Genomic DNA, 144,179 nt, shown 5'->3' with positions numbered 1-144,179 from the left:
GTTGGCAATGCTGCAGCCTGGGAGTGTGCATCTGGGACAAAAAGAGTTAAGTCTTCACTGCTTTGTCTCTAGTATGTGCTTAATGGAACACAAACAAAAAGGAGGAGACAGTGTTAAAATAGAACTGGGGCCCAGAATGAAATAATGCGTGATTACTAGCAGTTGTACACTTTATGGAAAAAATGTGCATGCAGGTCTTTTAGGAAGTGTAAATAAAACAGATGGATTTATGGAGGGGGAAGTATGCTTTACACACCCAGCTCCTATATCAACAAATGTTGCCCTCAAGGTAAAATTTTAAAAAAATCTTCTAAGCGTGTATTAGTCACACCCATTTATTTTTGTCATAATTTGTGCGCTATTTGGAAGTTGGCAAGAACGGGAATGTTAGGGCCAACATTTGGTCTTGCTTCAGGGGTTTCTATGAATATGAATGCCTGAAGTTTACATAGGCTTATGCCGTCTCTATAGCAACATGAGTTTGTTGTGAAAATCTAGCCTTTTAAAGTCAAGAATCTGTATGTTAACCTCAGATTCAACACGCTATCTAATTCTGGTGTTTTAAAAACACTTTTACGACTGTTGTATGTTCAATATTGGATTGGATTGGGTTGGAGGGTGAGCTGATGGCTGATCTTGGAAAACACTCCCCTTCCCACCCTCCACACTCTCATAGTTTTTTCAAAGGGAAGCCCTTGCTTATGGAAGTTAACCTTAACATGCCTCCAAATGGAGCCAGATGAGAAGATCTGCAAATCATGGTGCAGTCCGGGAAGATCTGAGAGACCAGTTTGAAGGACCAAAAGAGAAAATGACCTGTTCGAGTGTGCTAGTTCCACTGGGTGTTTAGAAATTGCAGGAGATCTTGGGAGTGTCTCTCCGGCTGGCTCTGGTCTTTTGGAGCCTGGAGAGCAGAAACGGGTGGGGGGGTGGGGGAAGTGGGGGGTGCTGGCACGAATGAGGCAAACAGCTCAAATCTTTTCATCAGCCCCCAAACACCGGGGCTCGTCTGTACAGATTTATCCCTGTTGGGCTTATATGTGTATGGGGGACTGTTCTTGCACTTAATGGGATTCTTGGTGGAATTCCAGTCAGATACCAGTTGTGTTTAGGAATTTGAGTATGTTCACTCCCCACCCCCCACCTCCCCACCCCCGCGTTCAATGTGAAAAGCTGGCTTTTGGCAAAATTATGGTATGCCGTGTGTTCTGGTAGCCTGCCTGTCTTTGGGGATGCTCTTTCCTGATCCTTGGTGCTTCCCAGGGTCCTCAAATTCTCCTTTCTTGGCATCAGGAGAGGAAAAGGTGAACTGTTTTGTACTGCTGGTTAAGAGAGGGGTGCTTTGAGAAAGAGCCATGGGCCTGGCGGTAGGGTTAGGTTCCATATTGGAATCTGGGACCTGTCTCTTAAGAGTGGCATGTCCATGAACCATTTGTGGAAACTCTTTAAGTCCTCCATTTTGGTGTAAGGGAAAAGAAAAGAATGCCTGCTTGAATGAAATAGCGGGTGTGGCAGACCTTTGTAAAATTCTCAGCTCTGATGCAAATGCAAGTCTAATACTCTCACGTGAGTAAGGGATGGCAAATAGTTTTCCACTCCTATCCCAACTTGGCTCATTTGGTGGTAGCTGCTGGGAGTGTTGTGTTGAGAGGGATTCTGAGCTGTTCCCACAGGGAGAAGGGCTAAGGTTGGTGAGTGATGTCTGTCATTGGCACAGGGAGGCTGGAAGGGTGCCCTGCTGTGTAAAGTGTTGGCATTTCTGGGCCCATTTGCTTTTCAAGAATAAAAGAAAATATGAAATAAGTGGATAAACCTTTAACAGTAAATTTCAGGTATCAGTACACGGAGAAAGCATTATTTTGAGGAAGTGGACCAGAATAAACCGTGTGTACAGTTCTGACTCTGTCTGTGGGAGAGAATTCTCATATTTCTCAAGACCATTCCTCTGGATGCCTGGTTGGGGAGATGCTAATAATTGGGACCAGTCTTTTCTTTCTGTTGTCCCATTCATCATATTTTCTCTTCTATACATTTTGACATTGGATAAGTTTTAATTTAGCCCTTGGCTCTTTATTGTCCTATCTGGATTGCTAGTGGTTTTTACTATACATTCTCACATCTATGAAATTGGTAATTTGTTTGAGGGTGGGATTATGCCCCACATTTCCCCTCCTTTGATTCCTGTTCTAGTGTAGGATATAAAATAATTTGCCTAGAAAATTTTGAATTGTTCGTTAATTTTTTCTGATTATATACAATATTAATTTTGGAAAATTTGAAAAATAAAAAAATACAAAGAATCAAGTAAAAAAATAGGTTATAACATTATAACTAGAGGTTATTATCATTACCATTTTGATGTGTTTTCTGCCAGCATTTTTTCTTTGTGTATATTTAGATATTATCTTTAAGATAGTTGAGCGTATACTCTCAATATAATCTGTTTTTTCCTTTTATCCTACATTATAATTAGTTCTCTGGATCTGTCAATGAGTTTTGGTAATTATTAAAATGCTTAGATAGTAAAACTAACTGTTTATTAGTTGTGACTTAAGCAGTAATACCTGTTTATTATTAAAAAATAACCCACAAAAAGGTACAGAAAGATATTTAATGAAAAGTAAACACCTCTCTCTTCTTATCTACTTCATTTCCTCACTTCCTGTAACCCTATTTTTACAATTTCTTATGTTTCGTTTCACATGTTGGTTTCACATTCGTAGACATATAGAATATGGTTCATATTATTCAAACAATCTTTCAATATGACTTTTGCACTTACTATTATCTTGGACAACTTTCATATTACTGCACTCAAATCCATCTCATTCTTTTAACTGCTGCTAGGTCTTCCATTCCATGGAAATCTTATTCTTTAAAAAAAAAAAAATATATATTTTTATTGATTTCAGAGAGGAAGGGAGAGGAAGAGAGAGATAGAAACATCAATGATGAGAGAGAATCACTGATGGGCTGCCTCTTGCATGCCCCACACCGGGGATTGAGCCTGTAACCCAGGCATGTGCTTTGACTGGGAATTGAACCCTGACCTCCTGGTTCATAGGTCGATGCTCAACCACTGAGCCATGCCAGTTGGGCAGAAATCTTATTCTTTTTTTTTTTTTAAATTAAAAAAAATTCTTTATTGTTTAAAGAATTACATAAGTCTCCTTTTTCCCTCATTGACCTCTTCCTGGCCTCCCCCAACCCCCAGCACATGTCCTCACTCCCTCAACCCCCAGTCTGTGTCCACTGGTTATGCTCATATGCATGCATACCAGTCCTTTGGTTGATCTCTTACAGAAATCTTATTCTTAATCAAATGTCTGTTGATAGCTATTTAAGTGGTTTTCTTTTTTCCCCCCGATTATAAACAACACTGTATTGAACTTCTTTGCATGTATATTTCTGTGCATAATTATGAGTGTTTATGTAGGATTAATCCTTGGAAGTGGAAATTCTGGGCTCAAGGGAGGGTTCACAGTTAAAATATTAAAGGATATGGAAAAATTGCCTTCCAAAAATGATTATCCATTCGCATCCTCACCAGCTCTCCATGAGCTTACTAGGTTCTCACACCCTTATCATTATATGGCCCTAAACCAAATAAACAGGAACTCACTGTTGTTTTAATTTGTTTTATTATTATTGAGGCTGTATATTTATTTGCCACCTACATTTATTTTTCTACAAAATGCTGTTTGTGTACTTTGCACATTTTTATATCATGTTGGTAAGTTTCTTATTGATATGCTATGTCATGTCTTTAGATAGGAAGAAAAGTAGCTATTTGACATATGTATTGGAGGTAATTTCACTAATTTTTGCCTTTCACCTTGTTTGTGGTGTTTTTACTTACATTAATGTAAAATGTTTAGGTAATCAAATGTATTAGTCTTTTTTTCAGTTATTTTATTTCATGTCAAGAGTCTAATTTATTTCAAGATAATTTAGACAACTCACCTATCCTTCCCTATTAGCAAATTTAAAAAATGTTTTTACTTTCATGTTAAAATCATGTTATTTTTATGTTAAAATAAAAAGTTGTAATGTAGGGCTCCAGTTTAACTGCCCCTTCCCCCCCCCCAAATATCTAGCTAGTTGCCTTACACCATTGGTTGAATAATCTGTCTTTTCCCTTCTAATTTAGAATGTCACCTTTATCATATACTAAATTCTTATGTATGCTTTGCCTCCTCTGAACGTTCTAGTTTGTTTTATTGGATTGTCTAGTACTGCATTTGTACCATATTGTTTTAATTACTGTAGCTTTATAATATACTTTTATAATAGGGAAGTCTAGAGTACCCTTGCTATTCTTCCTTTAAAAAATTATTTCTTGGCTATTTTCATGTGGACTCTTTTTCCAGATGACCTTGGAATAATCTTGTCAAATTTCTACCCTCTCAATAAAATGGACAAACAAAAACCTTTTTGTGATTGTGATGAGGATCATGTAGATAGAATTTATGCAATAAGATGAAGAGAATTGACATCTTTACACTACTGACACTTCCTGTTCAGCAATACATTTTTTTCCTTTTATTTAGATCTTATTTTGTGTTTTTCAGTAGAAGTAAACATCATTTTTAAAGGCAAGCAAAACTTTGTTTATGGATTTACCAGAATTTACCTGACAATTCCCTTATTGCTGAACTACCAGATCATTTCCCATCTCTTCGTAGATTCAACAACACTGTGGTGAGCATCAGTGTGCTTTGCTCTCTGACCACATTTTGCTGATTTCCTTAGAATACACTTCCAGAAGCTGATTAGATCAAAGGATCTGGGCATTAAAGGCTTTGGGGAGCTATTGGGATATTGCTTTTCAGAGAGGCTCAAACAATCTACTCTCCCACCAGATGCATGAGAACACCTGTCTGGCTGAATCCCCACATTTGCTGCACTGATGAGTATGAGGCATGTGATGGAACACAGAATTGTGTGTATGCCTCCATCTGTGGGTGAATAGATCTTTCCTTTTCCCCCAGAGGACAGTGTTCTTCACTAAGACTTTGGAGACATCTAGTTTAGTAAGTTCTTAGGTCTTTGGAAAAATTTCAATTGTCCACTGACATCTAGATAAATTCTGAGAGGGTCTTTCAATTTTGCTATGAAAAATTTGTCTAATAGCAGATATCACAGATGCAAACTCTACCTCCTGCAACACACTCACACATATACACACACTCATGGCCGAGACTGCAAATTGCTCAGAGTAACTTGGAGTTTGCCAAGGTTGAAAGAAGTTTTCTAAATTCCATGCCCCCAATAGGTCTCTGGTAAAAAATGGTTCCTCTTGCTTTTTAGTAGAAACAGCAATTTGATCCCCCAAGTTTAGAACCCAGTTGTGTTCATTTGTAACAAGCAAATGCCAAATTTGCTAGGCAAGCCTGAGATGGGCACTGGACAGCCCGCCTTGTAATGTTTCTTTGCTTTGGGGCTATTATTCATTCCTGTGTACTTTGGCATGCATTGAGCGTGGGAATGAGACACTTAAAATGCTCCCCTTCCGTCTGAAAACCCCTTTTGCTGCCACCACCTTGCTGTAGAACCCCTTCCATCAGGATTTTTGTGTGGGCTGGGTCATGCTTTTACAGGGCAGTTTCTTTCAGGGCGAGTCTATTAGGCTTGTAGGGTATTTTAATTGAGGCGGTGTAATTGTGGGCTGCTACAAGGGCCCTGGCAAGGGTTGCTTTATAAATAAGATTATTATGCTTAGTCGTGTTAATGGGCATTTATGTGCCCTAAATCCTTCAGCCAGCGATGGGATAATAGCCCTTAAGGCCATAGTTACTATTTTGGGTTGGGCTCACTTGTAAAACTGGATGTTTTTTATTGTGAAGCTGTTTTTAGTTAGGGGAGTACATAAAACCCTTTGAAAGACAGAATTTCAATTTGGTGGTTGCTGTCTTATGTAGTTTTAATGGTAAAATCACTATATATGTGTGTGTGTTTATAGTTTAGAACAAAACAGTTAAAATCATGCTCACTTTAGCAGGATTTCTTAATAACGGAGAACTACAAAGTCTTAGTGCAATTTGGCCAAATGTACATCCTTTCCCCTGACCAGTGGTAATTTCTCACTTTGGGGAGACAGGTGCTCTTTGTAATGCTTGTTTCTCAGAGGTTGCATGTCCCCAGGGAGATTTGGGTACCATATTGTAGTGAGGGCACGGGCTGTGTGGGCTACACCAGGGGGTGTGAACACAGTCCTGTGAGTTGAGGAGGTTCTGCAGGTACATTTCCATCCCTGGGCCTGAGGCAGACAGAGAGTACCTGACACAACAGGAAGTCCCCAGACTCCCCAGGGGCCTGGCTACCCTGCTTGATGGTCCCCAGTAAGCAAATTGAATGGATTGTGGGCAGTTAGCTTATGCTAGCTTGTAACCTGTAGACATGGCTGCAATTGGATAAGACAGAAAAGTGCATGACCCAGGGGTGAGGGAGGGGGCTGGGGAAGACGGCTCATTTCCCCCACAGAGAGGATCCCGTGCAGTGGGGCGATCCCTATCTGACTGTAAATACCCGCATTTACCCCTGCTGCTGAGTCACATTTTCCAAATCCTTTTTCCTTTATTTACAGTCAGAGGGCTATCCCTGCCTGTCAGGAGCATACACCTGCACATCCGCTGCCGTGTCCCGGGGAGGAGACAGGGAATATTGCAGGAAGCTGTTCTGGGGATAAAAACTGTGTCCCAGAGACCTGAGGGCTGAATAATCAGACGATGGAACACAGTTCTTCTCATGGCCTTACTGTGTACTACAAAACGAACTCTGGTGACGAGGGACTCTTCTTTGTTCTCCCTTGCCATCTGTCCTGTTCCTGCTGATAAATTGGTTAGTCTGAAGGACTTGCCACCAATCATGATGATTTTCATTGCATCACCCTGGTTGCTTCAGTTCCCTCTCCTGACATAACCCCATGAGGCCCATTCCCATGTCTGCTCCCAACATTTCTCCTGTATATGTGCCCCACATCCCTTGCCTGTCCTTTCCCTTCTTCTAGATCTGCATCAGGCTATCTCTCCCTTGAAGCTTTCTCTGGGTATTGGCAGACATTAACTATATCGGTGTTTGGGGTTTATATCCCCCCAACTGGTGGTTATTTATAAAGCAAAGAGGCGGTATATATAGTGGTTTAGAGTTTGGCCCCTAGAGTCAGACAGACCTTATATCAGTCCTGGTTCTTTCCCCACTGGATGTGTAATCCTGGATATGGCAGCTCAGCCCTCTGAGCCTCAGTTTCTCATGGAAGATTAGAACCTGCCCCTTTGTTTAGTCATAAAGATGAAATGAAGCCATTAAGAGCTCTTCCCATGGTGGCAGAAGATAGCGAGTACTCGAGCAGTGCTAGCTGCTGTGGTTGTCGCTGTTATTGTTATGCATCACGCAATACACACTGGGACAGTGCAGGGAAGCCCCTCACTATTGCCCCTCCCACCTGCGCTTCTTACAATGGGACTTTGACACTTTTCCATTGAGAGATGGGGTGTATGTTCTCTCCCCTTGATTCTGGCCAGGTATTGACTACAGGGGAAGTAATGCTAAGTGGTTTCTGAAGCTAGGTTATGCAATGTGGTTCAGTCTTTGCCTTCTTTTCAACGTGAGGGGCCCCAAACAGCTGTGATGATGTGCAAGTGAGAAGGAACTGTGGCCCCCAGCCCTCAGCCTTAGCTGACTCCCAGCTGAGAGCCAGCATGAACTCGCCAGCCATATAAGTGAGTCACCTTGAATGCGCATTCTTCAGCCCCGGTAGAGCCATCTCAGCTGATATTCCATGCCCCAGAGAAACCGTCCGTACATGTTTTCAAGTTGTTCGGGTATATATGTATTTGCAAAGATATATGCACTCTTATGGTCATTGCAGCATTATTCACGATGGCCAAGACATGGAAACAACCAAAGTGTCCTGCGATAGAAGACTGAATAAAGAAGATGTGGTACATATACACAGTGGAATACTACTCAGCCATAAGAAAAGGTGAAATAATGCCATTTGCAACAACATGGATGGACCTTGAGAACATTATGCTAAGTGAAATAAGGCAGTCAGAAAAAGCTCATATGTGGGATATAAAACGAAAACTCAAGAACACAAACAGCAGTGTGGTGGTTGCCAGAGGGCAGGGATTGGGAGTGTAAGGGGATCATAATATATGGTGATGGGAAAAGATTTGACTTTGGGTGGTGGGCACATAGTGCAATATACAGAAAGATCTTGTAACATAGAAACCCACACCTGAAACCTACATGATTATATTAACTAATGTCACCCCAATAAATTTAATAAAAAAGAGGGGGAAATGAAGCCTAGAACATACCATTTCTATATATTAAAATATTGGCACACAAGACAACAAAGAATAAATACATAACAATACAATAAAATGCTTGTCTATTGCAGGGAGGGAAATAGGGGCTGAGGAGTGGAGATGAAAGAGAATTATAAAAAATTTAGGAGAGAGGGAGGGCTGTGTATGGACCCAAAACAATAATGTCGTGAGCTGAGGAATCTGATCAACTCAACCCTCAGTCCTGAAGCACACAGACCACTCCCCACTAAATCCTCCACTTGCACTTACTTTGTGCCGGCCTTGCGAGGTGTGTCATCACGTTACTGCTCTTCTTTTGCTTGATAATACTTTCCTCCTATGGGAAGGCGTAGTAGACTCTTAGGATTGGAAGCTATTTCCCTTCAATAGCACCTTGCCCCATGCTGCTTGTTGAGAGTGATACAGAGAGAAGCAAGAAGTGCTTCCTGTCTTCAGGCCAATTTGTCTAGATGGGGAGAGAGCATGCTCAAGAAACAATTAGATAACAGTACAAGTTGGTATGTAATTAAGTGTTAAATTGTGTGGGGCAAGCCTGCGACCAGTAAAGGCAGAGGTGCTGGGGAAGAACAGGATGTCTGCTCAAGATAAAAATAGCTATATGGAATTTCACTGACTTCAGAAGAATTTGATTAAGGAAGCCACTGCCGCAGGATTTCCCTCCCGCCCCCTCCCACCCCCCACCCGAGCTCGCTGCCCTTTGCCAGGAGCTGTGGATGCCTCGCTGTGCTGCCTGGAGGCCTCGAGGTTGCCCTGACCTGCCCGTGGGGAAGGCAGCCAGCAGGAGGGAGGTGCCTGGGATTTACCACCCACCTTCAACCAGGTTTGTTTTATTCACAGGGCTCTAGATTAAGATTTTGCCCCCGGACACTTTCTGTGTTAAAATGTTTGAAAACCCAGAGTATAAAGTCCCAGCACCTCCCTCCCTAATCTGGCTCTCAATGACCATGTGAGCCTCCTCTGACCCCAGAAACTGCATTTTTCTGAGTTCCTCCTTCTTTCCTAGGTCTCTGTCTGCTGAATGAATTCCTCACATCTTTTAAGGTGTGGCTCAAGCATCTTTTTCTCTTTGGACCCTCTCCTCATCAGTCACCTTCCCCTAACCAGAGCTGATCCGGCCTCCCTTATTAAAGCACTCACTACACACTGCACTGTGATTGTCTGCCATCGGCTACGAGCATCCCAAAGGTCAAGGGCATACTTCTCCATCTTTGTGGCTTCAGCATCCAGAAGGGCACCTGGCGCATAATAAGTGATAAGGGAACATTTGCTGAGGGAATGTGTGATTGCTATACGTGTGTCTCTTTCAGTGTTCATGTGTTGGTTACATAAAAGCTATGATATTTAAAACAAGGCGCTCTCTCTCCCTCTCTCTCTCTTTCTCTCTCTCTGTCCCCCACCCCCACCCCATTGGTATGTCACAGGGGTAAGCAAACTATGCAAGTAGGCCAGACCCAGCCAGTGGCCTGTTTTAGCCCACAAGCTAAGAATGATTTTTACATTTTTAAAGGCTTAAAAGCCCTAAGAAGATTATATGACAGAGACCCTGTGTGGCCTGTAAAGCCCAAACTATTTACTATCTGACCCTTTACAGAAAAAAAATGTGCCAACCCCTGGGACTTTAGCAGAAGATACTATGAGAAGGTCATGGGATTCTGGAGGCTGTGAGGAGCAAATTAGTACTGGTTAACATTTACTAGTTGACATGTAGCTAACATAATAGCTCTTATTATGTGCTGAGCATTTACATATGTTAACTCAGTTAATGCTCCTATGAGGTGCTGACTATGATTAGCCCCGTTTTACAGATGAGGAGGCTGAGGCACAGAAACTTTGGCTTGGCTAAGGTCTCATGCTGTTTTTTCTTTAGCTGGGCCTGAGAATTGGCTGAGTTGTGGTGGTTAAGAACCATGAGTCCTGCGGCCATTCTGCCTGGTTTGACTACTGGCTCCACAACTTATAGTCTCATGGTGTCAAGGGCCTAGCTTAGTGCCTGGTATAGCATGGGAAATAGGTGAGCATTCTCTATTATTGTTTTGCGATACTGCAGAGGTAACATTGACAAATACCTTTGCATTGCTGTAATGGAATGGAAAATATTATTCACTTGAATCGGAGAAAAGCAGTCAGGTTGGGAGAACTGTGCTTCCCAGGGTGCTGTGCATGTTGGGGGAAGTCATGGATAATGAGGGTGGTGTGTAAGTGAAGGTGGCATGGATTGATTGGGGAGCAGTATGGTAAGCAGGATCTGTGTGTGTGTGTGTGTGTGCGTGCGCGCACACGTGCACGCGCATATGTGTACAGATATGTGAGATTGTGCATGTTTTTGGCCTTTAACGTAACTATTAAACTTTGAAGACAGAATGAGAATTTGTGTTTGAGTGTCTCTTTATTTTTGGACTGGGTCACACGGGGCCAGGATTTATGCGGGTTATGTTATGTACTGACTGCACATAGTAACTAGTACGGACCTCTCTACCCATGATCCTAATGGGTATTTTTAAAAACTCAGGCCTCCAGTGGTGGAACCCACTTGCACAGCCTTGCAAGAGCCAATTGTGCATAAATGCTCCCAACTCTGCCTTTCTGTGACGTCACACTGGTAGCTTAAAATTGGCCATGATGGAAGTTAGCAAATGCTGTAAATCAGAGCTTTTTCCTCACTTTGAGCTGGTTGTTACATATCTACCAGCTCACCACTGCAGGCATCAGACTTATCTCTCTTCCCAGTTCCATTTTTTTTATTACCTAAGAAAATAAGGACTGTGGTAACAAGGGTAGAAACATGAGTAACCTTTTTTTCATGGTGAAATTTTATTTTTAATAGATACATTGAATAGCCATTCTTGGTTTTGAGGACTTCTTAAATGTTTCAATGCTCATTGACCTAATTTTGATATCAAATATAGTAGACGTAAAATGGTTGGGTTTATATGTTTAAATTGTGTGTGTGTGTGTGTGTGTGTGTGTGTGTGTGGCATTGAAGACTTTTGGGTAGGAGGGAGCTGGTGTGTGGTAAGGGTAGTTATAAGAAACAGGAATATATTTTGGCCAATTATTTTTCTATGTTTCATTCAAGTTTATTTGTGTGTGTGTGTGTGCGTGTGTGTGTGTTTGTGTGTGTTTGGGAGGGGGATCTTTTTTTCATTGTGCAGTGACTTATTATGTTTCCACTAGGATATTACAGGGAAAGAGGGCATTAAAAAATAAATTTAATTCAAGTCATACCCTGGGAGGATGAAAGATTACCGAGTTGTTGTCCACGCAAGGTTGAGTATTATGTGGAGACTTTGGTTTTTCCACAATAGCTAATTTTCAATAAAGAGATTATCCTGTAAACTTGCAATATGTTTGGAAAGGAGTCAAAGCTTCGTAGCAATGTTGTAGAAATTAGCTATTATCAGGGGTTAGCTCTAATTAACACAAAAATGTGATTTCAGATGACATTGACAGGGGGTCTGTAAGTGCCTTTGTTGTGTGACTATGTTACTGTTTGTGGAAGAACCAACTCTTGTGGAAAATGTAGGCTTTGCAGCCATCGCAGTATAATTAGGCGTGTTTTGTTTGTTTTTACAGAACAGATGCAAGACAAAGAACATCGTATGAGATATTGGAATGTAATTTTGAAACATATGTTCCCAAAATTATGGAAACGTTCTGGATGATAAATAAATCCTTTCAGCCGCAGAGGGTGCAGGCTTGTGAGGCTGAGGGAGAGCCGGGTGTTGGACGGGGAGGAACATGGGTTAAGTAACAGGCTGAATAGTAAGCACATCAAAGCCATTAAAGCATAAACCCCCAGATTTAAAAACGTGAGAGGCAAAAGATTATGTAGCGTGGTCTGGCGGCTTTATAGAGCCCCTTTCAAATGAGGGATAGAACAAAAGAATGTGCAGTTGAAGCTCTTGAAGAGATTTATTTCAGGAGAGAGGCAAACATGTTGCTCTGATGCCAATTAGCCAGCAAAAAGCACCATGTCATAAATGTCAATATTAAAAATGTAAATCCCACACCCGAGAATGTATTGAAGACAGGTCACAGGCTTCAAAGAGAGAATGCACAGAGAGAACAGGAAGAGAGCATTCCAACCCCCAGGCCTACCTGCTCAGGACTTCGGTGTCGGCCCGCTGGAGAGGTTCTCAATGGGAAGTAGCCTCTAGTTTGGGTAGTTCAGCTGCTTGACCTGTTAGTATTATTTTTAAAAATATGTTTTTATTGATTTCAGAGAGGCATGGAGAGGGAGAAATAGAAACATCAATGATGAGATAGAGTCATTGATTAGCTGCCTCCTGCACACTCCACACTGGTATGTGCCCTGTGACCTGGTTCATAGGTTGACGCTCAACCACTGAGCCACGCTGGCTGGACTACTTGACCTATTCTACTGTGGGGTTTTTGATCCCGTCCAAGAAAATGTGTCATGGGGACTGGAGAAGAGCCTCTTTATCACTCTGTTTCATCTGTAATAGCCTGGAGATGCCCCAGAGTTTTCCTATATTATTTTGGATAACAGAGTTAATATAATGGATGTATAAAGTTATTTACAAAATGCAGAGTGAAAACCATCAAGTCTATATATAGCACTTTTATGTCTTTTAAAGTGTATTCACATCCATTAACGTAGTTGTTCCCCACCGTAATTCTGTGCAAAAGGAAAGGCAGATAGAGCCTTAGCCTTTAGAGCTCAGGATGGACTTCAGATGATTCAGCCCAACCCTTTCATTGTGAAGAAGAGGCCGAGGGAGGTTGGGAGATCTCTATCCCCATTAGCCTCCTAAAAATACTGAGCAAGGGGTCTAAGCTTCTCAGCCACCAGCAGCATTATGTGTGAGTCTTGGTTTTCTCTCGTGGAGAATAAGGCACAGCAGTCTTCCAGGAAAAACAGACACTAAAAAGTCAAATAAAAAGTGTTGTCTGGAATAGAGATGTCTGTTGCTACAAAAATATTCAACTCATCATTACTGAACTGGGATAATAAATCTTTCTACCTTTTGTATTTTGGTGCATGGAAACATTATCTTTTATGATCATAGGTGTTGCTTCATTATTTAAAGCATACTTGTTATTGCAGGAAAGACAAGCTCACATTTGATTTATAATGGAGCGATTGTGCTCGGTGTTAAATGAAAGTTCAGAGGGAAATGAATTCTAAATAAGAATAATTGAAGAGATTCAAGGTTCATTTGAGTTTATATTCATCAAGACAATTGTCTCCAGAAATCCTCTTATTTAAAGCAACAGGACAGATCGTAACTTACAAACTTTGCCTTTATGACATCACTTTATTCTATATATCATAATCAGAAATGTTAAGCCTCAGCAGTAATTTATACAAAGCGTATTGTTACAGAGTTATAAATGTCATTAAGTGGGAGACTTATGCCTTGGTGTCATGAAAGTTGATCCCTAGATTTTAAAAAAAATTACCCATAATGCAAGTGTTTCATAAAAATATTCTTAGTTCTTTCTCCTCCAGAGCAGCTTCATATTAAAAGTTCCGTTTCATTTTACACCTGTATTCTGCTCCGGGAAGTGCAACCTTTATTTCTCCTTCATGTTTTTAAAGTCACCTTCTTAATTCTGGTAGAACATAACTCAAACAACTGAAAATGTTAGGAATGGATTTACAGTCCCTCTGGCTACTCTCTATCTGGGATGGAAAGGGAAGTGAAGCTGGAGATAACTTTTCCTGCCACCAAGGGACACCTAGTGAGAAGAGGTGATGAATTGTAATGTGCCAACGAGTTTTGATTATTCGGGGACTTGTGATGGAATTTGTGGATTCTTCAGCCCTCTGGTTTTTATTTTGGCTGATTTCACTGCTCAGTGGCACCTCTGGCGGTCAGGGACAACCATCCACCTAGGGTGGGTCCCCAAAGATAGAGTGGCAAAGGACCCCCCCCCCCCCCTTTATTGAGCACCTACTCTGTGTCAGACATGGGGTAGAATTTTCACAAATAGGTTTTTTCATGAAATCTTCACAATAAACCAATAAATAAAGTACCATCATCCCATTTTATAGACGATAAAGGCTCAGTGTACTTCATTCAAATCTTTATTGAATATATCCTATGTTCTAGTCCCTGGGAAAAGATGGTGAATGAGAGAGATATGGTCTCTGTCCTCTCTGAGCTTAGAAAGCAGTGGGGAGAAAAGAAATCAGACAAGTCATCTCACATATAAATTGTAAAATTATAAACAGTGATATGTGCTAGGATTAAAAATCATAAGGGATTATGGGACTCATAAATAGGGGATCTATGGTTTGTAGGGTTAGAGAGTGTGTCCCAAGGGCGTAACCTTCGAGCTGACAACTAAAGGATGGAGTAGAAGTTGTCCAAGCTTGCCCAGCTCAGCAGCGGCAGAACTGGGATTCAATCTCAGGTCTGCCCGACGCCAGATTCTCTCCACATCACACGACTACATGCGGTTGAACCTATGCACTGAAACCAGCTCCTTGACTCCAGCCACTGGCCACAGTCCACCAGCCCCTGCCTCCATGTTCTGCGTGTCTGTGGGAGGTGGTGATGGTGAACTGGAGACTGCTTCTCAGCAAGTTATAGTAGCAACACAGGGCAGCCCTTGCTCTCTGTGCATTCTCTCCATTGTCTTCATCCTCCTGTCTCAACTGGACTTGGGCAATGGCAGTGGGGCAACTCCCTGGCATTACTCCTGATGGGGGAGAGGATACTTGAACACCTGGGATGGGCTTGATGAATGTCCGGCCCAAGCCAGAGTTCAGGAACATCGCCTGGATACTCTCCTACCTCCCAGAGCCTGCCTCTTAGTCTAACTCCCTTCGCTCAACCCCACCTCCCTGATCTAAAGCCATCCTGGGGGTTGGCGACCTGCCCAAAAAACTCCCTGACCTGCTGAGGAACTGCAGCAGGGAGTCCTGTTAGCAGCTGTGGGAGGGTGGTTGGAGTCTGACCAAAACATTCCTCACTCATGTTTCCACTCACTTTGTGTCTGTCTGCAGGGTGAGCTGCCCCGTTGGACACGGCGGCCACCCCAGAGCTGCACCTTCCACCCAGGCACAGGAGTGGGGGCAGCTGAGGATGGAGGCGAGAAGTTTGGGAACTGGAACATTTTCCTGGGTCCTCTACTGATCCCCTTACCCCCTGCCAGATTATAGCAAGGGTAGTGATTTGTGAAAAAAATTGAGGCATTGGATGTCTGTTCCAAAGGCACGTCACCAAAAAACAAAAACAAAAGAAAAAGCCTTTCTCCTTAAGCCAAAATTTCCGCCATTGGTGATTTATTCTTTTGGGTGAAGTGGCATTGCCTTCTCGCTTCAGTGCTTTTGTTAAAATGCATACAGTCTCGGGAGAAGGGAACGTTTTAGTCCTGGTCACCTTATTATGAACGAGTTTATCATTTTCCTTTCCTTTGTCTGGTTAAAGGGCAGCTGGAGGACACCTAGGTATCTTGGGGAATAGGTTGCTAAAGTGTGTGTGTGGGGGAAAGTGTGGGGGGCAGGCACTTTCACTGGTCTGAGCTCCCCAGTCTTCCTTTTGCAAAAAAGCAGCAATATGCTATGATCACTAGGGGGCAGAATTAGGCCAGCAACTGGTCCCTAGTACTTGTTACCAATTCTGCAAACCAAAGTTGGCAAACATGCATTATTAGTGCTGTTTTTCTTAGAAATCTGGAGTCTCTCTGAGATGGTAGGAATGTGTGGGTTAGGCCACTATAGTGCAATGAAGCAACTACCTGGAAAAGAAAAGCCCTGTATAGGTAAAGCAGACACCCCACAGGTTCTGCCAATGGACTTTGATATTGTTTTGCCACTGGTTTTGTTATGAAAATATATTGAAAATTTCTCAGAGCTAAAATTCAAATGAGAACATTTGAAGCCAGATTGACTTGTCCAATGCATGTTGGTGCCTTCGATTTCACCCAAGGGTGAAAACTTACCTACAGATTAGATATATTCTTCTGATTATGAAGAACAAACACTCTTGAGGAATGGTGAATAAAATCCCCCTCACAGTCCAACGTATATTGTACTGTTACGAATGGCTCTGTTCTTACCAAATAAATCTTGCTTAGCAACTTACCTCCAGAGTAAATAATAAATCACTGCCAGAAGCTCCAGGCATTTCACTCTGTCTGGGCAGTAAAACTTAGTGATGGTCCTGACAGCATTTTGTAAAATCATAATTGCTCAGGGAAAGTGATTCTGGATGTCTTAAAATGTTCAGAATGAAAGAGTAGCTGTTCATTTGAGGAAAATTATTCAAATGCTATGTGTGTGTGTTATCCTTTATATGAATTCTAGATGATAATCTACAGGCCCTCATCATTTTTATTGAGAATGTGCAAGAATTTTACTAGAAGTATAGTCACACGCATCAGACTCAAGTTTTATAGGAAACTTTGGGACAATAGGGTAAACATCTGTGCAGGCCTATCTAACATACATGTAGGCTGAATTGTGTTCCCCTCTAATTCATATGCTGAAATCCTAAGCCCCAATACCTCACAATGTGAATGTGACTTTATTGGGAGTTAGGGTTCTTAAAGAGGTAAATGAGGTCATTATGGTAGGCCCTAATCCAATATGACTGGTCTTCTTATAAGAAGAGGAAATGTGGACAGATACTTGTGGAGGAAAGACACAGGAAGAAAACAACCAAAGAGAGGGTCCTCAGAAGAAACCAGTCCTGCCAATACCTTCATCTTGGACTTTTAGCTTATAGGACTATGAAGAAATAAATTTCTGTTGTTTAAGCTACCCAGGACAGCCCTAGAAAACTAACATTATGTATACATTTGTTTTAAAAGGTCAGTGCATTAAAATGGTATCTCTACATATTTAAAAAAGAGCTCATGATTTGGATTTAAAATTAAAAAAAAATATTTTTATTGATTTCAAAGAGGGAGGGAGAGGGAGAGAGAGAGAAACATCAATGATGAGAGAGAATCATTTATTGGCTGCCTCCTGCACGCCCCCTATTGGGGATTGAGCCCACAACCTGGGCATGTGCCTTGACTGGGAATTGAACTGTGACCTTCTGGTTCATAGGTAGATGCTCAACCACTGAGCAACACCGGCCGGGCTGGGTTTCAATTTTAATATCAGTAATTTTGAAGTAGAATTGTTTAAAGTGAAATGAAATCTTTATAGAAAGTCATGTTATTGAGCTGTAAATTGCAGATGAACTTAGCCAATAGCATTTGTGCCTACATTCAGTATAACTACTTGGCTGTTTTGATTACTCTTCCTTGGGTATTAGGAATGTTCATTTAGATATTGCTCTTTTCTATCTTCCCCCCAAATTGTCACAGCACATTTAATACCAAGTCTTGCAGAGTAAGTGAAGTCTATTTCTTTGACTTATTTTATCCAGCCAGACAATGGTGCCTTATTCCCAGGTTCACCTTCGGGGTGGGATGTGTAGGAGAATAACCACTCCAGCCTCCTCACTGCAGGCAGTACTCTGAGAAGTGCCAAGGACGTCATATCAAAAATGGAAAGGGGAGAGATAGGGCTCAGTGGTCAGAACATTTAGAGCGTAGAACTGAGCTAATCTTTCAAAACGGAGAACTCAGTTGTGAGTTTTTAATCTCATCTTGTTTTGTTACCAGGTTTGCTGATGGCTCATTGGATGAAAGCTTAGACCAGCAGTCAGGAGGCTGGGTTCTAGTTTATCCCAGGTACCTTACCCTGCTCCCTTCTAGCACTACCATTCTCTATAGTAACACAGTTTTTGAGGCCAGTGGACAAGTGCCTGGCCTAAAGTAGCCTTTGGCAAAACTGACAAGTTCAACATACCTGCCCAGTCCAGGGGCCTGGTGGCTGCTTTCCAAGGCTGTTTTTGCAACCTTGGGACCCTCTCACTTCACTTACAGGTACCATAGGCCTGTTCTGTTTCTTCTTTGCCATCTCTCCTTCTAGAAAAATCTGGTTCTCTAGACCAGCGGTTGCCAACCAGTGGTCCGTGGTCCGTGAGGTCCGAAAGGTTGGCGACCACTGCTCTAGAGAGTGTTGAATACAAGCCATTTACAACATAGTGCAAACTTAATAGGTTACCTTACCCCCTGTCAAGGGCATTTAAAATCACATTTCTTATCTGTAGGACTTTCTCCTTCTGCGAACAGCTTCAAACATCTAGCTTTGGGGAGGCATCTTTGAGGGGAAGAGATTTTCTGATGCCTCTGTCAGGAATGCAGTTTTCTTCTTTGCTGGTGGAGAAGGTCAGATATGAACAAAAGAGCCATGTTAAGCAGTTGTTCTAATGAACAAACATTTGTGCCAGGATTAGGCCCTGGGTCTGGTTGACTGCTTTCGTTTTCATCCTCTTAGGAGGGGCATATTTTGGATGTAGATTTGCTCAGTCTGGCAGCTCAGTGTTCTATACCCGTGGTTGGCAAACTCATTAGACAACAGAGCGGCAAACCCGGCTCGCGAGCCGCAGTTTGCCGACCACTGTTCTATACCAGCTATTCGAGCCATGAAGCAGCCTGAATCCCATGGGCAGCAGGACAGGGCAGGTCAGGGCCAGCCTCTGAAAGATGCCTGTTCCGTTGTCTCTAATGCAATTTGGGCAACAGAGCATGGTACACATGAGATCAATAAAATCCTTTTTTTGGAGGGGTGGATGGATGGATGGATGGATGGATGGATGAATGAATGAATGAATGAATAAATAAATAAATAAATAAATGGATTCTAGTATTCTGTGGTGGGGGTGGGGAGGAACCCCACTTTGGGTCTTTCACTTTATTTTCCTGCTGTCCATTGCAGTTTAGGAGTGAGCATGGTGCCTTAGCACCCAGAACTACATACCACCTGTATACCATGTAGCATGTTATACTATGTAGTAAATGCTACACATACACATACTTACTACATGTGCCGCACCAGCACGGCCAAGGGTAAACTTGAGGAGGGGCGGTGAAGGATTGAAGAAAAGACAGACAAGAGAATACAGCTGGGGCTCGGTGGCTCTCCCGTGCCTGGATGAGGACACAAAAGACCCAGCCTGCAAGCCAATGCTTTATTTTATAGTCTGATTAAAAAAAGGGTAGATTAACATGTATACAAATGTTCTTGTTTTGGCAACACTTGCTGCACCTCCCACAGCCCATTAGCTACTTAGGAAGAAATTAGGGAGGGCTACAAGGTCAGGTTTAATTATGCTAGGAGAGCTCTGCCCTCCAAGCTGGGACTTGTTTGTGGCCCTGCCACAGGTCAGCCCAAGGCTTGACCCTAGAGCTGCTCCCTACCACTACATATGTCACATCCATCATAAGATATATACCAAAATTTAAAACATTTAAAAGGTTGAGAAAAACCTGAATATCAACAGTTCTAATATTTCTCCCTGCAGCCCAATGGATGTAAGTGCAGACCTCGTGAGGGAGGCCATTGGACCTTACTATGGAGACTGCTTGCTTAATACATCATTTCTGACATTGACCAGAATCTATAGCCACTCGACAAAGTAAAATGGGAATTCAGTTAAATAAGTATTTGCTGAGGGCCTGACTTGTGGTGGACAGTCTGCCGAATGCTGAGGGGTAGCGACTCGATGCCTTGGACCCTTCCAGGTAGAACTGATTTATAACACTTGCTCTCCTCTTCTTACAAATATACTCACACCAGCTGGTTGCGTGCCCATATTTTTAGCACCAGAAGTATTGTGACAGTTGCTGTGCAAGAAACAAAGATGTAGCAGACTGTTTTTGTTGCTCAGGTCTTAGTTTGGGTTATGTTGTTAGGAGTGTCCATAGTAAAAGAAACACAGAGCAACTGGGGAGGGGCGTACAGGAGCTTCTGATATTTTGGTACCATTTGTTTCTGAACTCCAGAGGAGGGTGTGCAGGTTTCCTTTGGTTATTTGCATATAATCCATACATATACACGATAGGCACACTTCTGAACAGTGAGCTATTTTATTAAAAACAAAAGGAAATAAAAGAAGGCATTAAAAATCACAGGCCCCTTTGGGACTGAGTTACAGGTAGAATGGAGCACGTTACATAGACCCAAAGGGCTAGGCAGCTGGGGAAGCTTTGACAGTGAGGTTGTCTACTGCAGGACCTGGATGCACAGTGGAATGAGAGCTGGGAGAGAGGAGCCACAGGGACAGTGAGAGCTGAGCATGGTGTTGGGGCTGAGCCTGGAAGCTATGAACAGCCCTGGAAGTCACTGGGCGGGTAGCAGATGGGCATTAATGTTGAGTTATAGTGGGGGTTCTGTGGAGAGATGGGGTGAAATGGGCTGTGGCATGTTTTGAAAGCCAGACAGAAGAGTTTCAAAATTATGTTGAGAACACTGAAGAGCCATTGACCAAATCAAATTACTTTTGGGAAAGTTAATTTGAAGCCGTGGAGAAATAATACCTATTGATGGTATCTACCCCATATCTCCCGATTCCATCCATTTCTCTGTAATGTAGCAGTAGCCTTCTTATTGGCCTCCATCCTGCCTGCTCATCTTAACCCTTGCTGGCTCATTTCCTATACTTTTGGATGAGACATCTTTTAAAATGCCATTTGACCATATCTCTTCTGTGCTCAAACATTTTTAAAATAATATATTTTTATTGATTTCAGAGAGGAAGGGAGAGGGAGAGAGAGATAGAAACATCAATGATGAGAGCATATCATTGATTGGCTGCCTCCTGCATGCCCCCTACTGGGGATCGAGCCCGAAACCTGGGCATGTGCCCGTGACCGGAATTGAACCTAGGACCCTTCAGTCCACAGGCTGACGCTCAATCCACTGAGCCAAACCGGCTAGGGCCAAAGATTTTTTAATGGTCCCCACTGCCTTTTCCAGCAAGTCCAAGTGCCACAACCGGACATACAAATGCCCCCATGCCTTCCCCCTGCCTTCCTCTGCAGCCTTTCCTCCCACTTCCCACTCAAGCTACACCGAAGCACTTGTACTTCTTCTCTAAACCCTCGACCCCTCACAGTGTACCTGGGTCATGAGGCCCCCATTCACCCCAACTTCTTCTTACCCTGGTAGATGTCTACTCATTTTTCAAGATCCAGCTCAGCTATCAGTGCCCTCTAAGACTCTATTACCCAAAGTGTGGTCTGTACACCAGCAGCACCCTCAGCATCTCAGAATCTCAGCCCCACCTCAACACCCACCGAGTCAGGAATCTGCATTAAACAAGAACTCAAGGAGATTTGGGTGTACCGAGTTCTCAGAAACACTGGTCTAGGCAGCCCAGTCTGCCCCCAGCACCATGCCCGGGGGAGGAGGCCCCAGGCACTCTTGGAGGCCTTTCTAACAAGATGTTATCTTCAGTATATTTCTCTGTGTTTTCTTCATTCAATTTTGAATGAACTCCCTGAGGGCCAGGACCCCATTTTATTCAACTTTGGTGACTCAGTGACTCCTCTAGTGCCAGTACACAGTAGATGCTCAATAAATGCTTGTCGCATGAGTGAAAATCAGTAATAAATTCACATCGTGAGTAAATGATGGTCTGCTCTTCATGCACAATCAGAGATCAGCTTAAGGTGGACCCCATTGCAGACACCTTGCTGGGACTTGGTTTAGCTTCCTCCCTTCAAGCATCTATTTACTTCAAATGAGCTGCGAGGCCCCTGCCACCTGCCAGAGCGCAGGCCAGCACTCGTGATGAGGACAGTTAAACCCAAGAGTACTGCCCCCATTGGTAGAAATGCTTTAAAATGACTGCCCCTGCAGGAAACGCCTACTGTTCTTGAAAAGCAGCCTTTTCAATTAAACAACATTTTCATTCTGATCAAAGATCCACTAAATTGGTTTTAAAGTGAGGATTAAGAGACTAGGAGGCACGGGGCATCACCTTTGACTCCTTCTCCTTACTGGGGAGCCCTTATCAGGACTCTTGGCTCCATGTAAAGAATGGGGAGGCCACCCTAGCCCCAGAACTGGCTCTTCTCTCCTTTATCTGGCAGAGGGAGATGAGTGACACTCCTGCCAGAACTTCAATGGCTAGAGACCCTTCATTCAATGTTGGATTCTAAGAGACACGTTTAGACCCGCCTCAGTTCTTTCACAGCCCATTTATAAGAGCTTAGAGCATCATGCGAAAGAGGGTGGGGGACTCGAAGGTCAAGGTTTGACCCAGACCTCGTTGGAAGGCTTCCTTACTACTCTCTGCCACAGAACAGATTTTTCAATTTTCTCCTTCTCACTCTGACCCCCTGAATTTCCCTTTTAGCATATTTGGACTCAGGAAAGTGTCTTCTATTTGTGATAAAAGAATGTCTTGTATTTGCAAAGTGCTTAACACTTTGATGTACTTTTTAAAAAATATATATATTTTATTGATTTTTTTACAGAGAGGAAGGGAGAGGAATAGAGTTAGAAACAACGATGAGAGAGAAACATTGATCAGCTGCCTCCTGCACACCTCCCACTGGGGAGGTGCCCGCAACCAAGGTACATGCCCTTGACCGGAATCGAACCTGGGACCTTTCAGTCCGCAGGCCGACGCTCTATCCACTGAGCCAAATCGGTTAGGGCTTGATGTACTTTTTAAAAACATTATATATTTTATTGATTTTTTTTCAGAGAGGAAGGGAGAGGGATAGTTAGAAACATCCATGAGAGAGAAACATTGATCAGCTGCCTCCTGCACACCTCCCACGGGGGATGTGCCCGCAACCAAGGTACATGCCTTTGACTGGAATCGAACCTGGGGCCAACACTCTATCCACTGAGCCAAACTGGTTAGGGCGAGCTGATGTACTTTTTAATCTTTGATCTCACCTGGCCCGTGGGAGGCAACAGAACAGGTGTCATTTTAGACCTGTGGGATTAAGGTACAGAGAGGGGAAGAGACTAACCCAAGGTCATACAGCTGGTTGGGGCAGCATTGAGGTTTGGAGTCAGGGCTTCTGACGTAGTGCAGAGCTCTGTGTCGCCTGCTTCCTGATTTGATAACGTGGATTTTTGCATATGGATACCACATGCTGGTTTTAAAGACACAATCCCTTTTAATTCTCACATCTCTGAGAGAGAGGCACCCTATGTATGTCAAGATGGACAGCCCCATCTTGGCCAGGCAAACTTCCGCAAGACCCAGCTTGACTATGACACTTAGGATTTCCCCTGCTTTCCTGGCAGCCATGGCTGCCCCCTCTTTTGAACTTGTCTGTTTCTCCTCTATGGCATCTATCCGATGGGATGGTAATCATTTGGCCTATAAGTGGTTTGAAGGTAACATTTTTTTTTTTTTACAGGATTCAATACTGGGTAATAATTTTCTTTCTCCTTTGCAATTTCATCTAAAGTTTTGTTTCTTTGGGGTCCTCTGGAGTAAAAGAAAGTGTATTATACATCAGGCACATTTGACAGATGCAAGTGATTATACTAATGGTGGGATTATTTTCCTATGTGTCTAATGTATTCAGACTTTTTTTCAAATGAAACAAATTTAAAATTCATCCTAAAAATGAAATGAGGTCTTTACAATTTTTCTACCTACCTCCTTTTTTCTGGATTTTAAAGCCTTTTTGTCTTTAATTTGAGGGGATATTATGTTGCCTGTAATTTACTTTAAAATACTTTGACATAGACTGATTTTATCTTTTTGTATACTATACTTATATATATATATACACACACTTATATACAAGTATATACTTCTATATACAGATATACATACATACACACATGTGCATATATATACACATAAATTTGTGTGTATATATACACACACATATATGTATACTTACATATATACATCTGTATTTGCCCATCACTTCTGTGTGTGCATGCACACACAAATGCACTGTCATGTTGGTACATGTGATGTGTGTGTAAATTTATTTTGACCTATATCCCAGCAGCAGTCTGTTAGCCTAGGAGAGAGCATACACTTCTGGGGTAGATAGGTAGGTAGTGTTTTGAAAGCCTCTAATCCTCAGCTACCTTTATATCTGACCAACACCAGAGTGGCCTTTGTCCTATTAGATTACTTTATTTCCACTATTATGATATTCAGTTATCAGCCTTCTCAATTTTGCAAGGGTGACTAATCAAGTGTCCTCCAAGTGAGCAATGATAAGAACATGCCACCTTTAATGATGTCTTAGCTTCATCACATCATATCTCCAAAATTTAGTTTAAAAAATACAGTGTGGGGCCATGGATGAAATGGATGCTCGTGTGACAAGAGAGGCAGGAATACTTGACCGTGTGCAAGAGGGCAGTGATGATGGCAGCGCTGCTATCAATCCAGGGCCACTGGGGAGAGACGCTGCAGCAACTTCAACACAGTTTGCCACAGATGTGAGAATGGGGCCTGTTAGGATTGAGGGGAAAAGATTGCCGTGCATTTTGTGGGAATCTTCCTTAAAATCCAGGGAGCTCAGCATGGTACAGCTAGGTGGCTAAATCCTGCATTGCCAGGATGGGGTTTCCTCTCTTTTCTAGGGTTGGAGGATATAATCTTTCTTTTTTTAATCCTATATAATAAAAGCGTAATATGCAAATTGTCCCCTCCACCGGGAGTTGTCTGGGAGTTCAACTGGGGTGGCTGGCCAGGGGAAGGGAGGGAGGCCCTGGCTGGTGGCGGTGGCAGGTGGCTGTGGGAAGGGAGAGAGTACTCGGCCAGCAGCCGGCAGCTGCTAGGGACCCTACCAGTACACAAAATTCATGTACTGGGCCTCTAGTGCAATAATAATAACTCAGCCAGAAGAGTCTGTACATAGAAGAGAACCCTAGAATGAAATACACCAGCTGTGGATTATGGTTATCTTTGGATGGTGGAAATACTGAGAGTGTTTTTCACTCATCTTTTGTTTGTTTTCCAAATCATTTTGGTGCCTGATGATATTGTTTTGAGGCATTTAGTATGGAGTCCTCTGGCTTTGAATGAGTTGGGGAAGGGATGCTTGAGCTGACTCCAGGGTGAGAGCAAACCAGGTTGACCCCTTGGGCTCTGTCAAGCTTATTATGGGAGGAAGGACCCCAGAGAGGGAAGAAAGAGGGTTTCTCAAGAGGGAGATGGAGGCTTGGATCATCTTCATTTCAGTATTAGAAGACATGTGACCTTATTTTATATCCCAAGCTTCTAAAACAGGTCATGTTCGTTACAGAAGCATTTTTTCCATGTTATTACACATTTTTTATAAATATATATATTGAAGTTCTACAATCCAAATATACTCACTAAATTAAAGGTTACATATGATGTTATTGAATGACTATATTATTGTTCATACAATAGCAGTCAGAAATTCAGCCTTTTTCATTATATATTATAACAAATATGAATGTGCATAAAGCTTTTGTTTTTTTTGGTTTCTGATAATGATGTCGGTTAGTATTTATGGAGCACTGCCTATGTGCTTGACTTTGTGCTAAGCATTTTACAAACATTCTTTCATTTAATCCTTACATACACCCTATGATTAGACACTACCATTATATCCATTTTACAGATGAGAAAATTAAGACTCACAGAACCTAGTATATTGCCCAAAGTCACCCAGCTAAGAAATGCTAGACCCAGGATTTAAATCTAGGTGAATCTGATTTATGAAGGCTATACTCCTGGTCACTATATATCCTTCTCTATCTTTGGGATTATTTCATTGGCATAGGTTTATAGGAACAGAATTGCCAATCCAAAGATCATGTTAACTTGAAAGGTTCTTAACACCTTTTGCCATCAGTATGTGTTATCTCATCCTCATGAACATTGGCTATTATTATTTAAGTAATAATTAAAATTTTGGCTAATTTGACATAAAGGAATAGCATCTTGTATTTTATTTGCATTTATTTGATTACTGGAAAGGGTATACATTTCCCTACATTTACAAATTAGTTGTAATCTCTCTTTTCTGAATTTTCTGCTATGTCCTTTGATTTATTTTTCTAGTGGGGTCTTGGTGTGTTTTTTGCTACCTATTTACATAATGAAGATTTTAACCTTTTGTTATATTGCTGCAACATTTTTCTGTTATTTGTCTTCTAATTTCTTTATTATATCCTTGAGCACACCAAAAAAATCTTTATTAAGCATTCATTTATTCTGGAAGCATTTATTACCTACTTCGTGTAAAACATTGTGGGGTACCAGAGGGCATTGTGGGATATCAGAGGGCATTGTGGGGTACCGGAGGGGCAGGGAGAGGCTGCTTACCCTTTAAGAACTTCAAGTCTAGTGGGGAAGTAGGGTCAGGCTCACATGTAAAATAATAAAACGACATAGGACAAAACCCTATAATAATGAGTGACAAATAAGTTGTACAGTCGGTGCATAAATTTAGGTGAAATAGGAATCTGAATATTACTCATGAGAGTCTACCAAACTCACCTACTCTTTGGTTTCAGAGAGAGCTAAGTTCAAATACAGGTACTGACACTGATTTACTGTGTGATTTTGGGTAAGTTATTTAACTTCTGACTCTCTTAGAGATAATTTTTTGGGGGGCAATGAAATGCCTCATCTTACATTTAAATCCATTACATGCATGCCAATATGGGAGACAATTTTAGGTGGCTGTAAGTTTTAGGGAAAGATATTTTGTTGGGCCCCTCTGGAGTCCCTAAGTCATATCAAGTCTGAGTGTCAATTCTCTGAATTCAGCAGAAGTCAACTTTAGAATGCTGCTCAGACTATTCCAGCCACTTCACTTCACTTATTCATGTAGATAATATTTACTGGCTCTTAAACCATGTGTCAGGCACTAGTGACTATGTTTTTTTTTTTTTTTTTTTTTTTTTTTTTCTACCCGCCTTATTAACAACGGCCCAAAATTGAGGATAAGAAGATTTTCTCTCCAAGTAATTGAGGACCTAGATAACAAGACAGTTTGAAAAATATTTATGGATATGCACAGTCTGGTTGCTCATAAGCTCCAAATGGCAATGTTAGTGATGAGCACATTGGGGGTGGAACTACAAGAAGCCCTTCAATGACCTTGTGTTTACGAGCTCACGCTGAGAGCTTGATCTTGCAACCGTAGCTCTAAAAGCTGCCAGCCCAGTGAGTATGGTGATTATTGCTCCAAAAGTTGATGACTAAACCGAGACTCCTCTCTCCACTCCCAACTTTTAGGCGAGCCAACTTGGCCTCAAGACCTAGGTCCAGCGATGGTAGGACCCCAGGCTTGCAGCCAGCCTTCTTACCCTATAGCCAGCACTACATGACCACTCCCCCAGTCTCCCACCAACACTGAATGTTATCCATGTTCTTATTTTTGCCTTTTGTCAAATACTTTTCCGTCTCAACAAATAGACATCCACTAAAGCATTCTTAATGGAAACAGATTTCTGTTACTCAGGATTGCTATAATTTGGTCAACCAATCTCTTGTTTAGATCAGTTCAATAGTTTGTCATTTAATTCTTCACAAAACTCAGTTTTATTATTATTTTTTTCTCAGTTGCTTTCTAGTAAGTAAAGCAGTGCCAGCATGGACTCCCACTGCAGGGCAGGAGAATGCAATTTCTCTGCATGTCAATAAGAGATGCAACGACAATTAAAAATTGTTTGCTGCCGAAACCGGTTTGGCTCAGTGGATAGAGCGTCAGCCTGCGGACTGAAGGGTCCCGGGTTCGATTCCGGTCAAGGGCATGTACCTTGGTTGTGGGCACATCCCCAGTGGGAGGTGTGCAGGAGGCAGCTGATCGATGTTTCTCTCTCATCGATGTTTCTGACTCTCTATCCCTCTCCTTTCCTCTCTGTGAAATATCAATAAAAAATATATTTTAAAAAAATTGTTTGCTGGTATGGTAGATAGAAAATGGGATTTCATGATTTAATTTGCATTTCCCTGATCATTGGGAAAAGGTAGCACATTTTCCCACATTTATTGGCCATTTGTACTTCCTCCTTGTGAATTGCTTGTTTACTCTTTGCTATTGGTGTGATCATCTTTTCCTGATTGATACATAAGAGCTTTTTACATATGTAGAACACATTAAATTTTAAATGTTAAGATTATAGTTAAAAGGAAAAAGGATCAACAGGCAAAGAAAGTGTAAACACAACAGTTTTGGGGTAGGTCTAAAGTCTTATTCTTCTCTTATTTATTGTCTATGCAGAGGTTAGAGTGAGGGCTACAAGTCCATTGTGTCATTATACCTTTAATAGCTCCCAAATACTTTAAGATACTGTCCGATTCCCAAATGTAAAGTAGGAGGCATTTTATGATGATCCTGCTTGCCTCTCCAGACTCACCTCTCCCAATTGCTATATCCAATTCTAACAACTATTCATAGTGAATTACTTTCAGCTCCTGGAAGTGCCAATCTCTCTCTCTGGGACTTTGTGCTGTATCTTCTGCCTGGACCTCTCTTCCAGTTCTTTTTCTGATAACTACCGCTCATCATTCAGGTCTGCCTTGGACACCACTTCCTTTAGATTGGTGATTCTCAAATGTCCTCAGGGAACTTTTGGCAATGTCTGAAGACATTTTTGGTCATCACACTGGGGGAGAAGTATGCTAATGACATGTAGTGGGGGGAGGTCAGGGCTGCTGCTCATGTACAGGAGAGCCCTCTGCAACCAGGACCTATTTGGCCTGAAATGTCAATAGTGCTAAGGTCAAAAACCCTGCTTTCCATCTAAAAAGTCTTGACCAATCTTCTTACCCACTCCTGCCCACTCTAAGACTGGTTGGATATCCCAGGACACCATCCTGTGCTTACATTCACAGACCTACTACACTGTATTGTAATTGTCCTCTAGCTAGAAGCATCTTGAGGACAAGGAATGTGTTTTGTTACTCCAGAGTCCAGGATTGGGAATACAGTTCAAAGAAGCAGCTTGGCACAGTGTGCACCGGGGAGAGAAAGTGCTGTATTTGAACCCTAAATTCTGCTACTCACTAGCTGTGTGCTCTTGGGCAAGTTACTAACCTCTCTGTGACTCAGTGTCCACTTCTCTAAAACGAAGATGTTAATAGTACCACGTGGAGTTATTAGGAGGAATACATGGGTTAATATTTGTAGATTGGTTAAAGAAGTAAGCTCTATATAAGAGTTAAAGAAACAGGAATGAAATAAGCACTCAGTAAATATTTGTTGCCCGAATGATTGGCACGGGCCTCACTCTGGGTTTGGCTATTTCTCCCTTTCCTGTCTTTCTCCTGTTTCCCTCAGCATGTAGTGATTTTCCTCAACAATTTAAAAAGTTTCCTTTCTTTGTAGTTCTTGTTTGTCCTAGGCTCCTAGGCTCACATTATATCTCTGTAGTCATGAACTGCTAATTTTCTTAAAAAGTATTCCTGTTTCTATAGTAAAGGGGCAAATGAGAATGAGCCAAAACATGGATCACAAACACACACACCCTGTTTGGGAAACAATTTTCTTTTAAATAGAATGCATATGTGGTTTTTTTTTTTTTTTTTTTTTTTTTGTATGTGGGGTACACTATGGAGAGACTTTTACAAATAAATCCATTTAAAGAAGAGAAATTTATGCAAGGTACACAGAGCGCACTCTGCAGCAGTATTGTGTACCATCTTAAATCAGCGTCAGCTGTTACATATTTGAAGTTAATTTGACGTTGAAGTAAACAAATCAAAGTGTGTTTATGGAATAATTAGGCCCTATTCTCAATGCTGTGGCTAAGAAGTTTTGTCACAATTACTGATCAGTGGTTTTCTTTGCTTTGTTTTTGAAATTCCATAGCAACACACAAAAATAAAGCTGTTGTTATTACACTAGTATTTGTACAATTCCAGCATCTTGCAGGCAGAGTCACTGAAGATGAAGTCAACACATTCTTAGCTGAAACTCCTCATCATGGTTCTTAGAGTAGAACCTGGTTGGATTTTTGGAAATTGGTAAGAAAAGGGAGAATCTTTTATAAGCGTGGTCCAATCTTCCAAAATGGCTTTAAAATCCATGCTCCTACACATGGAAACACGTGCTACCTGCTTATTTCTTGCTTGAATATGCAACTGTCCTGTGTGCAGTGGCTTTCTCTCCTTGCTGCCGAGGAGAATTGGTTCGAGACCTTCTGAAACAAAATGAACACTTCCTTCCAGATCAGCAACAGGAAACTTGACGTGAGAAAGCAAACCAAGGGTGTCTCATGCTTTGTCACTTTAAAAATATATGTTTTTGTGAAGGAGCTCATTGAGCGCCATAAAGGATTATATTAATTGCATACACCAGAGAGGGATCTTTCCATGGAGGTACCAGTGGAATGCCAGGAAGGTATACCTAGCAGAAGGGATCTGCAGGGGGCTGAAGGCACGCTGGAGGGGTGGAGGTGGAGAGGCCTGTACCACAAACCTCCCTGAAGTTGGTCTGACCCACTAGGGAGGGGTGCGATAGATCTAACTCTTTTCCTCCCACACGGTCTCCCTAGTGACTATCTCAGGGCATCCTAGTGTTTTTGATGTGTCCTTCTTCAAAGAACCTGGTTTTCCTCCTGGTCTCCTTTAAAGGGAAGTGTGGGTCAGTCCTCAGTTCTGGGCATTAATGTCAGTTCCACCTTTCCTCCTCCGCTACACACAAGACTCCTTGCCCTTTGCGCACAGCCTACTGTTTCTCCACGACTGTCCCTGGAACATCTCACTGCTCATTTGAGGACCTTGGTAACAGTGGGTGCTGTGCAGCTGTCAAACTCTGGGGTCTGCTGCTAAGTGCTATATTAATTTCTCTTCATCTAAATTCCTCATAGTGCAGCTTTTGAAACATGAGATTATTAAGAGGTACTTACTGTAAAGTAGAGTGAACTCCACCTTTGATGAAGACAGTAGAGACCACATTTGATGGGTTGGACAGCGTTAGACAAAGAGAGTAATTAATGACTTAATTGCCTCTTCATCCTTTCCTTAAAAAAAAAAAAAAAAAAGAAAGAAAGTTTTTCTTCCTTTCTTTTAAAACTCTCTGGGCTCAAAATTGGAATTCCCATTGCTATTTTACAGTTTATCAAAAAAAAGGAAGAATAACTGGAACCCAATTTTTAAATTTTATTTTTCTGTAACATCTTCCTCACTTTCTAGCATGATCACCTATTGATATTTCCCTTTAGTGGCCTTGGAAGTTGCCACCATCTGTTTGTGGAGGGTTCAATACCTGGTATGGATTGCCTTGTGTTGGTTTAAACGCTGATAAGATGTGTGGCAAATTAATGAAATAAAAATAGTTCTGTCAATAAACAGAAGAGAAGCCACTTTCAACATTTGTTCGGTACCCATTGCTTTTCAGGGCCCAGACAAAATTAGTGGGTAGGATTAAAGAATATATTCGTCTTTCATCCCATGTTTGAGTACTTGATCACAGAGGCATGGCTTAATCCAAACATCAATAGCACCTCGTCAATTCCGGCAGAGACAGCTGTCAGAGTGGACTTTGGGTTTGTTAGAGCTTTGTGTTTTATCCTTTTTTAAGGTCATGGAGTATTTTCTTTGATTTTTGATGCTGAAATCTTTCTTAATCTTCTAAACTTGCGAAACATCTGTTAAGATTTAATGGGTTGGCTTTTGCCTTAAAATTAGAGTCTATCTTGCAAATCTTTCCACCTCCTTGCCTCCCATCCTCCCCAATTTGGCAAAGAGAGGAAACGAAGCCCATGTCCCTTATGAGACGGAAGCGCTCTGGTCAGCGTGCGAGAGGACGTGTTAGAATGACTCTCAGGCGGGACACCTTACTTTGGGACGCTGAATGCTGTGATCCCCACATTCAATTTTGTTTTGTTTCCTAGTGACAACATTAGCAGTTTCCCTGTAGCACATCACTTAGCCTGGGATCTGAGTGGCAGCTTTATGGATCCCAGTGAATAATGAGACAAAAATGATGTCAGGGAGAGAAACAGCTGGAAAGAGGAATTTTAACCTTTCCCCGTTAGCCTCCTTGTTACTGGATTGCATCGTGTCAACAAAATTTAGTAGTTAAAATAGCTAGAGGTACAGTTACGGCATCTAAAAATATATTCCTCCAAAATATGTACAGACAGCTGTCATGTCTGTTGACAGAATGTATTCATCATTATCCTCATTAGACACAAAATCATCCCAGTTTTCCTAATGGGGGCATTTCATCCCGCGTCATTGGTGGTGACTTTGGAGGTCCTCTGATAAAGGCACTGCCCTGGCAATCACAGTGTTTTTCATTTAGGCTTTTTATATTCGGAACCTGGATGTTAACACCTCAGCCAGAGCTCTTCACAGGGAAGCATTAAAAGGCTTCTGTTTATTCCTCCAGACACATTCCCACCCACCTCTGACATGGAACTATGGCCTGGAAACTTCTGTTCTCAACAAAGGAGGTAGTTCACGACCTTTCACACTGAAGCTGCCAGTATCCGAACTGAACCTCCTGTAAATGTAATGGGAGAGAAACCGAGTCTCACTCCTCAGAACTGGATTCACAGCATCATCCAAGGATTCGTTTGCCCCTCTGAAAAGGCAGGAAGGAGCCCCCAGTGCAGAGCATGAGGGAGGAAGTGGCAGGAGTAGGGGTTTGGGGTCAAGGGAACCCCCAATGCCACATGTAGGGGCCATGGGACGTTGGGGAGCTTATTTAACTTTCCTGAGCCTCAGATTCTTAGTGGGAAATGGGGATGACCATAATTACCTTTCAGCTTTGTTCAAAGTTCATGAAAACACCTAGCGTGTGCTTGCTATATGAGATGGTTAGAAAATATTAGCTTGTCTTCCTTCCCTATTACCCTTGCATTCTCCCTCCACTCAATTCTTACCACCTTCCTCTCCCACTTCAGCGCACCCATGCGTTCTTCTTCCCCTTTACATCTGAAGGCCTCCGCAGAGCTGGTGCCTGGTTTACTTATGAAATGGGGTAGACCAACAGCCTCAGCCCTCCCCCCACGCCCCTATTTTAGACCATTCTCCAACCTGGCTAGGGGAGAATTCTCATTATTATAAACAAGAACAAAATATTACCAGTTATCACTCTATCAGGCGTTGTATGACAGGCTTACATATATTATCACATTTTATCCTCACAATGGCCCTACCAAGCAGATGCAATTCTTATCCCCATTTTACAGAGGAGGTTGAGTCATTTGCCTCCTCTGAGATCTCGCAGCTGAGAGGGGAGCAGCCAGGCCTTGACCCAGGCAGCCTGTCTTCAGAGCAGCAAGCACCCCCGCTCATAGAGCAGGCAAGCCCAGAGTGGGGCAGATATGTGGAGGCCCATTAGCCACATCCTATTTTATTCATTTTAATTTTTTAAAAATACATTTTTATTGATTTCAGAGAGGAAGGAAGAAGGAGGGAAAGAGATAGAAACATCAATGATGAGAGAGAACCATTGATCAGCTGCCTCCTGCACACCCCCAACTGGGAATAGAGCCCGCAACTTGGGCATGTGCCCTGACCGGGAATTGAACTGTGACCTACTGGTTCATAGGTTGATGCTCAATCACTGAGCCACACCGGCCGGGCTAGCCACATCCTTATAGCCTTTTTTGGTTTGTCAGGCACAGTCTGCTAGAGCCCTAGTCCCCAGGTCCTCTCTGCTAGGAAGGAAGGACTCCTGTGTGGCTGACATGGAGCAAGACCCACCCTTTTGGGAGGCACATTGCTGTTCACAATATGAGGGGTCCTGTCAGGGTTGTTTTCCCCCCTCAGCCTCTCCTCCCACTTCTGACAAATTTTTCAATTAGCAGCTTGTAGAGACCCAGCCTGTGGTCCTCCTTCCATGCAATATGTATGACCAAATTCCCCAGAGGGGATGGAAAGGCAGGGGCTAAGGGGGAGGGATGAACTGAAGACCCCTTTGACTGGAGGACAGAAATGTGCTGAGGGTACAGCTGAAAGCAATGCTTCTTTTATTTATTTTTAAATATTTTTATTGATTTCAGAGAGGAAGGGAGAGGGAGAGAGAGATAGAAACATCAAGGATGAGAGAGAATCATTGATAGGCTGCTTCCTGCATGTCCCCACTGGGGATCAAGCCTGCAACCCAGGCATGTGCCCTGACCGGGAATCGAACTGTGACCTGCTGGTTCATAGGTTGACGCTCAACCACTGAGCCACGCCGGTCAGGCAGCAATGTCTCTTTTAAACTCTCCTGGGGCCAGCGGTCATTTGGGAAGTGACTGTCCCAGGAAAGAAAGGGGACCGCTGCTGTCACAGGATGGGGGGCCACGGCGCTGGTTGTGGGCCCCTCCACCTCGTTTTTGCTTTCTAGACAGAAACTGGAGCAGGCACTGCTCAGGCCTCCAGGTGCTTAGGAAGAAGTCATTTCCTCTCCCTGTTGGGAGGTAAATGAATTCTCCCAGGTCCCCAGTGGTTCTCCCACTGGGAGGCCTGGAACTGGGGCCCTCCCCCTCTCTCCAGGGCAGGAAGGACCTTGCGGCTTCTGGGGTGGTTCTGCTGGCTCCTTCCCCTTACCGCCAGCCTGTGTCTATACCACCCGGGAGCCATGTTACCTTCTTTTTATTTGTTGAAAGCAGGATAGTTGTTTTAAGGAAGAAAAAACTCAAGACGCACATGCTTCCAAATACAGATGCTACCCATTCGCCTCCCGTATCCAACAGAGAGCTTGGGGCCTACCTGGGCAGAATGGGCTGTAGTGCAGGCTGAAAGGAGCATCTTGGTTGAACTTAGATGGGTCCAGGGATCATCCGACAAGGTGACAGATAGGGGTAAAAAGGTTGTGAACAGCATTAAACCCCCTGTTTGGGGTCGATGTCATTTTCTTAGGGTCCACAGATAGCATTTGCTCTTGACAGGACCGTGGGCCTGGACACCTTCTTGGTGGTCTGAGAGGGCCTGACATTTGGAGGGTGAGGAAAGAGGTTCAGGATGTCGGGAGGCTGGGACACAACGCCCTTCCCCAGGGCCCCAGAGGCTTCTGGGAAGCAGCCATAGGCACATAGAAAGGAGTTAAGTCCCTGGCCTGTTTTGTGAGAGGAAAAGTAAGGGAAGTAAAAGCTTCCTGATGAATCATGGTGCTATTTCAACTTGAAGTCATCCCCAAAGCTTATGTTCTCAACCAAGCAGAAGAGCCATAGCTTATGGTCTCTTCGTATCTACCTCCCCTCCCCTCGCTATCCCTCCCTTTCCACTCCCTCCTCCTCCCACCCCACCAACAAACACTTCCTCTTTTCCAGTCAACTTCTTCTCCTTTTTTTTTTCCAAAATATTTTATTGATATTTTTACAGAGAGGAAGGAAGAGGGATAGAGAGCTAGAAACATCGATGAGAGAGAAACATCAATCAGCTGCCTCCTGCACACCTCCCACTGGGGATGTGCCCGCAGCCAAGGTACATGCCCTTGACCGGAATCGAAACCGGGACCCTTCAGTCCTCAGGCCGACGCTCTATCCACTGAGCCAAACCGGTTTCGGCTCCAGTCAACTTCTTGCTGGGGGCTGTTTGGAGTGAGGAATTCCCCAATGTTCCCATTACATGACTATGCACCCCACAAATCTGAATCACCCCGTGTGGGGTGCATAGTCATGTAATGGGAACATGTGGGGTGCATAGTCATGTAATGGGAACATGTGGAAACAGGCCCTTGGAGAAGCCGGACTCAGGGCTGCTCACTGCCAACATGTCCTAGGTGAGCTCGATGGAATTCCAAGCACAGGCCAGACCTCAGTGCCCAGGGCAAGCAGGCCAGGACTGCTTGTGCTGAGGACAGCGAGGGTGTGAGTGAAAACCCGCTCTCCAGCGAAGAGTGACTCTGAATCTCCACGATGTTTTCCCAGACACGGTTTCAGCGTTTATAATTTCCTGCAAATGAGGCCTTTCTCGTTCTGGGTGAGTGGGCGCTCTCCTCCTCCCGCATCTGGCATCCCTCCACTGCCAACTGATTAGGCAGGAGTCAGGAAAGGCACCCGCGGCCCTGCCCGGGGCCGGCTGATTCGATGGGCACTCATCAGGAGGTTTGGGGGTCTCCAACTGGTAAGTACACTTGCTGTCGTGAACCCCGTACATAAAAGGCAAAGGATCACATTTTCCTCCGAATTCTTGAGGAAATTGCTCTCATATACAACACCAACCTTTGGCTGCGTGACAGAGACAGAGTGTCGTTTGCATGCCATTACCAGGCTGTAAAGTCTGGTCAGGGCTGCCTCTTCGGAGTTTCCAATCTTTTGGGACCCTGGGAGGGTCACCCTGAGGGTCAGGTTTGTTTAGTCTGGTCCGTAATGGTGTAAAGTGGCCTTGACTGTGGGAGCCCACCTAAATAATGCCCTATCTGTTTGATACTTCAACAGGCCCTCTAAGTTGTATATATGTTTCACTTTCTAATAGTCAAAGCCGAATTGGATTTCATTGTTAATAGAAGGCAAATTGTTTCTAAAAACAACCTCATCTTGCTTTGAAAATCAGCCAAGTTCGGAGGGCCCCTGCATTTTAAGGGGCGATCTACATTTTCCCTGGGAAAATGGCTCAGCATCCGAGTGTTTTTGTATGCACACGACCCACTCTTTGCATCTCTTTTAAGAGACTCATTTGAACATGTGCTATTTAAAAAAATTTGTTATTGCAGTATAATATACATAGAGGAAACAGCACACATCCTAAGAGTACAGTGAATTTTCACAGACTAAATACACCCCAGCAACTGGCCCCCAATCAAGAAACAGAACCTCATCAGCCCTCCAGGGGAACCCCCGGGGCCCTCCACTTGTTTACCCAAGGTTTTCGATCTCATAACTTATTTCTCATTTCCCAACAGTCAGACTTCTCTAAATTGTCACATACAAACCAGGAGGGGGAAAGAGCCTGTTCGATCTTCTGGGTAATAAAAAACAGTGCCTTTCTAGAATCTTCGAATCTGGCCTTGTAATGGCCTATGGAGCTTTGCAAATTCATCAGTCCCTTCTTAAAATGGGGTTCATTTGTACGTGGATCCCTAGAAGCTCACATCATACTCCTTTACCTATTTTACACAATAAAAACCTGATTTCACAAGATTAGTCTAAGAGGCATGGGTTTGTCCATCTAATTCACGGCAAACACCATTGACCCACTTTATAGATGTTAAGCAGTTATGGCCACAGGGATGGAGAGGAAAGTGGTGGAAGAAAGATGCTCATTGCAAAAATTTTTGCTCAGAGGCTTTTTGGAGTAAATACGTTCACCTCCCCAACCTCTCCATATTTCAAAATGAATCTTGTTGCAAGCCTTGTAGATGGACTTCCTCTTTCCCCTTCAAACCGAGTTCAATTCCTTTCTCACCAACTCCTCAGCTCCTAGCACGGCTTTCATTACAGCAACATAAATAAAAAGTGACATAAAATTATACAGCCCTGTAAAAAGTAGTTTAAGGAAAATGTCCTTTTGGCAGCTTTTATGGTTTCACCAATTAGTTATTAGATTTTCTCCATTTTTAATTGGATGTCGTGTGTGCATTCTGAAAGGTTTCATCTCCTGGCTGCAATAGGGTTGGGGGCATTGAGCCCTGCTTTGCTAACTTTCTTGTTTTGAGAAGGCATTTCCCACAGCCTGTTGCTAGATTTGGGCAAAGCAATTCCTTGGGATAGAAGCCAGCGTCGAGGCATTTTCATGTGAGCAGAGGTTCGCTGCCTTAGGAGCACTCCGTGACCCCTGCCGTCCGCAGGCCTGCCTCCCACGGGGGTAGCTGCAGGCAGGCCTCGAGATGGCACCGGAACAGCTGGATTTCAAGCTGATAAATACTGAGTTTTTAGTAACTTTCCAAACATTCCTGGGGAGTGAAAATAACAGAGATTTACTCCTGCCAAAATTTAATCATGCAGAAAAAGCGAAATTTAGATCGGCATATAGATTATTTTTTAATGTGATCACTCGACAGCGGAGGGCAAGGAAGCCAGAAGTTGAACACTTAGTGCGGCCGAGTCTAGACCATTGCAATTTGATTCATTTGGGGGAATTGTATTAGGTTTTAGGCTTTGGCTTGGGCCAGGCTGTTCTGTTTGGGAGTGCATGATGTCATTGTGTCAAGCATGTCACGGCCAAAGCATTTTGATATTTATGTTGGCCTCAGATCTAGCCCAGAGTACATGGCAGGCTCAATTTATTGCTACTTTAACTTTGTTTAGTCATGGAGAGGCTTTATTTATGTTGGTAAATTTCAAACAGTGGCCAACAGTGACCGCACAATGAAAAGGCCTGCAAGATTCGTCATCGATAAATCACCTTGTTGCTGAGTTTCTTTAATTAAGGAAAAACTCCGTCTGTTGATCCCTGTGGTTGCTGGAAGGAAAGCAGGGTGGGGAGGGCTTTGATTAATCCATCTATCAGCCTGGCTTTGGAAAGTGAGTCTCCTGTTTCTGATTGTAGCTGGGCAAAGACCTAAATAAAAATTTATCTTGTCAAAACCAATGGGCTAACTGAAAGCAAATAAAGAAGTTTTATGGCATCCACATAAAGTTAAATAAATAGTGAGAAAGTGCAGTGGGTCCTACGGACATTTTTCAGTACAGTACGTGGCCGTTCTTTGGGGAGAGCTCATTAACTTAAAAAAATTACCTTTAATGGGCCACTTGTTATCGTCATCATCAGATGGTCAGCTTGTCTAATGTTCCAGGCTTTAATACCTGATTAAAACCAATGGGGCTCATGGTTTGGTGCAGTTGAACTACCAGGGTGGGAGGTACAGTGAGTACTTTTAAACGGTAAAATAATTGGATATGGTAAGCAGCATTGCAAGTACAATATCAAGATTTTTTTTTATTGACCCCTCTAGCAGGTAGTTGGCCTTCCTGGTGATGACATACTATGGGGGTAATGGGATAGAGCTTTTCATATCTGACTGAACAAGGGACTTCATTTTTGGCTGAATTTACCTTCATGTGGGGGAGTTCCTTTTCTGGGAAAAGTCCAGAAAACGATGTTGAGATTGGAAGGTTCTTTTCAGCGAATACAGTTTAAGCAGACTTCTCTCTGGGCTTGGGCTCATGGTTGAGTACATTTTGTTTCTAGTTTAAGAATGTATTTGAATCAGACAAAAGACAGCAGCTGGTGATGGAGGAGGCCAATTTTGTACTAGAATGAGCTTAAGAGTCTTTGCTTTTCCTTTTTTTTTTTTCAGTTTATGAAAAGGGATCTTTCTTGATACCAAGCTTTAGGATCCATTCATAGGAAAGTGCAATTTCTCAAGCATCAAATCTTGGAGCCTGATGCGTCTGGCAATCAACTCCCGTCTATTGGATGAATTTGTACAATAAATGTGGGCTTGGGGGAATAAGGAACATTTTGACAACCATCTTTTGTGGAATCCTGGTGCTGTAGACGACTTTGGCACATGACATCTCTGTGTTGACAGACTAAAGCTGCTCTTGGATTTAGCTGATGGTTTTGCCAGCTCCTGGCTCCTTTCCTGCTTTCTGTCAGTGTCTGTCTTTATTAATGGTCAGGGCTCCCCATGACTGAGGGTGGTGGTCGCGGTGATGGTGTGAAGGAAGCAAGGCTGCTCTGCCAGGGTCAGGTTAGGAGAGGAGGGAAGCCAGACCTTCCCTTGCATTAGTAAAACAAATATTTACTCAAATATGGGACAACCTCAATATAGATGTCAAAATCTGGACCACTGAAATTGGTTGATAGAAATTTCCAGTCACTTTATCATGACTATATTTCATTCACTTTTTATGTTCTTCATCGACTCCAAGATATAGTTGAAGGTTATCTTGGAGTCACCTTAGCTTGCCCTGTGCATAACCAAGAGCACTCCACTTTTCTCAGGATGGAGGTCAGAGGTCAACAACAGGGCAACAAGTTTATGCTAAGCGCTCTCTAATGAGTCTGAGAAGTGCAGGGCAGTGTGAAGACCCCAACGAATCCTAAGTCCTGGCCCTTCCTCTGAAGAGGCTTCTAATCTCTCTGAAGGAGGTAGGATTGATGTAAATGTTATATTGAAAGTGAGGACGCTGATGGGGTGCAATCATAAAATAATCTCTGTTCTTTCTTTCCATGCCTGGGCTGTGGGGCTAGTTCTCCCTCCCCCAGGTAAGATAGAGGGCAAGTTCTATCACTTTTCTGGTCACTCTGTGATCTTTTGTTTGCAAAAATGTTCTTAATCTAGAATTACCCAGTGGTTTTCAACCTGGACTGCCCATCAGGATAACCTGAGCAGCTTTTAAAAAACATGGATGTCCAAGGTGCTCCAGAGACCAATGAAATCAGCATCTCTTGGGATGGGGCACAGACATCAGGAATTTAAAAAGTTCTCCAGGTGATCCCAATGGGCAGCCAGGATTCATCACTGAAATGAAATGTACAGTTTCATGGAAACAATGAAAACTGCAAATTAGAACTTATATGCATATGTGCATAACCCGTAGACACAGACAATAGTGCGGTGAAGGCCTGGGGAGGGGGTGGGAGTGAGGTGAAAGGGGTCAATGGAGAAAAAAAAGGGGACATCTGTAATACTCCCAATAATAAAGATAAATTACAAAAATAAAATTAAAGCTTCTCATCTCTTCCTCTGACCTGCAATTCTGAGTTGAGGAGCAAGGCATGGAAAGCTCCTACTTCTCACCTTACAAGTTCATTCCTCCCTGCCAACTCTCCCACCAAAGTTGCTGACTGCTCTGTGGTTGGGATGGTGGGGAGGGAGGAGAAGGAATGGCTGGGAAGGTCTAATGTGACTGGCATTGATGCTATCTGTCATGGCTTCCTCTGGCTATGGCAGATGTTTATAGCTGACTCATTTTGTGGTGGGGACAAGAACTTGTGTATTCTCCAGAATCTGCCTTTCATCTCTGGGAATCTCTCCTCTGTAGTTCCCTTGGTTTTCCAGCAACCTGATTCACACACAGGGACACAGCTGGCATCCCAGTGCCTCTCCCGGAGCTCATCTTAGGCAAAGTCCCTAGAGGTCAGAACCAGGCTGGTTCTTTCTCAGTCATATGGGCCATCCCCTTCCCTCTCTGCTTTCAGACTAGGTAGCCACCTTTTCTTCTCAGGCTTGTGTATGCAGGGTTCTGGCATCAGAGACTGATGCTCACAGACTTCAGGGGACACTGGACAAAGCTCTATCTGGTCTTGAAGCTCCTTCCATTAGGCTGGAGGTGAAGGGAAGCAGCACTTCTGCAGAAAACACTAGTTGTCCCCCAGTATTTGTTCCACTTCTTCCCACAGTGCAAATGTGGCTTCCCAGAATAAAAACTATGTTTCCCACTTTTCCTTACAGCTAGGCATGCCCACGTGGCTCAGTTCTGATCAATGGCAAATTGGGTAGAAGTAGTGTGAGCAATTTCCAGGAAATACCTTTATTTGTTTCTTTTTTTCTTTATTAAAGTATAGTTAGCATACAATATTATGTTAGTTTCAAGTGTACAACACAGTGATTTATGTACCTTACAACGTGATCGCCACAATAAGTCTAGCAACCATTCCTTATCTCCCTTTCCTACGGGATAGAGTGCAGTTGGCTGGGAAGATCTATCTTGGTCCCAGAGGTGGAGCAACAACTAGAAGGAGCCTGGGCCCTGGATGAGTGTGAAACCAGCATACACAGACAGCCTACTGAAGCTTCCACATGAGCGAGAAATACACTTTTATCTTTTAAAACCCACTATTATTATGGGTTTTCTGATACAACTGAACGTAATCCTAACTCATTCAGAATTTTGTTCTGAAATGGAGTTCTACGCCTTAGCGTAGGCAGGTGGTAGGCCTTGAGAACACAGATGGTGACCCCTATCATGTGGTGGCAAAACATTTGGTTAAATTCCCATGTGTTTTACCTTGAAAGGCAGTCCACATATTAATTGAAGTGAGAGGAAAAAGGTCAGCATGTTGATGTCGGCTGCTGCTTACTGCTTTTATTTTATTTTTATTAAATATATTTTATTGATTTTTACAGAGAGGAAGGGAGAGGGATAGAGAGTTAGAAACATCAATGAGAGAGAAACATCGATCAGCTGCCTCCTGCACACCCCCTATTGGGGGTCGAGCCCGCAACCAAGGTACATGCCCTTGACCGGAATCAAACCCGGAACTCTTCTTCAGTTGGTGGGCTGAAGCTCTATCCACTAAGCCAAACCAGTTAGGGCGCTTCTTACTGCTTTTAGCCAAGTCATATGGGGGTGGGGGTGGTGGTGGTGGGGTGGTGGGGTGGTGGGCGGGAAGAGGGAATTGAATTCAGCTAAGAGCTGGTGAATCTTTAAGCAAAGATGGAAGGAAATATAGCTTTGTTAGGGAAGTCACTTTGTGCAGCTGCCTCTGTTCTAATTTGACCGAGAGTCTAGCAATTGGGGTCTGTGAGTGTTGAAAAAGCTAACTGATTCTGTGCTCCAAATTGAAGCAGTCCTAAGAGGTGGCTGCAAAATGGCACCTTTGTTAAGATGTAACACTGTAGCTCATAGCCTTCTTCAAGCAACTTCCTTTAAGCTGTGAAAATCAGAACCCAGCCTATGCCTTTTGTTTCAGTTGCAGAGAGACAGGATAGGGTGTGGTTGGTATGTAAAAGGCCTGAGACTTTAGGCTTAAAAATTCTTGTCTTGGTGAGATCTTTCACTGTGGTTTTTCACACATAGAAACAAATACACTGGAAGTCTGCTAAGCTTCATAAGGAATTGTACTGGAAAGAAAAACCTGTGAATACTACCTCTACAGTAATGCCTGGGTTCCTGAGCCCGCATTAGCAGAAAGAGAGTGTGAAAGAGGGTTGTGTGTGTTTTCCAAGGTCCATTTACCTTGTGGTCAAGAGGATGATGAATAAGAAAAAAAAAACAAAACCAACCCTCAGAAGGCAAAGCTAGACCTAATTGAAAAGGAGTTATTCTCAGAAAGGAGAATGAGGGGTTGCCAGATGGTCTAAGCAAGGAGCTGATTTCACTGTTAATGAAGAGTCTTGACTATTCCTGCCCAGTGGGCTATGACAATAGTTATGAACTGGTAACTTGTGGGTATTTCTCATTCTCCCCATTTCTAACTGTGAGTTTTTATTGCTGTTATCTTGTTTATTTTATACCACGTTTATTTTAGGTGTGTGATGAGAAGATAACTTACTATTAGTGTGTAGATTACTGACCATTAGGAGCTACGTCTGGGCCTAGAGGAGAACACTGAGCATTACTCATATATCCTGGAATTGAGCTGGATGCAGTTACTGCTTCAGTTGTTGCCTTTTTATTTTATTTTTTATTATTAGTTTTTAAAATCTTTATTGTTGAAATTATTACATAGGTCCTCCTTTTCCCCTATAAACCTCTCCCAGCCCGCTCTCATCTCCCTACCCCCACCAGGCCCTCACCGTCCCATTGCCTGTGTCCACAGGTTATGCAAATATGCATACAAGTTCATTGGTTGATCTCTCCCCACCCACCCTCTCCTGCCTTTCCTTTGAGATTTAACACTCTGTTCATGCTCCTATGACTCTGGGTCTATTTTTGATCATCAGTTTATTTGATTCATCTGATACTTATCCTTCTCTGACTGGCTTATTTCACTTAGCATAATACTCTCCAGATCCCTCCATGCTGTTGCAAATGGTAAGAGTTCTTTCTTTTTTATTGCTGCATAGTATTTCATTGTGTAAATGTACCATAGTTTTTTATCCACTCATCTGCTGATGGGCACTTAGGCTGTTTCTAAGTCTTAGCTATTATAAATTGTGTTGCTATCAACATAGGGGTGCATATATTCTTTATGATTGGTGTTTCTGATTTCTTAGGATATATTCCTAGAAGTGGGATGACTGGGTCAAATGGAAGTTCCATTTTTAATTTTTTGACCCTTTTCCATGGTGGCTGCACCAGTCTGCATTCCCACCAGCAGTATACTAGGGTTTTCTTGGGCCATTTTAATTTGTGCCTTTTGCATGGTGCCTCTGAAGAGAGCCTGCCTATGGTTCAGTACATGTATATCCTGTGCATCATGCAGAGGGCAGAGGCCATGGTCCCTAGAACTCTGAGGCTGTGAGTCCCAGGGGGTATAGCTTTCTGTCCTGTGTTCATGTCACCTGAGCAGTGAAATCAGGCCCTTGGGGACAGTCCATGCTGTGGCTTCTCAGTCGAGTGCATTGTGGCCAACTCAGCTGATGGGGTTTCATCTTCTTGGATGGCTTTTATTTCTGGTGGGAATTCAGCTGTCAGTCTTATTGTTCTATTGAAGACAATGGGTCTTGGCTCACCAAGGACTCAGAATACCCCATGGTTTATTTAGTTTTAACTTGAAGCATCTTTTACATGAGAAAAAAGATTCATAAATTTCAAGACATTGTGATGGCCAAAGAGAATCAAAAGAAGACAAAGTATAACTTAAATATCCACAAATAGGGTCAGATTATATTTTATTGTGATATCTAGCTGCTGTGTATTATTCCTCTGTCAACACGCTATTATTGATTTCATGTGATTCTGTGTAGTCTTGGGGAGTGCTCTAGAAACTTACTGTTGTACATGAAAGGGGACCAGTCCTCACTGCTGGGATCTTGTGGGAGGTAGGAACCAAGTAGCTATGGGCCAAGAATTTGCCCAGTGCTGACTGCCAACTGCGTAGTGAAAGGGAGGGGAGAGACCGACTCCATGTTCCCTTTGTTCCATGTCCTCCACCTCATGGAGTCAGGTTCCCGCCCTAGAACCTCTCCAAGAGCCCAACCCACACTTTTGAATTAGCCAATAGAAATGCAAGAGGAAAGTAAGCCGACCCTGCCCCCATGTGCAACCTGACCCCGACCAATCAGCGGAGGCCACACTACCTCACCCCTCCTACCTCTCCCAGGCCCCCTATAAATCAGCGCGTTTGGGGTCTGGGGCTCTCTCTCTGCCTCCTGCCGCTGCGTTGGCGAGTGTGGTGGACCGGGAGCTCGAGCTAGCTCGATTAAAGGCTCTTTGCTTTTGCATCGGACTCGGCTCCCTGGTGGTCTTTGGGGATCACGAAATCTGGCTACAACAATAGCCATATCTGACTTAACCTAAGACTCATGTCAGAATGAATCTTCTACTTCAATTGCTGAGTTGTTTAAAGGTTGTTGGTTTAGGGCAGTGGTCAGCAAACTCATTAGTCAACAGAGCCAAATACCAACAGTACAATGATTGAAATTTCTTTTGAGAGCCAAATTTTTTAAACTTCTTCTAACGCCACTTCTTCAAAATAGACTCACCCAGGCCATGGTATTTTGTGGAAGAGCCACACTCAAGGGGCCAAAGAGCCCCATGTGGCTCGCGAGCCGCAGTTTGCCGACCACGGGTTTAGGGGGTTGTGCTCATGGCAGAGCAAAGGGTAATGGACTTATTTTTGCAGCCCAAGTGGCCTCCTCCCAAACAGAGGGTATGGGGCCCAGTGATCACGGCAGAGGCCATACCTTTTCATCTTCACTGTGACACCCCTGTCACCTGTTCCCTGCCCATCCTATTCATCCACAATCCCCAATTTACCTGCTTTTGGCTGCATCCACTGTATTTTTCCATAGCCTTTCATTCTCCCACCTCTGTTTCTCTTTTACCTTTGAACTTATACGTTTATCCTCTGAGTTTCTGTTGCACAGATGCATACTTCTTCTGCACAGAGAAAAGGGAGCAGGCTCGCAGGAAGAACTATTAGTGATAATGAGGTGCACAGAGTGGTGGTGCCTGGAATGTTCTCATGAGCAGAAACAGGGGAGGACCTGGGAATGCAACAAGTCTTGGCCTTCTTCACTCCAACCTGCAATTGACATACTGATTATCTTGTGGACTGCATCAACAACCTTTTGAAAAATATTAAAATAGTTTCACTAACAGATCAAAACCATCTTCAGTTTCTTGCCCCGTCTCTCACTTAGAGAATAATTGTTTTGATATTTAAGTATAGCTTTATAGGTTTTTTTTTTTTGAGGGGAGGGGGGCAAAAGCTAGACTTTGGGAAACACAAAAAGCAAATAATTTGATTCCTTTAGCAAATGAATTTCAAGAGAAAAGATTGAGGGGAACCTATAGATTGAAAAAAGACTTAAGAGAGAAATCAATCAATTGACATATGAAGACATGATTTGGATCCTTATTAAAACAAATATACTGTTAAAAAAGCATGACACCTATGAGACAACGAGACATTTGAACACTGGCTGGGTAATTACTAGTAATATTAAAGAATTATTATTAAGCTTTTAGGTGTGATAGTGATCTTACAGTTGTGTTGTTTTTTTTTTTTTTAAAGAGTCCTTATAGAGGCACATACTGAAATCTTTGTAGATAAAATTAAATAATGTTTAAGATGGGCTTGGAAATAATATGATGGGGGAAGTGGGTAGAGGTCTAGATCCTATACGATCATTTGAATTTATATTTGTAAAATCTGGATGACGAGAACATGGGGGTTTGTTATCCTTTTTGTCTACTTTTGCACATGTTTGAAGTTTTCCATAATAAAAAGTAAAAAACAAACAAACCTCTGTATCTTTGGGAAACTTTGTAGAAAGAGTTCCAACAACTCACCATTAATACAGTTCACCATGTCCATTTCATGTTGCATAATGTCCAGACTGAGGCCTCTAGCATAAGGAAGCTTCTGGGTCTGAAGAACATAGCACATATTGTGGGGTGGATTTTCAATTTCACATAAATGCATATTGGCCTGAAGCCTGTTCTCTTTTAGGCAGAGTGCTTGCAAGTGATCATTCAGGTTATTCTATTTTTTCTTTTTTTGTGTGTGCGTGTCTAATACTCATTTTCATGCCATTGAAATAGGGTCCTATAAAATGTCATAGACTGCCCCCAATTTTTGTAGACCATTCTTGATCCTGAATATTCCAGACAAAAAGTGAATGGATAAAATGGAGTTTGGTAAAACTTCTCTCCACATAACTAAAATTAGTTGAATTCCTACTGGGTATCAGGTGCTAAGCTGAGTATTTTATATGCAATATTTCATGAAATCCCCATGATTACTCTATGGAAAAGTACAATTATTATACCAGGTTTCCTGAGAAGAGGAAATGGAAGCTTGGAAGTTCACTGAATTTTTGCAAGGTCACACAACTAGTAATTAAGATATGGAATGGCTAGGGTTTGAAACCTAGGCTGCTCAACCCCCAAATCTGAATTTTATCATGAACTTCAAGTTCTATGGCAATTCAATTTATTGTAGACTAAATTAAATCCAGGCCCTCTGAAATGTGTATATTTAGGCAAAGGCAAAAAAAAAAAAAAAAAAAAAAAAAAGGTTAAAACAAAAGAAAACAAAAGTAAAAATAAATATCAAATCTCCAAAGACATCTTTAGGTTTGCTAGAATTTAATGGCTTATGGCACTGGGCCAGATGAGGTAGTTGCCACTGTGGGTGTGACCTTCCATGAATCCTTCTGGAGTCTTCCTCAGAGCATCTGATACCTATGTTTTTTCTTTGTTGGCCACTTAAGTCAGGAAGGAGATGGGCTTTCTTGATCCACAGGATTTGGCAATCCTGGTAATGATCCGAAATCTTGTTTTCCATAGTACTGTTACATCACCATTGGCCGAACAGCAGGATTTGCTCAGCCTCTTAACAGACTGTCAGTGTAAGGCTTGCTCCCTGGGCATGAGGTGGTGGCCAGATAAAATTCAGGAGGGAAATAGATCCATCCTGCAGTGTGTCCTAGATTAGCTTCATTTTTCAGGTGGTTTGGGTAGCTTAAGGCTGAGGAAAAACAAATTGCCCATCGTGGTGGGGGTTGGGTAACTTGTAAGAAAGATAAAGATCCAAGATGAAGCATAATGTATCCTAGAATATTCATTCTTTAGGGCTCATTTCAGAATGCTCCAAAGTATGCTCATTATTTTGAAATATCCCCAAGAGACCTGGTAGGCAAGAGAAGCCTGTGATTATGTGGCTACTAGGTCCCTCGGCCTGGCCTGTGGAATCGGGCTGAAACCGGCTCTCTGACATCTCCTGAGGAGTCCTGGATTGTGAGAGGGCGCAGGTCAGGTTGAGGGACCCCAATGGTGCACGGTCAGGGTCAGGGAGGGACGCGGGAGGCTCCAGGGCATGTCCGGCCCGTCTCACTCAGACCTGATCGGCTGGACCCCAGCAGCAAGCTAACCTACCAGTTGGAGCGTCTGCCCCCTGGTGGTCAATGCACATCATAGCGAGCGGTTGAGCAGTCTTAGCATATCATTAGCATATTACGCTTTGATTGGTTGAATGGACAACCGGATAACTGGACACTTAGCTTATTAGGCTTTTATTACATAGGATTGCTGGAGGATGTGGTTTCCATCTCTACCCTTGCAGTCTTTTAACAGTGATGACATTGGGAGGAACTCTGAAATGGGGACTACCCAAGCTTGAAATCTCTTGGGAAGATGAGCCATGCTAGAGGGGCTGCAGCATAGACTTGAAAGGAGGCATCCAGTGAAAAGACCTACTATGTGAAATCCCTGCCATAAAGCACACAAAATCTTTGTGATGGTGTTGGGGTTACTAGGCAGGCACCAGGGTAAAAGAGAAGTGTAGTTAGGTATGCTGGGTCAGTTACTTTAAAGTGGGAGCAGTAGGTAGTGTGTTTATGAGGCCTGACTTCTGAGGTTGTTTCTGAGAAATGTAAGGTCAGAAGCAGCATTCTCATCAGCTGATGGAATTCTATTGCCCATAGACTATCTGCAGAAGGTTCCATGGTTTTGGATGTACAGGTAACTTGCTGGCAGAGGCTCTTCCTCCAATGGGTGGAACTAGAGGCTCAGGACTGTGCACTCTCCTCCCAGGTCGTGCTATCCAGTTGCTGGGCAAGGCATCTGTTCACAGGGACCCTGGCAATTTTTCTAGGGAGCCCAATTAGGAGGGTCGTGGGGGTTACCCCTTTTTCTTTTACTTGAAGGGTAGAATCATTTCCCCTAGATTCTTTAAGAAGCATAAAGCTGGGAGTTCCAAGTACTGCCTTTTTAAGACAGGACTCTCTATAAAAGAGTTCTCTTTGCAACAGCACTGATGCTTCTTGTTTCTCCAGCTCCACCATTAAAGTGGTCACTCAAAGAGAATTCAGAGAGTAATTTTCTTCCTTCCCCTTACCTTTTAGTTTCAGTTCAATTGCTTCTTTTACCCAATGACTGGTACCACAGAAATAGCATATTTCATTGAGTTTTAAAGAATCTGGAGCTTTCAAGGGAAGTTGTACATTCTTCCTTTGGTATGGACCATCCCACAGCTCTGCCTTGGTCTCATGGATTTATACAAATGATTTATTGAGGCAGTGATCCTAGGAGGATGGGTAAGAAAGTGGGGAACCAGAACAGGGAACGGGCAGAAGCTATTCGAGTTACTGTGGCTGCGTAACAAATTACCCCAAAAGCAAGTGGTTTAGAACAATGGCATCACTTATTTTGCTCACAAATCTGCAATTTGGGCTCAGGGTAGACAGGTTGTCTCTGCTCTATTTGTCATCAGCTGGAGTGGCTCAATGAAGGGGTGCGATCATGTGAAGGCTTATGCACTCCTCTGACAGTGGACCCTGGTTATCCCGTTCCTGGCTAGAACACCTACTGTAGTCTCTCAGTAGAGTATACTATCCAGAGAAGTGCAAGTTGTAAAATGATACCATTTTAGTATGATACAGTATGTAGAAATTTCATAAATAGTCTACTATAGATCATGTATGGATACATATGTAAGTAGTAAAATATATAAAAATATGGACACAGTTCAAAATAATGGGGGACAGTAGAGGTTTGACTTTATCTGTTATATTTTATTTGTTTTCTACATATAAACTTTTTTTAAACAAAGGAAACATTTTGGTTAATAACATCTTTTGAAGTTAAAAAATTGATATAATTACTACCTAAAAAAGGCAATAAGGTTGACATAAAAACATAACAGGGAAGAATAAAAATAATAAAATAATGGAAAAATTACAAGAAAGTTAGACTTGAGTTGGAGGATAAAATCTGTTAAGGAATTATGCAGGGTAGAACACGTTGTGAAAGATAAAAACTTTTCTGTGAATCTGGAGAAACAGAGACAAAGATTAAAGCGATGAGGTAAAGAGTAGATACAGGGTTTAGAGAAAAGAGACAGGCTAAACTGACAGTTGTTCTTGAGGAAGAGAAGCACCCTCCAAATTGGAAATAAGTGATAATCAAAGATATAATAGGAAGAAAAGATTTCCTGAGGCAAAGGAAGACTTGAATGAAGACTGAAAGGACTCACAGAGGTCCTGATAAGATTCACAGAAAGAAGCCTAGACTTTGCTTGGGGCTTTTGCATTACAAAGCTAAAGAAAATATTCTTAAACATTCAGGCTCAAAACAAGCTACCTAAAAACAAAAATCAGGCTGGTCCCAGAGTTCTCCCTACAGAACTAAAGGCCAGAAGATAATGGCAGTCCACAGTTTTAAAGGTTAGTAGGAGTGAATGCTGAAATTTAAGTTTTGTCTTAATTTGTGAAGAAAATATGAAAATTTTGCAAAATGCCATGTTGTAAACAACTTGAAAAATTATTTAAAGTTTTACTCCAGGCAATTGAAGAATAAAGGACTTGGGATTGAGAGTGCCACAGTATAAAGATTTATATACCTTTTAATTCTGCTTAGATTCCAGAATCAGAAATCTAATTGTATTAGATATTTTCAAATGGATTTGTAATCCAGGGGAGAAGTTAGGGTCTGTAAAGTTTCCATTAGTTGTTATTGTTGGCTTTTGATATTTTTTTAAGTAGGTAATGTTTTTTGGGTATTATTATTTACCTCAGTGTTCAGATAGAATCTCCTGCTATTTATGCCCAGATTTCGTGATTCCCAAAGACCACCAGGGAGCCGAGTCCGATGCAAAAGCAAAGAGCCTTTATTGAGCTAGCTCGAGCTCCCGGTCCAGTGGCAGAAGGCAGAGAGAGAGCTCCAGGCCCCAAACGCGCTGATTTATAGGGGGCCTGGGAGAGGTAGGAGGGGTGAGGTAGTGTGGCCTCCGCTGATTGGTCGGGTCAGGTTGCACATGGGGCAGGGCGCGGCTTACTTTCCTCTTGTATTTCTATTGGCTAATTCAAAAGTGTGGGTTGGGCTTTTGGAGAGGTTCTAGGGCAGGAACCTGACTCCATGAGGTGGAGGACATGGAACAAAGGGAACATGGAGTCGGTCTCTCCCCGCCCTTTCACTTAAACCACAATAAAAACAACTTTATTTCCAGTCCAAAACAGGATTACAATATTTAAATGACAGTGACATTGTATTTGCAGAATGCCTAAACCCAGAAAATGGTTTTTTTTTCCCCCTTCACTGAAACTGATTTTTTTTTATTCAGCAATATAATAGCATCTCATGACAAGGAACTTGAGTAATAATTTTATGCTCCTTAGAATTCATTTTGAATGACCTGAGTGTATAGGGTTCTTTTTGTAATTATGAAAAAAGAATAAACTACCAGTGGTAGATATAATCTGTGATTAAGACTCTCATTGTAACATCTTCCAACTAGGACTTGTGAATGACTCTTCTTGGGTTAATTGTACTTAAAATCAGAATATGTAATATAAGCTTAGCTGTGTTAAATTATGCACAGAAAAAGAACTTTGAAGAAATAAAATAGTAAATGAGGATATCTTTGGGTGGTGAGATTCCGGGTGATTTTAATTTTTTTCATGTTGAAACAGGAATTTTGGGGGTAAAATAGGACAAGTTTAGGAAATTTTAGAAATCTTGGAAATTATGGGGACATGGAGGAAGCACAGGGCTGCAGAGCAGCAGAAGGTATATTTCCATAGAATGGGGGGAACTGGAAAGCTGCAACAGGTACATTTCCATAGACTGAGGGGGCTGGGAACAGCAAAAGGCCTATATTTACAAAATAAAGAGTAGGAAGCCCTTCCTCCAGAAGGAGAGGGAGAAAGCCCAAAGGGAATAGGAAAATGATAGGGAAGAAGGGGGGTGGGGGGAGAGAAACTCACATGTTCCATGTGAGGTTCCACCTTTGAGCCCAGGAGTTACTATAGTAACCAATCTAAGGGAATAGTGACCCATCAGAGGGGATATCAGGCACCAGGATCTGCAGCCTTTATAAGCCACAGGGAAAAGGAACCCAGTGGGACCCTTCCCCCTCCCCATGTGTGAGTCCATTCTGTGGGACTCTTTCCCTCTCCCCATGTGGGAGTCTGTACTTGTTCTTCAATAAATCTCCACCTTGCTATACCACCTTCTGTCCGTGGATTCATTCTTCGATTCCGGTGTACAAAGAATCCCGGTTCCAGTCCAAAAATTTCGTTTCAATGTGTTTGTATATTTAAACACTTTTCTACAATAATAAATTATATTTTATAGTCAGAAAAATAGGTGTTTTGAAAATCAACATATATAGGTATACATATACTACATGACACAAATTATGCAAACATTATATATGAGAAAAGAATGAGAGAGGTAAACTGATATTAAATGGACAGTCTGCAAGAAAAATAACATTGGGGATTTTGTGCTCCCATTCAAGATGGTCACCGAGCAGCTTCAGCCTTGGGGCTATGAATCAAAAGGTGCTTCACATAATTGTAAAGACAAAATAGGCCATATTTTACTTTGTATATGAAGATGCGTTAGATGAGTAGTCTATAGCCTACATATGTCACTTTCCTCCATGTCACCTCTAAAAGACAAGTCTTCTCCAGGAGCAATAGGCTATCCCATACAGCCTAGGTGTGTTGTAACTTATACCATCTAGGTTTGTGTAAGTACACTCTAAAATGTTTGCACAACGACAAAATCACCTAACAACACATTTCTCAGAACATATCCCTGTCATTCATGGATGCACGACTGAACTTCAAGAGGTCATATTACATTTTACCCAACCCACCAGGCTTGAAAAAAAAAATCAAATAGTTCATCTCTAGATTCTAGGGTTTACAAAATAAGAGACAGGACAATGATGAGGAAAATGATCTTATTGGCACAGCGGTGGTGTGGGGTGGCACTAATCACCACCACCATCACTTCATTTGCAGTGGGCAGGCATCCAAGGGTATTCTGGGCAAGTCTTATTTTCCAAGGTACGTTCTAGTTTTATGAACTAGCAAAAATTTTTTTGAGTTATATTTGAGATTGGACTCTGGCATTGAGTTTTTGGAATATATGACAGCATATAAGATGACATATTAGCTGGGGTTTGAGGTTCTCCTTTGATGTGCAAGTGATCAAATTTACCATTTCCACTAGATGGCATTAGAAACTTCTGAAGCCAGGAGCTAATTGCTAGTCACCTTTGTTAGGCTGTACATGGCACCTGTATGTTTTAAAGGTAATTGGCAATAGACTCTCTGGTGTGTTTTAACTCTGATGGCAGGTACACGGTTAACACGTTGCTATCAGATCTCCCCCTCAGTATAAATAGCTCCTGGGATTATCAGAATGTCCTTCCACATCTCATATTCCAAGCAAGAGTTTTGAAAGCAACATTTGCCCTCACCCCACCGTAAATCAAAGCCAAGTAACACTACCTCTTCCTATCCCAGCTGGGCAATCAGTTTGGAACTAACATATTAGGTGGAAAGGATAAACCAAAACTTATTTTCCCAGCATGCATGCAGAGAAATTTTTTGTTTGTTTCTTTTGAATGGGATGCTGTGTTTCTAACATGAGGGGCCAAAAACATTTGTTTGAAGATTTATCAGCGTCTTCTAATGGTTGTTACAGGGGAACTGTGTAGGTTTTTAAATTATAAATGAAAATGTACAGTGTCTGCAGTAAGTACACATTGCATTATTTCTGGATAGTCTTTGCTTCTTTAGATGCTCTGTCTAGCTAAACCAAGAAATAGTAGGGGTGTGTGTGTGTGTGTGTGTGTGTGTGTATCTTTTTTTCTCTCAGTGGTGTGTCTCTGTGGCTGCCACCGCTGCCACCGGTACTGCCTGCTTCCTAGCCTGGCTTTCATCATTTCTTCCTGTTGATTGGTGTCACCTCGCATGCTTAGAATGTCTGCCTGTCTGTTCAGAGTGTGAACGCATTCCTCAGAATGCTGATCTGCTCGTTTCACACCAGTGTCAAAACGACTTATTAAATTCAGCACCTCCTGATGCTCAGTGGCTGATGTGTTGCTGTCCAAACAGTAAATGACAATAAGCATATGCAGCTGGTGGGCCTCGCAAACTCAACTAATTTGATAAAAATGTCACCGCAACATGCTTTAAATCGCTGTCCTTTTCATCATTGCTAATTGCTAGCTACGGACCTTTTTTTCCGATGCTTAATACAAATGTTAGAATACGGCTCCTTCCAGCCTGATTAAGAATTAAAAAAAAAGAGTAGGATTCCTTTTCGGGCTGCAGCATTATTTCATCAAGAGATGGATTTTGCTCTTAATTAGCCAACATGCCACTAGGGAAGCTTCAGAGTCATGGGTGTGAAACAGCCTCAAGCAGGAGATCAATCTGAAGGAAAAAAATGGTGGCTGGGGAGTAATTGGCAGCTCTGGTGAATGTGGGCTGGTTCTAACAGTGACAATATGTTCCAGTGGAATATCACAAACCTCTCTCCCTATTTCCAACTTGGCACATTTCAAGCTCAACAAAAGCTGAACGATATATCCTGTGGTTATTTGTCTATTGTTTGGTCTTTTTTTTCTTTTCTTGCTGCTTCATTGAGGTTTTCTCGTGTGTTGGGTTGACAATCTGGACATTTCCCCCAAACAGATTAGGGGATTAAGAACAAATATGAATTCTAAAAATAATAATCCTTCAGTAGCTTGGTACTTACAAACAGATCTGGAACTGATCCATACACAAAAAAATAGATAAATCTGCACTAATTTGCTAAACCCAAATGTTGATTTAAAACACACACACACACACACACACACACACACACATTGATTCAAACTTTTTTTGAAGGATGTTTACCAGATTGAATAAAAACTGACTCCATTTTCTGATTGTATAGTAAAAAAATTGCAACATAAATTTATTTCCAGGTAGTTGGTATTTAATTTGGTTTAAATTCCTTAAAAAAAAAAAAGCCTTGTGTGTGCAGCTTGACTCCTAGAGCAAGGGAACTGACAGCCACTCAGGCCACCAGGCCATCTGCCACCGATAGCTCCTCTCCGCTGGAGGCTTTATCTGGGATCTGCTTGTACAAAATGGACTGAACAAAGAAAGGGAATCTTCCTTTCCTCCTGATATCCTTGAATCTTAGAGATCAGTATCCTTTCTCCGCCCCTTCACTAAATACAAGACATTGATCCTGTATTATTTCCTATTTTATTTGTGCAGTTGAACATATTTCTTAAAGTTCATGGAAGAAAACATCCCAGCCATTTTGGTATGAATTCCACTGTTCTCCTCAGTCATCTACCTCTGGTTTTCTGCTTTGATTGCCCAATCTAAATAAGAGTTAGTTGAGCCCTAACCGGTTTGGCTCAGTGGATAGAGCGTCGGCCTGTGGACTGAAAGGTCCCAGGTTTGATTCTGGTCAAGGGCATGTACCTTGGTCGCGGGCACATCCCCAGTAGGGGGTGTGCAGGAGGCAGCTGATTGATATTTCTCTCTCATCAATGTTTCTAATTCTCTATCCCTCTCCCTTCCTCTCTGTGAAAAAATCAATAAAATATATATTTAAAAAAAAGAGTTAGTTGAATATATGAGTCACCAACTCTGAAATAAAATTTTGCTCTGATTCCTATTCTACATCCCAAGCTAAGAGGTCCATTTCTGTCACCAGACAGACAGTCTCAGGCCTTGAGGGGTTGTTTCATTTTCTCTTCTCTTTGTGTGCTAGGGCCACCTGCACCTCTGGTGTGTCCAAAAGGAAAATGTCTTTTTTTTTTTTTTCCCATTGATTTTTTATTTTTATTTTTTGTTTTTTAGAGAGAGTGGAAGGGAGGTGTGGGAACCCCTTTCACGTCCCGAGTGGTTCAGGGTTCCGGTTCAGGGTTCGGTTTCTGGAGGAGGCCGCACACTAAAATGAAGAGAGAGAGACTAGAAAAGAGTTAATTTGGGAAAATGGGGGGCCAGGCGGGAGTCAACCTCTAGTGGGAAGACTACCAGGAAAATGTCTTTGTAGGAAGGCTCACAGAGGCTCTCTGTTTAGAGGGGGGGCAAAGCCAAAGAGCAAAGCTGAACTCTCCCAGATCATTCTCAGTTCACCAGGGCAGTTCCAAGTGACAGGGACCAAAGGCTCCGTGTCCTGATTAACATGAGGGGGTGCCATCAACCATATCGCAGTCCCCAGAAACTGGTTTTGGGTGCTGGTGTGGATGCATGTCCCACACCTGGCTGGTACATGCCAGAAGGCAAGGCTGGTGCCCTGCTGGTTGACATGTTGGGGCACAGGAAACCCATTCAGGTTTTCAACCCATCACAGATTGTCCCCAGTCCAGCTGCAACTCCACTTCACATACCAGTGCCTTACACCGTCCATTTCCAAATGGGTTTAGGGCCAAGCTTTGAAATGTTTAGCACTGTAAAGGAAATCAGACTTGTCCTGAATTAGAACTCTGGGTCCTCCAAGTTTTGGCCTCATTGTAACACCAGCTCTCATGTACGGACTGCCAGAGACTCTTCTAGAATTACTATATTCCCTGAAACAAGCCAGAAGGTCGTTTTTATTGGCAACATAAAATACAAGTGTTTTTTTCCTCATGTATAAGCTATATATGAATATAGTCTCATCTGAAATATTTATGTAATAAGGTCCCCATGTGCTCACCTTGTTCCAGTCCAGGCCTGCCCCCAGAGGTCACCTTCATGCCTTGGCCTGTGCGCATTAGCCTGGACTTCTCTGTGCTCTCACACATGTGTCTAAGGGCCGTAGAAATCACCCAGTGTTGTTTTGGTGGCTTCTATCTTCCCTACGTGTACAATTCTGCAGTTTGCTTCTTTAACAGAATGGTGTGTCTGAGAGCTTAGGCAGCTTGTTCTGGAAGATGTGAGTTATTCTTCTGAAGAGTGCCGAGGGCTTCCATAAAATAAAAAGAGTAGAGTTTGTTTAGCAGTTTCTCTTCCTTGTATAGATGAGAAAAAGAAGTTAAGTGACTTATCCAAGGTTACCCCATGACTAAGCGCTAGCACGTGGGAGAGAACCCAGGCTGGCTGATCCTCCAACACAACGTGGACCCTTCTGTATGACCCAGTTCCCCTGACATGCCGCCTTCTGTCTTTCCTCTGTCTGCTCTCGCACCTGCTTTACTCTGGAAGCTACATTGGGCTCTATGTTTCTGATATGAGAGTCCTAATTTGTGGGGCTGGATTTATGCTAACCTAGAAAGTACTCCAGGATGAACAAATATTTTGCAAAACATTCTACACAGTTGCGAAGTGTCATTTGACTTTTTAATATTTTATTTTATTTTGCCAACCAAATAGTTTTGGAAACCATAGGTTATCCTAATCTTACAAATATTTTAAAGACGTTTTTCCAGCAGGTTTATTTCCCATGTTCAACAGGAGAGCATGTAGGAGGGATGTAGGAAGCACTTGTCTGGGGGTAATGTTGCCCTCAGACATGAGGGTGGAGATTGCAGTGGTTCCTAAACAAATGTTTGTGGTGGGTTTGTGTGTCAACAGGAGTATCTTTTTTTAAAAACAATATATATTTTTTATTGTTGACAGTATTTGAAATGGCTGCAACATCAGAATGGGAGTACAGGCTCAGAAACTCAGTTGCTTTATAAATAAAAGAGCCTTTATCCTTCCCCAAAGACTTTCATAGTATTTGAGACTCAGTGGCTAATCCTAAAGAGGTTCCATTCTTTAAAAAATACATATATTTATTGATTTCAGAAAGGAAGAAAGAGGGAAAAAGAGACAGAAAAAATAGTGAGAGAGAATCATTGATTGGCTGCTTCCTGCATGGCCCCCTCTGGGGATCAAGCCTGCAACCCGCACCGGGAATCTAACTGTGACCTCCTGGTTCATAGGTTGACGCTCAAACACTGAGCCATGCTGGCCAGGCAAGAGGTCCCATTCTTGATAATGGCCCTCTTAAGGCAGCAGTTTGAGAAGATGTCAGCAAGTACTGGGTGAACCATCTCCCCCACCTCCCAAATAATTGCTAAGAAAGGTTTTGTCAATTTTGTTTACCCATGAAATGAACCAATTTTTGCATCTCAGTACCAAGATTTGGAACTTCACATAGATGTATTTGAACATAAAATTTTAAAGCCATTGTTGCCCTGGCTACGTGCTACACATCCCTCCCACCCCGCCCCCCATCGACCACCTGGTTAGTTTTCTGAGAGTTTCTGCGGGAAAGGTTTACAATGGCTGGTTTCTGGTTTGATGTCATATCGATAAATTATGGTGCTTTAAACAGATGTGATCTCACAGCGTGGAATCCTTTAGGGTAAAGCTCGTGAAAAGGTTTCTTTCCCCCCTCGGCTTCATTGTAGTTTTGTTGTTTGGAGGTTTTATGTTGTTCATTTAGTTCTCTGGCTATTGGGGTTTTATAGTCGTATTTCCTTTGTTTAATATAATTTCCTTTTTTTCCTTTAGCTATTTTTGTTAGGGTGCCCAGAGGCTTCGGTTATGAGTGGCTGTAAAGTAAAATATATTATGATTATTACAATGATAAAGTATAAGCTTTTAAGAGTCTGCTTATATTGACCCATATATTCTCTTTCTCTCTCTCTCTCTCCAAGATACACACAGAGGCACATTTGAAGCTCAGTAGGAAACGGCTGCCAACTTAAAAGCAGAAGTTAAGGAGAGCAAACCCTGGTGTACAGTGAGAGAGCTTCAAGCTGGACCAGCTCATAGCAGAAGGGAGACAGGAAATCTTGCATTCCACTGCCTCTTCTCTCCTCTGTGCAGTGGCAAATGTTAGCCCCTGGGTTTGAGCTTGGTCATTAATGCTTTTTCCCCCATCCTTTTCCAAGCCACCTAACTCCATGGAGTCTTGGTTTTCTCATCTGTGAATTAGGAGACATTGTGTTCCTCATGCTGAGGTTGTTGTGGGGACTGAATGAGATAATATGTATGGAAGCACCAAGCATGGTTCCAGGCATATAGCAGGTGCTCAATGAATGTAAACTAGTGTGAATATGAACTCCCCTTCCGTCCTCTTGTGCCTTCAGGGAGCCTGGTCTCTGGTGGCTGGTCTCTTGTCCTCCATACTTAGGTTTTCTGTGCTACCAGCTCCCTTCTGTCACAGATCCCAGGCTCCATTCCAACAAAACCTTGCTTCTGCTAGTTATGCTTGAAAAGGGGCTGATCGCCCTGGCCAGTGTTGCTCTCTGGTTAGAGCACCAGTCCATACATGGAAGGGTCACTGGTTCAATTCCCAGTCAAGGGTGCATACCTGGATTACAGGTTTTATATCCAGCCCAGGTCAGGGAACATGTGGGAGGCAACCAATTGATGTGTCTGTCATTTTGATGTTTCTCTCTGTCTCTCTCTGTCTCTCTCTCCTCCCCCTTTCATTCTCCTTCCTTCCCTCTCTAAAAATAAATGGAAAAAATATCCTCAGGTGAGAATTAATAAAAAAAGGGGGGGGCTGATTACCACTCGAGTATGTAATGATAATTACTTATGCATGTCATCCCTCGAGTCTAGACAGTGTTTGCAATATTTTAGGCTTTGCTTTTATTTTATTTGGCATTAGAAAGGCATTGACAATAAAAGGCAACTCTCTCTAATGGTGGAGTAGATCCTTTTTTTTTTTTAAACGAGGGGAAGGAGGCTTTTTATCTTAAAACCTTTCAAATCATGCCCAATAAGTAGTTGCTGAGTCTCTGTGTTCACATTGATTTCTTCCCTTGCTGGGTGGAATAGTGTCCCCCAAAATTCATGACTACCTGGGACCTGTGAATGTGACCTTATTTAGAAACAGATATACTCAAGTTAAGATGTCATACAAGAGTAGGGTGCGCCTTAAGTCCAATATGACTGGAGTCTTTATATGAAGAGGGACATTTGGACACAGAGAGATAGGCACACAGGGGATCAGGCCATGTGAAGACAGGCAGATTGGTGTGAGTAATGTACCCGTAAGTCAAGGAGCAGCAAGGATTGCTGACGACCAGCAGAAGATGGAAGAGGCAAGGAAGCATTCTTTCTCAGAGCCTTCAGAAGGAATATGGTGCTGCCAACACCTGGCCTTTGGACATCTAGCCACCAGAACTTTGAGAGAATAACCTTTTGTTGTTTTTAGACACCCAGTCAGTGTTGCTTTGTTACAGCAGCCTCAGGAAACTAATACACCGATTGAGCAGGATGCTTGCTGTATGTTTGGCACCAGCCCAGTGGGCCCAGGCGGGAAAGGAGGGCTTACAGGGAGACCTCAGGGGCAGGCAGCCGAAGCTCACTCCTGCAGTGCTTGGAGAGCTGAGCACCAGGTATGCGCTCTGCCCCTGGAGGAAGGGCGCATGGAATGGCAGTACCTTACGTGTTTCTGAGTAACTACCTGTGTTCAAGGAGAGTATGCTTTCCTTTATGAAAGGAATGCACTCCCAAAATATTCCATGTAAGCTAAAATTCTCTTGAATTTCTCTAGGAGAAAGTGAAGTTTGAAGGATCATTGACATTTCAAGGAACTATAAAGATTGAGAAAAATATCCACTCCCCTTTCCCAACCTGGGCATTTAAAATTTTATTTTGTAAGTTCCCGTGTTTCTGCTTGTGGAAGTGAGAACTTCCTGAAATGCACTTTAGAGCCCAAGAAGGTTTGGGAGAGTGAAGGAAAACCGACTTTCTCTTTTTTTTCCTATAGGAGGAAAAATCCTACAGCTCTGCTAATTTAAGAATTTGAGAATGATGTCTTTAGACACTTGATAATTTATTTATGAATGTTAAGGAGTAGAATTGAGCAAGAAGTGGCTATTGTGTGTCAAAATAGAGGAGGCCCTTTGCTGGGGCTGACCAGCAGACCCATGAGTGACGGGAGAATGCTTACTCTGACACATGTTTCTGTGAAAGAGAGGGCTTGAGAAACCAAACAGCCCCGTTCGCCTGCCTCCTTAGGCTTTTATTGTAACAACAGCTTGATCTAAAATGAACTATTAGGTACTATCAACAGGGTAAGTATCCTTGAGAAGACACATGCACTGCAGTGTCCTTTAAGCAAGGATGTCTGAAGACTAAGCATAAAGATTCCAGTAAACACCCAGGGGCTCAGACTTGTTTGGGAAAGTCAAGGAAGTGGAGGGGGAGGCAGGTGCTTTCGGCTAACTCCTGTCCCATGCCTCCCCACAGCCCTTACTCGATCATCCTGTATAATAAAAGCCTAATATGTTAAGTGTCCGGTCATCTGGTTGGCCATTCAACTAATCAAAGTATAATATGCTAATGTATACTAAGGCTGCTCAACTGCTCACTATGACATGCACTGACCACCAGGGGGCAGACAGTCGATCGGTAGGTTAGCTTGCTGCTGGGGTCCGGCTGATTAGGACTGAGCGAGATAGGTTGGACATGCCCTGGAGCCCTCCTGCAGTCCCTCCCCAGCCCCAATCGTCCACTGGTGGGGTTCCTCGGTCTGGCCTGTGCCCTCTCACAATCCAGGCTGAGGGACACCCCCACTCCAAGTGCACAAATTTCATGCACCTGGCCTCTACTTTGAAATAACAGAGAAAAATAGTGTTGTTGAGCCATCCATTCAATAAACATTAGTGCATGCTATGTGGTAGACACTCTGTTGGGCACTTGGGGAGAAAAAGATACCAATAACCTTGACCCTTGCCATCAATGACATTAGGGTAGGGGATACACAGGCTTGTAAATATGCAATAATGGCAATAATGAACATTTCTGAACGCCCCCCAAATGCCAGGTCCCATGTCAATGGTTTATATGCAGGACAGCATCATTTATTCCCTCACAAACCTATGAGATAGGTTTACAGATGAGGAAACTGAGGCTTGAAGAGGCTGAATAATTTTCTTAGTGTCATTCAACAATAAGTGGCCAAGCTGACATTCAAACTGGTCTGGGGCCCTGAAGGCTCCACTCTTCATCACTGAAAGTGCTTGAGATGCAGCTGTTGCATGGGCTCAAGAGTCAGACTCCCTGGGTTTGAATCTCATACCCTCCCACGGCTAATCGTGCCTTATGGAAGCTAACGGTAATACCTGCCTCAATAGGATTATTGTGAGAATGAAATGGTCTGATGCAGGCACATGGTTTAACACAGCGCCCAACTCGACCAGGGCAGTCATGAGCTATAAGCTTTTGTTATTACACACTGGTGGGGGCTACGGTAGGGGTGTGGCTCTGCCTCCTTCTGCATGTGCTTTGGTCCTGGTCCAGGCACGAATCTTTTTAAAAATATATATATTTTATTGATTTTTTACAGAGAGGAAGGGAGAGGGATAGAGAGTTAGAAATATCGATCAGCTGCCTCCTGCACACCCCCCACTGGGGATGTGCCCGCAACCAAGGTACATGCCCTTGACGGAAATAGAACCTGGGACCCTTCAGTCCGCAGGCTGACGCTCTATCCACTGAGCCAAACCAGTTAGAGCTAGGCACGAATCTTTTTTGAGGTCAAAGGGAGATTTGTGTGTGAGGAGAACTGTGGATGGAACTGTGGGTGGTATGGGATGGGGAGGAACAAAAACCGGGAGATTAATTTTCATAAAGTCCCATTTTAAAAGTGATAGTGGTTTCAGTCCATAATCTAAGGAGTGGGATTGGAGGTGTGCTAGAAAGTTCCTTTAGGCAACAGTATCTCCAGCCTAAGTAGGTTAGTGAATTAATGGCTTTTTAAAAATATAAGTGCTATTTGGGAGTGTTAGAATAGTAGCTTCCAAACATTGGGAAAGCTTTACCTTAAATCATTTTAACACATGGGTACTAGCAGAAAGCTGGTTCTGAGAAAATGGCAGGTAAATTTACAGAACAGGTTAACTGATGGGGATTGGTAAATGGTACCTAAAGCTACCTAGTAGTGGTGCAGATGCCTGAACTTGAATCTAGTGCTTGGCTAACTCTTATGGAACCTTCAGACTTTGACTTGAATGTCACCTCCTTTTTAGGAAACTCTCTCGATCCCCTAGAACAGTGATTTTCAACAAGTGTGCTACCAACACTAGTGTGTAGCAAGAATTTTCAAAACACTGAGGGGCATTGATCTCTTTTCCCTTAGATTGTCAAATAAAAACATGACAATAGTCAACACAATAATAGCTGTCCGATAACAGATGAATAAATCAAAATCATACCTATTTTTTATCAGATTGGCAAGAAGCATATTTTTGGTATGCTGCATAATTTTAGTAATTAGTGTATGGGTGCCATCAGATGAAAAAGGCTGAAAATCGTTGCCCTAGAGTCCCTCATCTGCTCCCTTCCTCGTTTGAAACACCTCGAGTGGAGCATTCACCGTGTCTTGTTGAGTGATCCCGTGAGGCATTTGCTCTCTTACTCCAGCACCATCATATTTCTAACACCATGGAAGCAGCACAGAGTGGGTACCCAAGTTGTAACTGAACTGGGTAGGTATTATTAGGTTAACAAAAAGCAGGGGGAGTGGGTCCAGGAAGGGGGAACTCAAAAAATGATGACGATAGTCTCTCATTTGATAACCTTATATCAAGTAGATCTTGGCTCTACATATTTGAATTTAAATTCCATTGTATTGTCAATCTGGACCTCTTTGATAACATTCATTCTACCACCAAGAATTCTTTTTCCTCATTCTGGAAAAACCACAAACCTCAGGCAGTGTGCGTTACTTTATTGGAAACAAAGCAAACACAGCTGGCCTGGGTTCAGGAGAGAGAAGGGGCATTAATCCAACTTTCATAAGAAGAGGGAGAACTTAGGCAAGTCCCACTCTAAGGCAGAGAGCAATACCTTGGGAAGAAAGTCTATTCTGTCAAGGCCAGTGGCACTCGCCATTATGTTCTGACTTTACTCCTCCAACATGGTGGTACCATTGGCCTTGACAGGGGAGAGCCAAGGTCTGTCTGTTAACCTGATAGTACCTACTCAGTTCAGTTACAGGTTGGGGAATTTCACACACTACCGGATCAGCTGTATCTTCTGGGGACACCTTTACCATCTGTGTTTGAGATGCTGAAACTGATTCTTCCAAATATCTTTTCAGCCAGCATTGGGATGATTTCAAACTTGAGAAAAGAAGTTGAGGATAGAACATTACCTTTTTTTATTTTTTATTTTTAAAACATATCATTGCAAATCAGTGCAGACAGGCTATCAAGTTCTAGATTTTGTTTAAAATAGTCATTGTAGAACAGCCTCCTTGCTATGTATTGGCAGAAGGAGCCCTTTCCTTAATATAAGCCAAGGCACGGCTATAAACCAGGCCGACAGATATAATGTGTTTGGAATGTATTGTTATTTGTTCCTGGGAGGGCTTATAGCACACAATTCACCATAAACAAATGAGCTCTAATGCTTGGATTACAAAGGGCTGTAAATTTAAACTTACTCAATTTATGTTTGTTAGGGCTTATTTCTCTTTGCAGAGGCTTCCCACTCTGGCTTGTTACCACCACCTGAGCTTTTGATGGAGATTAAAAAACCCCGACAAACCTGGAAGACTTGATGCTTTGGAACCCCCAGAAGTTGAACCACTATAGGGGAGACCTGAGAGTGGGAGCAGGCCCTGTGTCTCCAGGTCAATCCTGCTGGTTGGCTAACAGCAGGTGAGTTGCTTGAGTTTTTGGGAAGGCAGAGCATTATGGTGTCAAGATTATGGACTTGGAAGCAGATAGACTTGGGTTCAAATTCTACCACTTCTAGCAGAGGGACTTGAGCCCCCAAACAGTTTTCTTTATGTTCTCCTTTTGGATGAGTACTAATATTTTTACAAGTTTGAAAATTTTAAAAATATATCTGCTTCGAAATTGGTCTCTCCTTGGTCCCTATTAATCTTTATTGCCTCTTTCCTAATCCTTATAGGCAACCATTATTATTAGATTTTTATTGTTCTTTCTGGTGTTTTTTTAGTGAAAATGTAAGCAAATATGAATATATAATTATTTTCCTTCCTTTCTTACTCAAAAGGCATCATATTATACACATTATCTTGAACCTTGTCTTTTTTTTATTCTTAACTTCAGAACATAAAAATCTTATTCTTTTTTTATAGTTGCATTGTATTCCACGGCATGAATATACCATCAATTATTCAACCAGTACACTATTGCATTGTTTCTAGTCTTTTGCTATTAAAAACACAGGTTTCCCTTGCTGTCTGAAAGTAGAGTGCTCCTGTGAAATCTTTTATAAGCTGAAATGGAGTGAAGTGAAGAAGCAATCACCTTAGGGCACAGCTTACTAACAAACACACACAATAGAGATGAAGAGCAGATGCTCACAGACACAGCTCAAAGCTGTGGTGGTTTGAGGCTGAGATGCTGAGGGTAGTTCCTGGTGCCACTGTCGCTGCTCGGGGTGTGTGCTGCCTCTGTAACAGCTCACTGCAAAAATGCTGGATGCTATTTTTGAATTTTGCCTTTTTTTTTTTTTTAAAGCGACAATCTTCTTTGATTTCTTTTGGTTAGCAAAACAGTTACTAATATAGGCCTTTCGGAAAAGCAAAGTCATAAAATGAACTTTCGAAAAGCGGGGCATACCTGTAATGCCACACTGACCTACCTGGTCTGCATGCCCTATGTGTGCTGGTAAGTCTGTAGAAATTCCTTTGTTGGGCAAAGTATAAATGCATCTATAATTTTAGTGGTGCTTGAACCAGAGGGCTCTAACTTCTTTAGGAATTTGCTTTAACTGAATGGTGGTTAGAACAATGTCTCACATTAAAGTGCGTTGGGCTCCGTACTATATTTTGGGGGTAAAAATTACCTCTGTGTCTGGTGAAAATAATGCCTAAGAGAGAGTCTTCCTAGTGAATATGTTTTTAGCCATATTTCAGGTTGTCTAATAGGAGCTGTGCTTCTGACATTTCTTTTGCCCTCCAGGGAGGATCTTGGCATTTACCCAGAGAAACATCCCAACCTGTCCACACAGCAGGGCGGCTAAAGAACCTAGAAACGTGTCAGTCACTGGAAGGCATCTTGGCCCCAGGAAAGCCAAGTATTTGCGTGATGAGGCATATTTTGGCTTATGTCTTTCATCACTTGGCCAAGTCCCTTGTCAGATGAAAAGGTAGCAGCTGAGAGCATTAGCAGAAACAATCGTCGACTTAAGCTCCCTGTGAGAGCAGCAGACTCAGGAGAGGAGAGCTGGCAGTCTGGGTGTGGGCTGACAACAGCAGCAGTGATCCTCATCAGCATAGACCTACTGTACTCAGAGTCCCCTTTCTCTTCAGCACGGGCCAAGATGCATCCTGACTGTGTGCCGACCCCAGGGAAGGATCGTCTAACAGATGCAGTACACAGTGGTCAGCCGAGCAGGGAGAAGCAAAGCCAATAGGTGCCTGCAGGCCCCAGTGACAGGGTTATCTGGAAGTTTACTGACACATCTTGAGTTGAGAAGAGCCCTTTAGAGAACAAAGATAAGCAAGGAGGAAAAAGACATGCCTAAAAATATTCAAAGCTGCCCTGGCTGGTGTGGCTCAGTTGGTTTAGTGTCATCCCATGCACCTAGAGATTGCCAATTCAATTCCTTGTCAGGGAAGATGCCCGGGTTGTGGGCTCAGTCCCCAGTAGGGGGCGTGCAGGAGGCAGTTGATTGATATTTCTCTCATTGATGTTTCTCTCTCTCTCCCTCTCTCTTCCTCTTTCTCTAAAATCAATAAAAATGTATTTTAAAAAAAGTATTCAAAGTCTGAGTCTAGCTTCCTGGTATCACTTACTCACCAGAAGTGTATAGATTCCAGGCTGCAGGGCTACTTTTGTTCAATAGGTGGGAACAAGGATTCAGGAAACATCTTGAAATTGTTGCTGAATTCAGGACTGAGAACAACTTGGGTTTCTCATCCCAAGGTGGAATCCTGTGCTGATTTTGCCGGCTTGGCTGCCTCCACGCAGGCGGTGCGGTGGCAGAAGCTGGCCAGCAGCAGTGGCCACACCTACGATGGGTCTCGCCTTTGCAGCGGTGTCCCTGCTGAGGTGGGAAAATCTGAGATGCTCCTCAGCGGGTGCAAATATGTGGGAGAAAATTGAATAGAATCCCCCCAACCCCAAGCATGCTTCCTTCCCCCACTCTGCGTTTTGTTCTCATTTTCACGTCTGTGTCTAGCTCTAGCCTTTATGTTGTTAAAAATGAAATTAGAGTTGAAAGGAAAAGGGGGAGCAGTGGTGGCCAAAGATGACACTGAAAAAGATGGCAATTGGTGGCAGCATCAGGTTTCCTAGCTGGAGTCAGAATCGCTCAAATAAATAAGCAGAGAGTCTCCGGCATCTCTGGTGCCTGGCGGTCTGTTGAAGTAAAGCAGAGCTGCAGGGCCATTGTGTGTCCTTGAGCTTCCACCGCTGTGGTGCCACAGTCTCCAGGGACAGCCCAGCCTCCCTCCCATGAACTCCTCTTCCCCCCTCTCTTCTTCCCCCACCATGTGAGTGGCCTTCCCCGATTCTGGAAGGAATTATGCCCTTTGGAGGAACAGTTTTTAAAAAAATATATTTTATTGATTTTTTACAGAGAGGAAGGGAGAGGGATAGAGAGTTAGAAACATCAATGAGAGAGAAACATCGATCAGCTGCCTCCTGCACACCCCCCACTGGGGATGTGCCCGCAACCAAGGTACATGCCCTTGACCGGAATCGAACCTGGGACCCTTCATTCTGCAGGCTGACACTCTATCCACTGAGCCAAACTGGTCATGGCTTTTTTTTTTTTAAACATACTTTTATTGATTTCAGAGAGGAAGGAGAGGGAGAGAGAGATAGACACATCGATGATGAGAATCATTGATTGGCTGTCTCCTGCAGGCCCCATACTGGAGATTGAGCCTGCAACCCAGACATGTGCCCTAACCAGGAATCTAACCATAACATCCTGATTCATAGGTTGTTGCTCAACCACTGAGCCATGCTGGCTGGACAGTTTTGTTTTTTTTAAAATATATATTTTTATTGATTTCAGAGAGGAAGGGAGAAGGAAAGAGAGATAGAAACATCAATGATGAAAATCACTGATCGGCTGCTTCCTACACGCCCCACACTGTGGATCAATACCACAACCCAGGCATGTGCCCTGACCAGGAATCCAACAGTGACCTCCTGTTCATAGGTCGATGTTCAACCACTGAGCCACACTGGCAGGGTGGAGGAGCAGGTTTTAAAGCCAAAACGTTTTTGGTGATGTATGAAAGCACAAATAACCTGGCCTGGCCACTTGGTGGAGGCCGCTGCGGTTCAGACCGGTTGGCGGTAGGATTGGAGGTTGGAGGTTCTCCCTGTATGCTAGAGAAGTGAGGACCAGAGTGAACGTGCGGGGTTTCCCTCACTAAGAGGCAAGCTCTGAGGGTGAAGTCCCGGCTGAAACCCCTACAACTTATGGTGAGGCCTTGAACCGGGGCAGCTTTTTTGGACAGAAGGTTGTCTGGCCCACTTGACTGGGCTCTGCCAAAAAGCCATGTGAGCACTCGCTGTAGTGCTGATGTCAGGAAGTGATTGCGACTGGAAACTTGAACTTGGAATGTGTTCTCTTCAGGCCCGGGGTCCTTCTCACGTGCTTGCTGAGGAAAATGCGCTTTTCCAGCTTCATGGGCGGCCTCCCGGGGGAGTGGAGGAAGGAGCCTGTAGCTGGAAGGTGTGAGTTGCAGACCCAGCTCAGTCAGTCAGTCACCACCCCTGTGACTTGGGACAACTCACTCAGCGTCTCAGGGCCTCACAGGAGCGCCTCCACGCTTTCCACCTCGAGAAATTCTATGTGATCAAGTGTGTTCGGAATTCGGTGTCATTCTTTCCCTGTAGTTTATGTAGACAGGAAGCGGAGTTGTGCTAAAAAGAAACCGGGAGAAGCCAAAACATACATCCACAAAACCCCGCAGCATCTCTCCGCTGAGGTTCACTTGTCAGAAAGTACTGCTAATGGACAGCTTGATTTTCCTTGATGCGGCTTGTCTGCAAATGGCACTTGAACTAAAATATCCCCTTTCATCTCGGTGACAGAAATATGATTCAGTAATTCTTTGTGAAAATGTAGATGACACGCTGCCGTAGTTACAGCGAGTTAGGTTTAAGTGGCCAATGCCTACTGATAAAGACTTAATTAAAGACACAATAGCAGTGGGAGGTCATTATAGTAATTACAGTCCCGGCTTTATTGTTGGGGCTCAGTCCTGAATTGTAGCAGCACATTATTGCTGCCGAGCGTCTTGGTGTGACGAGACAGTGATCCAATTCAGTGTACTTCGACTTTCATTGACCGTGGGATGTGTGAATGCCCTGGTTCCACTTTGTTTTAGAGTAGCCGCTGTGCCTCCTTTAAATGATGTGATAAAATACATCAGTAACCTCATAGGGGGGGGGGTCTCTGTTTCGTCTCTTCCTGGACATATTAGTCTGGCACCAGTGGAAGGTGGAGGATGGGGAAGGTGCCCTGGAACCCCTTTGTGGTAGCCCGTTCATAAGCCTTATGTTGGGGAGTTTCCAGACCTCAGAGGACAAAACGTTGTGAGGCCAGCAACTTCCTCTTTGCCCGGGATGGGGCCACGGGTGGCACAGTGTGACGGCCTGGAATAGCCTGACTTGGGGGTGGTTATGAGGTGTGTAAAGCGGTTGTCTCCCGTTTCTGAGTAAGGAAGCTACATTCTCAGCACCTCCCCAGGGGGCCCTGCCTCCAAGTCTCTCCAGGTTGATTCCATTCAGGGCGCTGCTCCAGGCCAGATCACAGGTGAGAGCCTTTGTGAACTGAGGACAAACCTTTCCCCACACTTGCAGGAAAGGAGCAGGGGCTTGCACTGAGTTTCTTGGCATGTAGGTTGGAATATTGGTATCAAAGAACAGGAGCTACTAGCAGTTTGCCAATGTCGATCGGGATATTGTCAGCATTATTTCAGAGTTATTTCCAATTGAATAACATAATGTTGGGAGGTTAAGCAGCCTTTTTGGAAAGTAAAACGGTGGTTGCCAGTGGCTGGGGAAGGAGAAATGGGGAATTATTATTTAATGGGCACAGAGTTTCAGTGTGGAGAGATGAAAAAGTTCTGGAGATGGATGGTGGTGATGGTTGCAGAACAATGTGTATGTCCTTATGCCACTGGACTGTACAGTTAAAATGACTAAGATGGTACTTTTATGTTGTGTGTATTTCACCACAAGTTTAGAAAATACCAGTCTTCTGCCTCCTAGAAGTCTGGAATACATAATTTGTGGGTTACTAGACACCAGTTATAGAAGGTTTTATCCTTTTTCCTAAAGTCACCTATTTTTTCTGCCTCTTTGCCCAGTGGTTGGCTTGCCTAATGAGTGTTTAATAGGCATTTCTGCCCCTGACCAGGATGAATGAGATGGAGGGCTCAAATAAGATGAGAACCATGTAATATGAATTTTCAGGAAATACAGCTCAAACTTTCTTCACCATCATCCTGTTGCTGAGCAGTTAATTCCTTTGGATACCTTTAAGATGAAGGGCAGTATAGCCATAGGAGTCCTAGGGCACTAAGGCTCATGAAATTAAATGGGACCCTCACATGTCCTCCGCATCTCCTGGATCCTGACATTCTTTTTTATTTTAGTTTCATATGTTTTCATTTCATTAAAAACAAAACAAGCTTAAACCCATATGCATAGAGCAGAATACACTTACTTAAAGCTTTGAAAGTGTACAAAATTAAAGTTTGTATATTTGGTCCAACGTTTAACATGAATATTATCTTGCAAGGCATTTCTTTCCTCTAATAAATGACATATAGTATGCATATTATTCTGGAAACAAATCATCTCCTAACTATTCATCAGCAAAATACTCCTCCTCGATTCTTAACTTGGCCACAGTCTTTGGTCTTTCTACTTGAGGGCCAAGTGGGATCCTGACGTTCCTGAGCTTCTTGGCTGGTTCCTAACTTTGGTCGTTGGTTAAGACCTCAGCCGTTGGCTGCTCCGTTGAGCTCTTTGCCACTTCTAGCCTACTGGTTGGAACGAACTTTGGCTTTGCCTGTTTGACACATCTGCTGCCTCCTGGACTAACATTGTGGCTGCATCTCTTCTGGGATCTACCTCTGGCAAGGGTTTTACCAGGCTTGGGTTTTACCACGTTTCACCAGTGCTCAGGGCTCTCAGTTTAAAATACCAATACTCTTCAAAGGAATGGCTCCTCTGCCTTGAGCCCTCCAAAGGCTTAAATTCCAGAAGGAAACGTATTGGACCCTTTGGTAAAAGATGGGACTAGGATGGTTGGTGGGGGAGAGAAATATTCAATAATTGTGGACTTCAACACCTCACTATCAGCAATTGATAGAATGAGTGGACAGATCATCAAAGATATAGAAAAACTGAACAAACCATCAAACAACAGGATCTAATTACATTTATAGAACACCTTACCTAACAATAGCAAGATATATATTCATTTCAAACATCCATGATATAATCACCAAGATAGATTGTATCCTGGGTCATAAAACAAACTTAAAATAATTGAAATTGTATAGTGTATATTCTCAGGCCATAATGGAACCAAACTAGAAACCAGTTCAACATCATATGAAAATATCAATTGAGGCAAAAAAAAAAAAGTTCAACAAAATTTAAAACATATTCATGATAAGAACTGCCAGTACACTAGGAATATACAGGAACTCCCTCAAACTCATAAAAAGCATACAGCTACCATTGCATTTATTGGTGAAGTACTGAGCGCCTTCCCTCTAAAATTAGGAACAAGGCAAGGATGTCTGCTCTCATTACTTTCATTCAATATAATACTTGGAAGTTTTAGCCACTGTGATAAGGTAAGAACAAGAAATAAAAGGTAAACAGATTGGAAAAGAAGAGAGATGAAACTGTCTCTATTTGCAGACAACATGATGGTCTCCCTAGAAAATCCCAAGGAATCTACTAAAAAGCTTCCAGAACTAAGCCATTTTGATAAAGTGGAAAAATACAAAACCACACAAAAACCAATTGCATTTCTTTATACTGACAATGAGCCTAAATAAAAAATACCATGCCATTCCTGACCGGTTTGGCTCAGTGGATAGAGCGTCGGCCTTGGGACTCAAGGGTCCCAGGTTTGATTCCGGTCAAGGGCATGTACCTTGGTTGTGGGCACATCCCTAGTAGGGGGTGTGCAGGAGGCAGCTGATCGATGTTTCTCTCTCATCGATGTTTCTAACTCTCTATCCTTCTCCCTTCTTCTCTGTAAAAACTCAATAAAATATATTTTAAAAAAATACCATGCCATTTACAATTGCTGCAAAAATGAAGTACTTAGGTATCAATTTAACAAAATGTGAAAAATCTGTATGTTGAAAATTACAAAATGCTGATGAAATAAATGAAAAAAAACCCCTCCAAATATTTGCAAAGACATAATGTAAATGGGAAACCTCAACACAATGAAGATGTCAATTCTCTCTAAATTTATCTATAGGTTTAATGTAATTTTTACCAAAATCTCAGCTACATTTTTTTGTAGACATAGATAAGCTTGTGCTAAAATTCATATGGAAAGGGAAAGCCAGAACAGATTTGAAAAAAAAGACTAAAGTGGGAGAAATTATTCTTCCTGAAGTTAAGGCTTATTGTACAGCTACAATAATCAGAATAGTTTGGTTTAGGGGGAATAGATACACAGATCAATGGAACAGAATAGAGAATCCAGAAATAAATCTACACAAATTGCTCAATTAATTATTAACAAAGAAGCCAAAGCAATTCAATGGAGGAGCAATAGTCTTTTCAATAAATGGTGCTGCAACAGTTGGATAGCTAGAGACTAAAAAACTGGCCATTGATCTAAATCTCACACCTTATACATAAATTAACTCAAAATGGATCATGGACTAAATGTGAAACATAAAACTTCTGGGAAAAAAGGGGTAAATCTTTGTGATCTGAAAATAGGCCAAGAATACCTAGACTTGGCCCCCAAAACATAATCCATCAAAGAAATAATTGGACCTTATCAAAATTAAAAATTGGTTTTGTGAAACACAGGAATAAAAAAGACAAATTACAGACTGGGAGAAAACAGTTGCAAGTCACATATCTGATAAAGGACTTGTATTGAGAATATACAAAGTATTCTCAGCACTCAACATTAAAAAAACAAACAGAAGATGGGAAAACTACATGAGCAGACATTTCTGGAGGATATACAGATGACAAGCACCTGAAAAGTGCTCAACATCATTGAGCATTAGAGATGCAAATTAAAATCATGAGATATCACTAACATCTCTCAGAATGGCTAAAACAAAGATAGTTGTGAACACCAAATGCTGTCAAGATTGTGGAGAAACTGGATCACTCATAATTGTTGGTAGAAATGTAAGATTGTACAGCCACTCTAGAAAATTGGCAATTTATAAAAAAATTAAACATACAATCACCATAAAACCTTCTAATTGCCTTTATCCCAGAGAAATAGAATCTATGTTCACTCAGAGAAATAAAAACTATGTTCACTCAGAAACTTGTATAGGAATGTTTATAGAAACTTTAATAATAGTCCCAAACTGGAAACAAAACACAAATGTCCTTAAATGGGTGAATGGTTAAACAAATGGTGGTACATCAATACCATGGGATACAACTCAGCAATAAAAAGGAATGAACTATTGATATACGCAACAACTTGGATGAACCTCAAAGAAATTATGCTGAATAAAAGAAAGCCAATTCCAAAAGGATACATACTGTGCTATTCCACTTATAAAATATTTGTGAGATTAGTATAGAGATGGTGTGGTTGCCAGGGATTAGTAATGTCGGTATGGGGGGTGGGTGGGGCTTGATGTGGCTATAAAGGGATAGCACACAGGAGGCTTGTGGGGATGTATCTTGATTGCGATGGTGGATACATGAAGCTGCACATATGATAAAATTGCATAGAGAAACACATATAAGTGGTGATATCTGAATAAGCTCTATGGTTTAGTTATCTTGTTTTCTGTTTAAAGAAAAATATCACTCTATTGTTTTTTTACAGGGAAGTTATGTTTTTGGGGAGAAGCAAGGAGATGTATGAGAGAGATGGGAGGAAAGAAAGAGATTAACAAAAGCCACAATCCCTACTCTATCTTCTTACTTTATTTTTTGCTTCTTTCCTTTGATCCCTTCTTTTCTGACTGGGAAAAGGGAGGCTGAATTACTTGAGCTCTTAATGAGGCCTTTAACCAAATTAAGTATTCGAGGGGCTATTTTATGGCAACACAATGACCTGGTTTACTGCTAAGGAGCAGATAGATGCCCACTGCACAAAACTCAGGCAATAACTGAATTTGGAAGTGTGGTAAAGACAGATCATTTTGAATGAGCATAGTATTTAGAAATGATTGATAAGAGAGAGGGTGGAAATTGTTCACTATAAGCATAGGCTGGGAGGTTAATTTTCTGTTTTGTGATTGGCTATTTAGATATCTTCCACTCTATCAATTCACTTTTAAATGCTAGGACAGTGGATTTAGAAATCCCCAACCTTACCGATATCTGAACTGTTAGTCTCTGAAAACAAGGTCAGAGAAAATATTGTGTGTTCATGCAACACACATTCTACCTGCAGCTGGGACATCCATCTGCTTGGAGCAAAATATTTGATAACAGAAGTTTGATCTCATCAACTTTTTTCATCCTGGTTTTATTGGAAACAGACTTGTTATTTATGATTCAGACACCAAAAAGTTATCTTGGAAAAAATGATGGGATTCTGGAAAATAAAATGTTCCTTAATGAGGAATGATAGGAAGAACTGTGGATATACAGAGAATTTGAAAGACCAAAGGCAGAAGATTGCAAATGTGAGGTTGACCTGGATGGTCATGTACTGGCACACTTGTGCATCACAAATGGGCCTCCTGATAGAATGAGTACAAAGTATGGAATGTTGAAGACTGGGAAAAGGGGTCTGGATGTGGAGAGGGCTGGTGGATTTTCCAGAAGAGATTTACTGAGATAAAATTCACATACCATACAATTCACCCATTTATAGAGTACACTCCCATTTTATTCCCAGAGTTATGCAACCACCATCACAGTGAATTTTAGCCATCCCAAAAAGAAACTCCATACCTACACCTATCCCCAGCCAGGGCAGCCACTAATCAACTTTTTGTCCCTATAGATTTGCCTATTCTGGACATTTCACACAGGTGGAATCATATAGTATCTGGCCTTTTGATATCGCTTCTTTTATTTAGCATAATGTTTTCAAGGTTCATCTATCTTGTAGCATGTATCAGTACTTCATTTCTTTTTATATTCCATTTAATATTTAATTCCACTTAAATTACATTGTGTGAGTATACTGCATAGTGCTTATTCATTCATTAGTTGATGGACATTTTGGTTTGTTTCCATCTTTTGGCTAGTATGAATAATAGTGCTCTAAACATTCATGTGCAAGTTTTTGTAAACACATTTCTCTTGTGTAGATACCTAGAATTTGAATTCCTGGGTCACATGGCAATTATATGTTTAACCATTTGAGGAACTGACAGACTGTTTTAGAAAGTGCACCATTTTACATTCCCTCCAGCAGTGTATGAGTGTTCCGAATTTTCCACAGCCTCGCCAATACTTGCTATTGTCCATATTTTTATTTATAACCATCCTAGTAGGTGTGAAGAGGTATCTCATTGTGATATTCATTTACATTTTGTTAGTGATTAATGATATTCAGCATCTTTTCATGTGCTTAGTGACCTAGCTTTGGTGAAATGTCTATTCAGATCCTTGCCATTTTTATATAAAGAACTCACAACTAAATAATAAAAAGACAACAACTTTTTATTATTTAGTTGTGAGTTCTTTATATATTCCAAATTTAATTTGCAAATACTTTCTCCCATTTGGTGAATTGTCTCTTCACTTAGTCATATCGTTTGATACACAAATGCTTTTACTTTTTATGAAGTCCAATATATCTATTTTTTCTTTTGATGTCACATCTAAGAAGCAAATCTGAGGTTATGAGGATTTATCCCTATGTTTCCCCCCCTTAAGACTTTTAAGTTTTAGCATTAACATTTTGCTCTTTGGTTCACTTAGAGTCAATTTCTGTATATGGTATGAGGAAAGGGTTCAAATTCATTTTTTTTGCATGTGACTAGTGATTCCAGCACCATTTATTAATCTCTAGAGGAATTTTAATGAGTTGCACATCCCACTTTTCAAGCCATAGTATTGGAAACCTTGATGATTGATTCCATTCATTTTATAAAGGAGGCAGAGCCGCTTGTGGAGTGAAAATGCCCTGTCTGCATAGGGAGTCTTCTAACCCATATGGTGTTTCAGGTGGGGCAGAAAGGCAAGACTACTGTGGCGCCACTGAGGTGAGCTGAAGTCTGCTTATGAATCGAGGTCCAGCCAGGCTCCTTGGAATGCTCCTGCTCTGGTGTGCAGATGCCACCTGTGTATTGGATGTAGCCTGTGACCTGACGGCACAGCCTAGGGCCTCAGCTCCAGGCTGCCTCAATGCAGCCACTTTAGACCTGTCTGAGGTTACTAGGTGGAAGTAGGGGAGGAGGGAAAGTATAGATTTCAGAACTAGCATCTTTCTTTGAGACAGAGACACTTGATTTTCTCTGACATTTTCATGTTTCTTAGACTTCTCATATTTTCTTAAATAATAAATTAGCCTCTTCTTACCTGATAAGGAACTGATATTTTTAGTATAAGAGACCACAATGGGAATTTGAGGAAATCATGTGGAGCAAATGGAAAAAGCATTGAGGCTGGGCCCTCATCCTGCCGCTGCCTTTAGACGGCAGTGTGACTTGGACCAGATAATGATGACAGTGACTCTATTAGTCCAGTAGGGCTGCCATAACAAAGCACCACAGGCCGGGTGGCTTAAACAATAGGAATGCATTCTTTTACATTTCTGGGGGCTGGAAGTCTAAGATCAAGGTGCTGGTGGTGCTGGTTTCTCCTGAGGCATCTCTGGCTTGCAGATGGCCTCCTTCCTTCTGGGTCCTCACATGGCCTTTTCTCTCTGTGTGTGCTGCCTGCTGTCTTCTTCTATTATAAAGACACCAGTCATATTGGATTAAGATCCACCCATATAACCTCATTCAACCTTAAAATATAGCTGTAATGTTTTGTTTTTTTTAAAGCATTTGGATGCGAACAATGAACCAAGTATAATGTTTTTATTAAAATTTCCCCTAAATTAACAAATATCTATAAAAGTAGAGAGAAAAACCAACTCCCATCTATCTATCACCTTGCCTCAAAAAGTATCAACCCAAACAATCTGATTTCATTCATGGAATTAACCTGCAGTAGAATTGGAGAGCACATCATTTTACCTGTAAGTATTTTAAAAAATATTTTTCCATTTTTATTGAGATATTATTGAAATATAACATATGTAAATTTAAAGTGTACAGTGTGATGATCTGATACATATACATGTTGTGAAACAATTACCACAGTAAGATGTTAGTTGACAACTTCATCCCATCACATAATTATCATTTCTTGAGAGAGTGATAACTTTTAAGATGTACTCTCTTAACAACTTCCAAGTGCATAAAAGGCATTGTTAATTATAGTCACTATGCTGAACAGTAGATCCCCAGAACTTATTATCTTTTAGCTGGAAGTCTATACACTTTGACCACCATCTCCCCATTTCCTCCATTCCCTAGCCGTTGGCAACCACCATTCCTCTCTGTATTTCTTTCAGTTTGGCTTTTTTAGATTCCACATGTGATGAGAACAAACAGTATTTATCTTTCTCTGTCTTATTTCATTAGTATAATACCACATGTTTCCACAAAAGACAGGATTTTCTTCTTTTTTTATGGCTGAATAGTATTCCATCTCTATATATAAAAGGCTACTATGCAAAGTGTCCCCTCAGGAGTTGGACTGGGAGACCAGGAGTTCGATTGCTTGCTATGATGTGTGCTGACCACCAGGGTGTGGTGTGGAATGAAGGAAGTCCCCAGCCAGCAGCCAGCAGCCAGGGAATGAAGGCCCTGGCCAGCAGCTGGAAGGCCCTGATCAGCCCTGATCGCTGGCCAGGCCTAGGGACCCTACTCATGCATGCATTTCATGCACTGGGCCTCTAGTTGTATATAATATCACCTTTTCTTTATCCATTTATCCATCAATGGACACTTAGGTTGGCTACTGTGAATAAAGCCACAGTGAACATAATGGTGCAGATATCTCTTCAAGGTAGTGATTTTGCTTCCTTCAGAGATATACACAGAAGAGGGAGTGCTGAATCATATGGTAGCTCTATTTTGAATTTTTGAGGAACCCCTATACTGTTTTCCTCATTTAACTGTAATTACCTCTTTTTAAAATAAATATTTTTATTGATTTCAGAGAGGAAGGAAGAGGGAGAGAGAGATAGAAACATCAATAATGAGAGAGACTCATTGATCAGTTGCCTCTTGCATGCCCTACACTGGGGATTGAGCCCACAACCCAGGCATGTGCCCTGACTGGGAATCAAACCGTGACTTCCTGGTTCATAGGTTGACACTCAGCCACTGAGTCACACTGGCTGGGCTGTAATTACCTCTTTAAGGGCTCTGTCTCCAAATGCAGTCATATTGGCAGTTAAGGCTTCCCATGCAAATTTGGGAAGGGCACAATTCAGTTTATAACAGCGATAATGATAATAATAACAACAAGAGTAATAATATAGAAGGCAACATTTACTGAGTTGTTACATATCCCAGACACTATTATAATTGTTGTCTGTGGCTTATTTCATTTAATTTTCACAACAACCCAGTAAAATAGGTATTATTATTATTACTAGAGGCCCGGTGCATGAATTCATGCATGGGTGGGGTCCCTCAGGGTGGCCTGCGGTGATTGGACCCCAGCTCGCACCCCGAGCCTCGCAGCCCCAGCTCGTGCCCCAGCCTCACAGCCCCACAGCCCCGCCTGGCACCCCGCCTTGGCCTGGTGCCGCCCGCTCACTTGCTCCACCATCTCGCCGCAGTACCACTCTCATCGGGGCCCATTGGGGCCCACAGCACCTCCACTGCTGCCTGCTGCCAGCATCGTGTTGCTGATGTCCGCCATGTTCTGTGTCGCCCCCTGGTGTTCAGTGCACGTCATAGCAAACGGTAGAACTCTCGGTCTCCCGGTCAAACTCCTGGTCGAACGACTGCCCAAGGGGACAATTTGCATATTAGCCTTTTATTATATAGGATTATTATCTTTTACAGAGGTAAAAAAGCTGCTCAGAGAAACACGCCTAATGATTTATAGAGTGATAGAGTGACTCTGGAGGCCAAGCTCTTATCTCCTAAGCTATACTACCTCCCAACGTTTGGGGGACCCATGTTAACCCTGCTAACAATAGATCAGATATTGCTTGGGATCTCTTCCAGTCCTAACATTCAAGGTTTATATGACTACAGTTTGTTACTTATTGAATCAACTACTTCTAAGGAAGGCCTACTTCTAGGTGCTTTGAAAGATGATGAAACGGGGTAGGTTTTTCTGCAAACTTTTATCCTGTTCTAGTCCTTGCCCTCTTACCTTCTTGCTTATGGTCAAATCCCTTGTTTGGATCCCAGTGCTGGTGGCATTCATTCTTTCTGTTTCAGTTCCTAAGGGATTTGAGTTCTTCCTTGTTTTCAGTAGGGTTTCTTGGAACAGGAGCTCTGCCTTTAAACCCCAGTCCCTACTCCCAGTGACAATGTGTGCCTGTTGCTGCCTGTCTGCCTTTACCTCTACCACTCACCTGTCTAAGGCTTCAGGTGCCCTCTTTCTTCTCACTTGTGGTGCTGGTTGATGGCCTCATTTGCCCCAGGAAGCCTGTGTAATGCCTGACCCTCAGTTCTCTCTTAGCCCATTTTAGTAGCTATATGGTAGATAGGAGATGAGAAAGGTAAACTTGGTAAGATGAGGACCAAACACTTGGCTTTAAATCCACAATTCCCTGGGTCATTAAAGTGATGGCATTACAGTTTTAACTTGCAGCTTGTTGCAAGATTACATTTCAGAAGGTGTCCCAGTTGCCTGCCAGTTACCACTTTTATGTCGTGGGCTTTCTAGCAGCTTTCCAGCACATGCTGGCATTTCAGATTCACTTGGTGCAATTAAAGAAATTACATGACTGCGAGTTTTTCTCTTTTATCCCCCCTTAGATAAATTGTAGAATTCAACTTGATTAAAACATTTATTAAGTGAGATTTAATATATTCCAGTAATGCTCTGTGTGTGTGTGTGTGTGTGTGTGTGTGTGTGTGTGCACGCTCATTATCCATTTCTTCCATGTGTGCCAAGAATGGCCATGTGCACAGAGAATTGTTCACGGAACTTGCTTTATTCTGCAATTTACCAGCGATGTCAAATTAGGGGGTTTAATGGATTCCTACACAGACATTCCTAGTGTGGTTATATCAGCGGCAAGTTTCATTAAAAAGGGCTATTTTTCTCTACTGGGATTTCAGTAAAAAGACAATGTTTATTTTTTCAGTGGAAAATTGATTGTAACTAAGAGGATACTTGGCTTGAAAGTGGGGAATTATCATATCATATGATTAACTGAAAGCTTACCTTGTTATAAGGTAACTAGACATATCCCAGTAGAATTGAGACAATGTTTGATTAAGCCAGAATTTCCTACTTTATATTCAAGGAACAAATTAAAGAATAATTGAGATCCTTTTCAGATCTTTTATAAGCTGCACATATAAAGCTTCAGCTCCAGGTGGCAAAGCAATTAGCTGATGAATAAAATCAATCCCACTGTCATTCGTCAGATGTTTAAATTCTATAAACCAGATAAATTAATGTGTTCCTTAAGCCAAATAAACGGTCATGCTCTCCATGTTACCACTCAGTTCCCTGGGGGAAAGGTTAGAAGCATGTTCATAGAAAGGCTAGGATCTACTTAATCAGAAAGGTTGAAATTAAGTTGCCCATTTGATTTTCTGAGATAAATGTCCATCTGGCACAAAATCCATTCTCTAAGCAAAGTTGTTAGACATGATGGTTTGGCTTGTTTAGTAAACTCAGGATAGGGCTGGACTCAGCGTTGGACTCTCCTGGCTGAATGGTTACCTATCTTTCCACATTGAAGTGATTTATAAGCAACTGAAAGTGTTCTGGTTTCATTTATTCCTTGTTCCCAAGGATTAATGCAGAGAACTAGAAACCTTTGTCCTTCCAGATTTATTTCTCGAAGATGAGTTTCCTGCTTAAGCACAACTTACCACCATGGATGCTGACACGATGGGCTTTTCTGACGCTGACATCTAGATAAGGTAGACGTTAGGCCCAGAGGACATTATTTTATCAGCTGGTAACTAACCTTTGTTGGCCAGTTCTCCTGTTCTGCCCTGTTCATTGTAAGCATTGCTTCCAGGGCTTGCTCACTGGTCTTCTTACTCTTTCCCACCTGGTTTGCTTCCCATGGTGTTGATACATTGGTCACTGTAGATGCTGCTCTAAGCGTGTTCCTGTAACCAGCACCATGGCAGTCACCTGGGGCCTTTTTGGAAATGCAAAATCTCAAGTCCCCAACCCTGCCCCTGACCTATTGAGTCATAACCTGCATTTTGACAGATACATGTAATATTAGTGTGTGAGATGCACTGTGTTAGAGGGCAGCACCTTTTCAAATATATCCAGGGTTGGAGTTATGAAGTGAAAGCATGCAGCCAATGCGAATATCTAGTTTGTTGATTTTCTAAACCTTAAAGCTGCTTTTCTTTTTCATATTTTATTCCCATTAGCCACTAGCACTTAAAAAAGGCTAACAAGAAAGAAGAGCTAGAACTCATTTATTATAATATTGATTATTGGAGTCCAGCATTCTTCAGGAACTGTAACAAAAATTGGCAATTATTTATAGAAATTGAATTTAGATCTTGCAGTCGTTACCAAGAGGACTCAAGATGAATTTTCCTGTTGAACTGCCAGCTAGCTATCTATTAAGTGCAAAATATTGGTCCCAATATGGTATAGAAGAGAGACACTGCATTGGATCCCAAGGCACCAACTTAGCTGATTAGGGGCAAGGCAGTTTCCCTTTGAGCTTGATTTCCTTCTCTGTAAAAGGAAAGATTTGGAAGCAGATGATTCCAGGATCTCTTTAAGGTCTGAATGTTCATGACTTGATGTGACTGTGGAAGTTTGAGTAAAATGTTTTGAATATATTAACCCAGATTTAGTCCAATGGCTGGAAACCAAACCCGCACAGAGGTTCTTTTGATGCTGTTTGAGTAGTATCATCCCTAGCATTCATTTTGTAGCAGTTCGGAAATTATCTAATTGCATGAGTTTTAGGGATCAAGAGGCCAATCTTTGTGCACGTTGTAGGGGTGTGTGTGTGTGTACATTTGCAGCCATGTGCATATTCATGTTGCACAGGGTCTGGAGGGAATGAAGCAGCAGCATAAATATGTTTTAATGTAAGAAAGAATATGAAACTCATGAATAGCAGAATGAAACAAAACTCAACACAATCTTTGCTGTAAAATGAAAATTTGATATTTTTCTAACCCCTGGTGTGTTGTATACTGTTATTGTGTTTTTCTGTTTTGTTTTGTTTTTAAAACCACAATATGTCTTCTCTCTCTCTTCCTTGCTCAACATGTTTTATTCTGGTTTTCATTTGGAGGCTTTCTTTGGGGTGTATGTGTGTGCTGGAGAGGTTGGGCTAATTATCTTTTGTTGCAAAGAGGCATGGCCTCAAGATTTGAAGAAGCTAAGAGAAGTTAGTGGGTTAAAGAAAAGCCTTCTGTGTTCTCTTATATTCAGAGAGCAGTCCTGTCCCAAGGCTGCGTGGGGAAGAGATGGATGACCTGTGAGGCTCCTTCTCATCAGGGAATTGATTTGCTCACTGATTCCTTTGAAGTTTCCTTTCTTCCTTTCTCTTTCTTAACACAAAACTGGATTAATTGCCTACTATGTGCTCGAAACTAGAGACACAGAGAGAAATAAGATGCCATCCCAGCCCTTAAGGGCTCATATCTAGCAGAGGAACGCGTGGTCTGTAATTTCCATCTCCATTGATAGCTCTCACTCTGAATTTTATTGTAATGTGAGCATATAAGAAAAGTCATAATGGTTATTTGAGAGCAATTTCATTTTCTGGCTTCATAGTGTTTACTCATATTCCTGTAGGGATGAGCGTGTGTGTGTGTGTGTGTGTGTGTGTGTGTGTGTGTGTTCGTGTGTTGAAAGCTTTGAACAACAGCTTAAGTTATATTAATAAAGCAGATTTCTGGTCTCCAGAGGAAGGCAGATTCTTAATGCAAAGTACGATGTATTCGGGTAAGTGGGTTTATGACCTAAATTGAATATTTTAAAATATATCCGGGGACCTTCAAGGGGACTGCCTTATTAGGAATCTCCTGGCTCTTAAAATTAATCTTAGCCAGTTTCTCTGTGTTTTGATTCTGGAGAGACAGATTTTCTTTCTTCAAGTTTTACAGGCACGATTGCATGCAATATTGAAATGATAGGTCTGAGCAGGGGTCCAGCATGCTGCATTTACATAAGGTCTCCTAGGTGAGTCTGGTTTAGGTGGTCTGAAGCTGTGCTGGGGAACACTGGGATAGCATTTCTCCATTTGGACCATATCGTGCCTATATACTACATGCTTTAAAAGTGTTTTGAAACTTGTTATGGAAAGACTGCTATGCAAAGTTATTAGTTTCATGATCTGACAATTGAATCGAAGACTCACGAGGCCATATTACATGATGCTCAAGAATTTAGGCTCCCGAGTCAGATTATCTGGGTTTTAATTCTCATTCCTGTGGCTGCTGGCAGCAGGTCCTTGGGCAAGCCACTTAACCTCACTAAGCCTCAGTCTCCTCGACTATAATAATAATAATACCAATCTAATTAGGTTGTTGTGAGGATTAAATGAAGTTTACAATAAAAAGCTTAGCACAGGGCCTGGCACAGAGTAAATTTTGGCTGCCACTGGTATTTGCTTGTAATAGCAAACAAAAATTAAAGTAGCTATGATTGCATAATTTTTTTCATTTTAATTTTTTAAAAATCACAGTGTTATTTCATACAATATAATTCACCCATTTTAAATCTAAGGAATTTTGATAATTCTAAACAATTGTATACTCATTTCCATAATCAAGCTATGGAATGACTTCCTCATCCTAAAATGTTTCTCATGCTCCCGTCTTAAAAAAATTATCTTTATTGTTGAAAGTATTACAGATGTCCCCCAATTGACCCTCTCCACCCCACTCCCACACCCTCCACAGGCCTTTCCTGTACTATTTATTTATTTATTTATTTATTTATTTATTTATTTTTGTTATATATTTTTGTTTTGTTAATCCTCACCTGAGGATTTTTTCCCCCCATTGCTCTTTCAGAAAGAATGGAAGGGAGGGAGGGAGAGAGAGAGAGAGAGAAACATTGATGTGAGAGTGTGAGAGAGACACATAGATTGGTTGCCTCCCACATACCTCCTGACCCAGAGTGGGGAGCAAATCAGCAATCCTTTAGTGTGCAAGCTGGTGCTCTAACCACTGAGAATGCTGTCCAGGGCACACATTATTATTTTTATGTCACAGTTTTTCTGTTAAATGACTGAGCACTTTGCAAGGAGTACCAAGTCAATCAGCATAGCATCTCCAGGAAATGGCCATGGATTTTTAAAAAATGATTTATTTATTTATTAATTACTAGTGGCCCACTGCACAAATTCATGCACATTGAAAGGAAATTAATTAGAAGAAATATTTTAATATCGCTATTCGCCCTTTCTCTATAATAGAAGTGTCAACCAAATTCACGATTGACAATGACAGATGGAAACACACGTGTGCGATTGGTGCCAGTGAGAGCTTTATATGTATTGCCCATGTGCAAGTCAACTTAGCCTTTTATAGATATAGAATAAACTTGTTTAATTAGACCTGCTTTCTGATTTAGCTAAACTTTTTCCAGCCCAGTGAAGCACCCCAACTTCTCTTTCAGGTAATTGTCAGCAACAAAGCAGTAAATATCAAAACGAAGCAGATTATTATTGTAGATCACGCAGGGAGAATAAAGGGTAAAATATTTAACTGCAGCAGTGTTTGACTATATTCTGCACAGTGAAAAAACCTGAAGTCATTTTCAAGGTCCACCATTTCTTACTTCTTTACAGTCGGGTCAAGTTTCTAAACTTTCTAAATCTCCATTTTCTGGCTAATGAAAAGAAAATAGGATTCCACTGAGTCCCCTATCTACCTACTCCAGGACTTCTGTGAGGATCAAATGAGATGAGGCATGGGAAAATGCTTCACAGACATTTGGTTAAAGTGCAAATGTTTGCACCTGGCTATAAAGCAAGTGATGTTCCTGGGCTGAAGAAACTGCAAGGAGGCTAGTCACTAGGGAGAGGAAGCTGGGCATTGCTACACGATGTCATTACCCGGCGTCCACAGCGACCTTTTCCAGGCTGGCCTCGGGGTCTTGGCAGCATTGGCTATGATTTAGTGGGCTGTTGCTCTGGGGTGGTGGTGGGGCCTGTGTTCCAGTTGGGGGAAGCCGAGTGTTGCTTTGTTGGCGCCAGGTCCGTGCTGCCATTTCTCTGTTAATGGCCAGTACATGTCACAGCATCTCCTGCATTAAGGGTCTGCCCCCTGGTGGTCAGTGTGTGTCATAGCGGCTGACGGACGGGTGGAAGGACACTTAGCATATTAGCTTTTTGTATATATAGATTATTTTTAATATCCTCACCTGAGGATATGTTTTTATTGATTTTAGAGTGAGAGGAAGGGGGAGTCAGAAAGAGAAACATCAATGTGAAAGAGAAACATCAATGTGAAAGAGAAACATTGATCATTTGCTTCCCGTATGAGCCCTGACCTGAAATTGAACCTGGCAACTTTTTGGTTTACAGGATGACACTCCAACTAAACAAGCCACCGGGCCAGGGCTGATCATGGATTCTTTAGTTACTTTACAGCAACCCCTTTGAATTGCTTATGTCATTTGTGTTAAATCAGACTGGTATGGCTTTGTCTCATTGGTTGGGTGTGTAAGCCTCTTCCAACTCTGGCCACATAGACTGATTCACTGAGATGAGTACAGGGTGTATCTTCCTCTTTTAGGGAGTGCACACATTTTTTGATGCAGTTGCCATTTACTTGATAAACTGAAACAGATATAATCTCTGTTGAAGAGGATTAACACAAAATTGGCAGTCATAAATTGGAGAGAATGGTTGGTGGGGTCTCAGGTCAATAACTTCAGGGAACAGAGAAATGAATGGTGGCACCTCCTCCAGAGACACTGAGCTTTTCCACTTTGTTTAGATCTCCATATGCTGGTGCACTTCTCCTGGAAGTGGGTATAGGTCTCATTTAAAGCAAAAGTTTGAGATTGGCCTGTTGCAAGATGGCCTGTTTTCCAGTGCTTTGCAAAATGCCAGCATAGACTGGATTTTTGTTTTTCTTAATAATCGAAATGAAATATCAGAATCATAAGAAATGACGAAAAGACTTCTTGTTATTTCTCCTACAGTAATCTCTCCTACAGTCCTTAAGTCACTGCCCACTGGGAGTCACAAACTCTGTTGAACTCCCACAGTTCTGATTTAACTGGTCCTGTGTTTGACTTTGAGACTGCTAATTTGAAAAGCTCCTCAGGTGATTCTAATATTCAGCCAAGACTGAGAACCTTTGTGTACAGGACAATTCCACACGTTCTTCTCTTTGGCTTTTTTATGTCTACACTAGAGGCCCGGGGCGGGGGGTGTCCCTCAGCCCAGCCTGCACCCTCTCCAATCTGGGACCCCTCGAGGGATGTCCGACTGCCGGTTTAAGCCCAATCCCAGTGGGATCGGGCCTAAATGGGCAGTCGAACATCCCTCTCACAATCCAGGACTGCTGGCTCCCAACTGCTTGCCTGCCTGCCTTCCTGATTGCCCCTAACCACTTCTGCCTGCCTTCCTGATTGCCCCTAACTGCTTCTGCCTGCCAGCCTGATCACCCCTAACCACTCCCCTGCCAGCCTGATTGATGCCTAACTGCTCCCCTGCCAGCCTGTTTTCCCCTAACTGCCCTCCCCTGCAGGCCTGGGTCCCTCCCAACTGCCCTCCCCTGCTGGCCTGACAGCCCCCAACTGCCCTCCCTTGCTGGCCATCTTGTGGCAGCCATCTTGTGTCCACATGGGGGCAGGATCTTTGACCACATGGGGGCAGCCATCTTGTGTGTTGGAGTGATGGTCAATCTGCATATTACTCTTTTATTAGATAGGATAGAGGCCTGGTGCATGGGTGGGGGCCACTGGTTTGCCCTGAAGGGTGTCCCGGATCAGGGTGGGGGTTCCCTTGGGGCATGGGGTGGCCTGGGCGAGGGGCCTGTGGTGGTTTGCAGGCCGGCCACGCTCCCTGGTGACCCAAGCGGAGGCCCTGGTATCTGGGGTTTATTTATCTTCTACAATTGAAACTTTGTAGCCTGGAGCGGAGCCAAGCCTTCTGCTTGCTCCGTGGCGGCAGCCATTTCTATTGGGATTTATGTATCTTCTATAATTGAAACTCTGTAGCCTTGAGTGGAGGCCTAGGCTGGCAAGGGCAGGCGGAAAGCTTTGCTTCCTCCATTGTCAGGGAAACCCAAGCCTCCCTCCTGCTCTCTGTGGCGGTAGCCATCTTGGTTGGGTTTATTTGCATATTCGCTCCTGATTGGCTGGTGGGTGTGGCTGGTGGGCATGGCTTGTGGGTGTAGCGGAGTGATCGTTAATTTGCATATTACTCTCTTATTATATAGGATTCCTTTGATATGTCAAAATTAGTTTTTCCAGGTACTTTCTGAATTTTTGAAAATAAAGAGACCTTCAAAATTACCCTGAACCAGTGATTCTCATCCAGGGCTGATTTTGCTCCTCTTGGGACATTTGGCAATGTCTGAAGACATTTTTGTTTGTCAAAACTGACTGGGCCAGGGGGGAGTGTGTGCTACTGATATCTAGTGAGTGGAGGCCAAGGATGCTGCTAACAGAGGAATATCCTGTCCAAGATGTCAATAGTGCCAACTTTGGGAAACCCCACCTTAGACTTACTCCTCTCATTTATAAATGGGAAAGCACGACCCAGAGGTGATAGCTTGATTTGCCGAAGGATTCATGTGTAATTACTGGCAGAATAAAAATCGTAAGAATTGTGGCATTATAATGGAACCTTGCCCTTAGCCCCCCCCCCCCCCCTCCCCTTTAACGGGCTGGCTTAGGGAAATTTATCTTGTTTCCTTTTCTCAAATATCCCTAGGTAGTGATTGTTACTGCATACACCTGATTTGGTGGGCAAAGTGTTTCTAACTTAGGCACCCGCAAAATGAAGCTACGAAACAGCTTCTTGGTGATGGAAAGGCTGGCAGAGTCTCCCAGGCCTCTTTCCAAGCAGGACGTGCGTGCGTGCGTGCGTGCGTGCGTGCGTGTGTGTGTGTGACCACGCGTGCGCGCGTGAGTGCGTATGTGCGTGGGTGCGGCTCACGCACTTGAGCGCTGCTGGGGCGCAGCCTCAGCCTCAGAACGGAGGAAGGTGACGCGGCGCCGAAGTCAGGAGCGCTCAGTCCAGCTCCCTGCCTCTGGATACCCTCCATCTTCACCTCAGCGAAAGTGATGAACTGTGGTTATCCTGGAAGGTAGGATTTGGAATTATGCATGTCTAATATATATATATATTTCTCTGTCTTCAATTTCTTTTCCTGCGAACGCATTTTTTGTAATAAAAATCAAACCATTTATTCAAATACTCTAACTTCAGAGTCACTTGGGAACTTTAAACACTCCTGCGCCCTCCCCAGCGATTGCAAATGGATTGCGTTGGGGTCCAGGAGCGGATGGCTTCGTGTTCCCGCTGATTCTTCTGTGCAGTTGGAATTAAGAATGCTCGTGTAGGAGAGCAGTTCTCAAACTTGTCTGCAGGTTGTGGTCCCCTGCCGAACTGATGCTCGGGTCACCTTCAGAGGCTCTGACTTACTTGGTCTGGAGTACCCAACCTGGACTTCGGGAGAATTAAGAGCTCCCCAGGCGATTCAAGAATGGAAAGGGTTGGGTGGTATTTCTGAGGAATGTTTTTTTTTTTTTTTTTTTTTTTTTTTGCGGGGGGAGGTGTCTTATTTTACCAAGAAGCTTCTGCCACTTGAGAGTTAAGGAGGTGAAATGGCTCTAAACTTTGAGCACAGATGATGGTAGTACTAGAAGCAACGGCCCATCACCCCCTTCGGGGTGCAGTAACAATCAAAGTTACACGAACACTAATTAGGAAGATAGATTATATTTTTAATTGCTGAGAAAAGGAAGAGCTTGAAGGAGATTTTGCTTCTCAAGACCCCTTTCCCTTCCCTAACCACTGTAAATAGATTCATAAGGAATAAGGAGCTGCCTCTGGGGTATAAACAGTGCTCTGGGGATAGGTACTGAGCATTGTGATTTTTGTCTATAATTACTTTTGCCTTCTCTTTCCTTTTGCTTTTCTTTTTCTTTTGTGGGGTGGGGAGGGCCTCTTACACTTGTGTCTTAACTATGATGATGCCCAGATTGAATTCTTGACTTTCTTTCATTAGACCAGCCCTGCAGCTTTTTAGGTGTATTAAAAAAATGAAATGCCTGGCCCCTTGCCACAACAGACAGCCTTCCTGGAGTTGTAAGCACCTGGGCTCTCCCGTGTGATAGAGGCTCGGCAGGGTCTGGGGCTGGGCTTACAGAGATGGGCGTGTAGTCTGGGAGGCAGGCCAGGGTGACTTTGAAGAGCATTCCAGCCACAGCCACGTCTGGCTTCCTGCTTCTCCACAGAAGCCACTTGGGAGCAGTGTGGCCTTGCCTATGAGGGAAGCTCTGGGAACCTTCCCGGAACTGACCTGCATGCCGGGGAGCCTGGAGCCCCCAGCTGATGACAAGTGAAATATTTCACAGAATATAAATCTTTCAACTTGCAAATGTTCCTTGGTGAGAAATCAGACAGAGAGTAAGGAGTGGGCAGAATCCTTGCCCCAGTGAATACAACTGAAGGATGGAGCCTCCTGCCTTTGTTCTGTGATTCAACAGCACGGAGTTTGTGGGAAAGAAGATTCTCTGCTTATCATGGGGCTGTTGCCCATAATGGGCTCCTGAATGGGAGGCACTGGTATCTCTCTTTATCTCACTGACAAAAGAAAAGAAACAAAACACACACAGTTATCTCTAGCTTGTGTAATATTCCACTGTGTGACTGCTTCCAGGTTGTAAGCTCTTCTGACAAAAGTCAAACAGAGAAACATATCAGTTAGGGCCTTTCAATCCTGCTTTCATAAGAAGAGGTATGAACTTTCCAATCCTTTCGTGTTTGCTCTGGTTCGTTGAATTAGACTTTTATATTTTATTTTACCATGGATGCATCTCACCACCAAGGAGATCACACCTGAAGTATTATTTTACAAAATTATTATGAAGTGTCTGTTAGTGTGTGATTAGCATTATATTTTCATTTTTTTGGCTCTTTCTATAATGCCATGCTTTCAGGAATTATTTGGAAAGGGAGAGAAGGAAAGATATCTAGGGTGCTGGGGGTGGAAGTCTAGGGAGCATATGGACAGAGGTGCAGGAAAGAGAGGAATGGGATAATTAGGAAGTTTCCCTCCAAATTGCCATGGTCACAGGGAGGCAGGAGTTGCAGTGTGAACCTTTTAACTTGGTTCATTGGCTGGCAGTGGATTATATCTTGGGTAATATCCCTTTTCAGGCACTATGCAGTGTTTGACACCATTTTATATAAGGAACTTGAGTATCTGCAGGGGTCCTGGAACCAATCCCTCGTAGATTTTGAGTGGTGAAGGGGTACCTGTATTACTCAGTCATAGCATTTGCTCAGTCCAGTTGCAGTCATCAGTTCCATGCTGAGAATAAATCCAATTTTGGGAGGAGAGCAGGAGGAGGAGTTGTCAGATGGGAGAACAAACAGATCCCGCTGGCAGCTTTAGCCTATCCCTAAGATCACCAGGAGGTAAGGACAGTCTAACTGCCAGCTCTACAGTTGTGCACCTGGAATGGATTCCAGAGATTGTGAAATGCACTCAGAAGAGCGGACACCCAGGCTCTGGAGATCTGGTGCTCACAGCCAGCCCGGACCAAGTACATGAGGTGCCTGTCTCCCCTGCTGTTCCTCCCTCTGAAGGTCAAAACTAGCCAGTTCTAGCCAGGCCAAGTGAGGCGGTTCCTTCCTGGCAGTCTTGGGAGCTTCTCACATCCCAGGCTAGAAGAGGCTCCCCTTGCTCTGGGGTGATCTGGTGTCTCTCTTGTTTCTGGAATTCTGAGGGATCCTAGCCTCTTTGGGGCAAAATAGAGATTTTTGGTCATCCTCTAGCTGAATTTAGCATAAATGTCAGCAGGCCATCACCACAGTTGTTTCTCCAATTGCATCCTCAGTGAAATATGGAAGTAAACAAATTTGAACTCTATGACTTTGGCCAATAAAGGTTAAAAGTCAACTAGACACCAGACCGACAAGAAAATGCTTCATCCTAGAGGCAAGATTCAGGGCTGCCATGACAAAGCTTTAGGAGTGAGACAAAAACAATGAAGCAAGAGCTGGTCCTAGGAACATGCAAATAGCCTATTCTCTAGTATGACACAGGAAGTTCTTCAGGTAAACAGATGTGAACCATCAGGACTGGCACAATTACTTTGTACATAACTTGACATAGCAGCATTTATGGAGACCCCCTACTTGAGCATAGGGGCCTTTATTCTTACCTGGCTGTGATAATGGATCCCAGAATAACCATATAGGGCACTGTGCTAAGTGCATTAGATATATGTTCTCATTTAATCCTCAGAACAGCCCTATGAGGTAGGTCCTATTACCTCTCTATTGTGTAGATGAGAGCACTTTGCTTGCAGAGAGTTAAGGCATGTGTGCAGGCTCACCTGGATGGTAGGTGGAGGAGCCTTTGTAGCTTGTATTCTTATGGTCCCTCCCCCTTTAGAGGGAATACTGTAGGGTGTTGAGCCCCATGGATTTTCCTAACACTGGTTAGTGAGTGTGAGAGTAAAACCTCCTTTTTATTTAGATTAATTTTGCCAAGAAATTGATTGTGTGATCATATAGCTAAGAGAGACTAGCTCTCCAACAAGTGCTAGGTGAAATGAAAAACCTCTTCTTGGCTTTGTTCTAATTGCTTTAAATAGCAATGTCAAATCTTCATGTGGAGTTCCTGGTTGTGGGTTTGGACATATTTCCTCTTGAAAGGAAAGAAGTTGAGAATCTATAATTCCTAGGTAGAGGAACAAACAAAACATCCCCTTTTTCCTGACAATGATTAAAAAAAAAAGTAGGATTCTCTCATTATGAAGAGGGATGTTTGTTTGTTTTTTCTTAATCCTCACCTGAGGATATTTTTCCATTGACTTATTTTTAATCCTCACCCAAGGGGTAAGGATATTTTTTCCATTGATTTTAGAGAGTGAAGGGAGAGGAGAGAGAGAGAAAAAGAGAGAGGGAAGAGAGAGATAGAGAGAAACATCAATGTGAAACACATTGATTGGTTGCCTCCTGCACATGCCCTGACCCAGGCTGGGGATCCAGCCTGCAACTGAGGTACATGCCCTTGACGCTCTAACCACTAAGTAAACTGGCTAGGGTTTTGTTTTTTTTTTTTAAAATTTATATGTATTGTTGAAAGTATACAGATGTCCTCCTTTTTTCCTCCATTGACTCCCCTTCTCCCAACTCCCATCCAATCCCCAGGTCTTCACGCCACTATAGTCTGTGTCCATGGGTTATTCATATATGCATGTAAGTTCTTTGGTTGACATTTGTTTTAAAGATTCTTTCTCCCCAGGCATACTTCAAAGATATTGTGGCTTTGGTTTCAGACCACTGCAAAATAAGTGTTGCAATAAAGCAAGGGATAATCTTTTTGCTGGTGGAGGGTCTTGCTTGTAGTTTGTAAAAAAAAAAAAATGCAATATCTGTGAAGCATAATATAGCAAATAAAATGAGGTATGCCTGTATTTACTTTTCAAACTAAGGGCAGCTTCACCTGGTGCTTGTGTAACAAAATCTGCAGTGGTTCAGGTCTCTGAGTGACCACACTCAGTGGCAGGGCAGGTTGGAGGCTGAGAATAGGGCATAGCACAGTGGACCAGAAGAGCTGGATCTAGTTCTGGTACCAAGTCCCATGACTTGAATCAGCCTCCATCATCTTTCCTCAGTTTGCCTAACTGGTTTGGGATTACAGTAAGGCTACCTGCCCTACTCACCTCAATGGTCATAGATGTTTCTGGGGGACATGTCAAATAGTTGAGGTCAACCTGTAACTCCTGTTTTGTGTGGCTCATTTGTTCATTGTGAACACTTGGTTCACACTTCTTGTATGCAAGGTAATGTTTCATTTTTACTATTCTTGCAACAATCTCATGAGGGAGATAATATTCTTAGCCTAATTTTGCACATGAGAAGACAAGAGCACATAGGAGTTGATTTGTTCAGGGTCACTACACGTTTGTGGTAGAGTCAGACTAGAACCCAGGTTTTCTGAACCTGGATAGTATATTTTTAACAACTGTGTCTTTCGCCATCTGACCCCCTCTAAATTATAATCAGTTTTGACATCTTTCTTTTTTGGGGGGGTAATGGGTTCTTGTCTTTGGCTAGACCTAGAGCTTAATTGTTGTAAGACCCTTCAGATTTCACAATCTTGCCTTGTGGAAGATCTGGAGAGGTTTGAGGACTTCTGATGTTTTCATTTTATTTCAGATGCACTACTCTCCCCACCCTAAATAATATGATATTAAATCCCAGTGTTGATTTTTGTTAATTATAAAATTATTGTGTAGTAACATTACTTATGTAATCAATAGTCTATATGCAACTTACAGGTGAATTCTCTCCTTGATAACAGCAATTATTGGCATGCATCTCAGTATCCAGCAAAATGTGGGAATGTAATAATCAGCACTCATCACAAATCTATTGATTTAAAAAAATATTTATTCTTATTACAACATGTGTCCAGTGAGGGACAAATAGATAATGCTAAAATGCTGAAAGAAGAAAGATAAAATCATCCAGAATTATACCACTCTGATAGCTATACCAAAGCAATACCTATACTGTTTTGTTTATAAAAGGCTGTGATTCAAGAATTTTATACCCAGCCAGGTTGTTTTTCATGTGTGAAAGCAATAAATATATTATCTTATAGGCAAAGTTTCAAAACATTTCTGTGATTGGCAATTCTCCTAGGCAAGGCTTTACTTATTTATCTCTGTTGAAAGGAGCGCTTGAAGATAACATAAATTCTAAGAGATGGTTGATGGTACCGTGAGAGATCAAAACAGGAAAGCCAGAGCATAAAAAAGGTTGGGGGGAAACACTTAAACCAGTTAATGTACATCTATTTGTATACCTGTGTAATTATAAGTAATAATTAGGGATTACATATAAAATCTGTAATTGTATTTCTGTTTAAAAACTGAGAGCAAATGTAAAAAATCATTTTTAGAAGACATAAAATATACCAATAATTATGTGGTAATCTGTATCTATGCCTCCAGATTGCATCATCAAAGTCTGAGAAGGATGTTCTGGGAATGGCTGGAGGAGAAGGAGTGGGAGGTCACAGGATGAGGAGAAATGGGAGGAATTCAAGACATTGTCTTGGATAATGCTAATTATTTGTACTTGGGATTTGTCTATACCCTGAAAAATGAAATGTTATACAAGTGTTTTGAAAACTATTTAAATTAATCAAGTGAGGCTTATGGTCACCTTAAATAATATTAGTCCTTAAAATATTTAGCTCAGTAACTTCATGGCTTTTTAGGCAATTACACGATTTGTGCATTTTGTTTGCTTTTGAGCTCAGTTCTTTCTGAGATTGTTCTGCTGCTAAGCCCATTTCACTGTGTATTTCTCAAAGTAACCTTGATGAAGAGAAGCATATTGTCCTGTCTGCTAGGTCTGATGTCTGACTGCCCAACTGGTGTTCAAGATTAAAAGACAATTTCCTCCCTATTTTTTTTTGTCTGAAAGTTGTAACCATCACGTTGAAGCTAGAATTATAGAAGTGTGTACATCTCCATTCAAGGAAACAATCTAAACAAATTGGAATTTACCAAAAGACATTCTTCTCTAATTAAGATTGAGTTTCCATTTAATACTTCTTAAATGTAGCTCTCTCATAACATGGGGGTATTGGCACTGAACACAGATTCTTTTGGAAATGGTAGTGTTGGAATTTGATAATATCCTGTGTGTGTGTGTGAGTGTGATGGGTGTGTGTGGTGGGTGCAGGGAGGACCAGGATTCACAAAGTGTTCAGAGAAGGAGTGATACGAATCCCTTCACTAGTAAGCCATTTGCAGGAAGCCTAATCAACACTCCAGAGAGGAAGTTAGCAGCCTTTCTCCTGGCCTGACGGCTGCTTCTCCTGGTGGCGGTGAGGTTGTCAAGCCTCATTACTGGAAAGTTCATCTTGTTAGATTTCCACTTAGAGCAGGAAGATGTGTTAGGAAATAGCCCAGACTCTGTGGCCATTCTGACAAATTTAGACAATGACATTTCAAGTGGTGGTCAAGGAGTTTTGTTTATAGCTTCATTTAAAAATGTGAAAATTAATGACTGACTGAAGAAGTCACACATGTGCGTACTATTGGATTAGATTTAGCAGATTTAATCTTGACTGAATAATGAAGTGAGGTTGGCATGAGTGTCAGGGTTGAAACAGAAGTAGAAACAAAACCAGCAATGGGCACAGGCTTGAAATAGAATATATTGTATATGCACTAGCCAGGTTATGCTGTATTCATAAATAAACCCAGAAATCTCAGGGGCTTAAGGCAAAAATAAAAACAAAACAAAAATGGCTTATTTCTTGCTTTCATGAAGTCCAATACAGGGTAGACGATTCTCTGGGCAGTACTCCCTCTATCTTGTTCAGCTGCCATCTCAACCTGTGGCTTCTAGGATTGTCAAGGCAAAAGATGAGAGTTCTTTCTGCAGGGATCTAGAAGAAACATAGCACTTCTGCATACATTTTTCTGACTATGACTAGTCTCATGGGCCCATCTAACTGCAAGGGAGCTGGGGAGTGTAGACTTCCTGTGCGTCAAGAAGGAGAGAAAAACTGGGTGTGGATGAGCACTGCACACCTCTACTGCACATGTGGGTAGAGTGGAATCCGGGCAATGGTCAGAGACCGATGTTATGGATATTCAGCAGGGGATGCAGAATTCCTAGGGAACCAAGTGTGGGCTAGCACTTCCTTTTTTTTCACAATGATAACAACTTGCACAGCCATGGGAGATGGCACAGTCCCCTACCTCCTGCTTCTGGCTCTGGGTCAACTCCAACTTGAATTGATATGTATTGAACCTAATAAGATCTTAATAAAATTTTTTTAAATGAATTATCCTCTTCTGATACCTTACTTGACTACTGGCCCTGCATTAGTGGGACTATTTATTCAGGTCTAAGTTCCTTACTCTAGTCTGGTCATCTCCCTAATGTTCTAACATCCTCCCAGCCTTGCAGTGATAATCCTGGTTCCGGGCGCTCACTTCATCTTTGAGACCCACAGCTGTATGGCATAGGCCAGTGGTCGGCAAACTGCAGCTCATGAACCACATGTGGCTCGTGAGGCGTGGTTTGCCACTCTGTTGACTAATGAGTTTGCTGACCACTGGCATAGGCAGTTAAGGGTGTAGTGAGACCTTATCAGCATGTTTCTCCAGTCCTTCAAATGCGCTCTGTCTATACAGAGAGGGTCTCTGTCCTTCCTCCCTGGTGAATTCCTACTGATTCTCATATGGTGGTTGAGAGTTGTTTCAAGAGAGACTGCCTGGACCCAAATCTTGCCTCTATGCCTAGCAAACACTGAAATCCTGAACCAGTGACTTAACCACTCTGTACTTCTGTTTTCTCATTGGTAAGTATAATTATACCTACTTTTTAGAGTTGTGATGATTGAGTGAGTTATTACATGAAAAGCACTTAGAACAGTGCTGGATGAGTCATTAAAGAACATTAGCTATTGTCCCCTTTATCAAAACTCAATTCCAGTGTTCCTGAAGCTTTCTTGAATTTGCTGCTTTTCTGAGTTCCTTCAGCATTCTGTAATGCTTCTGTTATAACCTTTATCATATTATATTGTAACTAGTGGCCCAGTGCACGAATTCGTGCATGGGTGAGGTCTGACCAACCTGCCCCAATCGGGCTGATTGGGCTGGGCCAGCTGGGGGGAGGAGCTGGCTGGGGGGAGGGACCACAGGCGGTTGGTGGGCTGGCCCTGTCCCCTGGTCGAACTCCCGGTAGAATGGACAATTTGCATATTAGTCTTTCATTACATAGGATTATTAATTTACCAATTTTTCTCTCTTGCTAACCTATCATTAATCAAGTGCAATGTACTGCTCACCATTTACCCTAGTCTTGAAAGAATATCTGATATGCAAAATAGATTAAAAGGTGTTTTTTGAATAAATGTATGGAAATGGCTGAATTCACCAGTCTTCAGTTCTCTTCTCTTTCCTGAGTACAAAGCAAAGCTACATTTCTGAGCTCTCTTGCTTCTTAATGAACCATGTAACTGAGTTCTGGTCAATGAAATGATATGTGCCACGTTTAGACTGCCCATAAACTTACTGAGCAATCTTCTGTGAGCCTTCTCTTTGCCTCCCATCCAATTGGCTGGAAGATGGCAGCATCTTAGAATAGAAAGAGCCCAGAACCCTGAGTTACTACTTGGAAAAGTGGGATCTGGACTTTTAAAATTGTGTCAGGCTTCTGAAATCTGAACCTGGTCATTATGGCAGCTAGTGTACTTACCTGGCTAATAAAACAAGGATCTGGGCACAACAGACATTTTTCTGTAGACATCAGGGTATCATATGACTCAGTCAGTCTGCTGGCAAAGGCTCTCAGTTCAGAACAGCATATTGACCCAGCCCTTAAGAGAAGCAGAAATGTACAGAAAACTGAAAACCCAGGCAAATTGGTGATACTTGGGGAGGAGCATCTAGCCTGCCCACTTTCTTCTCAGTATGAAGTCAGTTCCCACTTAGAAGTCTATTTTAGGGTCAAATAATGGATTTCCCTAAACTTCTGGTTACCTCTCCTTCCTTTCTCCCCAGTGGGAGCAGCCGTTGAGTATGATTCTCCTCTTCCTGGTAAGTTACTTAGAGAAAAAGCTGACTTTCCTTTTGCTACACAAAGCATCATCCCGAGAAACAATTACAGTTCCTTTTAGAGCTTTCGTTCCTTCATAGATACCTATTGTCCTCATAAATGGAACTGCTCGGAACACAAAAGCATTTATTTCCTCTTTTAGCTAATTTAATTTTTACAGCTCTGGTGAGAAAATATTTTATGTTTTACTCGTCTAATGCGATTTTAAGGTAGTTTATTCTTGGATTCAATTTTGTTTTCATTTTCTAGAAAATCAATTTAATTCACAGAAGGATCATTCACTTAATGGCTTTTCTTGCACATGGTTAATGCTTACGCATAAGATCAGATATTCCTCTTAGCAATATCTTCACAAGGCTCAACTGGAGAAGGTGTTAGATGGGGAAATCCTCTACATTTGGCAAAGCCTCTTTCACCTGGACTGGCATACGTAGAAAATCAGTCTGAATTGAAATTGAATTGCAGACTATTTTTCAAAGAGATTCCTGTATAATTTCAAGTTGCTCAAACTAAATTTATGGGAGGGTAGGCTAACAAAGGGTTTTGAGTTATCTCCATCTAGCTTTCTAGTACTTGGCATGCATATCTTTATCTTAGGAAATTCTATTGGGTTCTTGAAAACTCTTTGACCATAAGTCCTTTAAACATTCTCCTACCTCAACATATTAAAGGACGTATATGACAAACACATAGCCAACATCATACTCAAGGGGCAAAAACTGAAAGCATTTGCCTTAAGATCAGGAACAAGACAGGGATGTATGCTTTCACCACTCTTATTTAACATAATACTGGAAGTTTTAGAGCAATCAGACAAGAAGAAGAAATAAAAGGCACTCAGCTTAGAAAGGAAGAAGTAAAACTCATTATTTGCAGAAGACATGAAACTGTATATAGAAAACCCTAAAGAATCCACCAAAAAAACCCTACTAGATCTGATAAATTAATTCAGTAAAGTAGCAGAGTACAAAATTAATCTTCAGAAATTAGTGGCATTTTTATACACCAATAATGAACTATCAGAGAAACTAAGAAAACAATTCAATTTACAATTGCAACAAAAAAAAAAAAGAAAAAATAAGGTACCTAGTAATAACCAAGGAAGTAAGAGACTTGCACTAAGAAAATTATAAGATACTGAAGAAAGAAATGGAGGAAGATACAAATAAGTAGAAGCATGCACAGTGTTCATGGATAGGAAAAATTAACATCATTAAAATGTCCATGCTACCCAAAGCAATCTATAGTGTCAATGCAATTCCTATTAAAATACTCATGGCATATCTCACAGAACTAGAACAAATATTCTAACAATTTAAATGGAACCACAAAGATCATGAATAACCTCAGCAATCTTGAGAAAGAAGAACAAAGTTGGAAATACCATACTACCTGACATCAAACTATACTACTGTAAAAGGTTACAGAAATCAAAGCAGCATAAAAACAGGCATCTAAATCAATGCAACAGAGTAGAGAGCCTAGAAACAAACCCAGGCCTATATGGTCAATTAATATTTGGCAAAGGAGACAAGAACATACAGTGGAGTAAGAATAGTCTGTTCAACAAATGGTGTTGGGAAAACTGGAAGAGATTGGCTGAATTCACAATTTGTGGAGGGTCAGATCAGCTCCTCAAAAACAGTTTGAGGCCCTACCTGTATGGTTCAGTGGTTGAGTGTTGACTTATGGACCAGGAGGTCATAGTTCCATTCCTGGTCAGGGCACGTGCCCTGATTGCAGGCTCTATATCCAGTGGGGGTGTGCAGGAGGCAGCCAATCAATGATTCTCTTTCATCATTGATGTTTCTATTTCTCCTTCTCCTTTCTTCTCTGAATCAATAAAATCTATATTAAAACACACACACACACACACACACACACACACACAGTTTGAGGACTTTTTGGGAAAATAATAGAACCTTCAACCTCCTTCCTCAAGATGATTTTAGATGAAGCTACACTGGGCTCTCTGAGGACTCAATCTGCCTTTGGAATATGAGCTCTATGACTTCTTGGCTATTTACCTCATACTGCAAAAGCAACGAGAACAGGAACACCCTTATATCTCTAGATCTCCTTTGTGATTTACAAGTTACTTTCCCCATACATTAACTACTTCGAGCTTCATACCGGCCCTGTCCTGTTGGCATGAGAGCTCTTATACCCACTGGATGTCCCCAGGCCTTGCCCACCAGTGAGGAGGAGGGAAATCTCATTAAGTAGAATGACCCACCTCTGAAGGTGCTCAGACCCTCTTTGGCATAACTGTGGGATCTCTGGAGCTCCCTGAAGGATTCAATCCTCTGTTGTTTCTGGGATCCCTTGAGAGCTTCTCAGTGGGGTTCAGCAGCCAGGCTTCATGTATTTTGCCACTGGGACCTAATTGTGCTGGCAAATCCCTCCCTAACATATGCAGGCAGACAGGTTACTTCCAGTGAGAGTGAAGCCACTGTTGTGGGAACATCCTCCACTGTCCTCCTATCAGACCTGTGTTCCCAAATTCATCCTTTTCTAGCAAAGAAACAGCTAACAATGCCTGAAAATAGATAACTGGAGGGATGGGTGTCACCCTCACACTAGAGGTATTCAAATCTCAGTTTTGAAGTTACCAATTGGCTGGTAATATGTACACACACCAGCACACATGCACACAAATGTGTACACACATGGGGATTCAGAGAAATGGACTAATCTGTCCAGGCCGTCCCATTTTTGATCAACGGAGACATAGAACCCTGGACTTTTGACTCTGAGTCTCATGTTCTTCCCTCTGCCTCATCCTGATTTAAAGAAAATTCTATCAAAATGTTGGCCTAATAGGCAGAATCATGTGCTAGAAGCACTACAGCAAACCAGCACTACAGTAGAAATTCTGCTCTGCCTCATTTGACTGGGCTCAGGGAGGCTGCCATGCCCAGACTTGTGTGCCATCAGGAGAGCTGGGTGAATAATGGGGGCTTTGTCATAGGCACTCCCTGAAGTCTTCTCCCAATGTGAGTAAGTGTCAGTGTTTTTTCATTATTTTTGCCTGCGGTTTGTAACTTGTCATAAGAATTAGTTCCGGTTTAATGGAGGGCCTGGTGTTGGGGTGAGAGGAGGAAGTGTTGTGGCCTCTCAAAATGCATTTTATAAGATCCTGACATTCTAGGTCTTGGCAGATACATCTGGGAACAGTAGCATCTGGGAAGGGACAAATCTACCAAATGTTCCAAGTTCAGCTCCCTCTTGGCCTCTAATTTGGAGCTTGCTTACAAGTTTTTTGAGGAGTAGGAACAGTCAGTTTTTTTCTTTTTTTTAAAAAAGCTCCATTTGGGGTTGTACTGCTTGAAAGCAAAAAGGCCTCTGGGTAGTTAGGGATGTGCTTCTTCTACCTCTTTCTTGGAAAAGGGCATCTAGTCCTCAAGTTGATTCTCAGCTCTTCCCTGGATCTTTCAAAAGTTTCTTTCTTTCTTTTTTTAAATCTGTCTTTATTGTTGAAAGTATTACAGATGCTCCTTTCCCCCCCATTGACCCCCTCCACCCCACACCCATCTCTCACCCTCCCCCCAGGCCTTCACCACACTATTGTCTGTGTCCATGGGTTATGCATATCTATATAAAAGCCTAAGTGACCATTACAATGGAATGCCTGGAATGACCAGAACGACCAGTCGCTATGATACACACTGACCACCAGGGAGCAGACGCTCAACACGGGAGCTGCCCCCAGCCCACAGGCCCCGATCGCCGATGGGGCCTGCTGGCCAACCTCCTGATCCCCAACCCCAGCCAGCAGGCCCCAATTGCCCGATCGGGCCAGGCCCTTGGGCTGGGATGGGGAACTGGGGGTGGGTGGCAGCAGACGTGGGTGGCGAGGGAAGGAGGAGGGGAAGAGGTGGGAAGGCAGGGAACCGTGAGGTGGCGGTGTGTGGGTGGTGAGGGAAGGAGGAGGCAAGGGAAGGAGGAGGCAGGGAGGCGGGGAGGTGGGGAACCTGATGGGCCCTGATCGCTGGCCAGGCCTAGGGACCCCACCCATGCACGAATTTCACGTACCAGGTCTCTAGCATGCATATAACTTCCTTAATCTCTTCCCCACCCGCTTCTGAGATTTGTCATTCTGTCCCATGCTTCTATGTCTCTGGATTTTATTAAATTACTAGAGGCCCAGTGCACGAAATTTGTGCATGGGGGGTGTGTGTTCCTCAACCCGGCCTGCACCCTCTCCAATCGGGGACCCCTTGGGAGATGTCCGACTGCCGGTTTAGGCCCGATCCCACAGGGATCGGGCCTAAACCGGCAGTCGGACATCCCTCTCACAATCTGAGACTCCTGGCTCCTAACCGCTTGCCTGCCTGCCTGCCTGAGTGCCCCTAACCGCTTCTGCCTGCCAGTCTGATCACCCCCTAACTGCTCCTCTGCTGGCCTGATCGCCCCCAACTGCCCCTCCTACTGGCCTGATTGCCCACAACTGCCCTCCCCTGCTGCGACCCACCTCCTCCGCCGGGACCCACTTCCTCCATGTGAGGTGGCGGAGATGCTGGGACTGGCCTCCTCTGTGGTGTTCAGAGCTGTGGGACCCCCAGGCCTCACCACACGGAGTGGCCACTGGGCCCCACTTCTGCTGTGTGCACAGCCATCTTGTGGTGGCCATATTGTGGCTGTCATCTTGTGATGATGTCACGTGAGGGTGTGACGCCACCTAGGCTTTTATTATATAGGATATCTACCTCGTGTCTATTTTCTCTTCTCTGTGCTGATTGGATGCACCAATTCATACTCAAGTATTGATAGTTAATGGGTTACAGTGTGATAAAGTTCCTTGAAAACATTCTCACATTTTTCTAGGGACTTGTGTTGCCTGACCAAGTCACAGAAGCCTTCCTTTCTTCTGATTGCCTGGGCAGGTTTTTGAACATTAGTGAGCATAGCTAACTACCTGGGGAGCTAATAAATGTGCAGGCCTGCTGCCAGAGATTCTGACCCACACATGGGTGAAGCAGTTTATGATGTCATGGTACCACATAAAAAGTGGTGAATGCCACAGATCTTTCCCAATACTCTCCCACCATGCCTGAAAGTCTCCTCATTAATTTTTTTCAACAAACATGCATTGAATCCTTGCTGTTTGGAAGGCTCTGCCTAGGCTTGTGGCTAGGAGCCTGTACTCTAGGGGGAGAATCAGAAGACGCACACACACACACACTCTAACACCTACCAGTAGAAAACAGCATAGGTGGAGGGAAGTGGTTTCTGAGTGCTGGGATCAAGAGTGTAGGCTACTCAGAGTGTGGTTCTTAGACCAGCAGCTTCAGTGTTACCTGGGAGGTAGTTAGAACTGCAAATTCTCAGGCCACATTCCAGTGCCTTCTGTGAGGGAGTCAGTTAACCTGTGAGCACCCTCTGTCCTGTGCTTTTATACCTCAGGCTCTGTCCCTTTCTGTCCTGGATGCTTATAGGTCATAGCTTAGTGGTGGTGGTATAAAGACGAGCTAGGAGCCCTAGCTGGTTTGGCTCAGTGGATAGAGCATTGACCTGCAGACTGAAGGGTCCTGGGTTCGATTCCAGTCAAGGGCACATGCTTGGGTTGCAGGCTCGATTCCCAGTGGGAGGCATGCAGGAGGCAGCCGGTCAATGCTTCTCTCTCATCATTGATGTTTCTATCTTTCCCTCTCTCTTCCTCTCTGAAATCAATAAAAATATATTAAAAAAAGAAGAGCTAGGAAATAAATTTATCCATAATTCCAGCATCTAGAGATAACCACTCTTACTGTTTGGTGTATATCTATTCAGACTTATATCCATGCAATTATAGACATATGTAATGAAAACAATGTTGAACAAAATTCTGTTAAAATGTAATACTGTCTTTTATTTATTTATTTTTAAAATTTGTTTCCCCCCCACTTAATAATGGTGGACTATCTTTTCATGTAAATAAAAATACTTTACCACATTAATTTCAGTAACAGTACAGCATTTCTTTATAGGGATATGCTGTGAATCATTTAACTATTTCATGTGATGCAAGTCTTTCCAAATTTTTAGAATTGCTAAACAGCTTTGAGAAGAATATCTTTGTACATACATTTTTGTGCATATCTGAAACAATTAAACTTAGGTAGGTTCCTTTTTTATAATGTGTTCTTCATATGTAATTCACAAATATTCATGTCAGAGAGACCGGTATAAGAGGTGATGACTTTCCATTTAATAAGTACTAGTAATTACCCCACCAGACTTCCATTTTATAATCAAAAGTACATGAACATAGAACAAATTGTGCTGAAGTATTTGTATCTTGCATGATTAATAATGGACTTAAGGCCATTGGTAAAGGACCATGTCAGTTGTCATGGGACAAAAAACAATCTAGCAAATATAAGTGGAGAGATAAAACTCCAGCGTGTATTTCTCAGATTGTTGCTTGCTCAAATGCATCTCAAATCATTGGAAACCAAAGTGAGTTTCTAAAATAAGTGGAAGATCAGCTTATTCAACTCTGATTTTAATATAAGTCCATGCACAGTATCAGCAGATTCATTAAGAAGTCTGCTGGTAGTGATGTTAAGAAGGCTGGCAGATTTTCAATGCAGATTGACACTATTCAAGACAGAGGCATAACTGATGTTTATTCAAGAATCCTAAGACATGTCACAGATTCTGTGGAGAACATCTGATATTTATAGAGAGCTCGAAGTAAAGTCCTGGGAAAAATATGTTCCAGACGGTTACAGATGTTCTCATATCAAGTCATATTTCTATGAGAAGTTATGTAGCATGTTCAACTGATGGCGCAGCCAATGCAGAGGGACAATTTAAGGTTTTCTTCCAGTTAAAAAATAATTGATTCAACTTTATGGATAGTGTTAGTCACATATTTCAAGTCTTGCAATGGTGGATTTAGAAGATGTCTGAACCTCTAGTTAATCCAGCAAAAATTCAGTCACTTGAGTCCACTTAGAACAATTTGCATGCTGCAAACCAAGTAGAAACTCCCAGAATATTAACTGAATGTTTGACCAAGTTCAGCACATTTTATAGGTCCTCAGGTATCAATCACATCAGTGCATACATGATTGTTTCAGATGTTGGCTCTGCGGCATTAGGCATGGTAGCGGCTAGAAGCAAGGCTGTAAGAAGTGTTGAAAGGGTTTGTCATTCTCCTTGTGGGAACTAATGGAAACGCAGGAGAACATACTCCCACACTGAAGATTCTGTGGTAAACACCAGACCAATGACCAGGGCACCCAGTGAATAATCATGGAGGCTTGAAATTCTATGTATAGCTTTTTCTGAACATTTTAACATTACTTTGTGTGAATAAAAATGTGACCTCAAAATATACCACACTTCCGAATAAGGTTTCTGAAACCATCAAAATAAGACAGAATCAAGAAGATGGAAGGAGTTGAAACATTTTTTTCTGTGTAAAAGGGACTCTCAAAGCCAAATATGACATAATTGATATTATTCTAGAAGGTTCTTCAACTGTGTTTGGGATTCGAGGGTGGATTGAGAAAATAAATTGCTATTTAATGACATATTCAGGGTGTTGGCATAATCTCAGTGTATTTCCCACCTGCCTTATGTTTTACCAAAGCATCTCAAATATCAAAAGCATTTCTAATCTGCCAAAATAAATTCTACTGATTTAAAACACCCACATTGCAAAGCCAGGCTTAATTCAGTGTTGAGAAGTTTAAAGAATTACCAAATTTCAGTGTGGCCTAGGCTATGATAAATTGGTGTGTTTACTGCAGGCTAATGCTGGTGAATGAACAGTGGCTTTAGGAGTCAGGAAAAAGGGGGCAAAGGAGGTGGCCTCAGGTGCTGAAATTGGGCTTGGAGATAGGTGACCAATCATCCAGATTCATCCACAACCTAGGGGTTTCGTAGGGTGTAGGCCTTTCAACACTAAAACCATGGCAGGCCGTTAGTAATCTCGTTGGAGGTCACTCAGACTGACTGTGTGGGAATAGATTTGTTTCTCTGCCTCATCTCTTATAACCTTTTCTCTTCAAAGCTAGCCCTGAGAACCATTCACCTGGATATCAACCTGGGGAACAGGTACACACATGTGCCTGCACACAGAAATATGTCCATATTTCTTTCTCTCTTCCCCCCTCCCCTCCACTCTGCAACACACCAACGAGGCTACTAGGAAATTGTAGAGACTTCTTTGGGTAATTGGGGTAAAGTTAAAAGAACCAGTTTAGAAAGTTTCTCCTGTCAGTTGTGTACAAGATGAGTCAGATGGGGTGAGAAAAGGAGACAACTCTTTGAGGGTTCTTTCAACAATCCCAGCAAGAGTAAATGAGCATGGACTGGGTGTGGGTCCCTGGGGATGGAGAGGCAGGAGGAAATCTGGTAGATATTTTGAAAGAGGATATGACAAATGGATTTGTTGACAAATTGTGTAAAAGGAATGAAAGAAGGATCAATTTACTTATCTTTAAAGTAAAGGTTTTTCACGATGATCTGTAACATTCCTTTCTGTTCTGGGAATTCATAACTTCCAGGTTTCTAGACTTAGCAACTGAAAAATGCCAATACTTTCCTTCCTTCTTCTTCCCATCATTCAAAACTTTTTATCTAGTAATAGATATTTTTAAGGTGTAGTGAGATACCTTCATCTCCGGAATACTTTTTAGTTGAGTAGAAGGGATGTACATTTAAACAAATAATTATAATGAGCGTGACAGGCACTATTGTGGAAGTATGGTCAGAAGGCTTTGAGAAAACCAAGGAAGCACAATCAAGTCTGCCTGGGAAAGTAGAGGCAAGTTGATATTTGAGCTAGGGTATGAAGGATGGTCAGGAGTTTGTTAGGCTAGATCGGTGGTCGGCAAAAAAATTAAGAAGCATAGATGAGACTGATGTGTGGACACTACCAGGGACTTAGGGTTGATTGGAGAAGAGGAATAGAAGGAGAGAAGGGGGAAGTAGGAGATTTAGCAGCAGAGTTAGGTTGTGGTCAAATGAAGAAGGACCCTATTTTATGAAAGGAATATGGACTTGATCCTAGAGAACTTCCAGGAAGATAGTGACTTACTGATTGGTGTTTTAGGAGGTAACTCTAGTTATCTTGGAGAGAGTGATTGCACTGGGGAGAGGCTGTGGACAAGGAAACCAATAGGAGGCAATTATTGTTCAGGCAAGACATGATGCATAAATGGTTATTTGTGAAGTATTGGGGGAAAGTTGAGTTTAACTTTGAAACTTAAGTTTTAAGAGGTAGCAGGGCATTCATGTATGGATTCATTTTTTCCTTTGCACTCAAATCTTTAAGTTTGCCAGGCAGTGTACTGGGTGCTGAGGATAAGATACATAGAACACTTCTGTGACTTTCAGCTTATTTGCAATGGTTCTCACCTTTTTTTACAGTCTCAGCACCCATAAGGGATGTGACACACTTATGGTAGTGGAAATGGCAGGGTGTGAGCAGGATATGAGAAGGAGTAGGGGCATGGAGGAGGGAGCATACCCTTAGGGGGAAATAGAAGAATGCAGAGGGTTGAGCGGGGAGACATGTAGATATTCCTCCTTCTTTAGGTGGTTCTGATGAGCTTGTTTTATTTAGGAGACTTTCAGGTTCAAATAATAGAATACTGTACTCAAATAGCTTAAACAATAATGGTGCTCATTATGATGTATAACAAGAAATCCAGGACTGGCCAACTCAGTGGCAAAATGATGCCACTGAGAGCTCAGTGTCCTTATACCTTTCTACTCTGCCATCCTTACCATGTTTCTCTCATACCAGTACTACCTCCTCTCATGGCCACAGATGGCTGCTGCAGTTCATCACATGCAGAGGTGACTACGTCTAGCAGAAGAAAAAGTACTTGTTCTTCCCTGTGCATCTTTTTTTTTTTTTTTAAAGGGCACACAATCCTATCCAAGAAATCCTCAGCAGATTTCTTCTATTTCAGTGGCCAGAAATGAGTTGGAGGCACACCCCTGAACCTATCACTGGCAAAAGAAATGGGGAGGCAAAAAAAATTGGAAACATAATCATCTCTGTTGGCAGAGAAGACAGTGAAAATGGTATTTGAGTGGGCAAACATTCCCTCTCCTTAAAATTGCTGGCTTTGGGAAACAATCTCTTAGCTTTTGGAAATAGTCTTGTATTGAAGATACACAGTTAGGACTGGAGACAGATTTGAAAGATAAAGATGACAGAGCTTTTTTTTATTAGCCTGATATGCTTTATGCTTCATACATCTCAATTCATGGAACCCTTCCCAGGACACTAACAGGCAGGCCATTTTGCTGAGGAAACCGAGGCTCAGAGAGGTTGAAGAACTCAGCGATGTCACATGGCAGAGCTGGAAATGATCTTTTAATTATGGAGAATTTTGAACATTCACAAAAGTAGACAAAGTGGAATAATGAATGCCCTATTTACATTCACTTAGCTCCAACTGACAGCAGCCTCTTGCTAATCTTCCATTAACCAACCCCCATCCACTTTCTCCCTGAATTACTTTAAAGTGAATTCCCCATATTACTTACAAATATTTTAGTATGAATCTCTACAAGATAAGGTCTGTTTTTTTAAAATATATTTTTATTGATTTCAGAGAGATAGGGAGAGAGAGAGATAGAAACATCAATGATGAGAGAGAATCATTAATGGGCTGCCTCCTGCACGCCCCACACTGGGGATTGAGCTGCAACCCAGGCATATGCCCTGACTGCAAACCGAACTATGAAGGTCTGTTTTCTTTAAAAATAATTACAATGCTATTATACCCAAAATACTTAACAATAATTTTTAAATATTAAATATTCAGGCATTGTTTAATTTTCCAATTATCTCATAAATAATTTATGACAAAAATTATCTTAATACTTTTTGACAACTTACTTAAATTAAAATCTAAATAAGGTCCACACATTACATTGGTTGATATGTTTTAATTCTTGTTTAAATCTAAGAGTTCTCCCTCCATTTCTTTTTTCCTCTTTATCATTAATCTTTTGAAGAAGTCAAATTATTTGACCTGTAGAGTTTCATATGGTCTGGATCTTGCTGGTTGCACTCCCATCATGTAGCTTGACATATTCTTCTGTTCACTGAATTTCCTGTAAATTGGAGTTGGGTTTACAGGTTTGGCTCAATTCATGTGGTGTGTGTGTGAGAAAAAAATATATTTGGCAATAATAGTTCATAAGTGATGTTGTGTTTTTCTGTTTTGAGGTTCTCTTTATTTTTGTGAGGTAGCAGCCACGGATGTTCAGTGCCTGGATACTTTAATTCACTAGAGGTAACACAGTGGTGATTTCATAGTACTGTTCTGGACTGAATATTATTGAACTGAAAGTTCATATGTTGAAATCCTACCTCCCAGCATGTGCAATGATATTAGGAGGTGGGGCCTATGGGAGGTCATGAGGGGAAGCCCTCATTAATGGGATTAGTGCCATTATGAAAAACAGTGTTTTTTTGCATTTCTTTCTGCGGCCACGTGAGGACACAGTGATAAGACAGTTGCTTGTGAATTAGGAAGTGGGCACTCACCAGGACTTGACCATGTTGGCAATTTGATTGCTGAATTCCAGCATCCATTGCTGTGCAATATAGATACCTGTTGTTTATGAACTGCTCGGTCAGTGGCGTTCTTTTGTAGCAGCCCAAATGTATATGCAGGAAGAGCTGAGATTTAAAAGCCTGACTTGAGCAGGTGCCACTCTTAGTAGAGACGAAATGACACACCAGGGGAGGAGCACAGAGGGAGAAGAGATGAATTCAAAGCATTTGAGACGATGTAAAACCCATGAAGAAGTAGGTTGTCTGGGTTGTTTATATCCACAAGTTAACTGGTTGCAAACACATGACCTGTGATCATATCACAATAAAACCCTGAAACGTCTCATGATTTTTGACATTTTCATATACTGTGCTTAAATAAAGTCTTTCCCTTTAAACCTACAAGTCACATTGAGGGAAAGAAGGGGCAAAAATGATGATGTTTTAGTCTGTGTGGAGAATGATGAAATAATAGAAGGCATCGGTGTAAGTAACAGGAAAGTTGGAGCAAGTGAGCTATTCTACGTAATCACAAAGATATAAAGCACTCAGGTAGGCATTGTGAGCCTTTTGAAGGAAATAGGCAACTCACAAACCAAGGAGGAGATGGGGTCAATGAAATGTATATGGAGACAAAAGTGGTGGAAACATAAATGGGTATAAACAAAATCTACTTCTATTCTACATCATGACCAAAGTGGGGATTTCATCAGGGTGAGAGCTAGGGACTGAAGAAAATTAGCAGGCTTCCTACAGCAACTGAGGCAAGTGTGGAAGGCTTCCTGGGGAGGAGAACCTGGAGCTGTAGTGAGGGAGGAGAGGAACACTTGAGATAGAGTCTGGAGGTGGGGTTTCCTGAGGCTGATATCAGAGAGTGAGGAAGCATCTACCCCATAAGTAGATTCATACAAGCTTATGAATTATATTTCTGAAAATATACTTCTGAGGAAGATGGTGGTGTTTTTCCTCAGAATGTAGAATGTTGAAAATCTCTATCTGACTTCTCTGTTATATTTACAGTTCATTCTTGTTATTCATGGAAGCCATGCTTTATGAAGTCACCGTGAACATTGAATTAGCAAATACTGAACCATTGCTCTTAAGGGAAATTCAGGGTTAGGTAACCATGAGCTTCTGTCACAACTGATTAATACATAACATTGCTTTGTGTATGTTTCTGTTTAAAGACATCTTGTTTAATATACATTGTTGATTCATTAACACTGAACACGTGGCTAACAGCACTATAACTCATGCCTGAACGAAGCTTATCTAGCACATGTATTGTCTCCATAAGGCTCATCACAGCCTTCTTGTGCTCAGGAACACTAGCCAGCACTATGCTTGGGGGCATTTTAAACAGCAAAATCACCAACAAAAGCCACAAAAAACCACAAAAAGGTGGCACTAAAATAGACTATAAAAAGGACACTTGTTTAGAGTACAATGGCTGAACCAAGAAGGCAGTGTCATGTTGTTCGACCTCAGCTGGGACAACTCAGATTTTTGACTGTGCTGCACATGTTCACGAATGACTGTGGAGGTGTCTATGAGTGTTGATTTGAGGGTTACAAATAAGTTTTAGTGAGTACGTGACTTTGCAAATATGGAATCTGTTAATGAGGATTGACTATAATGTCAAAACCGGTGTTGAAAGATAAACTTGGGGTGGGAGAGGTGGAGAAATGCAACAGGCTTTCTGGAGTTTTCCCACGCATTCAGATTGCATCACTCAAATACCTGTGCTGATCCCATTGCTAATTACCTTCATATTTGAGGGGAAGGAAAGAGAACACTGTGGCCCTCAGAGAAGTAAGGAGAAAATGAAGGCATTGGGTAAAGCCTAGGGATCAAGAAATAGGGGCATGAGAGTGATGGGAGAGTTCCCTGGAATTAGGGTCACTGAGTATGAAGAGCTAGGACAGGGAAACAGGGAAGAGGAAAAGGAGCAGGAAGATGAATGTGGCTGCCATAAACCACCATGATTTGGGTCGATGTAGTCAGAACTCTGACACACTGGTTCTTTGGCAGAGGGCTGCTGTACTTCTCTCTTGCTTAGAGCTCTGTGACTGAATTTTTTACTTTCAACAAGTTGGGCTGCACCCTGTGGGCTGCTGGAGAGGGGAAGACAGCAATAGGTTCTTGGTCCAGCCTTTCAGGCCACGTTAGAGATGTCTTGGGTAGAGGCCTCATGACACAGACTTCCTTGCAGATGATTTAAGGAAGGATGCAGGGCTGTTTTTCACTCGCAAAGAGAAAATTAAATCTAGAGATTTGATCCTCTAAGAGATCTTTGAACTTATAAACACAGACACATATGTGTCAAGAATGGAAACTGGCAAAGACTGTATTCCATAGTTTGAACTTAATTGCTTTTGGTATGTACTTGAAAAGATAAAATATCCCAAGACGTTTAACTTTAGAAAGTTGCTCTGTTGCGCTGCACAGTAAGTGATTTTCACAGGGTTTTGGCTGAGATATTCAGTATCAATATGCAGGAATGGTTTCAATATGTGGTGGGCCAATAAAAACAAAGTCACTGTGACCCACTCTTTGCAGATCTAAGAGGGACAGAGGAGCAAGTAGTGATAATTAGTTCCAGTTTGGGGGAAATACTGCAACTATGCAGCCACTCGCCTCTGTCCTGCACCCTGCTTCATGGGCTCTCTCAGGGAGGTGTGCACAATGCTGCAATCAGTAGCTTCTTAGGGTGGCACTGACTTGATGTGATTATATGGTGAAGCAAGAAAGTAGATCCTGTGGAAACAGGGAGTTACTGGTTTCATCTGAAATCATGGAACCCATGGAATTGGACACTGGTCTTGGAAAACTCATGTTAGCAGTGAGCCTCAGTGAGAGGAAATAGACTCCCCAACCCCCGTTGCTTTGCTGATGGCTATGCAGGCAGCAATGTTGGCCAGAGCCTTTGACCCACTTCCCTGCTTGTAGGACAGTCAGAGCCAAGGACTGGGGTGAGGAGGCATGCTCTTCATCCTTGTGTTAATTGATCAGTGTTCCCTTCCTCCTCTTTGTCTAGGGGGAAGAGTCTTTCCTTCTTGGGATAGAAGCATGTATGTGGGGCAGGGGAGGGGATAAGATGTGAGGGTGGGGTATCTGGAATTCTACTACCCATACTCAAATAGTACTGAAGGTATGGAGCTTTTTAATCTTTTACTGAGATATAATTGACATATATTAGTTTTGGGTATACAACACAATGATTTGGTATGTTTGTATTACAAAGGGGCCATCTCAATAACTCTAGTTAATGTCCATCACCATGGAGACTATTTTTGTTCTTATCTTGTTCTAGAGCCCCTATTTGTATAGTGTAACCCAGTGGTCGGCAAACTCATTAGTCAACAGAGCCAAATATCAACAGTACAACGATTGAAATTTCTTTTGAGAACCAAATTTTTTAAACTTAAACTTCTTCTAATGCCACTTCTTCAAAATAGACTCGCTCAGGCCGTGGTATTTTGTGGAAGAGCCACACTCAAGGGGCCAAAGAGCCGCATGTGGCTCGCGAGTCGCAGTTTGCCGACCACTGGTGTAACCCAAAGATGTTCAATTTGCCCACTAAGTAAAATTGTTTTTTTCCGGTTTGAAGCAATATTTTTCATATAAGCTCAGCTTCTGTGGGCTTAATCTTTTTCTTTCAGACGCTCTCCTCTCAGCCCTTCTCCTTCTCCCTGGACATAGGGAAAGGCTTCCATAACACTGTCTAGCTGGGGGCAGGATGTTTTGTACATGTATTGTCTCTGCTGGTTTCTGTTGACCTCTCTTTGAGGTGCAGCGTCTCATATCTGCTCGTTGGGAGTTAGCTTCTGCTTAGTAGCAGGTTGTTTGTGGTAGGTGTCCTTGGTTGGTGAGCCTCATAACGGTCAAACTGGGTACAAGCAGTGCATGGTGGTTGCTGCTAGGTTTAGCATTCTCCATTTTGTCTCTTGCTTCTGAGGCTTAGCCAGAAACTCCCAGCAGAACTTTGCTTTAGGTGGTCTACCTTTCAGCCGCTGCTATAGAATTCTCTTGCCACATGCCAGGCAAACACTTTCTTACTTCTCACCTACCTTGTCCCATGTCCACCACAGGGCTACTAGGAAACTTTCGGCCATCCCCATGTCAGGTGTAGCCTGTGGGGAAATAAGGGGATGTTAACTCTGACCCATCAATTTAGGCATTTCCCTTTGCCAATGATGTTCTGCTTCTGAACTAGATGGACCGTGTGTGTGTGTGTGTGTGTGTGTGTGTGTGTGTGTGTGTGTTATAAATGCATGCATGTTTGGGGAGCAGTGAAGGGAGGGAGAAATTAAAGCACCAGCCTAAATATATATATTTTGCATTTACTGGTTAATTATAAAGGATACAGATGAGCAGCCAGATGGATGAGATACAAGGTATGTGGGAAGGGGTGCGGAAATTCCATGCCCTCTCCAGACTCACCACTTCCCAGCACCTCCCCGTGTTCACCAGTCCAGAAACTCTGAATCCCATAATTTGGATTTTAATGGAAGGTTTGTTACATAGGTATGATTGACTAAATCACTGGCCTAAATATCTTTGGATCCTCCCTCTACCTGTCTAGAATTTTTGCCACCTCACTCTCTCTGCTCTTCTGAGGCCAGGCTCCCTGGTAGATGAGGAGATGGGTGGAAAGTGTACCTCCTTATCCTTCTGCATGATAGCAATTGCCCTTACACCATCTTCTTTCTATTCTCTGCACTGTGGCTTATGCTAAAACTCTGTGCTTTGTTCCCTGAGCTTTGTTCTCAATATGTACAAAGATGATTTTTGAATAGAAATAATATTTTTCTTTTTCAACAAATTGGCTTCTAAGACAATAGTGTCTCTCTGACTTGAGAAATCTAATATAAAACACAAGCAAAAAAAAAAAAAAAGATTTCTTGATTCAAGGTTGTGCCTCTTCTTTCCGTGAAACAACAAAGGCCATTGATTCAGTGGGTGGAGAGCTGCAGGGCAACATGATTTATGGGTAATGAAAAATACATTAGTGTAATATTTTAAAAAATATGGTAGAAAGGGTTGGGGACTTCTGGATTAGAAGAAACGGATCAAATGAGACTGCTTACATGCTGGGGTGGTTGACTCAAAGGAAAATGTAGCTGGATTGCACAGCTGGATTTCCTTGGGTTATGTGGTTGCCTTTCTCAGCCTCACTGAACAGGGTCAGCAGACATGAGTCACAAAACCAACTGCAGGAGGAAAGACAAACAGGGCCCCTCATGTCATGTCTGCATGGGGTGGGGGTGGAGGAGGTGGAGGCTTTTGTGAGCTTGTGAACTCTTCTTACTCAGAGAATCTTACGTGTGGCTGTCCCAGCCAATCTATAGGGTCAGCATAATAAATATTTTCGGCATTTTAGGTCTTAACAGTGCCTGTTACACTACTCAACTCTGTCATTGTAGTGGGAAAGCAGCCATAGACAATACATCAATGAATGAATGGGCTCATGTTCCAATAAAACTTTATTTACAAAGTCAGGCAGCAGTCAGATTTGGCCTGAGGGACGTCGTTTGCTGACCTCTGATCTACAATGAAGTGCCCTATCCCTGTAGTGAAAGAATTGGCTGGAATGATCCCTCTATCCTGTATCTGACACACATACGCACACTTTGGGTATACAGACCAGACCGTGCTTTTAGTATTATTATGACGCAGACTGGGGCTTTGCCCATCAAATCTCCAAATGTAGGATCAGAAATCCTGAATTGATGATATTTTTTCTCTCACCTTTTGAAATACTTGTCAGTGTTATTTACAGAGGTAGTTTTAACTTTTAATTCTGTTACTACTTTTTTTCCCTGGGAAATCTCCAGATTGGCTCATGTTTTGATTTCCAGGCTGTCTGGAAATCAAAACATGAGCCAAGGGGCCAATATGCTTATTAATGGAGAAGATGAGCAGATGCTCCTAGCTGACCACAGGATAAGTCAGCTGCTGCAGGATAAGTAAACTGTTATGAGTGTATTTGAGAGCATGTATTAATTTCCTATGGCTGCCCTAATACATTACCACATATTTCATGGCTTAAAACAACTAAAATTTGTTATCTTTTAGTGCTTTAGGTTACAAGTCTGACGTAGGTCTCACTGGACTAAATTAAAGTGTTGGCATGGCTGTGATTCTTTCTGGAGGCTCTAGGAAGAACCCATTTTCTTGCCTTTTTTGAATTCTAGAGGCTGTCCACATTTCTTGGTTCACAGCCCCCTTCCTCCGTCTTTCAAGCCAGCAATGTTCCATCTTCCTGACTGTTTTTTAGTCTTCACATTTCCTTCCAACTACAGCCCAGGAAAATCTCTTTGTTTTTAATAATTTACATGATTAGATTGGGCCCACCTGTATAACCCAGGTTAACTCCCTGTGCAAGGTTTTTAAACATAATATTATCTGGAAAGTCTCTTTTGTCATGTAATGTAACATACAGGTTCCAGGGACTAGAACTAGGAGACTTTGTGGAGGTTATTATTTTGCCCACCACAGAACAGCAACCTGCTTTGTACTTTTCTCACAGAAACTTTCTGGGCACACAAAAAAAGTGCTGAATAAATCATTTGAATTTATTGGGAACTAAGCCATTAGACTAAGGGGATCTGTTGAGTGGAAGCCAGAGTCTGCTGTGTTAGTGAGGAGTGGCCTTCCTTGGATGGTATAATGGACATACTGAGCTCAGAGTCCAAGGACTTAGTCTCTGTTCCCAATTCTGCTGAGCATCTCACTTGCCATCTCTGGTCCTTCGGTTTATCTCTTACAACAGATGATGAAGGTGGATTAGGCAGTTGTTTCCTGTGAGAAATACTCACCTGTCCAAATTAAAATAACAGACTCAGAGACAGAAGTATGGCGAAAACAAGACTTTTAATATGTTCTTGCAAGAGCAGGTATCTATCTGGTTGAACAGGCACACATGGAGTAGCAATCACAGGCTATCTTTGTCTTTTATGATTGGATTACTTTACTTAGCACAATGCCTTCAAGCTTCATTCATGTTATATTATGTGTCAGAATTTCTTCTTTTTTCTAAGGCTAAAAACATTCTATTATATATATTTACCTTTTTAAAATTTATCCATTCATCTGTTGGTTGACACTTGGGCTGATTCTACCTTTTGACTGTTGAGAATAATACTGCTATGAGTATGGGTGTGCAAATATTTGAGAACATTCTTTTTTTATTTTTTCAAACTTTGAGATAATTGATATGTAATATTGCTAGTTTATAAGTTTAGTGTATATGTGTTGATTTGATATACTTACATATTACAAAATGATTACCACCATAGATCACACCTCCATCATATTTCATAATTACTATTTATTTCTTTTTTGTGGCGAGAACATTTAAGATCTCTCTTAGCAACTTTCAAGTATGTAATATAGTATTATTAACCATATTGCACATTAGATCACCAGAACTTATTCATCTTTTACCTAGAAGTTTTTTCCCTTTGACACACATTTCCCCGTTTCTTCCAACCTCCAGTCCATGGTAACTGCCATTCTGGTTTATGTTTTTATGAGTTTGCTTTTTTAGATTCCACCTATAAGTGGTATTATACAATATTTGTCTTTGTCTGTCTGACTTATTTTACTTAGCATAATGTTGTTAAGGTTCATCTATGTTGCAAATGGCAGGATTCCCTTTTATCTAATAGCTGAATAATATTCAAATGTGTGTGTGTGTGTGTGTGTGTGTGTGTGTGTGTGTGTATGTATCACATATTCTTTATTCATTCATCCATTGACATTTAGATTATTTCGATGTCATGACTATTGTGAATAATGCTGCAATGAACATAGTGGTACAGATATCTCTTCAAGGTCTGTTTTCATTTCCTTTGGATATATACTCAGAAATGGGATTGCTGGATCATATTGATGTCCTAGTTTTAATTTTTGAGGAACCTCCATACTGTTTTCCATGGCAGCTGGACCAAATTTACATTTTCCACCAACAGTGCACAAGAGTTTCTTAAAATTTTTAAAAATTATTTTTTAATCCTCACCTGAGGATATGTTTTTTAATTGAGTTTTTAGAGAGAGAGGAAAGAGAGAGAGAGAGAGAGAGAGAGAGAGAGAGAGGTGAGAGAGAAACAGCCATAGGTTTCCTCCCATATGCACCCCAGCTGGGAATTGAACCTGAAACCTAGGTATGTGCCCTGACTGGGAATTGAACCAGGAGCTTTTTGGTGTATGGGACGATGTTCCAACCAGTTGGGCCAGGGCAAGGGTTCCCTTTTTCCCCACATCCTCACCAGTACTTATTTTCTCTAGTCTTTTTGATACAGCCATTTTAACATATATGAGGTGATATCCCATTATGGTTTCCTTATCTGGCTTTGGTATCAGAGGTAATGCTGGCCTCATGAAATGAGTTTGGGAGTGTTCTCTTCAGTTTTTTTGGGGGAAGAATTTGAGAAGGATAGACATGAATTCTTCTTTAAATGTTTTGTAGAATTCACCACTGAAACCATTTAGTCCTAGGATTTTCTGTGATGGGACCTTTTTGGTTACTGATTAATCTCCTTATTTATTGGTCTGCTCAAATTTTCTATTTCTTCATTTTTCAGTCTTGGTAGCATATATATATATATAGGAATTTATTCATTTCTTCTAGGTCATCTACTTTGTTGGTATATGATTGTACATAGTATTCTCTTATGATCCTTTGTATTTCTGTGGTAACAGTTGTGATGTCTGCTCTTTCATTTCAGATTTTATTTATTCATTAGAGGCCCAGTGCATGAAATTCGTGCATGGGGGGGGGGTCCCCTCAGCCCAGCCTGCACCCTCTCCAATCTGGGACCCCCGGGAGGTCAGACATCCCTCTCACAATCCAGGACTGCTAGCTCCCAACCACTTGCCTGCCTCTGCCTGATTGCCCCTAACTGCTTCTGCCTGCCAGCCTGATCACTCCCTAATCACTCCCCTGCCAGCCTGATTGACGCCTAACTGCTCCCCGGCTGGCCCAATTGCCCCTAACTGCCCTCCCCTGCCATCCTGGTCACCCCTAACTGTCCTCCCTTGCAAGCCTGGTTGCCCCCAACTGCCCTCCTCTGCTGACCTGGTCCACCCCAACTGCCCTCCCCTGCAGGCCTGGTCCCTCCCAACTGCCCTCCCCTGCTGGCCTGATCACCCCTAACTGCCCTCCCCTGCTGGCCTGGTTGCCCCCAACTGCCCTCCTCTGCTGGCCCAGTCACCCCTAACTGCCCTCTCTGCTGGCCTGATCACCCACAACTGCCCTCCCCTGCAGGCCTGGTCCCCCCCAACTGCCCTCCCCTACAGGACTGGTCCCCCCAACTGCTCTCCCCTGCAGGCCTGGTCTCCCCCTAATTGTCCCCCACTGCAGGCCTGGTCCCCCCAACTACCCTCCCCTGCAGGCCTGGTCGCCCCCACCTGCCCTCCTCTGCTGGCCCGGTCACCCCTCCCTGCTTGCCTGATCACCCCCAACTGTTCTCCCTTGCTGGCCTGGTCTCCCCCAACTGCCCTCCTCTGCTGCCCTGGTCACCCCTAACTGCCTACAACTCCCCTCCCCTGCAGGCCATCTTGTGGTGGCCATCTTGTGTCCACACGGGGGCAGCCATCTTTGACCACATGGGGGCAGCCATCTTGTGTGTTGGAGTGATGGTCAATTTTCATATTACTCTTTTATTAGATAGGATTTGCTGCCTTACTTTTTTTTTTTTTTTAGTCTAGCTAAAGTTTATTCATGTTCTTTGCCCAGTTTTTAATAGGGCTTTTTGGTTGATGTTAAGTTGTAGGAGTTTTTATATATTAAACTTCATCAAATATTATTTGCAAATACTTTCTTCCATTCTATGGGTTGCTTTTTTTTCACTCTGTTGATGTGTCCTTTGATACACACAAGTTTTTAATTTTGATGTAGCCCAGTTTATTTATTTTTTCTCTTGTTGCCTGTACTTTTGGTATCATACCCAAGAATCTATTGTCAAATTCAATGTCATGAAACTTTCCTCCTATCTTTTCTTTTAAGATGTTATAGTTTTAGCTCTATGTTTAGTTCTTTAACCCATTTTGAGTTAATTTTTTACATGGCATAAGATAAAGGTCTAACTTTATTCTTTTTTTAAAAATATATTTTTATTCAGAGAGAAAGGGAGAGATAGAAACATCAATGATGAGAGAGAATCATTGATTGGCTGCCTCCTGCATGCCCCCTACTGGGAATCAAGCAGGCAACCCGGACATGTGCTCTTGACCGGAATTGAACCTGGGACCCTTCAGTCCACAGGCTGATGCTTTATCCACTGAGCCAAACCGGCTAGGGCTAACTTTATTCTTTTGTATGTGGTTATTCAGTTTTCCCAGCACTATTGGTTGAAAATACTGCCATTTCCTCCCTGAATTATCTAAGCATGCCTGTTCAAACTCATTTGAACATATAGATGAGGACTTTTTTCTGGGCTCTCTATTCCATTAATTTGGTCTATATATCTGTCTTTATGCCAGTACCTCACTGTTTTTATTATTGTAGCTCTGTAGTAAGTTTTAAAATCAGGAAGTGTGAGGCCTCCAATGATTTTTAAAGGATTGTTAAAAATAAAGAAGTGACAGAGATTGTTTGTGGCCCAAAAAGCCTAAAATATTTACTACGTGGCCCTTTACAGAAAAAGTTTAACAACCCTTGGACTAGATGATCTCTAAAGTTCCTTTAATGTATAATATGTAGGTCAGTCAGCACAAGGTGCATCAAAGATTTACTTGTTTTGTATATCTTTCAAGACCAAGCTCTTACAGAGAAAATCACTCTTCTTTATTTAATAAATGTGCTGTTAAGTGCTTTAAGAGAAAATATATTTGATTAACCACATTGCTAGTAGTTACAGTCTCACATTGTTTCCTTCTTAGCAGTCATATAAAATATCAGGATGTTGAGAAGTGTGAGCTTGGGTTTTAGTGAATGGGCTCTCTCTCTCTCCCTCCCTCTCTCTCTCTCTCTCTCTCTCTCTCTCTCAGGCCTTCATATTGCACAGTTATGGCACACATAGTCTATCATTGTAGGTATTACTTTTTCAATCAGGCTTCTAAGTTGCACGCAGCAACTATGAACTCTTGCAACAAGGAATTCATTGGAAGAATATTTGTAGCTAATTTCCTGAGCTATGAGACTCAGGAAATGAGCAGGAGAGCAGGGAGGTTCTGACATCAGAATCACAGTATGAGTCATGCTGCACAATCATCTGTTGAGAACATCACTGGCACCACCACTGGCTGCCACCAAGAAAGAATTCTGTGCTGGCAGCTGGTGCAGATCCAGGCAGGTGCATCTTCCCAGCCATGCCTAGGAGCTGCCACACCTCAGCTGTTTGGATAGCTGGCTGAGCAACTGAGGGATTCATGAGGCATAGGGAAGGGGTTAAGATGCTGTGCAGCCAAGAAAATGATGAATGTCCCCTTAAGTTACGAGTGTGCAGGCCCATCTTAAGTTTCTTGAGGACACATCCACAAAACACTCATACAATGGAAATGCCATTAGCGCCCTGTGGGAGGGAACTCAAGAAATGTTGAGATCAGAAGAAGGATGGTACTTAGTTTGCTGAGCTTGCATTAAAAAAAAAAAAAAAAAACAACCAAAAAATTATAGATGCATAGATAAGAAAGATCTATTTCAAGAACTCAAAGTACTTGGAAAATAGAGCTCATGTTCCATTTTGTAGGTAATTAAAGAAAAAGTTAAGGATCTGCCTCTGTCTGGGGTGAGTTTGCTGGGATCTACTCCACAATCCATCTTGCAGCCACATTGATCTTTTTTAAGAACCAGAAAGAGCAGAGCCAGGAGCTCCTATCTGGTGTATCAAATTACAACCATCAGACTATGCCCTAAGGCAGTGGTCGGCAAACTCATTAGTCAGCAGAGCGGCAAACCGTGGCTCCGCAGTTTGCCGACCACTGCCCTAAGGAAATAGTAGCGGCTGTGCACACTGGTGGCAGCAATGTTTATAACAGATAAAATGGGAGTCAAACACTCAACAAAAGAGGATTAACTGAGTCAGTTATGGTCTGTCCATAAAATGGAATGCTATAAGGCGACTAAAAAGGTATTGTAGATAAATATTTATTGACATCAGAAGATGGTCATGATTTATTAATGAAGAAAAATACATTATATGGCGGCATTTTAAACAATAAAACCCCAGTATATATAAATCTATTGCTATATATAGGGTATCCACAAAAGTGTATACACACACTTGGAATAATTATAAAGGCAGTGTTTATTAAAAATACATTTAATTTTCAAAATTGACCTATCAGCTATTAAAGTGTTTATATATTTTTTGGGGGACACCCTGTATATATGCACACACATGTGTATATACACACACATATGTATATGTGCTTCTTAAATTGTTATGTAAAAATTAATTAAAAAATATGAAATAAATAAATAATAAAGATATATGAAAATGTTACCAGTGATCGACTTTTGGTAATGGGATCATGGTCAATTTTTATTTTTGCACACCGAGTTCTTTTCTTTATACACACACACACACACACACACACACACACACACACTCTAGAGGCCCGGTGCACGAAATTCGTGCACGGAGGAGGGGGGTGTCCCTCAGCGCAGCCTGCACTCTCTCCAATCTAGGATCCCTCTCACAATCCAGGACTGCTGGCTCCCAACTGCTCACCTGCCTGCCTTCCTGATTGTCCCTAATCGCATCTGCCTGCCAGCCTGATCACCCCCTAACCACTCCCCTGCCAGCCTGATTGATGCCTAACTGCTCCCCTGCCAGCCTGCTTGCCCCTAACTGCCCTCCCCTGCAGGCCTGGTCACTCCTAACTGCCTTCCCTTGCAGGTCTGGTCCCTCCCAACTGCCCTCCCCTGCTGGCCTGATTGCCCACAACTGCCCTCCCTTGCAGGCCTGGTCCCTCCCAACTGCCCTCCCTTGCTGGCCATCTTGTGGTGGCCATCTTGTGTCCACATGGGGGCAGGATCTTTGACCACATGGGGGCAGCCATCTTGTGTGTTGGAGTGATGATCCATCTGCATATTACTCTTTTATTAGATAGGATAGAGGCCTGGTGCATGGGAGGGGGCCAGCTGGCTTGCCCTGAAGGGTTTCCTGGATCAGGGTGGGGGTTCCCTTGGGGCGTGGGGTGGCCTGGGTGAGGGGCCTGTTGTGGTTTGCAGGCCAGCCACACCCCTTGGTGACCCAAGAGGAGGCCCTGGTATCTGGGGTTTATTTACCTTCTACAATTGAAACTTTGTAGCCTGGAGTGGAGCCAAGCCTTCTGCTCGCTCCATGGCAGCCGTTATTTCTCTTGGGATTTATGTATCTTCCATAATTGAAACTTTGTATCCTTAAACAGAGGCCTGGGCCAGTCAGGGTGTGCTGAAAGCTTGGCTTCCTCCATCACCAGGGGCAACCCTAGCCTCCTGCTCTTTCCAGCTCTGTGGCTGCCACCATTTCTGTTTGGGTTTATGTATCTTCTATCATTGAAACTTTGTAGCCTTGAGTGGAGGCCTAGGCCAGCAAGGGCAGGCGGAAAGCTTGGCTTCCTCCATTGCCAGGGAAACCCAAGCCTCTCTCCTGCTCTCTGTGGCCGTAGCCATCTTGGTTGGGTTTATTTGCATATTTGCTCCTGATTGGCTGGTGGGTGTGGCTTGTGGGTGTAGTAGAGTGATGGTTAATTTGCATATTACTCTTTTATTATATAGGATATATATATATATTCTACATCCCAGGGACCAGACATTGCATAACTTAATAAGTCCCACACCCATCCGGCACCATGCCTAGTTATCAGAATATTATCAGAATAATATCTTCCCTATGCTGTACTTTACATCCCCATGACTATTCTGTAACAACCAACTGTTCCTTCTTTTTCATGCAGCACTTGGGCCTTTCCTCTGAGTATGGGTCTGCTAAGTAGAGTTCTGAGTTATCTTTCTTGTATAAACCAAACCTGCAAAGCATCTTCTCCATTTTCCTTGTCTGGGTCCTTTAAAGCAGAACAAGGAGTGAGTGTTCCATTCTAAATTTTTACAGTATTCTCAGTCTTTAAGTTGTTAAATCTATCCCTAATTTCACAGCAACTTAAAACACCCCCACACAATTTACATTGTTATATCCTCTCAATGCAATTTCATTTTTAGGGAAACAACTTTTTTTAGTTCTCCTTTTTCATTGTTTTTATATGTTACTAGAGGCCCGGTGCATAAAAATCATGCACTGGGGGAGGGGGGGTGTCCCTCAGCCCAGCCTGCACCCTCTCCAATCTGGGACCCTTTGGGGTATGTCCGGCTGCCTGTTTAAACCAGCAGTCAAACATCTCTCTCACAATCCGGGACTGCTGGCTCCCAACTGCTCGCCTGTCTGCCTGCCTGCCTGATTGCCCCTACCGCTTCTGCCTGCCAGCCTGATCACCCCCTAACCACTCCCCTGCCAGCCTGATGGACACCTAACTGCTCCCCTGCCAGCCTGATCGCCCCCAACTGCCCTCCCCTGCCAGCCTGGTTCCCCCCCAAATGCCCTCCTCTGCCAACCTGGTCGCCCCCAACTGCCCTCCCTTGCAGGCCTGGTCCCCCCAACTGCCCTCCCCTGCTGGCCTGATTGCCCACAACTGCCCTCCCCTGCTGGCCATCTTGTGGCAGCCATCTTGTGACCACATGGGGGCGGCCATCTTGTGTGAGGGCATGACGGTCAACTTGCATATTACGTCTTTATTATATAGGACAGCAAATTGCATACTTATAATAGTAGGTAGTTGGTGTAGACAGGTTGAGTCTCTTGTTAGCATAGCTGGTAGAAATGGAGGTGCCTTGGGACATTGGAGAATAGCCTCTTGGCTATAGGCATTTGACATGGGCTGGCATTACTCTGTGGGTTTTAGAGAGGGAATGGGGAATATAGATTAATCTGGTGCGTTGCTTAAGTGAGGTTCAATTGAAAGGGCTTCTGCTATATAGATAGTTTACTTTTATTACACCTCCACTTCTTTTCACATCTTGTGCTCTCCCCAGTTGACCTGACTCTGCCATTTGGAGAATTGATACAGTAAGTCCTCATTTAATGTTATGGATAGCTTCTTAGAACTGTGGTGAAGTGATGTAAACAAAACCAATTTTACCATAGGCTAAATTATATAAACAGTAGGTAAGTTCCTATGGCATCTCATCAGCTTTGGAACAAAATGACATTGAATGAAACAACATTATTCTAGGACCTTCTGTACTCTCCGGCTCATTTTGAAATAATAAAGGCCTCCTCTCCCAATATGTAGAGGACCTCATGTCTTTCCTCCTGAAGCTGGGATTCCTTTGTTGTGCTCCTTGTTGAAACACAAATGATGGGCTTGCTACGGTGAGCTCAGACTTCTGGTTCTTAGGTCCATGACTTTTGACCTTACTGACTTTTTCACAGCAGCCAACATACAGGAACCTGTGTTTGTGGGCTGGATGCAGTATCCCTGCCAGGCCCTGCTGCTATATCATGGCCACAAGGAGCATTATTTTGCCTTTGGGTCTGTTTTTTCTCTACAGGATACTCCACAAAAGGTCTTCAATGAATACTGATAGAATATGGTATGTCTGGGATCGTTCCAGAGACCCGCAGTTCCACTGATAGATTATGGAGTAAGATTTCTTTCTAAGTGCTTTAATTAGTTGTTTAGACATTTAAAAGTAATTAATCTAGACTCCTTGGCACTTTCTGCCAGCTGGGTTGCTGACCTCTTTGAAAATAGCAGTGTGCTTTCATCTTGTGGGCCAATTTATGAGTCAATTGGCATCTGATCAGTACTGGTACCTCACTGCCAAGATTCACACTTTTTCTTTGTTATCACGTGAATATCCTGTTGAGTTGGGTTACCTGGGGCCTTATAAGCAGATCATACTAGGAATTCTATGAGTGGCTCTTGCATGAGAGAAAATACCTTGCATTTGATGAGTGAAATCATGAAAAGTCCCCCAAATGCTGTCCCAGGGGTCCTCAAACTATGGCCCGCGGGCCACATGCGGCTCGCCGAGGACATTTATCTGCTGCCTGTCCTGCTTAGCAGCCGACTTGTCCCGGGCCCGCAGTGTGCATAGGAATTTGTTCATAGTTTTTTTTTTTTTTTTTTTTTTAAAAAACTATATAGTCTGGTCCTCCAACGGTCTGAGGGACAGTGAACTGGCCCCCTGTTTAAAAAGTTTGAGGACCCCTGCATAGTATTTAGAGGTTAAATAATGAAAGGACTTCTTCTTTGGAATCCAGGGACTCAACCAAATAACGTAAGAGTTGCTGATTATTTAGGGTTGTATCATTTATGCTTACATATCTTCCCAGAGTGCTTATTATTTCTTTTCCAAGTTTTGGTTGAGTCAGTATTTTCTTCCATATAGGAAAATAAACATTCAAGAGCAAGGTACCACATCTTATAGTTTTTTCTCTTTTTCTGTAAAATTATGCAACCACGAATTCTGATTTACTGATATTAACATAAGATCTGCAGAAGTTTGACCACACAAACTAGACAGGGACTTATACCAATGATTCCAAAATTCTTCACCAGCTGATCAGGGTGTGGCCTGCTGCTTTTTAAGCGCCAGAAGAGTTGGTGTTAAAAATACATATTGCCAGGTATAACCCTCAAGAGATCCTAATTTGTACCAGCTGGAATATGACATAACAGTTTTTATTTTGAAGATGTTCTTCATGGGATTTTGATGTGTGTTAAATGGGAACACCCAACACTCTTTATTTTACAATATTTTGTAACGTCGACCCTAGATAGTTATTTATAGACTTTAATATATTTGGAATTACTTAGTCTCTTGTTTGCCCATTCATTTCTTGGCCAACCTCTCCTCTGACCTTCTCCTCTGCTCTTCTTCCCATTCCACTCAGTAAATATTTATTGAGCATCTACAATATTCTTCTTGGAGCCAGTTAGATATAAAGGACCCAGTTAGATATAGAGCAGTGGTTCTCAACTGAAGCGGGGGAGGATATTTTTTCCTTAGGGACATTTGACAATGTGTGGTGACATTTTAAACAAATATGTTTTTTCAAAAATTGATTTCAGAGAGAAAAAGGGAGAAAGAGACAGAAACATTGATGATGAGAGAGAATTATTGATCAGCTGCCTCCTGCTATTCCCTGACCAGGAATCGAACCATGACCTCCTGGTTCATGAGTCGACCCTCAACCACTGAGCCACACTGACCAGGCTCTGGTGATATTTTTGGTTGTCACAGCTGGCTGTACAACTGGCATCTAGTGGATGGAGGCCAAGGATGCTGCTAAACATTCTATCATGCACAGGACAGTCCCTCCTAAAAAAGAATTATTTGGCCCATAACGTCAGTAGCACTGAACTTGAGGAACTCAGAGGTAGAGAACAGAGAGATAAATGAAGCATCTTTTTTTTGCCTTTAGGGGATTCCTGCTCCAAGGTGGGGGTCAGGGTAGTAGGGGTTACTCTTGACACATTGTGAGATGTCCTTTCAGAACAGCAGTGCCCCACCATGAGGTATTTCTGAATTTCTTGGCCTGAACTACTTTCTGTCAGACAACACTTACAGAGAATCCACATGAGCAAGTAATTATTAATTAAAATGGGGTGCAGAGCCACCATGCCAAATGAAACACGCTGTACATGGTTCCCTGAGGGCTCAAACTGGGAAGATACCTCAAGCTGCTCAGGCCCCTCAGCAAAGTCCCCCCTTCCATGTCAGGCAATGCTCCAGGTGAGCAAAACCAAATCAGACAGGGACAGTATTGGCAACATGCATTTATTCATTTTAAAAGCACAAACCCTATATCTGTTATTCTATATAAAGAAAGCGTAGTATGCAAATTGTCCCCTCGACTGGGAGTTAATCTGGGAGTTCAACCAGGGGGTGGGGCCTGCTGGGGGAAGGGAGGGAGACCCTGGCCAGCAGCCGGCAGCCACTCAGACCCTACCAGTGCACGAATTTCATGCACTGGGCCTCTACTTGCTATAATAATGCTTACTATAGGAAATTAACATTTTATTTTTCCCTTCCAGCCTTTCTTCCCTATGCTTAGCTTTTTACTTTACATAGTGCCGATCATAGTAAATGGACAAACTTGTAGACTGCTTTTAAGTTGGCGTTCTTTCATTGTATGCATGTTACTGCTATTGATATATTTATGCATGAAAGTCTCCTTATATTTTTTTTGATAAATTCTCAGAAGTGAAATTTAAAAGTATAAGCAATTTTAAGGATTTGAATATAACAAAAATTGCTTTACGAAGAGATTATTTCAATTACATTCTCACTGACAATGTATGGAGTTGTCCTCAAAAGTTAATCTTAAAAATCATGAGTTTGAGTAATGTGAGTCTAAAGCTAGCCAACTGCAGGGTCAAGCCCTCTATTTCTTGGGATATGTTGAATATATATGTACATATATATGTATATACACATATATGGAGAGAATTTAGTAAGTGCTTAATAAATATGTGTTGACCTAACTTTTAATATTGGGCAGCTTTGAGTTCAGTGTGTTCACAATTCACTTTTGTTATAGAAGATTTAGATAGCTTAGTTTTATCATGTTGAAAAAATATGCTTCTTCAATCATAAAATACTGCATTTTGAACTATTTCCTTGACTGCAGCATTTCATAAATACATACAGTGATATCAGTGTTTGTGACATCACTGTGGTTTTGTGCAGCTATTTTACTCTGATCTGCAGAAACGTGGATGAGAGTTTCATCTCTTTCATTTCCTTTCCTTAAAAAAAACAAAAAAACTTCCAAGCAAACAACCATCCCTTAAGGAATGGAATAGAGAATTTACCTTTCCCTTCTACAAGCTGAAACACACAAATGTTATGGCAAAGAAAAAAGTATGCAGTTTCGATTTGATGGTAGAAATCTCTGTCTGCAGTATCGGAGAAGGCACTTCCTTAAAGTCAGTACAGGAATATGTTTTCATAACTTAGCAATAAACTGAATTTCTTTAAAGGAGCTTTCATTTTCCCCTACTACTTCAATTATAAAATTGGAGATGTAGCCTCATAAAAGTGGGAAAAATCAATGACAGACTAAGTTGAAACTTTTGACAAGGCAGTAATTTAAGACTGGCCCAACAGAGGCCATAGGCCATTTACAGGAGAAGAAATTTAAATTACTAATAACATATAAAAAGTTCAACTTCACTAATAAGTGCAAATTGAAATGGGAGACTACTTCTGCTTATCAAATTGCTAAAAATAAAGATATTCTTCAGTGTTGATAAGGATACAGAGAAATACATTTGCAGACATTGCTATTTGGAATGTAAATTGGCATAAGCATTACAGAAATCAATTTAGTAGTGTGTATTAAGAACTTAAAAGGAGTTTACATCCTTTTTAACTCAGTAATTTCCCTTTTATATATTTATTATAAAGTAAATTATTCAGAAGTGTGTACTAATATGTGTGTCCAAAGGTGTTCATTGCATTGTTATTTATATTAGTAAAATATTAAAGAGAACTTAAATGTCCAACAATAGTAAATTGATTATGTAAATTATGGTGTATATTCCTTGCTACTCAAGGGGTTCAGAGACCAACAGCATTGCCCCTCTCCAGACACAATGAATACGAATCATCTAAGTGCTCTAACACTACACTTTTTGAGGGTGGAGGTGAATCATCAGTAATTTTAGAAAGCTCATAGCTGATTCTAATTTTTAACCAAATTTGAGAACAATAGATATAATATGTGACGCTACTAGTAAACCTGCCAACTTCTCTGTCTACTGTCTTCCACAGCACAAGTTAATTTACTGAATTACCTTTTACCTTACATCGAACGATTGTGTAACGTCACCCGTATCCTCCCTGCATAACATCTGCAAGAGGGAAATCACTGAGAACACTTCCTAGATTATCCCTAAGAGCTGGGATATCATTATTTCCTCTGAGAACACTGGCACATGAAGCTCAGTAGATATTTTTGAAGGAATGACAAAGTGGGCAATACTTTTTATGATTAGCATGTCTGCACTCTAACATTCTGTTTCTAAACTATTGTTAGGAAAGAAAAATTTTTTTATTTAGGTTCCCCAAATCTATGTTTTCCTGGGTTAGTCCTTTGTTTTCAGATATGATTTTGACTATGTCAGGCAGGATTCTTGCAAGAAATAAATGGCACACTCAAAGTAAATCACAATGGTGTAAGCAGAGTTAGAAAACCAACAGGAAGCAGTGCAGTAACTACGCTGGGGAAGTAACAGTTGGGAGTGGTCTCCTACTGGAGGTCTAAGAGGCAAGAGAAGAGCAGTGTGGAAGGACAGGTGGCAGCTCCTTGGAGAGGGCTGCCTCATGGGAGCTGAAGCCTAGTTGAGGAACACAGCCACCCCAGGGTCACCTGCAGGAAAAGTCAGGGGAGAGAACATTTTGCTTTTGTTCTTCACCTCCTCCCAGTGTCTTCCATGGGCCCAAACCATCTGAAAGTCAGAGGGCCAGGGAGCACAGAGGTGAGTGGAGAAGCGGGGAAAGAGCATTTGGAGTCACAGGGGAAGATACCCAGCACAGTGATAATTCCATGATAGCAAAAATGGTGAAAGCCATCCTTGCTTTCCAGTCTTCCTACCCTTAACCCCACTGGCAAGTGGATGAATCAGGTTTCTGGCAGTTTCTTTGTCTTCATCTTAGAATCACAACTCAGACCAAGGAGAAGAGAGCAAGCACCATTTTTCTCCTATGACTTCTGAAAGCATTAAGGTTTTAGGTGGAAGATATCTGTAAAAGATAGGATTTTACTAAATATTTTGTGTAAGGAAAACCACATATAGAGCTTTCACTTGCCAGTGGATGTGATTGTCTTTTATTTTTTGGCTTTTTATACCCAGAGACATTCTCTTGGCACATACCACAGAAAGGAGAGGCACTAAGAATGTAGAGCTCCCTTTTCCTCCACCCTGGGAACACTGCCTTTGGAAATAGAGCATGCAGATCCTAGAACTTGTAGCTCATGCTCTTTGGACGTAACCCTTATGTGTTTTGTTGGTGGGTAAGTATATACATACCCAGAGTTTATCTCCCTTTATTTTCAGCAATAATAGAAGTTTTGAGTGGGAGAAGACCAGGAGGGTCTTTAACAACATAAAAAAGAATAAAAAAGCTGAAATGGAACAGTCATTTCATGAAGGGACTAGATTCACCCAGGGCATCAGGAGCTCCCTGAGGATAACTAGAGTCCTTTAAGGATCACAATGTGATGCAGTAACCCTTTCAAGAAAGTGGGGGACATTACTGCAGCTAACAATAGACTGGCCCAGCTTAATGCCTGGACTGTTTGGAATGTGGGTTAAAAAAACTACAAGAAAATTCTTCTGGCGTGGTACTTGAACTCTGCCTTACAGACAAATGGGGAGTAGTCCACTGGTACGGAGGTGAGAGTGTCAATAAATAGCAGCATGGAGGCCATTTTTATACATTTTATTTCCAGCGCATCTTACACTTAGATGACTAACATCCTCTGTGAATCTTTGCAAGTGGAACCAAATCTGTTTAATGAATACGTGACTTTCAGAGCTTTACTTTCATCTAGAGCTTCATTTGAAACAGATCATCATTAGCTTTATGGTTTTAATTGTTTTGAAATTCCTTATTGTAACCTATTTATTGCATTAGTCCATTAACCTAGGTGCCACAGAGCATAGTTTTGGAGCCTGTATTTATATCTAGACTAATTGCATGGATGCTTTCAGTATATGATGAGGTATTTTTCAGATCACCACAGGAAAAATAATCTGAAACCTTTCCAGACTTCAAGGTTTGGGATAATAAGAACCAACACACAACAAAACAAAATGAATTTTTCTTGCTTTGAAATACCTACTACTTTATCACCAAGGAATTGCAAAATAGTAATTCTCATAGTATGTGTTGCTTCCACATGGTTTTCATTTGGAAGTACTGTGGGAGGCATTGGTCTGTGGGCTCCCCAATCAAAACCAGGTGTTTAATGGTTACGAAGCCAGGGACCATGAGGAGATTTGTGCCTTGCTCATCAGGACACATGGAGACGGAGCATCCAGGCCACTGGCTGTGGGCTGAGAATCTCAGACAAACCAAGAATGACAAAGGCCCAGCTTCCTGTGGGGACCTTGTTAATAGCCTAGATGGTAACACAGCTGTTATGCCCAGTTGACCCGAAGCATTTCTTCCTGGAGTGTGGAAGTGACTGATGGAGACTCCAGCATGTTTAGATCATACAGGGTGTTTTTCACCTTTACTGAAGCAAGGGACATTGAAGTTGGAGTTGGGCTCTTTGTTACATCCCCTATACTCAATAGCAGGGGTGTTTATAATGCCCATCAACCAGGCTTTCCGTTGCACCTGTTGGAGGACCAGCTGCAGAAAGCAGGTGTATCTGCGGACTGAGAGGATGGGTGACTGTGGAGAATGCTGAGGACTGCCAGATGTATTCCACTTAAACAATGGACCATCAGCTGGGGGTCAGGAAAGATGTGGACTTAATTAAAAATGATGTGCAAATTTGATTAATATCAACCCACTGTGTGAATGTAATACACACACATAAAGTATGTATTTCAGAACAACTCAATGAAATGTTTTGCAAGCATGAGTTTCACTTTTTACCAATTTTATGTACATTATGTTTTGTTCATTGGTACACACATTGTATATTACGTTTTCACATCCATTAAAAATTTTTTTCCCCCGGCAGAAAGCTAAAATTCCAGTTTAATTGTGAATGCCTCACAATCCTAAGAACACAGTTGTTCTTAGGCAGCTTCTGAAACCTACATTTATACCTGGATTAATTATATGGATCATTTAGTGTAGGGTGGGCAACTTGTTTGTGCTGTAGATGGTTGACTCTCATGAAATTGGACCAATGCCTTAGTTTCTCAGTGCTGCCTACACCAGAGTTGAGAAATAGCAATGCTTCACGAGAGGGGAGGGGCTCAGGGGGATGGGGATGCTGCTTCCCTGGATTGTGTATATTGCCCATAAGATGTGTAGACTGAGGAGAATTATTGGTGGTCAGCTTTCAAATGCTAAGTGTGCTGTGGGTCTTCTCACTTGGCAATCTGAAAGTATGGGGCACTTCCCATCACTCAAAAGAACTGGCTGGGAGAATATTCTTTACCTTAGAGCAGTGGTTGGCAAGCTCATTAGTCAATAGAGTGGCAAACTGCAGCTTGCAAACCGCAGTTCGCCGACCACTGCCTTAGAGCAACACCATTTTTGGGCAGTTTGAGTAGCACTTAAAATGGGCCAAAGAAGATAATGCCCATCTGATGCAAAATTTTAGCATCAGAGCTGAGGGTAAAATCAGTGATCCTCAGAGTACTGTCTCTTGGGGTCTCTAGAGACTCTCCCAATTGCCTTAGAATGCCACATTCCCCATATTCTATTAGAGCATTGGTTTTTATCTGAGTGCCCCTTAAAACTGTAAGCAAAATGTGTTTATGTGAGTATGTGCATTTTTCTTGGTAGTGTGTCATTTTCTTCAGATTCTCAAAGCTTCCAAAAGTTTGAGACCAAAGGAGAGTAGTGTTTGTTAGGTGAGCCTTTGTCTTGAATAGCACCTTCTTTTTCTAAAAATTTCTTTATAACGAGAAATAATGATAATAGCAGCAATGATAATAATAGTTAATTCTTACGGCATTTATTACATTTCTGGCTTTGTGCTGAGCACTTTGTATATGTTAGTTCATTTAATAAGGTATCTAATTGTAAAAAACAAAACAGAATATTGGGCTATCATGACTAATTACTCTTCCACAAAGAGTTTCATTTCCTCTAGCATGATATTCAAGGGTCTTCCTGCTCTGGCCTTGAATGCCAATCCTTTTCAATATTTATTTACCCAAAGTATTAATTTTCTATCCAGGATAACAAATTACTACAAACTAAGTGGCTTAAAATGCTCATTTATTGTCTGAAAAATACCCAAACAGTACAAAAGATCAATGAAATCAAGAGCTGGTTCTTTGAAAAGATAAACAAGATGGACAAATCTTTAACCAGACTCATCAAGAATCAAATAGAGAAATACCAGATAAATAAAATCAGAAATAAAAGAGGAGAAGTAACAACTGACACCAAAGAACTACAAAAAATTGTAAGAAAACATTATGAACAACTACATACCAACAAATTGGACAATCTGGAATAAATGGATACATTTCTAGAAATATACAATCTTCCAAAAATGAATCAGGAAGAATCAGAGAATCTGAATAGACAGATCACAACTAGTGAAATTGAAGTAGTAATAAAAAAACTCCAAACAGATAAAAATCTTGGACCAGATGGCTTCACAGGTGAATTTTACTGCACATTCAAAGAAGAACTAACACCTATACTTCTCAAACTATTCCAAAAAATTCTAGAGGAGGGAAAATGCTCAAGTTCATTTTATGAGGCCAGTACTATCCTAATTCCAAAATCAGATAAAGACACTATAAAGAAAGAAAATTATAAGCCAATATCCCTGATGAATATAGATGCTAAAATCCTCAACAAAATATTAACAAACCCAATTTAGCAATACATTAAAAAGATTATACAACATGATCAAATGGGATTTACTTTGGGGATTCAAGCTTGGTACAGTATCTGTAAATCAATATATATAATATACCACATAAACAAAATGAAAGGTAAAAACCATTTGATCATATCAGTAAATGCAGAAAAAGCATTTGATAAGATCCAGCGCCCATTTATGATAAAAACTATCAGCATAGTGGGAATAGAAGGAACATAATTCAACGTAATAAAGGCCATATATGACAAACCCAAGCCAGCATCATACTCAGTGGGCAAAAACTACAGGTATTTCCTTAAGATCAAGGACAAGACAGGGATGTCTGCTTTCACCATTCTTTTTTAAAAAATATTTTATTGATTTTTTTACAGAGGAAGGGAGAGGGACAGAGAGTTAGAAACATCGATGAGAGAGAAACATCCATCAGCTGCCTCCTGCACACCCTCTACTGGGGATGTGCCTGCAACCAAGGTACATATCCTTGATCGGAATCAAACCTGGGACCCTTCAGTCGGCAGGCTGATGCTCTATCCACTGAGCAAAACCAGTTAGGGATGCTTTCACCATTCTTATTCAACATAGTATTGGAAGTCCTAGCCACAGCAGTAAGACAAGAAGAAGAGATCAAAGTCATCCAAATTGTAAGGGAGGGAGTAAAACTGACATTATTCACAGATGACATGATACTGTACATAGAAAACCCTAAAGACTACACCCAAAAGCTACTAGATTTAATAAATGAACTCAGCAAAGTACACAAAACAAAATTAATATTAAAAATTGGTGGCATTTCTATACCCCAATAATGAACTATCAGAAAAAGAAACTAAGAAAATAATCCCATTTACCATTGCAACAAAGAATAAGTTACCCAGGAATAAATTTGACCAAGGAAGTAAAAGACCTGTACTCAGAAAACTATAGGACATTGAAGAAAAAAATTGAAGAAGAAGAAGAAGAAAAAAGAAATTGGAAGATACAAATAAGTGGAAGCATATACTGTGTTTATGGATAGGAGGAATTAATTAACATTATTAAACTGTCCATACTACTGAAAGCAATCTATAGATTCAATGTAATTCCTATTAAAATACCAATGGCATATTTCACAGATCTAGAACACATATTCCAAAAATGTATATGGAACAACAACAAAAAAAGAGACCTAAATAGCCTCAGCAATCTTGAGAAATAACAAAGTTGGAGGTATCACAATACCTGATATTAAACTATACTGCAAGGCCATTGTAATTAAAACTGCCTAGTACTGGTATAAGAACATACATACAGATCAATGAAATAGAACAGAGAGCACAGATATCAAACTACACCTATAAGGTCAATGACTATTTGACAAAGGAGGCAAGAGCATACAGAGGGGAAAAGACAGTCTCTTCAATAAATGGTGCTGGGAAAATTGGACAGGTACATTCAAGAATATGAAACTAGACCACCAACTCTTACACCATATACAAGAATAAACTCAAATGGAAAAAAAAATGTAAGCCTCAAAAGCATAAAAATCCTAGAAGAAAACATGGCAGTAAAATCTCGGACATTGCTTGGGGCTTGGGGTATTTGCTTTTCCCCAGGCTTCTGCTGTTGTGTGGGGCTTGTGCTTCTCAGGAAAAATGGCCACTGCAATAATGAGAGGGGATGATTCTGGCAGCAACCCTCCCTGAGAGTCTCCCCAACTCCTTCCACCCCAGTCTTTTCAGGCAACTCCAGTCCACACTGCCCTCCCTGTGCTGAAACAGGGTGAAGTGTCTGGGAATGAAAATCTTGTGTGCCAGCTCCTTTAAAAGAGTGGCTTTGTCTCAGGGTGGTTCCTTTCTCTGGCTGCTAGAAGCACCACTGCTGGTTACTGCATGGGAAGCTTTTGCCAGCTCTGACTGTCCAGGCTGGGGTGCTCTGCCTGGGGTCTAGGCCTCTCTCCTCTCCGGGGGAACCCTCTTCACCCTTGTCCTGCCACTCCTGAGAGCTGGGCCTGCGCCTCTCTCAACCCCACCCTTCCTACCAGGCTTGGAATGGTTTCTGCCCATTTTTGTTTAAAAGTCTCCTCTTCAGCCAGTCTTTAGCTAGTATTTCAGGGTGAATATTCTCCAATTTAGTTTAGTTTTAGTTAGATTTTGGGAGGAGGTGGGAGAAAGATCCACTTGCTCCATTGCCATCTTTTTTTTTTTAAACTTTTTTTCTTTTTTCTTTTTTTCTTTATTGATTAAGGTATTGCATATGTGTCCTTATACCCTCCATTGCCATCTTCTAATCCTCCTCTAAAACTTCATTTATTATTTCATAGTTTCTGTGGTCCAGGAGTCCAGGCAAGGCTTATCTAGATTATGGAGGTTTACTAGACAGAAATACAGGTGTTGGTGGGGACTGTGGTCCAACCTAAGGCTTAACTGGGGAAAGATCTATTTACATGCTCCCTCAGATTGTTGGGAGAATTCCCTTTCCCCTTTGCTTGCTGGCTGTTGGCTGGAGGATGTTGTTCAGCTCTTAGAGTCTGCCCATTACATGACCTTTTCATAATATAGCAGTTTACTTCTTCAAAGCCAGCAGGGAGCCTCTCTCTCTCCCTGTCTGTGAAGATGAATTCTTATAAGTATAACGTAACATCATGGGAGTAACAGCCTGTGATATAATGTGACCTAATCAAGGGAGTGACATCCTGTCACTTGTGACATAGTCCATTGGTTAGATTCAAGTCAGAGGTTCCACCCAAACTCAAGGAGAGAGGATTATACAAATGTGTGATTCACTGGGGGTCATTTTTGGGTGTGTTGGCCACACCCAACACTAAGTGCTGCTTAGTTTTAGCTAGTTGTCTGAAATATGCATCAGGGAGCATCATTTTCCATTTCAACTTTTTGCTCCTAGTCTATAGGGAGCATGGCGTACTCCCCAGATGTGCTTTGCGTGCCCGTGCTGCTGAACCTTTGCTCTCAGCTGTGCTCCCAGCTGAGAATGCCCTCCTCGATCCTCTCCATCTGTTACTATCACCGTCAGACTGAAAGGCTCAGCTCAAATACAGTGGCTTTTCCCACACCTTCCCCGATCCTTGCATCATAGTGGGTGGCATGAGAGCACTCGGTCGTACCTTCCTGTAGCAAGCACTTAATTCTGAATTGTATTATAATTACTTGTATAATTATCTAGTTTCTTTTAAATAGGAATTATGTCTTACACTAGAGGCTCAGTGCACGAAATTCATGCACGGGGGAGGAGGGTGTTCCTCAGCCCAGCCTGCATCCTCTCCAATCTGGGACCCCTCAATCCCGGTGGGATCGGGCCTAAACGGGCAGTCGGACATCCCTCTCACAATCCAAGACTGCTGGCTCCCAACTGCTCGCCTGCCTGCCTTCCTGATTGCCCCTAACCGCTTCTGCCTGCCAGCCTGATCACCCCCTAACCACTCCCCTGCCAGCCTGATTGATGCCTAACTGCTCCCCTGCCAGCCTGTTTGCCCCTAACTGCCCTCCCCTGCAGGCCTGGTCACCCCTAACTGCCCTCCCCTGCAGGCCTGGTACCCCCCAACTGCCTTTCCCTGCAGGCCTGGTCGCCCCCAACTTCTCTCCTCTGCCGGCTTGGTCACCCCTAACTGCCCTCCCCTGCAGGCTTGATCGCCCACAACTGCCCTCCCTTACAGGCCTGGTCCCTCCCAACTGCCCTCCCTTGCTGGCCATCTTGTGGTGGCCATCTTGTGTCCACATGGGGGCAGGATCTTTGACCACATGGCGGCAGCCATCTTGTGTGTTGGAGTGATGGTCAATCTGCATATTACTCTTTTATTAGATAGGATAGAGGCCTGGTGCATGGGTGTGGGCCAGCTGGTTTGCCCTGAAGGGTGTCCCGGATCAGGGTGGGGGTTCCCTTAGGGTGTGAGGCGGCCTGGGCGAGGGGCCTATGGTGGTTTGCAGGCCAGCCATGCCCCCCGGTGACCCAAGCGGAGGCCCTGGTGTCTGGGGTTTATTTATCTTCTACAATTGAAACTTTGTAGCCTGGAGCGGAGCCAAGCCTTCTGCTTGCTCTGTGGCGGCAGCCATTTTTTTTTGGATTTATGTATCTTCTATAATTGAAACTTTGTGGCCTTAAGCAGAGGCCTGGACTGGCCAGGGTGTGCAGAAAGCTTGGCTTCCTCCATCACCGGGGGCAACCCTAGCCTCCTGCTCTTTCCAGCTCTGTGGCTGCCACCATTTCTCTTTGGATTTATGTATCTTCTATCATTGAAACTTTGTAGCCTTGAGTGGAGGCCTAGGCCAGCAAGGGCAGGCGGAAAGCTTGGCTTCCTCCATTGCCAGGGAAACCCAAGCCTTCCTCCTGCTCTCTGTGGCCGTAACCATCTTAGTTGGGTTTATTTGCATATTCGCTCCTGATTGGCTGGTGGGTGTGACTTGTGGGCGTGGCTTGTGGGTGTAGCGGAGTGATGGTTAATTTGCATATTACTCTTTTATTATATAGGATATCGATGTTTTTTGGGGCCAGAGCCTATCATTTTTACATGGGAAGTACTACATAAAATGTTTGTTGAATAAATTTCTCCCAAATTATTGACCCAGTTTTTAAGTTTGTCCCTTTTATTTTTCAGGAGTATAAATAATCAACATTCTTAGTATTGGTTTGGGTCTCTTCCTTTAAAATGGGGCAGAAAACTTGCCTCAAGCTCTTCCCTTTTCTCTTCCCTTGAGCTCTAATGAACTAGAGCAAGTAACCCTGCAGGACCCACTCAGGGCCTTGTTAGCCCAGCTTGAAAAGATCCAAAGGTGAAAGCTGCCGAGGAACCGATGTGATAGTGTTCTGCTACTCACTGACGTTTTATGCCCCACTTGCCCTGCATTTCCATTTTGCCATTCAGATGCCTAAAGCAGAACTTACTGCTGACCAATCACTCTGGTCCTGCTGAAAAAGCATCCAGACTGCGTGGCAGACTGGCTTTCCAGCCACTGAAAGGTATTTCCGGTGGGGCCTGGCAACCCAGTGGCATTTAGGTTCTTTTGTTCAGATTGAAATTTCATTTTATTCTCCCTAATTACTGACTGGATGTTAGAAATGGTTTGGCCTTCGTTTCTTTAGCTCAGTCTAAGGTAATAAACAGCTTCATCATACAACCAATTTAATTAACTACTGTCCCATTTTTGGAGGTGCTGTTGGCATGACATCAATAAAATATAATCTGAATGGTGTTTTCTGATGCAATGTTGCATTTCTGTCTCCTTACCCCGAAGCTGATTACCTCCTGGAGGAAGATAAAAAGAATTAAAGAGCAGAGGAAAGGGAAATTCAGGTAAAGCAAGAAATATTCCTGACATTAGACTCTGCAAAATTGATTTCTTACATTTAATATGATAGTAAAGTGAGCCAGATATTGCAGAGTTGGAAAAGAAAAAAATCCATGTTAGCAGAATGGTCCTTTATGGATAATGTGGATATGATATAGTTACTGTCCATTGTGGGAAAGGGCCGCTGGCAGTCCTTAGAGTTGTTTTGTCTCCCCGCCTCCCCAGTGCACCCGTGCAGTCCTTTTCTGAATCTCCCATGAATAAAAAACACACCAGCATCCAACAGTCATTTCTACGAAGCAACGTCAGCCAAACTTGGAATATTCAATTCATCCAGTGACTGATGCTTTAAGGAGGCGGCTCCAGGAGACGGGTCATGCTCAGAGAGAATGGAAGACAGAATTGGTCCTACTAAAGACATTGGCTGCTGGGCCACACAAGATGTTGCCTAGGGATGGTGATGGTTGCTCTGCCAATAAGGAAGTCTTCAGAGCAAGTGGGACTTGCAGACAAGTTTCATGCTGGGTCTGAGGTTAATCACATGTTCAATATTAAGAGAATGATAATGGAAAAACCAAAGGAACGTGTAGTCTACGAAGTTAAGGGCTGTTAAGAGTCAGGGAACAGATGGGGATGGAGATTTCTTCTGGATGTCCTGCTCACACTTCCCATGACATAGAACTTTTTAAAGCTCCTGGGGTTGTAGTTAGAAATTACTAACCAAGTACTGGATAGGGTTTTTATTGGGAAGGGGGGAGGAGACCGGGAAATAGCTCTAACGTTAAGTTTTAATAGTTAACTCATTAAAAAAATTTCCCAAGATCTGTGCATTTGTATGTTTTTGTCAGAAGTGGTTGTGAACACCCAGGTAAATGGATAGGGTCTTAGGGTTGGAATAGACTGAGACACAGCGCTAGTTTCTGAGGTTTATGTGCAGGCCTCATCATTCTCCCATCAACCTCCAGGCATTTACAGAACACCCAGTCTGCTGGGCTCGACCTCTGTTCCAGACGACCTATACTCTCCCATCTATTCTGTCCCTGAATAAAGATTCACCTCAACTCCACCTCTGAAGTGTCAGCTTTAGTAACCCTCAGATGATGGCAAGAATGTCCCAATTCCCCCAAATTGTGGCTCACAATGGTTTTAAGGATTAAATGAGGCAATAGATATAAAGCCCTTAGTTATTTTCATTGCTGTTACTCTTTTTAAAAACATTATTAGTAATGGGCTAACTGGTATGGCATTAACTTTTATCATTCACACCTTTTCACTTGCTTCCTATAAAGTGAGGCTTGCTTTTTCCAGTATAAAATGAGTTATGGTATTGTTCTTTTTGATTAAAAAATTATTTCCAAAATAAAAATTACTTTTATTTGATACTATACTGGGATATTAAAATGATATGACCCAAAAGTTTGGGATTATGCCCTAATGTTGAGAGGAAAATATTATGCTACAAATAAATAGGTGTGGTAGTGCTGGGGTAGTGGTTCTCAACCAGGGGTGATTTTTGCACCACAGGATACATTTGGCAATATCTGGAGACATTTTTGATTGTCATGACTTGTGGGAGGCTTCTACTGGCATTCTAGAAAGTAGAATATCACCCTACAATGTACATAATGGCCCCTGTACTTACTTTTTAAATTCAAGGACTACCATACAAATTTCCATAAATTTAATGGCTTAAAACAATCCAAATTTATTACCTTACAGTAATGTAGGTCAAAGTCTGACATGAAGCTCACAGGCTTGAAATCAAGGTGTCAGCATAGCTCTGTTACTTTCTGGATGTTCTCGGGGAGAATTCATTCCCTTGTCTTGGCCAGCTTCCAGTGGCTGCCTGTATTCCTTGGCTTGTGGCCCCTTTTCCATACTCAAAGCCAGCAATGATGGGTCAAGTCCCTCTCATGTTTTGAATCTCTCCTTCCTCTTTCATCATTACATCTCTCTGACCAATGGTTTTGCCTTCCTCTTTCACTTTTAAGGGCCCCAGTGATTATATTGGGCCCACCAAGATAACCCAGGATAATGCCCCTATTTTAAGGTCTGCTGATTAGCAAACTTCATTTTATCTCTAAACTTTTAATTTCCTTTTACCATGTAATCTAGCATATTCATAGATTCCAAGGATATGAATGTGAGGCCATTATTTTGATTATCACAGCCCCCACAACAACAAAAAGATCCATCCGCTCATCAGTAGGGCTGAGGTTGAGAAGTCTGTCCTAGAGAAAGCTTTCTAGTCCCAGAGGACGGTGCTTCATTCAATGTGGATAAAAGAAAAGGATAAGCTACCTTTAAACTGACTCACTTAAAGTGTTAGCATCACAGCACATTGAACAATTTAAACAGTTTTCCTTAAAAGGCACTGCTGGGTAAGGTTGCTTGTCCAATGCTGGTCGAGATATGATGATAACTTGGTTTACCCAGCGGGAAAGTGAAAATCCTCCTATTAAATAAATGAAGCAGCAGCTTCTGGTAACAAACATATGAAACAGAATATTCATCTTTTCTTCCATGGGGATAATACATGACAAAAGTGAGGCTTTCTTCACATTGTTTGTTTATAAGAAATTCATCTCCACCGAGGCCTTATGTTAAATTTGCTCTCTGATGTTATCATTTCCAGGATGCATACGGTCACTAGAGTATGTTCTTATGATCTTACCATTTATTTACCTTCCCACGAAACTCCAATTACTGTCAGAGATGCTTCTTGTTAAATATGGTAAGACCTTCAGCTTCGGAGAGTGTAAATATGTATTTGATTCTCTGGGGCAGGCTCAGATGCAAGTTAAGGAATCAGAGTTCTGGGGATGTGGGTGCAAATTAATTATCTAAAGATAACAATGGAGGAAGTCTGGGCTTTAGAGAAAAGGCTGGAATTTAGCAGGAGAGGATTGTACAGCAAGAGACTGTTAAGTTGGTTTATCTCCCACCAAAGCCTCCTCTCTTGGTCTTGCATGGTGTGTGTATGTGTGTGTGCACACTCATGCTTGCTTCTTCACTGGGAGCATTATTGTGCTTTTGTGTTGTTTTCTAGTGTCTTTTGACACCTAAAGTGAGTCTTTTGGATTATCTGAAATCAGGAATTTGAATGTAGCACATAGCTTCCAATGGCATTGGGAGAGACTCCGCTCCAGATAAAACGATAGAATTCTCCTGATTATTCAGACTGTCATATTTAGTTACCGGCTTTCTTTGGGTAATCCAACTGTATTTTATTCATGGGCTATTCTAAAAGTATAATCAAAGGACACCTACTGGCTACAAGTGACTTTGCTCATGTCTAATAGGGCTGCGAAGAATGGTTTAAATTTAGTGCAGATGGGGGAAAATATGTGCTGTCATCAAGAGCCTATCACACTTTCAACTTATAAAATATCTTGACTGGAGTCTGGCCAGAGTGAGACAGAGGTGGGCGCTTTAGTGAGGATGAATGTATAGGGTCAGATAAAGTAAGTATCAAAGCAGACCTTAAGTAGACTGTAAATTGAACAGAATAGGATACTATTATTTTTGGCTCAATAAGTAGGAAAATGTTACTCTGCCTGTCTCTTCTTCCATTTTTTGAGTTGCATTTAGACTCCATTTTAGGGTTATATACTTTTTTCTATTCCGGGAGTCACAGAGGCCTGCTTTGGGGACTCACTAAAGTTCTGTGTTTCTGAATGTGAAAAATAAATGATTGCATCATTGTTGTTGCTGTGCTGGGAAATTTTCCAGGAAAACATTTCCATTTCTTCACAGAAATCTGTTCTTTGCTAGGCTCTCCGAGGATGATCATTTCCTAGGTATTCTGCACATACCTGAAGCACCAGTTATACTTTATAACCATGGAGCATATAATATATTTGATTTGGAAAGCTGGTTAAGTTCCTCCTTTGCCTTCCATCTTACCAGCTGTATACGTTGTTTTACCATTCTTCTCTGGTCTGGAGAAGACAAAAGCAGTGCACCTTTAGTCATGAGAGGTAGTATGTTTGCAGTCTTGTTTGAACAAATTACCTTTTGTATGATAGTAATTAGCACAGAGGGATTGCAATATGTCGAAACCCCAAAGACCTTCCAAGACTTAAATACAAAGTGGCAGGAAAGACTTGCAAAAATGGAGAACCCATGTTGTGACATAGCGTGCTGTCTTGAAATTGGGTGCCATCAGAATCCCCTAGAGGGCCCATTAAAATGCAGATCACTGGACCACACCCCTAGAGTTTTTGATTCAGTAGATCTGGGGTGAGGCCCTAGAACTTGCATTTCTAACACATTCCCAAGGGATGTAGCTGCTGGTCGAGGATAACACTTTGAGGACCATTGCCATTATGAGTAGGAGTGGACCTAATGATTTTGAATGATGAATCCACCATTCTCAAGTCCTAGGTCTTGGTCCCACCTAGATCTGCTGAATCAGAATTTGCATTTTAACGAGGTCCTCAGTTCATTTGTTTGTATATTAATTATGAGAAGCACTGACTTAACTTTACTGCTCCTAATTTCTCTCATCTGTAAAATGGGAATAATACTTATTTCCTAGGGATGTTGTGAAGTGAAATGTATTTCACAGACTTAGCAATAGTGCTTGGCATAGAATATGCCCTTAGTAAATGTTGCTGGTTATAATTATTAAGCCAATTTGTGAAGAAAAGCAAGTAATTTCTTTCCTTACAGCAACTTGTGTTTTAAAGGTCAAAATTGTGTGTTTCTGCTTGTTTTTTTCTTCTGTGAGCTTCTACTT

The sequence above is a fragment of the Plecotus auritus genome (genome assembly GCF_963455305.1).
Source record: "Plecotus auritus genome assembly, chromosome: 8".
Taxonomy (NCBI): Eukaryota; Metazoa; Chordata; class Mammalia; order Chiroptera; family Vespertilionidae; genus Plecotus; species Plecotus auritus.
This window is presented reverse-complemented; position numbering follows the sequence as displayed.